At 41.3% G+C, this 144,179-nt stretch overlaps 2 protein-coding genes across 7 annotated transcripts; one reads left to right on the top strand and one right to left on the bottom strand.

Moving 5' to 3' along the window:
• Positions 1-49,897: 49,897 nt before the first annotated feature.
• Positions 49,898-99,143, top strand: KLF11 (Kruppel like factor 11). 6 transcript variants are annotated; one of them, XR_005009824.1, is made up of 6 exons: positions 49,902-50,139; positions 55,402-55,668; positions 57,930-58,914; positions 62,494-63,509; positions 73,407-73,436; positions 80,275-80,318. XR_005009824.1 is itself a non-coding variant. In XM_036748214.1 (4 exons), exons 1-4 carry the CDS (start codon positions 50,098-50,100, stop codon positions 62,793-62,795), a joined length of 1,596 nt encoding a protein of 531 aa, XP_036604109.1. In that variant the 5' UTR covers positions 49,898-50,097; the 3' UTR covers positions 62,796-65,245. The 6 variants fall into 6 exon arrangements, 4 of the variants coding, with proteins under 4 accessions (XP_036604109.1, XP_036604113.1, XP_036604112.1 ...); XR_005009825.1 differs by lacking the exons at positions 73,407-73,436; positions 80,275-80,318 and adding an exon at positions 97,438-99,143; XM_036748214.1 differs by lacking the exons at positions 73,407-73,436; positions 80,275-80,318 and having other exon boundaries at positions 49,898-50,139; positions 62,494-65,245.
• Positions 92,361-123,232, bottom strand: CYS1 (cystin 1). Its single transcript, XM_036748219.1, has 3 exons — positions 122,605-123,232; positions 96,596-96,645; positions 92,361-93,467 (listed from the first exon to the last, which is right to left on the bottom strand). Exons 1-3 carry the CDS (start codon positions 123,004-123,006, stop codon positions 93,362-93,364), a joined length of 558 nt encoding a protein of 185 aa, XP_036604114.1. The 5' UTR covers positions 123,007-123,232; the 3' UTR covers positions 92,361-93,361.
• Positions 123,233-144,179: the final 20,947 nt, after the last annotated feature.

Here is a 144,179-nt window from a genome sequence, read left to right as displayed (position 1 = left end):
GAAAATAACGTGTAGTATTTATTATATAGGTTTTTTGAAATAGAAATTTATTGCTTTATATTGAATCCTCTCTTATGTTCTGTGTACATGGTAATGTTTTTTTCTTTTTCTATTTTGTATTTAAGTTTAAAATAAATTCAAATATAATGGGAAAAAAAGAAAAAATAGAAAAAAGTGCACAGTAGAGAACAAAAGAAAATCTACAAGGAAGCAAAGAAAAACTAGGCAGCTTTGAAAACAATGAGTAGTATTTATTGTGTAGATTTTCTTGAAATGGAAATTTATTGCTTTATATTGAATCCTCTCATGTTCTCCTATGTACACAGGAATTTTTTTTTCTTTTCTCATTTTGTATTTAAGTTTAAAATAAATAAAATATTTTTTAAAATAATGATGTTGGTAAAAAGAGAGCGAGGGACTAGTCTCCTCCTTGTTCAGTTTTATTTAACATATAATGAATTCTGGGGTCCATTATTAAAACAGTGCTATATGTGATCAGGAGATGAAAGCATTCACTTACTCTACTCTTTCATTCATTCTTTCTTTAATGGATATTTCAAAAGATCTATGGCTTCATCAATGTAGCTCTACCTTCTATCGATGTAAATAGCAGCTCTCCACACCTTAGCAGAAAGTCTTCATAAGTTGCTATGGCCAGAAAAATGGAGCACCCAATGGAAAACCTCCCAGTCATAAATCTTTCTGTCCTTAGCAAGGTTGATCCATAAAAGAGACCATTGCTGGGGGGGGAGGGGGGAACGGAGCCAAGATGGTGGCTGGAAAGCAGGGACTAGCGTGAGCTCCCTGCTGAGCCCCTCCAAAAACCTATAAAAAATGACTCTGAACCAATTCTAGAGCTGCAGAACCCACGAAATAGCAGAGGGAAGCAGGGCTCCAGCCCAGGACAGCCTGGATGGTCTCTGGGTAAGGTCTATTGCACACAGAGCTGGGAGTGGAGCACAGGAGAGCAGAGCAGAGCCCAGGGTGGGCAGCGTGGACCAACCAGACCAGGAGCCGGGTGGAGCATGCCCTAGTGCCCTGAATAAGTGAGCTGCAACAGTTACCAGACTTCTCAACCCGCAAACACCAAAGACAACAGAGAAGGTTAGTGAGAAAGGCTGCTGGGGACAGAGTTGAAAAAGGAGTTCATGGTTTGACCACTGCCCCAGGGGCAGAGGAGGTGGGGCAGCTACAGAACTAGAGCTGCAGCTGCTTCTGGCCCCAGGCCCATTTGGTGGGAGGAATTAAGAGGATCAGAGCAGGAATGAAGAGCCTCCTGAAGATCTAAGTCCAGTCCGGTTGGGGGTTCCTGGGGAAGGAGGAGTGCTGGTGTGGCAGAGCTGGCGCATCCCCCCAAGCTTGGAACATAGTTCTCTTAACTCTACAAGCAGTCATACGTGCTGAAAAACTCAATGGTCAAATTAGTTGGTTGGGAATATGGCCAGGCAGCGAAAATGCACCCAGATTCAGTCTGAGACTCTGGAATCTTTCTTTGGTGACAAAGAAGACCAAAACATACAGCCAGAAGAAGTCAATGAAGTCAAAGAGCTTACAACAAAAGTCTCCAAGAAAAACATGAACTGGTCTCAGGCCATGGAAGAGCTCAAAAAGGATTTGGAAAAGCAAGTTAGAGAAGTAGAGGAAAAATTGGGAAGAGAAATGAGAAGGATGCGAGAAAACCATGAAAAACAAGTCAATGACTTGCTAAAGGAGACCCAAAAAAATAATGAAAAATATACTGAAGAAAACAACACCTTAAAAAATAGACTAATTCAAATGGCAAAAGAGCTCCAAAAAGCCAATGAGGAGAACAATGCCTTGAAAAGCAGAATTAGCCAAATGGAAAAGGAGGTCCAATGGACCACTGAAGAAAATACTACCTTAAAAATTAGATTGGAGCAAGTGGAAGCTAGTGACTTGATGAGAAATCAAGATATTATAAAACAGAGCCAAAGGAATGAAAAAATGGAAGACAATGTGAAATATCTCCTTGGAAAAACCACTGACCTGGAAAATAGATCCAGGAGAGATAATTTAAAAATTATTGGACTACCTGAAAGGCATGATCAAAAAAAGAGCCTAGATATCATCTTTCAAGAAATTATCAAGGAGAGCTGCCCTGATATTCTAGAGCCACAGGGTAAAATAGAAATTGAAAGAATCCACCGATTGCCTCCTCTACTAGATCCCAAAAAGAAATCTCCTAGGAATATTGTTGCCAAATTCCAGAGCTCCCAGATCAAGGACAAAATACTGCAAGCAGCCAGAAAGAAACAATTTGAGTATTGTGGAAACACAATCAGAATAACCAAAGATCTGGCAGCTTCTACATTAAGAAATCGAAGGGCTTGAATACAATATTCCGGAGGTCAATGGAGCTAGGATTAAAACCAAGAATCACCTGCCCAGCAAAACTGAGTATCATGCTCCAAGGCCAAATATAGACTTTTAATAAAATAGAGGATTTTCAAGCTTTCTCAGTGAAAAGACCAGAGCTGAATAGAAAATTTGACTTTCAAACACAAGAATCAAGAGAAGCATGAAAAGGTAATCAAGAAAAAGAACAAGAAAAAGAAATTGCAAGGGACTTACTAAAGTTGAATTGTTTTGTTTACATTCCTACATGGAAAGATGATGTGTATGATTCATGAGACCTCAGTATTAGGGTAGCTGAAGGGAAAATGCACATACACACACACACACACACACACACACACACACACACATATATGTATGTATATATGTATATATGTATCTTTATGTATATATATGTATATGTGAGTGTGTATGTATGTATATATGTATGTGTGTATATATATATATATAGAGAGAGAGAGAGTGGGCACAGGGTTAGTTGAAGATAAAGGGAAGATATCTAAAAGAAATAAGATCAAATTAAGGGATGAGAGAGGAATATATTGAGAGAGGGAGATAGAAGAGATAGAATGGGGTAAATTATCTTGCATAAAAGTGGCAAGAAAAAGCAGTTCTGTAGGAAGAGAAGGGAAGGCAGGTGAGGGGGAATGAGTGAATCTTGCTCTCATCAAATTTGACCTGAGGAGGGAATACCATACATACTCATTTGGGTATCTTACCACACAGGAAAAAAGGAGGAAGAAGATAAAAGGGGGGATGATAGAAGGGAGGGCAGACGGGGGGAGGAGGTAATCAAAAACAAACACTTTTGAAAAGGGACAGGGTCAAGGGAGAAAATTCAATAAAGGGGGATAGGTTAGGAAGGAGCAAAATATAGTTAGTCTTTCACAACATGAGTATTGTGGAAGGGTTATACATAATGATACACATGTGGCCTATGTTGAATTGCTTGACTTCTTAGGGAGGGTGGGTGGGAAGGGAAGAGGGGAGAGAATTTGGAACTCAAAGTTTTAAAAACAGATGTTCAAAAACAAAAAAAAAAAGTTTTTGCATGCAGCTAGAAAATAAGATACACAGGCAATGGGGTGTAGAAATTTATCTTGCCCTACAAGAAAGGAAGGGAAAAGGGGATGAGAGGGAAGTGGGGTGACAGAAGGGAGGGCTGACTGAGGAACAGGGCAACCAGAATATACGCCATCTTGGAGTGGAGGGGAGGGTAGAAATGGGGAGAAAATTTGTAATTCAAACTCTTGTGAAAATCAATGCTGAAAACTAAATAAATGAAAAAAAAAAGAGACCATTGCTGGACTGGTACTTAAAACCTTGATAGGACCTTCCAGATCTTGTATTCCAATGGACTAGACTTTGAGAACCCATTGTCACCACCAAGCTATGACAAGGATTTGGAAGACGGTATTGGTAATCCTTTTTTAACTTTTCCCTCTTCTTAACTTTGCTATTATTGTTAAGGGGCACCACCGTCCTTCCAGTCAGCCAGGCTTGAAACCTACCTGTCATCATGGACTCTTCAATCTCTCTAACCCCGCATATCCAATCTGTTGCCAAAGCTTGTTGATTTTTACATTTCTCACATGTGCCCCCTTTTTCTCCTGTGACACTGCCACCACCTGGGTATTGGCCCTTATTGTCTCATACCTGGATTGTTGCAAAAGTCTGCTCGTTAGTCTGCTTGCCACAAATCTCTCCTTTACTCCACTCCATCTTTTACTAAGCTGCCAAAGTGATCTTCCTAAAGGGCAGGTCTGATGTGTGGCTCTCTCTATCACTCAATAAACTCCATTGGCTCCCTATCACTTCCTTTGTTGTTGTTGATGGGACCTCTCTCTATTGGTTTGACTCCTTTGATGATAGAGTTTGGCAAGAGATAACAAGATAAGAAGTGAGGCCTTGGGCCTTCTCCCTCTGAGGCTGATGACAGACCTGTTGTGGTCCAGAACCCCAAAATGACAGGAGCAAGCGTGAGGGTCTGCCTTGAAAGAATTTGACCACTCAAGTCTTCTTTCAATCAGAGACAAAGTTTTATTGTGTCACCAATAGAAATGGGCAAGATTTTAAGAATCTATGCCTCTGTGACACCAATACAAGTGGGCCAGATTTTTAAGAATCTGAGCCATTTAATGGGGGCAAGATGGACATTTTTATACATAAAGACTGTGAGAAGATCTAGATGGGATTAAGGAGTGGTGAATAGCCTGGGGTGGAGCCAGGTACAGACAATGAGGGCCACAATGAAAGGGCAGTTAAAAGGATTATTGACTGGGATAGGTGATACCTCAGCAAATGGAGACTGGGTTCAGGAGCTTTGGGGCCCAGGTCCCAAAAACATGGTCTTTTCCTTTTAGGGGTCCAGCATGAATCCCATCCCCATCAGACCCATGAATATGGGCTTTAATTCTTTGGCTGTCTTAGTGTTTGTTCTTTTTTGTTTGAATGAAGGATGCTAGGGGCTGCAATCTTGGGGGTTTCAAAAGGTCAAGAGTATCAAATTCCAGAGTCCATGGGTCTGGGAGTCTGGTACCCTGGGAGCCAAGTCCATGTCAGGTTTTGTAATGCCCTAGGAGTATTCTGGACACAGCCCAGTGGTAGCTGAAACAGAACTAACTCATGCTGCATTTGAATATGAACTTGCAAAGAACCAATGCTAAGTAGAAATTGTGTTAAGTTTGAACATTCTTGCCAGAGACCAGGATGGTACAGGGAAGAGTGTGCCCCTCTGGTAGTAGGGTAAATGCTCATACTCCTATTCTGACTATATCTTCAAATTAAATATCCCTTTGTTGCTGGCAGTTAACAGTAAGAGGAACACAACTAGAATGGGGGCTAGAACTGATGACATTAGAGAAGGTCCTTCCTACCCTTTGGGGTCACCCTTGTAAATGTAGCCAGACCTGGATCTGAGGTAGGCTAATGGCAACAACCACCACCACCACAACAACAAAAATAATATTCAGATAACACTTTAAGATTTGCAAAAGGTTTTACATCCATTATCTCATTTGAACTTCACAACACCCTTGGCAATAAGCAATCACTTCCAAATTGAGGAAGGTCATAGAGGCTCCTCATGGATAGTACACATGGTGAACAGAGACAAATGCTCATGAGAGGTCAGCTAGAGAGAAAAGAATTCTCAAAAGAGAGAGCCAGAAGGACCAGACTTGGGACCTTGTCCCAGATTTCATTTAGCACCGCAGCTAGTGTGGGTGACCTCTAAGGTTCCTTCCAGCTCATACTCTGAACCTATGGTGAGCTCTTGCTCACTTCAACCCTGCCCCCCCAGGCCTTTTCCATTTGAATGACTGGGGAGAATTAATGATGTTCTTCTTTCATGGTTTGCACAGTGGAGGTTGGTCAAAATGGGGGAGAGAAGAGAAAAAGAGCTGTGGTGAGGGGGAGCCATGGCACTGGGGAATTGTGCTGATCAGAGCTCACACGGAATAGTGGAAAGAACCCTGGGATTCAGAGGAATAGAACTTCTGATGGGTTATAGGCTCTGGGAATCCCCTTAAACTCTCCTTGAATCTTCCCACCTGATCTGAGGTCATAAGCTTTTCGTGCCCAAATCTGTTCCGCTTAACCTAACCTAGCCATCCACTGTAGCCTTCAGCTATTTCTCACCCTTAATCCCATTCCTGGAGTCTGACCTCTAGTCACCCCAGCCTCCTTAGACTCTTCCTCAAGACCCTCTCTAAACCCCTCCTCTAGTCACCCCAGACTACTTGGCCACCCCTAGATCCCTCCCATCTTTCTATATATAAGATCCATCTTGCCTCCATGAAGGTGCTCGGATTTAATCTAGCTGAGATTCAATCTGGCCCACTTGTCAATACAAGAGTCACAAATGCTCAGATTCTTTAAGAGTTTACTCAATATGCCGAATCTTTAATAAACTTTGTTTTTCTCTTTGGCTGAAAGAAGGCTTGAGTCAAATTCATTCAAGCAGGACCTGTGTGGGAATAAAACTTGTGAAGCTCCTCAGTGGCCTTGGGAAAATGGGCCTTGGGCTCATTGGAACGTACTCCCTTGCACAACAGCACCTGCAGCTAGCTGACCTTGAGAAAACATGATTTGGCTGAACCCCACCCCCCCACCCTGTTTTTGAGCATGTGGCAGAAAAACTTCCTTGTTCTTTGTCTCTGGGCAAGATTCTGTTACCTTCCAATGTCCTACCTTTGTTGTGGGAGAAGATTCAAGAACAGACTGTGAGCCCTGAGGCCCAGCCAATGGGATGAGGAGGCAGGGGATTAGGGAGGGGAAATGTTGCCTTAGGGATAAAAAGGCAGGGGCAGGGCTCTCAAGTTGTACTCCCTAACTAGCGCCATTAGTGGGACTTGGGGCTGTACCCTTTCTCCGAGAAAGAAATAAACTCCTTTCTACTTTCGAGGTATTTAAGTCTTTGTCCTGGATTTGAGTAGTGCTCTATGCCTCACACAGACCCAGTGTGGCATGTTGGTATTTTGGGGTCCTGAGCACCCTAAACTTCAACATTTCCATCCTAGCTTTACCACTTGGTACCTATGTGACCCTGAACAAGTCATTTTGTGCCTCAGTTTTTTTTTTTTTTTCTGGTAATGGATGGCTTTGGACTAGATGATCTCTAAGGGACACTGTATGGGGTGGATAATTGTGAAGACTTCACAGGGTATGTCTAAAGGAGAGGTTTTGGGATTTGGCCTTGTAATTTTGGGAAGGCATGCCCTTCCCTCTCTCTCTCAGATGTTAGAAGATAATGAACTTCCTGTGAGCTATTTGTTCTCTGCTCTGGGAAGGGTCTCTCCTTCCCCCATCCCATTTCTCCTCCTAGACTTTCAGATGCCACCCTGGCAGTTGAGTTCTGATAGGGAAAAACCTGGACGAACCGGATCAATCTTGGTCCTCTGTAGTTTTTCCGAGCCTAGATTGTAAGCCCACCCACCCCAGCCAATGGTGAGAAGGGATAGAGGTGGGTGGGAATCTTTTTCATTAAGAGTATAAATTAAAGCAGGTGCCCTTTTACCTCGCCTCCTCCCTTATGGAGGTGTGCCCCCAAGTCTTGCAAGGTTTGTATAATAAAATTTACTTTGTTTCTCTTAAAGATGTCTCTCCTATTATTTTAAAATTTCTGTCCCATACAACACTATGGCTCAAAATCCAATGCATGTTCCCCGTATCATGTGATCCCGTAAGTGATCCTACTAGATGTCCTCAGACAAGAGACAGATCTAAGAACACCTATAGGAGTGGTCTAACCACATCTTTCCCACTCTGTACTTATTTTTTAATTAACACTTTATTGGTGTCTTTTGTTTTTTTATTTTTACAATAAGATCATTTCCAGCTAGGGAAACAAAACAGAAGATGAAATAATCTTATGAGAACATAATGTTCTCAATAAAATGCAAGCTTCTTACAATCTATTGAATGAGACAATATGTACCTGATTAAGTATATGCAAAATAAATACAAGGTAATTTTAGGAGGAACTAGTAGCTAAGGGGATTAGGAATTACCTAAGAGGTCAAGTCAATTATTAAGTTCTTACTATGTGCCAAGCACTATGCTAAACCCTGGGAATACAAATACAAAGAGACGATCCAGGTCCCCAAGGAGCTTGCATTTTTTTTTTAAAATCTGAATAGCACTTTATTTTTTTCCTAATTACATGTAAAGATAGTTTTCAAAATTCATTTCAAAATCCAAAATTTTGAGTTCCAAAATTTCCTCCCTCCCTTTCTTCCCCCTTTCCCAAGACAGCAAGCAATCTGATACAGGTTATACATGTACAATCATGTTAAACATATTTCTACATTAGTCATATTGTGACAGAAGAATCAGAACAAAAGGAAAAAACCATGAGAAAGAAAAAACAAAAAACAACAAAAAAAGTGAAAATAATATGCTTTGATCTGAATTCAGACTTCATAGTTCTTTCTCTGGGATGTGGTTGGTAGTTTCCATCGCGAGTCTTTTGGAATTGTCTTGGATCACTGTATTGCTGAGAAGAGGTAATTCTATCATAGTCATCGAACAATGTTGCTGTTGCTGTGAACAATGTTCTCCTGGTCCTGCTCACTTCACTCAAGATCAGTTTACTTAAGTCTTTCCAGATTTTTCTGAAATCTGCCTGAAAAGTTTACATTCTAATGGAGGAAAACAATGCATAAAAGGGAGCTGTTATAGGGGGAGAACAGGGATGCAGGTACCTCACGCAGGGACATGATGGAGACTTAAGTCTGGAGTATGACCTGGAGAGGAGTGGGTTCTCTGAGAAGTCATCCAGTCATCCAAAGAAGCCACAGGGGCCAAGGGTACTTCCATTGTGTGAATTCCAGGTGTGGCTGGAGTTCCAGGATGGAGGGATTTCTAGGCATAGCAGAGAAAATTCAGAGTACAGTCTGGGGAGACATGAGGTGCCACTTGGGTAGGACTCTGAGTGAAGTTTGGGATTTTAGGAGGTAAAAGTGATGAGGGAGTACATTCCCCCAGGATTCTTTCATGCAAAGGAGATGGGAGGTAAATCTTCTAAGGGAGAGCAAACAGGCTGTTGACATGGTCCGTAATAAAAGTGTGGATTGTTGAGAGACAGTGAAACTTTGTCTACAGCACCCTCAAATCACAGGGACAGCACAGCTGTAGCACCCCCACCTGTGCTTCACTATGAGCTGGGGTGGTGTAGCCAGACATGATTTTTGCATGTGTTGTACTTTGTTTCAAGTTCTTTGCCCTCCTGTTTTTGTTCCATTGTTAGCTTAGTCTCCGGGCTAACATTTCCTTGGATAGGAAGAGGACCAGGGAATAGGAAGAGATAGTATTTACCTCCAATAAAGGGTCCTGATGAATTGCACTGTAGGGGAAAAAGTATCTCCCCTATCATTCTGCTTAGCCGGCTAGTTTTGTACCGTGCTCGGCAGCTTGGTGCTGGTACATTTTCCCAAGTCCTCAATCACAAAATAGCACAATTCTACAATTCTGGAATCATGGAATCATAGCATTAGAATTATGGAATCTCAGAGTGAGAAAGGACTTCAGAGGTTATTAATCTAACACCTTCATTTTACAGATAATCCTAACACAGCCTACTAAGGCACAGAAGGACTGTGGCTTCAGTCAGTGGAGAAAGCCTCAGAATCACAGTACCCAGGGGTTGAAAGGAAGTTCATTTATTTACTTGAAGCCATTCCTGAAGATGCTATAGGAAGACTAGTTGGAGGAACTGAGAATAAGAAAATTTAGTAGGGAGTAATAACTGTCTTCAAGTTTTCAAAAGAAATGGGAGTTGGAAAAGTTCTGCTTAGCCGCAGAGAACAAAACATCCCAGGACTTCAGACAGATGCCTTCATTGGAGACCACCTTTGAAGTTGCGATGGAGCTATTCCACCATTTGTAAATCTACTAGTTCTTAAAGTACCCAATACCCTAGGGTAGAGTTCATTTGGGCTGAGGGGACTTAAAATCACCATAGGCAGCCAAGCACTCTCTCAAGTGCCAAGGCTCCTGATCTCCAAGACCTTTTTGCCCCCTTTTTTTCCCCCTCACCTGTCCTTATCAGTCACTAGTTTTGACCTCCCCCATGCAAACTCTTAGGGAAAAAATCCAGTTAGAGCAGCGAAGTGGCCCAGTGGATCGAATGCTGGGTCTGGAGTCAGGAAGACATCTTCCTGAGTTCAAATCGGACCTCAGACATTTACTAGCTATGTGACCCTGGGCAAGTCACTTACCCCTGTTTACCTCAGTTTCCTCATCTGTAAAATGAGCTAGAGAAGGAAAGGGAGAAACACTCTAATATCTTCACCAAGAAAACCCCAAATGGGGTCATGAAGGATACAACAGAAAGAACTGAACAAAAACAACTCCATCCAGTCACTGTAACAGGAGAGAGGCAGGCAGAAGAGACTTATCACCCCCTATACTGTATATTCTTGATGTCAATGTGAAATGCTAATTGGGGGTCACCTTACATGGGGGCAAGGCAGCATGGTACAATTAGATATGGAGTCACAGAATTCAGGTTGGAATTCCAACTTGGCTAATTACTACACGAGTAGCAAATGACTTTGGCAAGTCATTTAGTACTGATGGAACTCTAAAATGAGGGGGTTGGATATGTTGAATTCTATGGTCCCTTCTAGCTCTAAATCTATGATGCTAGATTAATCCTCATTGAGTTCCCTTTAGCACCAAGCAGTAGGCCATATTTGAAGGGAATAAGGTCTATCTAGCAGGCAGATCTGGTGCTGCATCACCCCTAGCCTGTTGTTCTCTTTCTCCAGGTTTTATTTAATCCTGTCTTTTCCTGAAGACTGCATATAAGCCTGTGAAATCTCATTGTTTATTTTGAGCCCACAGGGGCATTTCTAACGATGTCTTTATAGAAAACACTCCTCTGTGTTTCCAGTTTGGCAGAACATTAGCTTACCTGTTCACTGTGGCTTCCTTTCTGATGGTGGGTCTCTTCTAGGAAATTTTCAAAACTAAATTAATGGAAATAAATGATCTGTGAAGAGCTTCTCTATCTGAGGTGACATGTATTATTTTAATATCTCAGTTTTTAAATGCCCTCTCCATTCACAAAATCATAGGATTTACAGCTAGAAGGGACCTTAGAAATCATTTAATGCATGCCTCTAATGGTATCTTCAGCTCTTAGCACAGAGTCTGGCACATCATAGGGGAAAGAAAAAAGCATGCATATAGCACCTACAATGTGCTAGGCACTGAGGTAAGTGCTTTTTTACAAATACTATCTCATTTGATTATCAAAACAACCTTTGATTATCCCCATTTTACAGCTGAGGAAACTGAGGCAAACAGAGGTTAAGTAACTTGCCCAGGATCACACAGTTGGTAAGTGTCTGAGGATGGATAAGAACTCAGGTCTTCTTTACTCCAGGCCCAAAGCTCCATCTGTTGCATCACCTTAGCTGCCTGGTAGAGGTTTAATACATATTCATTAACTTACTTACTCATTTTAAAAATGAGGAAAATGAGCCCAAGAGGGCTTATATGGGAAATAAACAACAGAGATAGCACTCAAATTCATGTTCTCTGACTCTATAATCTATCGAATATAGGACTGCACCTGCAAAAAATCCAATTAACAAAACACTCTTTTTTGGTTAGAATTTGCTTACTAATCTCCACTTGGATCATCCTTTAATAATTCCAGGGTTGTTTCTAGTGCTACCATTGGTCTTAATTAATGTATAGTTTCAGTTTTGACATTTTGGCTTCAGTTTATTTTAATCCATAGCGTTTCTTCATAATGTAGGAACTCTTATTTTGTTTGCTCATTTATTTAATTGTTGTTGTCCTGAAAAAGAAAAAACCCAATTATTCTTCCATAGTTTGTCTTAGTCCTTCTTTGTCTTCTTTTTGTGCTTCTATTGTTTTTAAGGGAAATATGGAAAAGAAGCTTTCTTATGACCTCAAAATCAGGAGTCCTAAAGCTTTTTTGAGTTATAGACTACTTTGATGCTCTTGTGAAATCTATGGACTCACTCTCAGAAGAATATTTTAAGTGCATAAGATAAAATGCAGATAGTCAGAAAAGAAATAAATTATATTGAAATAAATTTATCAAAATATATATTAAAAGTAGAGGAGCAAAGATGGTGGAGTAAGTAGTAAATTGCTGTTAATCTCCCATATTCACCTCCAAACAAACATAAAATAGCACCCCAAAACAAATACTGGAACAGCAGAACCAACAAAAAGATGCAGTGAAACAATCTTTTAGCCCAAGAAACTTGGAAGATCAGAAAGAAAGGTCTGTCTTACTCAGGTAAAAGGGGAGTGTTGTCCAGGCCAGACCATGTCCCAGCAAGCCAACAACAGGCCCCACCTCAGCAAACCAGCAAGATATCCTGAGCCCCAGTGAGATAGAGCAGGCAAACACCAACACCAGGACTACCCCTCCTCCCCCATATACCTCTGCATAGCCAGGGGAACCGGCAGACTCCAGCTCTAAGAACCACTTTATGCTTCAGTGTAGCCCCCGGCAAACAGGCATTCTCCAGTGGCCAGACCTCCAAGTGTTTCAGCACAGCTCCTGGCAAACAGGTAGACACCAACCCTATGGATGTCTAAGCAAACAGGCAGCCACCTGCACTGGGCCCCAGCATGTGTCTCAGCATAGCCCTGGTGAAATGCAGAAACATCCCACCACATGCCAGACACCAGGACTAGTAGCTCAACATCAGGTAAGCTGCCAGACCCCTATGGCCTCCAGTGGTACCAGCTACCCCCCACCATACCCCCTCAGCACAGCACCAGAAAGGAACATCCCCCATGGGCCTTAGAGTAACATCAGTACAACACTAGGTGAACAGCCAGGGCCTGCAGCCCTTGTCACACAAAGCCTGAGACGGTGCCCTTTCCACCCTGGGAGCAGAGATCAAATTTAAAAGAAAGGAAAAAGGACAAAAATGATGAGCAAAAAAACTAACCAAAAAAGAATCTGACCATAGAAAGTTACCATGGTGGCAGGGAAGACCAAGACTCAAACTCAGAAGAGGACAACAATATCAAAATACCTATGGGCAAAACCCCAAAGAAAAACAGGAAGTGCTCCCAAGCCCAGAAAGAACTCATGGAAGAGCTCCAAAAGGAGCTTAAAAATCATATAAGAGAGCTGGAAGAAAAATTGGGAAAAGAAATGAGAGTGATGGAAGAGAATTACGAAAAATGAGTCAATAGCTTAGAAAAAGAAAACTGCTTAAAAAGTAGAAATGGCCAAATGGAAAAAGGAGATACAAAAATCCACTGAAGAAAACAACTCTTTAAAACATGTAACTGGCCAAATGGAAAAGAAAACACAAAAGCTGAGGAAAACAACTTAAAAGTTAGAATTGGGCAAGTGGAAGCTAATGACTCTATGACATATCAAGAATCAGTCAAATAAATTCAAAAGAATGAAAAAATAGAAGATGTAAAATACCTTATTGAAAAAACAACAGACCTAGAAAATAGATCCAGGAGAGAAAATGTCAGAATCATTGAACTACTGGAAAGCCATAATCAAAAAGAGGATCTGGACAGTGTCTTTCAAGGAATTATCAAGGAAAACTGCCCTGATATCCTAGTACCAGAGGGCAAAGTAGGCATTGAAAAAAATCCACTGATCACCTCAGGAAAGAGATCCCAAAATAAAAACTCCAAGGAACATTATGGCCAAATTACAGAACTATCAGGACAAGGAAAAAATACTGCAAGTGGCCAAAAAAAAACAATTAAAATATAGAGGCGCCACAATCAGGATTACACAGGACTTAGCAGATGCAACATTAAAGGATCGGGGGTCATAGAACATGATATCCTGGAAGGCAAAGGAGCTAGGACCACAACCTGGCAAAATTATGTAAAAGAAAAATTACGTAAGTCATTCAATGAAATAGAAGGATTTCAAGCTTTCATAAGGAGAAGACCAGAATTGAACAAAAAATCTGATCTTTAATATTAAGGCTCAAGAGAAGCCTAAAAAGGGAAAAAGGGAAAAGAAAATATAAGAGATTCAATGGAGTTGAACTGTTTATATCCGTATACGGGAAGATGATACTTGTAATTTTAAAAAATTATACCACTAATAGTACAGCTATAAGGTAATATACATAGACAGCGGGTATGAGTATAAAGTGAATTTGAAGGAATGACATAAGAAAATAAGTAAGGGATGAGAAAGAGGAGCACACTGGGTGCAGAAGGAAGAGAGAGGTAGAATGAGGTAAATTATTTCACATGAAGACTGAAAACACCTATTATAGTGGAAGAGAAGATGAGAGGATGGGTGATGGGCATCATTTGAAGCTTACTTTCATCAATAAGGGCTCAAAGAGGGAATAATATACACAATCAGTTGAATATAGAAATCTATCTTACCCAATGGGAAGCAGGAGGGGAGGAGAGTAAGTAAAGGTGGGGGAGGGAGGAACTGACAGAAGAGAAAGCAGACCAGGAGAAGTGGCAGACAGAAGCAAAACACTGTTGAGGAATGAAAGGGTGAAAGAAGAGACAAGACAAACAGGAGGAAAAATAGGATAGAGGGAAATAGTAATCATGACTGTGAATGTGAATGGAATGAACTCTCCCATAAAATGGAAGCAAATAGCAGAGTGGACCAAAAACCAGAGCCCTACAATATGTTGTTTACAAGAAACACACTTAAAGTAGAGACACACACACAGAGTAAAGGCAAGGGCTGGAACAGAATCTATTTTGCTTCAGCTGAAGTAAAAACAGTAAGGGTAGCAATTCTGATCTCAGACAAAGCAAAAGCAAAAATAGATCTAATTAAAAAGAGATAAGGAAGGAAACTACATCTTGTTAAAAGGTACCACACAGACAATGAAGTAATATTGATACTAAACATATATGTACCAAGTGGTATAGCATCCACATTCTTAAAGGAGAATTACTGGTTCATGACCAAAGAAGAGATAAAGAGCTTCACAAAATATAAAATAGATAATTTTGATTATATTAAATTTAAAAACTCTTGCACAAACAAAACGAATGCAACCAAGATTAGAAGAAAAGCAGAAATCTGGGAAACAATCTTTACAGCAAGTATCTTCGATAAAGGCTTCATTTCTCAAATTTATAGACAACTGAGTCAAACTTATAAGAATGTAAGCCTTTTCTCAATTGATAAATGGTCAAAGGATATGAACAGGCAGTTTTCAGATGAAGAAATCAAAGCTATCTATAGGCATATGAAGAAGTGCTCTAAGTCAATTTTGATTAGAGAAATGAAAATTAAAACAACTCTGAGGTAGCACCTCACACCTATCAGATTGGCTAATACAACAAAAAAGGAAAATGATAAATGTTGGAGGGGATGTAGGAAAATTGGAACACTGTTACATTGCTGGTGGAGCTGTGAACTGATCCAACCATTCTGGAGAGCAATTTGGAGCTATGCCCAAAGGTCTATAAAACTATGCATACCCTTTGATCCAACCATACCATTACTAGGTCTCTATTCCAAAGAGATCAAAAAGGGAAAAAAACCTTACATGTGCAAAAATATTAACAGCAGCTCTTTACATGGTGGCAAAATATTGGAAACTGAGGGAATGCTCATCAATCGGGGAATGGCTGAACAAGCTGTGGTATATGAATGTAATGGAATACTATTGTGCAATAAGAAATGGTGAACAGGCAGATTTCAGAAAAACCTGGAAAGACTTGCACGAACTGATGCAAAGTAAAATGAGCAGAACTAGGAAAACATTGTACGCAGTATCAGGAACATTGTTTGATGATCAACTATGAATGACTCAGCTCTTCTCATCAACACAATGCTCCAAGACAAGTACAAAGGATGCACAAAGGAAAATGCCATCCACATCCAGATAAAGAACTGATAGAATCTGAATGCAGATCAAAACATACTTTTTTCACTTATTTCATTTTTTTTTGGAGTTTTTTTCCTTTTGATCTGTTTCTTCTTTCATAACTGTGACTGATACAGAAATATGTTTTACATGATAACACATGTATAACCTATATCAAATTGCCTGCCATTTTCAGAAGATGGGAAGGGAGGGAGAAAAATTTGGAACTCAAAATCTTGGAAAAATGAATGCTAAAAATTGTCTTGACATGTAATTGGGAAAAAAAATACTGTTAAAAAGAAAAAAAAATACAAGTTCACATACCCTAGGTTAAGAACTCTGCTCTAAATCTTCTGTTCATTCTGGAAGCACTCTATATTCCTTATTTTACAAATGAAGAAGCTGAATGCAGGAGAAGTTAAGTGACTGGCCCAAAGTCATGTAAATAACAAATAGCCCACCTGTGATTCAAACCTCAGTCCTTTGACTAGTCATCCTGTTTTCCCTCCACTAAAAACACGAAAGAGTTGTGCATGTCGTTCATTGTTAAGATCTCAGGCTGTATCTAACAATCATAAGTACTTTCCTTAAAAGTTGAACTAAGAGGCTATAGGCTGTTGTTGCTTTCTTCTGGCTTATTGTATTTAGTGGTGCAGCAGTGGCCTTGGAGGCCAAATAGACATGGACTATTATGGACAAATTATTATATTATGGACAAATAGACTCTTTCCTCAGTGATCAGCATTGTCCCCTTGTGAGAAAGCCAAATAGACATGGACTATTATGGACAAATTATTATATTATGGACAAATAGACTCTTTCCTCAGTGATCAGCATTGTCCCCTTGTGAGAAAGCCTCAGTCTGGGTAACAGCAGGAACCTTGGAATAATCTGGGTATTTCTTGCTTTCTTTCTCTGTAGGAAACTCATTATTAATGGATTGTTCATGGCCCGGTGCTAACACATGCATATTGAACACTTTGTCCCTCGGGGTTTATAAACAAAGCCAGAACTCACATTCTGTATATAGCAGACATTTGCCAGTGTGTTGGCATTGTCTCTTGGCTTCATTCGCCAACTTTGCATCCTAAGATTTACTGTACTGGAAGAAACGGAAGAAATGACACAGAAGGAAAGTTTTGAAGGTGACTAAAGAGGAAGAGACAGTCAGCTCCCCGAGAACCAGAGAGCTCAACTGTTACCCCAGAGCACCCTCTTGTGTTAGATGGTGGTCATGGCATGTGGGGAATTAGTGCTTGATTCACCATACCTGCTCACTATTGCTGAATAGGGTCAGGCACTGGTAAACAATCCCTACATACAAATTTATACAAAATGCTCCTCGGGACTATAATTCCATCAGTGTGGGGGGACTCCCTCAGGTAGTAACCTCTTCTAGGCCTTCGATGACAGTCTATGAGAGTTGCTGTGCTAAAGGCATTCATCTCTGGTGGCCAACCTGACAACGCCGAGCCTCTCCCTACTTAGGTCAGAATCACAAGTCATCTCTGGGCTTTTACTCAAAGGTGATTTGGCTTGACAGGCCCTACCAGAACTTGTTCTCCACTGGCATTACATTTGAGAACTCAGGGTCACCTCCACACCACTATGAGGCATCAAGGGCTGCCTGGAGTAGGTGTAGAGCTTCGAATTTCAGTAAAATTCTTTCCGGTTACTAAATTTTCTTTAGCCTCAAGCTGACTTCTTTCAGATCCTAATGATTATAAAGCACTGCACATTCTCATGGCTTTGATTCTCACGGTGGCCACTGGAAGTAGGCAATAGAGATATTATCATCCTCATTTTACAGATAAAAAAACTGAGGCTCAAATTGGGGAGGAACTCTTTCAAAATCTCACAGCTAATAAATGTCAGAACAAGACTCAAATTCAGGTCTTCTGACCCTAAGCCCGGTGTTCTTTGCACTCACATCAATCAATTAGCAAAAAGTAAAGAGTACTGGTCTAGGAGTAGGGAGATCTGAGTCTGAGTCCCAACTTTCCCACTGTGTGTGAGTCTCTGTGACTCCAGAAAAGTCACTCCCATGCTTTAGGCCTCAGTTTCCTCATCTGCCAAATGAGGTGGGTTGGCCTATATATTTTCTAAGGTCTTTCCCAGTTCTAACTTCGTAAAATTAGTTTAGATATTAGTAACAATTAGTTACTAATTTAATAGTTTATTAGTTAATAATATAAATAAATAGTCAACAGTTTAGATATTAGTAACTAATTAGTTACTAATTTCTAAAATTAGTTTAGATATTAGTAACAATATCTAAAAAATGCTTTGTTGAAGAAATATTTCTGGGAGGGAAAGAACTGCTTCTACCACTAAGTCCCCACAGTTTCTGTCCCAGATGATTACTTCAGCTCTCAACCTTCTTGTTGTAGCCATTAGGATCCCCCCTTTCATATGTGAACCTCTAGAAAAGCTACTTCAGGTTTGAGGCATACCATGGGTCAATACTCAGCCTCAAGTCTCCCTAGAAAAAGCTAACATCTTTGCTCTTATGAGATAGAGGCTATATTAGTCCAAAGGAAAAGACATTTAACCAAACAACCCAAGAAGAGGAGAGCTTCCTCCTGTTCTCACTTGGGGTATATACCATCCCAGAAGTATACCCAGAGGCTACACCTGAAAATACAGGGTATCAGTGGAGCAAGGCACACATAAGACCACATATGGCCCAGGAACACACAGGAAGAGGCGCACTCCAAAAACCTCTATGTTCAGAGATAATGTGTGGCCAGTTGAAGGGAATGTGTAGAACCACGGTCCAAGTGTAGGCAAGGGATCCCATTCTTCTAACAGGATAGGGATGTAGACTAGTCTCAACCCAGTTTGGGAAATGTTCCTCTGTTTCTTTATCTGTAAAATGGAGGTAATGATTAGCTAACTGCATCATGGACTTGTTATGGGGAAGTGCTTTGTAAATGTGGGAGTTTGACAGAAATGGGAGCTATTTTTAGCATCATGCTCTTGGACCCTTCTCCATTGGGGCCACCAGTCTCCCACCCTCCTTAGCCTTTTAGAGCTAAGATAAGATGTCTTTAATTTCAAGGAGTAGCATTCCCTAAACAGTGTGAACTAGGGATTCTGGGAGAGTTTCAACAGCAGCAACATTGCAGGTGAAATTGTGTATTATCGAAAATATTGATTCTATACGCGGTGATTTTCCCAAGATAGAAACCAGCTTGATTTTTTTTGTCTTCAAGATTTTTCTCACTTCCTCGTTTATCCTGGATACCTTCTATAGCCTCAGGCTCCCAAACCAGCAATTACAGAATCTCAGAATCTCTCTGACCTTATCAGATCTTAACTGGAGTCTGGGCATCACAATTTACGTTGAAAAGGTGAAGAATGTCTACAGGAGGTAGAGGGTGAAACGAGAGAAAATTGTCATAAAGGCCAGGGAAGGAGAGAGTACCAAGGAGTGGCAAGCAGTCTTCTTTCCAGCCTCAGTCCTGGGCCCATTCAGAGAACTGAAGAGAGCAGGTCATGTTGTGTCCAGTCAACATTTCACACCTTTGCTGCCACAGTTGCTGACTCAGGTTTCATCACTGTACCCATTTCCTTCAAAATGTTCTTAATAACAATAATGATAGTAATAATTTCCAAATATAATAATTTATAACAAATTGAATAACAAACAAATAACTTCCAAATACTTGGATTAATATTTACAATGCACTTTGAAAACCAGAAAGCACCCCATAAATGATAGTTGTTGCTGCTGCTTTTATCATTAGTGCAAAGAGCTGTTAAGGGGTCCCTGAACTTGTCTTTTTGAGTTGCTTAGTTATTTAAGGGTCCCAAAATGTTATTTTTACAACAGCCCTGTAAGGCTCAGAGAAATGAGATAATTGGACCATGGTCAGGTGGTGAACCAACAATCAATTAACACGAATTTATTAGTAGCTACTGTGTGTCAAACATGATTTAATGCTGCCCTCAAAAGGCTTACATTCTACCGGGTTATACTTGGATTTAGAACCCCAAGGACCTTAGAGAACATTCAGTCAAACACATTCATGAGCCCCAAGGAAGTTAAGTGACTTGCCCTCCTCCCTGCACTAATTAAATGTTTGTTAAACTGAATTATTAATACAAAATATACAAGACAAAGAAGAAGTGGAAAATAGGTAACACATAAAATAGAAAAGAAACATGTCCCTTTTACAAAAGAATTATGAACTATCAAGAACCATTTCAAAGACTGCTCCAAATCACGAATAATAAGAGAAATCCAAACTAAAATAATTAGTCTCATAACTTTCACCTTACACTCCGCAAACGGGAAAGACAAGGAAGGAAAGAAATAGTCAAAGTTGGCAGGACTACAGGAAGAGAAGCACGGTGCTAGGACGGGTGAATCAAACCAACCATTAGGAAAAAAACAATTTGGAATTCTATGTGAAAAGTCACTAAACCGGTCATACCTTTTGACCCAGATGTCTCACTACTGGGCAAGTAGGTAAAAGACAATCAAACTACAAATACTTATTAAGTGCTCATCAGTCTATTAGGTGCTAGGTACTATGGTAGGTGCTGGAGACACAAATGCAAAGGTGAAATAGTCCCTAACCGGAAGGAACTTACAACCCAACTGGGAGGAGACAGTACATGAGATGAAAGGAAATTGGCATTTATTAAGTACCTACTATGTGCCAGGCACCGGTCTAAGCACTTTTAACAAATACTATCCCATTTGATCCTTACAACAACCCTGGGAGTAGGTGGTAGCTACCTACACCAAATATCTAATAATCATCCATAGCTAATAAACAGATATAAAGTAATTTAGGTGTCGCATTGGATGGAGTGCTGAGCGTGGAATCTGGAAGACCTGAGTTTAAATTTGGCCTCAGATGCCTACTAGATGTGTGACCCTGGGTAAGTCATTTAACCCATGTCTGCCTCAGTTTCCTCATCTATAAAACTGAGATAATAATAGCACTTACTTCCCAGGGCTGTTGTGAGGATCAGGATCAGGTTATTGTGAGATAATAATTGTAAAATATTTAGTAGGGTGCCTGTCACATAAATGTTAGCTATCGTTACCATTATAATCCAAGGGGAAAGGCTAATAGCCTGGGAAATATGAAAGGTTTCACTTAGAAAGTGGTGTTTGAGCTGAGCCTTGAAAAAAATTACGGATCCTAAGAGGTAGAGATGAGGAAAGAGGCAGGGATAGTTGGTGCAAAGACACAGAGATGGAAGATGGAACGTGATTAGGAGCATTAAGAAGGCCAATTCAACTGCTTGCAAAGGGAAGTAATGTATAATAAGACTGGAAAGGTAGGTTGAGTCAGGTTGTGAAAAACTTTAAATGCCAAAGAGAGGTTTTGCTTGATCCTAGAGGTAGCTAGGTGGCACAGTGGATAGAGCTTCAGGCCTGGAATCAGGAAGACTCATCTTCCTGAGTTCAAATCCAGCCTTAGATGCTTATTAGCTGGCTGACCCTAGGCAAGTCACCTAACCCTGTTCGCCTCAGTTTCCTCATCTGTAAAATGAGCTGGAGAAGGAAATGGCAAACTATTCTGGTGTCTTTGCCAAGAAAACCCCAAATGGGGTAACAAGGAGTTAGAAACAACTGAACAGCAAGAGACATTGGAGTAAATTGGATAGTAGCGTGACATGGTAAGACCTACATTTAGGAAAATCACTTTCACAGCTGTGTGGAGGATGGATTGGAGTAGAGGGGGGCTTGAAGCAAGGAGACCAATTAAGAGTATATTGCAACTGTGAAGTCAAGAGCTGACGAGGTCCTCAATCTGGGTGGTTAGTTGTGTAAGTAGAGAGAGGTAGACACTATGTGAAAGATAGTATAGAGTCAGAAATGACAAGGTTTGTTATAGCAGCTCTTTTTGTGGTGGCAAGCAACTGGAAATTGAGGGGATGCCCATCAACTGGGGAATGGCTGAACAAGTTGTGGTATATGAATGTAATGGAATACTACTGTGCTACAAGAAATGATGATCAGGAGGACTTTGGGAAAACCTGGAAAGACTTATATGAACTCATGCTGAGTAAAGTGAGCAGAACCAGGAGAACACTGTACACAGTTAACAGCAACACTGTGTGATGACTAACTTTGATAGACTTAGCTCTTCTCAGCAATGCAAGGACCTAAAACAACTCCAAAAGACTCATGATGGAAAGACCATCTACATCCAGAGAAAGAACTACGGAGTCAGAATGCAGACAGAAGCATACTATTTATCTTTTTTGTTGTTGTTTTATTTTATTTTTTTCTTTCTCGTGGTTCCTCCCATTGGTTCTAATTCTTCTTTACAACATAACTAATGTGAAAATGTTTAATATGAATGCATATGTACAGCCTATATCAGATTGCATGCTGTCTTGTGGAGGGGGGAGGAGAGAGAGGGGAAGAAAATGTAAAACTCACAAGCTTATGGAAGTGAATGTTGAAAACTAAAAATTAGTGACATAAAAAAATGACAAGGTTTGGCAACTGATTGGATATGCAAAGCTTGTAAGTTGAGGATGACAGCAATGAGGTGGAGGCTGGTTGGTGGACCAAGACGGTCAAGGTTGGGCCAGAGGGATGGGAGCAGCCCTTACTGACAGAAAGCTACCAGCTCCTTTTCTCACAAGTGCTGTGGCTTCTCCTCGGAGGCCTTGCCTGGGAGTAATAAGTCCCCAGTAAAGCTGACTTTATTGGCAAGAATGAAGCTATAGGACCACCATAGACTTCAGGCTCATTGCAAGTGACAGTTATTCAAGGACCAGGTACTTCTAGCTGACAAAAATTTCTGTCATCTCTTCTACTAAACCCTGAAGCTCATGTCTGCCCATGACATTTTTCAAGCAATATTGTAGTTATGTGAAGTAACATAGGGTAGTGGTAAGAATATTGCCCTTGGAGCAGGTGGTGCAGTGGATAGGGCACTTGTTCTGAAGTCAGGTGTTCAAATCTGGCCTCAGATTGACCCTGTTTGCCTCAGTTTCCTCATCTGTAAAATGAGCTGGAGAAGGAAATGGCAAACTACTCCAGTATCTTTTCCAAGGAAACCCCAAATGGGGTCATGAAGAGTTAGAACTGGACTGAACAACAATCAGGGAACTGGCCTCAGCTAGGCCCTTCCTGAAATAGACTCACATGTCCCTGTAACCTCATCTAATTGACTAGGGAACTCCTTGAACGAGCTCCTACAATCCTAAATTCCTACATCTGGAGACTGGCTCATAGTAACGTTGTCCCAGAGAATAGCAGACACATGTTTACCAATGAACCTTGGCCTTGCTTTTTACTAGGCTTTGTATCTGGGATGGCTTTCAGACCACCATCCTAGGCCCTGGTGATGCCAAGAGTCTGGGGACAGGGCAGTGAACACTCGTAATGCAGCATTAGATTCAGTCTTTGTGAGTTTAGTCATAGTGGCCATAAAAACAAACAAACAAACAAAAAACAACCATCTGGTGGCCAGTTTTGATGAGCTTCTTTATACTTAGTGTAGTCCTTGGCCAGCAGACACACAGCTAGTCACTAGACACACACCTGAATGTGCCTCACCTTGCTAGATCTCCCAGAGCTTATACTCCAGAGATCCCTTTTGAGGACCCAGGATGATCTTCCTACCAAGGTGAGTAGTATAAACCTCTCTAATAATAATAACAATGATTTATATAGGGAAATTATGAAGGAAAAGCAGAATAAAGGATGCCATCAAAGAAATGTGTGAACACTGAAAATGGGCTGATCACGCGGCAACATCTAGGGATAACCACTGGATAGCCTGGGTACTCCATTAGTACCCTCGTAATGTCAAAAATGCATGAATGAACAAAAAAGCATTTATTAAGCACATACTATGTTCCAGGCACAGTGCTGAGTGTTAAGGATAAAAATAAAAAAGCCATTTAATCCTTGCCTGCAATGGAGCAGAGGACAATGACATCTACATGGGAATGGTGGCTCAGGAAGGGAATGTCTGGGAAATCACATGGAACGGAAGTTGATCCACAGGGCTGTCAATCGGCATGACCTTTCCAGGAACATTGGTAGTACTGAGCAAGAAATGGAAGGGAGGGAAAGTGGAGAAATAAAGCCCCACAACTTTGGCTGCATCCCTGATGGGGATCTTACCGTAGGACAGAGATTAAACTAGCATAGGATGGACGGGCATCTTGGTATTGCAGTCTACATCACTGAAGGGAGTATATCTGCATAAATGAGATGGCAGATTCACTGGAGTATTTAAGTATTTAATAACTCTCATAATGCTTTCCAACTTTCAAGCCATCTTCAAGTCCATTAACTCATTTCATTCTCAGAAGATCCCAACGATGTAGGTATTACAATTATCCCCATTTTGAAGATGAGAAAACTGAGGCCCAGAGAGTTTAAGTGACTTGGCCCAGAGCACAAAATTCCTCCTAAGTGTCAGTGTCAGGAAAGAATGCTGATTCTGGCATCAGGGGACCTGGGTTCAAACCCTACCTTTGACAGTTACCTGGGTGGTAACTGGGAGGCCACCTGGACGGCCTTGGGAGAATCATTTAACATCTACCAGCCTCAGTTTCCTCCTCTGTAAAATGAGAGGTGGAATCAGATGACCTCTGGAATTGCTTTTAAGATCTATCATCCTATGACTGCAGGTCTGGTGAGTAAGCTTTCAGTCAGACCTCACATGCCTATAAGGGAAGATTGGAGATAGGAGGTTTTCAGCCCCTGAAAACATACCTTGGAGAACCACTGGGGACAAGAAGACAATGGGCCCTTTGAAGGCCAGGGGCCCACATCTTGCAATCTGGGTGGTGCTGCCTAGCTACAGATACAATTCCAGGCACTTAGTAAGTGAGGGGGTGGGAACCCAGTAAATCTTAGGAATTTGAATAGCTTCCAACTAACAATTCCAAAACACTGAAATTCCAGGTGTGGGACTGCCACTGTGAATAAGGCATCCTTTCCAATAACTTTATTAAATTAAAATTTCTCCTATCTCAGGTTTATTTTTACTAGGCATTTCTAACTGTGCTGCACTGGTCTATCCTCAAGAAAATGGTTTCCTTGTCTTGGTTTAAAAAGGGTTTCTTTGTTCCAAGTCATTTTTTCAGGTTTGAGATTTGAAGTTTGTCCTATGATCTCCATGACTATCCAGGTCTCTATAGTTGAACTAAGGGTAATTTATCATAAAAAAAAATGATGTAAAAAGTCAACAAAACCCAGGACTCGAGTTGTAAGGCACCTCAGAGATCATTTAATCCATTTTATTGAAGAGAAAACTGAGGCCCAGGTTAAGTGATTTCCCCACGGTCACACAGGCAGTTTATAAGAGCCAAGATTCAAACCACATTGAGTTGTGTCCACGAAATTAGTCCAAGACTCTTTCTTTCACATTTCACTGCTGTTACACTGGACAAAGGAAGTTAGGAAGTCAGTAAATAAACATTTATTAAGTACCCACTATGTGCCAGGAACTATGTTGAGCACTGGGGACACAAAGAAAGATAAAAGACAGTCCCTGTTCACAAGGAACTCACGGTCTGATGGGGGAAAACAGCATGTAAACAATAACATACAATCTATACATAAGATAAACTAGAAATAATCAACAGAGGTAAACTACTAGAATTAGGAGAGACTGGGAAAGGCTTCTTTTAGAAGGTAAGATTTTAGCTAGCACTTGAAGGAACCAGAGAAGCCAGGAGGAGAAGATGAGGAGGGAGAGAATTCTAAGTAGAAGGGACAGCCAGAGAAAATGCCCAGAGTTAAGATGGGGTGCTTTGTTTGAGGAAGAGCAAGGAGGTTGGGTGTGACCTTATCAAAGAGGTCTGGGTCTGGGTGCAGAGGGTAAAGTGGAGACTGGAAAGGAGGGAGGTAGGGTATATTCTAAAGGGTTTTCAATTCTCTATTTTATATTTGATATTAGAGGTCCTAGGGAGCCACTGGAGTTTGTTGAGTACAAAGGTGACACTGTCAGATTTGTGCTTTATGGGAAGTTCATTTTGTTGAGGTTTAGGGGTGCTCAAGACCCCGAAACACCGACATGCCAGGTCCTGCTCAAATGAATTCGACTCAAGCCTTCTTTCAGCCAAAAAGAATAACAAAGTTTATTAAAGATTCGCCATATAGGTTAGTCTTAAGAAATCTCACCATTTGTGACGCTCATTTGGACAAGCCGGCTAGATTCAACCTGCTGAGCTAGGCTGAATCTGAGCACCTTCATGGAGGCAAGATGGATCTTATATAGAGAAAGACTGTGGGAGGGATCTAGGGGAGGTTCTGGGGGGGGGGTGGGAGGAAAGGTTTAGGGAAGGTCTTGAGGAGGAGTCTAAGAAGGATCTTGATGGGACTGGGATAACTAGAGGTCAGACTCCAGGAATGGGATTAAGGGTAGGAAGTAGCTGAAGGCTAGCTGGGAACGACAGATAATGTAGGGCCAGGCTAAGCTTAAGGGCAACAGATTTGGGTATAGATACCACATTTCCCCATGTATAAGACACACCCTTTTCTGAAAAATTTGGGGTCTAAAAACCGGGTACGCCTTATACAGTGATTATAGATTTTTTTGCTTGCATTTCCCGCTTTTTCATGCTTGTTTTTGCGCTCATTGTTGTAGATTTTTTTACTTGGATTTCCTGCTTTTTCTCGCTTGTCTTTGGGCTCATTGTTTCGCTTTTGTTACCAGTATATTAGATTACGTTTTGCCACATTCTGCCCAGAAATGGCTCAGAAAAGATTTTTGTACCATGCTGAATTCAAATTAAAAGTGATACAGTTTGCTAAAGTGAATGGAAATCGTGATGCTGAATGTAAGTTCTCCAAATGAGAAAACAATCTGAGACTGGCTACAGGAAAGAAGAAACCCTACTGAACATGCCAGGGCAGAAGAAGGCCATGAGAGGCAGGTCAGCAAAATGGCCTGATTTAGAGAGGGAATTGAAGATATGGATTGAAGTATGAAGGGCCATTGGAATTCCTGTGTTGACAAAGATGGTTCAGCATAAGGCAAGAAGAATTGCTGATGGAAAAGAAGTTACTGATTTCAAAGGAGCACACAATTGGCGCTTCACGTTCATGAATGGACTAAGCATGTATACAGGCACCAGACTTGCCCAAAAGATGCCTGAAAGCTATGAGCAAAAGCAATATCAGAAGACACATCAGTTTGAATTGGGACAGATTGCAAATATGGATGAAGTTCAATAACTTTGTGTAATCCATTTTTTTTTCAAATTTCGGGCCCCAAAATTAATGTGTGTCTTATACATGCAGAAATAGGGTGTTTTTTTGATAGGATCAAGGGTAGGAAGCAGACAGTGGAGGGCTAGGCTAGGTGAAGAGTAATAGAGATTTGGGCCCAGAGATAATGAAAGGCTTATGGCCTCAGGCAAATGCCTCATCAAGTGCGAAGATTCAAGGAAAGTTCAAGGGGGCTCCCAGAGCTTACACCCCATCAATTTTGAGAGCTGAGTGGGAGATGGCCTGGCAGGGAAAGAGACTTGTAGATCAATAAACAGGCCATTGGAGTAGTCCAGGGTGGTGGCAGTGTCAGAGGAGAGAGGGAGATGTATGTTAACAAAGGTAAAATTGATAAGACTTGGCCACAGATTGACTGGAGGGGGAAGGGGGAGGGGGCAGTATGAGACAGTGAGGAGACTAGGACACTAAGGTTGTGAACCTGGGTAACTGGGTGCAAAGTGGTACCTTTGACAATAAAAGGGAAGTTTAGAAGCAGGGAGGGTCTGGAGGAAAAGAGAAAGAATTCAGTTTTGGACATGTTGAATTTAAGACCGAATTATCCAGTCATATAAGTGTAATAGGCAGTTAGAGGTCAGAGACCAGAGATCAGCAGAGAGGTTAGGACAGGGGTGGGGAACTGCAGCCTTGAGGCCACATGTGGCCCTTTGACTGAATCCAAACTTCACTGAACAAATCCCTTTAATAAAGGAATTAGTTCTATAACATTTGGACTCAGTCAAAAGGCCACACTCAAGGACCTAGAAGGTCATATGTGGCCTAAAGGCCACAGGTTGCCTTCCCCATGCCCCACCTACCTTAGGATATCTGAGAATCATCAGCATAGACATGATAACTGAATTCATGAGAACTGATGAAATCACCAAGTGAGATCATACAAAGGGAGAAGAGAAGAGGGCGGAAATAGAGGAGCCTTGTGGGACACCTAAGGTTTTGCTGGATGAAGGTTCAGCAAAAGAGGCTTGGGAAGGGCCAGTCCAAGAGAGAGCAATAACATGAAAACCTAGAGAGAACAGGGTATCCAGGAGAGGAGGGTGATCACAAAGTCAAGAAGGAGGAAGACTGACAAAAGGTCACTATATTTGGATAACTAAGGGATCATTAATAATTTTGGAGAGAACAATTTCAGTTAAATGATGTTGGAAGCCAGGCAGTAAAGAGTTAAGAAGAGGATGAGAAGAAAGGAAGTGGAGATACCTATTTTACACAGTCTTCTCAAGGATTTTATATCCACAGAAGGCAAGAGATATATGGGACTATATTTATCAGAGACAGATCAAGTGAGGGTTCTTTGAGGATGGGGCAGACATAGAGGCATGTTTGAAGGTACCGGGAAAGCAGCTAGTAAACAGGAAGAGATTAAAGATGAGTCAGAGGTGGCAATCTGCTGGAGAAGATGAGATGGTACAGGATCCCTTGTATGTAGAGTGGTTTGCCTTGGCAAGGAGAAGGGCCACCTCTTCATGAGAAACATGGGTGTAGGAGGAGACAGTAGTGGAAGGCATCTGAGTGATGTGAAATGAAGAGCTCTCTCTCAATGGCCTCCATTTTTTCTATAAAATATGAGGCAAAGTTCTCAGCTGAGAGGGATGAAAATGTTTGGAGGAGCTGCTGTGATGAATGGATAGTGAGTTAATTAGGGAGGTTTAAAAGGATTGCCTTGCAACAGTGAGGACCCAATGGAGGTTATATAACATAAATCTGTAATGGACCTAGACAGAATGGTTGTGTGATTTTTCTCTAATCGCACTTTGGGGCAGCTAGGTGGGGCAGCGGATAGAATGCTGGGCCTGGAGTCAGGAAGACATCTTCCAGAATTCAAACGTGGCTTCAGATATGTATTAACTGGGTGACCCTGGGCAAGTCACTTAATCCCCTTTGCCCCAGTTCCTCATTGTTCAATGAGCTGCAGAAGGAAATGGCAAACCACTCCAGTATCTTTGCCAAGAAAACCAAAAATGAGGTAGGACACAACGAAAAAAAGATTAAACAACAACAATATGACACTTTAAGGCTTGCAAAGTGCTATTATCCTCACAATAACCCTGAAAGGTAGGTGCTATTATCATCCTCATTTTACACATGCGGAAACTGAGGCAGACAGAGGTTAAATGACTTGTCCAGGGTCATACAGCCTAGTAAGTGCCTGAGCTTAGATTTAAGCCCAGGTCTTCCAGGCTCTAGGCTGAGTAACGTCAATTTAAAATTTAAGCCCTTCCCGGGTCCTTCCCACCCTCACTCCCAAAAGAGTGCAGAACTACCTAACCAGAACAGCCAACATTCACCTAAGGGCTTTAAGGTTTACAATGCATTTTGAATACATTGCTCCCCTAGAGGTACCAGGTGAAGTAGATGTTGTTACCTCTATTTTGCCAATGAAGAAAGTGAAGTCAGAGGAGGATTTAGAATCCCGGGTCCCTGGCTTCAAATGCAGCTGCCTGATCTATTAAACCAGAGATTGCATAGTATAGCTCGTTAGTAGTTTGGGACCTCTACATGCCCTTTCATAGTCCCAGAATCTGGGGCAGCTAGGTGGTGCAGTGAGTAGAGCACTGGCTCTGGAGTCGGGAGGACCTGAGTTCAAATGTGGCCTCAGACACTTGACACACTTACTAGCTGTGTGACCTTGGGCAAGTCAATTAACCCAAATTGCCCTACCTCTCCCTCTCCAAAAAAAATAAAAACGATAATAATCACGCCTACCATGTAGGGTTATTGTGAGGATCAAATGACATAATATTTGTAAAACACCTAGTATAGTGCTTGGCACATAGTGAGCACTTAACATGCTTATCCCCTCCCCTTTTCCAACTGGTCTATAATTGACAAATTTCTCAATCAAAACATTTTACAGTTTGTTTTTTTTAACAAAGCAAGATAAAGGTCTTGTCTTCCTTCCATCCTGCTCCCATCTCCCCTTACTATATGCTCTATATAAATGTTTTTTGTTCTTTAAAAAACTCTGCTCTTGTACTCCCACCCTTTATTATATCAGCAGAACGCTCAAAGTTGAGAGCAGCACTCATCCAGAATTCAGAGGGCATTTGAGAATTCATTTATTCACATGTGTGAGAACTAAATGTGATTATTCATAGCTATTCTCATGTATGAACATGTATCTCCTTACCCATGGCCAGTATCCTGGTAAGTCTATGCAACCAGAACTGATGTGGTTTAAGGGGTTCAGGGGTTCCAAAGACTGGAGTACTGGACAGGGTCGTCTGGAATGAATTCACAGACTCAATCATTCTTTAAGTCAAGGCGGCAAAGGCTTATTGCAACACCAATATGGGGGGCAGAGCTTCCTAAGAAACTTGCCAATTAACAGGAATGATGCCAAAGCTCTTACGGGAAAAGTAATGGATTATCTGGCAGATATGCTAATTAGGTGATAACTTACAACCTTGGTCACAGGCTTCATTCACTACTGGAAACCAGGGGAAGGGGTTTCTCAAGGGTGTATTTTTGGTCTGTTATGTTTGTAGCAAGATAGCTTTGAGAATCGATATCTATAGCTTGACCTCTGGATTGAATATGATGACTTTGGGAATCAATATGTGATAATTCTGTGGTTACAAGCTAGTCCTGTTTTTACAAGAGAATTTCTTCAGAGGTCAGATTGTTCTTGTGATGGGAAAAGATAGTTTGGTTTACTGGGACCTGCTCATGGGTAATTGTGGGGAAAGGTGGTTTTTATATAATAATATATGTAACATTACATATGTATAATATATAATATATATAATATGGCATTAGATTATATAATAATATATACCAACACTAGTGAGTTATTGCTAGGCACAGTGTCCTGGGGCTAGGGAGAAAACTGTCAAGGATAGTGTTTTTTTGAAGCTAAGGAGAAATGTGATCTTGGAATTGGGGTCCAAGCACAAGCACCCAAACACCTCATCGGAACCACCACCAGGTTGCAGTACTTGTATTCCGGGAGGTCAGGTCTCATCCTAGACCAAAAACTTTCAAAAATTCCCCACTGCTTACAGAATAAAGTCCAAATCCTTAGACATTCTTAAAGGTTCTCAATAATCTGCCCACACGTACCTTTTCTTTTCTCTTCTTATTCCTACTAGAATCCTATCCTCCAGTTAAACTGGCTCACTTGTTCCACAGAACTCTCCTTGAACCTTCCCACTTCCAGGTCTTTGCCGCTACCATTTCCTCTACCAGGAGAACCCTTACCCCCAGCTCCCTGCTTCAAGCTTACTCATCTTTAATGGCTTAGTTCAAATCCCATCTAGAACCACAAACTTGTCAGAGCTGGGGGGAAAAAAGTTAGAAATTACCAGTTCTAACTCTCTTGTTTTACAGATAAGGAAACTGAGGTGCTAAGTGCTTCTTACACGATGCCTTTCCTCATTACAGAATTTTAAATCTGCAAAAAATGATCTATTCCTTTTACAAACTGCTATAGCTTCTGATATTGCTTCCATTCATATGGGACTTAAGATAGGTTGCCTTGTTTTTTAAATTCATCTGTTAATGTCTGGTTTCCCCAACTTGACCTTGAGGAAAAGAAATGTGCCTCATACTTATTTTATCTCTTCTTCGGTACTGTGTTCTGCACAGAAGAGATATTTAATAAATTATTGTCATGAAAGGAAGGGAGGGAGGAAGGAAGAAAAGGGCACCAAAGAAATGGAAGAAAGAGAAAAGAAAGGAAAGAAGGGAAAGGGGCAAAGAAAAAGGGAAATGAAGAATTGCTGAATAGATCCCTAGGCAGCAGTTAGGAATCATCTGGGTCTTCTGGCTTCTATGGACTTGGGAAAAGCTGAAGTACATGAGTGCAGAGATGAGGCCAGGAAAATGCTAGGGTAGGCAGAGTCTAGGGTAGGCAGGTTAAAAAAAAACCCACAACAGAACAGAACTTGAGAGTTTAGAAATCAAACCAGGTTCAAGAAGAACAAAGTCAATCATTGAGAGGCCCAGAGATTTAGAGATCTGTTCTCTTCTTTCTTGGAAAAATGGGCAGGTTTTCACTTGATGACCTCTTGCCTCAGGAGTTAATGACAGTTGCCCCAGTGGTTAAATTCTTCTTTTTCCAATGGGCTGAAAGTTGCTTTCAGAAAGGTAGATGATTGTAAACTTGGGAATTATTAGGGAAAGACTACTAGCTAAGAGTCAGTAGGCAGGCCCCTTGGGCCTACCTCTCTGCCTATACAGTCCATCACTTTCTAGCCACCTCTCTAGGAAAGCAGTGAAACATTGGTGTTTGTAATTAAGAAGGGACAGAGATTTTTGTAGCTGAGAGAGTCCTGAAATAAGGAAGTGGTATCTATGATTCCCTTTGGTACAAGGCCAAAGTAATAAACAGTTCTATGCTTCCTGCTGTGGGTCTCTCTCCTTTGAGATTAACCCCTGAGTGTCCTGGCCATGGTGGGCTCCCCAACTTATGTTATAGTGGGGTTTTTTAAATTATTTTTTTTAATCTCAGGAATTGATGCCTATCATTTTAGTGATAGATGCTGGTTAGAAATCTAGGTACAAAAGCAATATGCTAACTAATTTATGGAAAAATAATAACCTCTTATTTTGGAGCACTTCAAGAGTCTCAAAACACTTTCCTTACAAGTTTGTGAGGAGGGGAGTACAACTATTACTATTCCCTTTTACAGATGAGGAATCTGAAGGTCATAAAGGTGAAGTTACTTACCCATGATCCCTCAGTTAATAAGATCTAGTAAGTGGTAGAGAGGGTACTCAGAACTAGATCGTCTGATTCCAATCAAGTCCAGGACTTGCTCTTCCTTCCTTCCTTCCTTCCCTATCACTTTCTTTTTTTCTTTCCTTCCTTCCTTCCTCTTCTTTTCTTTTCTTCTTCCTCCTTTCTTTCTCCTTCTTTCCCTTCCTCCAATTCTTTCTTCCTTTCCTTATTCCTTCAATTCATCCTTTCTTTCCTTCATTTATTTCTCTCTCTCTCTCCTCTCTCTCTCTCTCCCTTTCCTTTCTGTTTTTAACTCACAGTCATTCTGGATATTTCCCTACTTGGATTGAAACCTTTCAGTAACAAAGAAAAATAGCTAAATAAACAACCTCATATAGTGACTAATTCTGATAATATATGCACCATTCTGTTCCTATAGTTCCCCACAAGGGAAGTCCATTTAATTATATCTATTTAATTATCTATATCTATTTAATTATGTCTATATCTATATCTAATTATATCCATTACTGGTTTTTCAGTTACCTAGCACTTGTCTTCTTTTAGTGATCTTTTACATTACTGTAATCATTGCATATATTATTGGAGTGAGGATAGTCGTGCCGTACTTTGCCTTGGTCAGACCATATCTGGTATATTATGTTTAGTTCTGGGTAATATGTTTTAGGAAGGACACTCATAAACTTTGAGTTTGTCTGGAGAACAGCATCTGGAATACTGAAAGGTCTTTAGATTATTTAATATGGAGATCATTCGAAGAAACTGAGGATGTTTGCCCTCAAGAAGAGAAGACTTAGTGTGGATATAAGGATTATCCTCAAGAATTTGAAAGGCTCTCATGAAAACAGATCAAATTTATTCTACTTGGCTCTAGAGGACAGAACTAGGAGTAATGGATATAAATTGCAAAGAGGCAGATCCAATTTCCATATAAGGAAAAACACTAAAAATTAGAGCTACCAGAAAGTGAAATGGGCTTCTTTGGGAGACAGGGACTTCCTACTCAAGAACTCTTCCAGTCAAATCCAGGTGGCCACTTGTTGTGGATATGGAGAGAATTCTTTGTCTGATGAAGGTTGGATTAGTTGGCTTCAGTTGATTCTTTTGTGATTCCTGGAAGTCACTGACGTATAACTCAAACAACAAAAACAGGAGGGCTGGAACCAATCCCAAATCAGCCTTTAATTTAAATTTTTTTTTAAAACCTTCTAAATTGAATAGGATGTTAAACAGAAAGTCCTTTGGGTCTGGGTTTCCAAGGCTAAAACAAAGCAGGGAATTGGGACAATTGCCTAAAAAATTAGGATGGCTCTAATTGTTGGGAAAACCTTCATGACATGGAGGCAAAAATCTATCTCTCTGCAATGATGGCCAACATTCCTAGCTCTGCTCTCTTGGGGCCAAGCACATAATGCAGGGCAGCTCTTTGGATATGTGACGACAGTCATCGTGTGGAGAGCACCTCGGTCCCTATGTGGAGAAACTACATGAACACAAGTTAGTATTTGCAAATATTCAGGGGAATATTTTTGCCTAAAGCTGGAGAGATGAGGAAAGTCTTTCTGTGGGAAGTGGCTTGGAACTGAGCCTTAAACGGAGCTAGGGATTCAGAGAGGTAGATATGAGGAGAGGGAGCACTGGGGAACAATGTGTCCAAAGGTAGAGAGGCAAGAGGTGAATGAAATAGTGTATAGTGGGGACAGCTAGCAGGTCCCTTTGGTTGAATGAGAGGAAATAATGTAGAATAAGCCTGGAAAGAAAGATTAGAACCAGATAGTCAGGGTTTTAAATATCAAATAGAGGAGTTTTAATTTTCCCTATAGGCAAACAAGGAGCCACTGGTACTTCTTGATCAGGGAAATTCATATCTACATGCAGCAGACATCTTCATATCTACAATTTTAAAATATCAATTTGCCAACTCTATGAATGATGGATTAGAGAGAGGATGCACGGATGCTAATTAGATCACACATTAGTTAGTTCATGTGAAAGGTGATGAAGGGCTGAACTAAGGTAATGAACGGCCCTAAGAATGGGGAGTAGGGACAGAAGCCGCAGGACTAGAATTGATAAGAACTGGCACAACTGAAGATAACTCTGAGGTTGCAAACATGAGTAACTAGAAAGACGATGATGAAGATAATATAGTGCTCTAAGGTTTGCAAAGTATTTTATACATACATATAAATATACACACATCTATATTATATATACACATAAATGTGTGTTTATATATATGTGTGTGTGTGTGTGTGTGTGTGTGTAATCTATATAACCTCATTGATGAGGAAGAAGATTACCTATGTATATGTCCCAAGTTGGATATCATAGAGATAAGCTATAAAGAGGGAAGAAGAATTAGTAGCTGAGACACTCAAATGTTTGCAGTAGATAAAATCCAAGAAAGGATCCAATAGTAAGACCTATGGCTTGTTATGTCTGCATACAAATGCTCAAAGTTTAGACAACAAACAAGAGGAACTAGAGGTTCCAATACAAGGAGGCAAATTTGACTTCATAGTTAACATTGAGATGAAGCATAAGGTTGAATCATGGTTCTCATGGTTCTGGATGGGGATACCTTTTTTAAAAGAAATAGGATAGGTAGAAGGAGAGGGGCAGGGGGAATGGTTGGGTAGCATTATATGGCAAGAAGGTAGACTGTTGTAAGGAAAAGCCAGAAACCAGAAGGGAATCATGATGGAGAGTGTTCAAATGAAGGTCAATGGAGGAAGAAAGAGAAGTAATTTTGTCAGTGGAGTGTATTATAGACCACCTGGATAGAAAGAGGAAGTAGATAAGGAATTTGAAAGACAGATCGTAAGCCTGGCATAGGGTCATAGTGTATTAGTGACGAGCTCTTTCTCTACCCAAAGTAGATCAGCTAATAGCTTCTTGACTTGCCTAAAGATAATGTTGTTCCTTAAAAGACAGAGGCTAACAAAGAGAAATTCTATTCTGGATCTAATTCTCACTAACAAAAAAGAATTGGTTGCTGGAGTGAAAATGATAAGAACATTGGGGAGATATGACCACCCCATCCTTTAATTAAAAAGGAGGTGAAAATTGCATAATCCAACATGAACCCTACATTTGAGGAAAGCAAATTTCAAAGCATTGAGGAAAGATAGATTCAAATCCATGGACTAACATGCTACAGGGGTAGTCACCACCAGGGGAAATAGAAGATGTTAAAAACTCAGTTCTAAAGAGGTAAAGAGAAGTAATTCCAAAGAAGATAAAAAATGAGGGATGGGGGAAAAAGTGCTTAGCACAGTGCCTGGCACATAGTAAGCACTTAATAAATACTTACTGACTTCTTGATTTGACTTGATTTCTCTGAAAGAGCCAAGATAGATGGATACACAAAGAACTCACCAATCAACTTAGACTTTTTTTTAATATACAGAAGATGGAAGGCAGGCTAGGGTGAATATAAAAGCATGGCACAGTCCTTTTAAAATTGTCATGAATTCTAAAGCTCAAAATGAGCTGAGACTGGTAAATGAAGCTAAGGGCAACAGACAGGGTTATTTATTTAATTCCCCAAATTAGGAGAAAACAGAGGACTAAAGAAAGTACAGGAGCTTTGGTTAGAGAGTAGGGGGTAATGATAACCAACAACAGAGACAAGTCAAAACTGCTTAATTCTCTTTTTGCTTCTGGTTTTTTTTTTCCTGCCCTAGAGAATGAACTTTGCACTGGAAATGAGAGCAGAAAAAAAGCCAGTCAGGAAGTTGATACCCAAAATAAACAAGGAGAACATGAGAGGATACTTAACTGCCCTTGATGAAGTCCAGTTACCTGGCTCCAGTGAACTCCATTCTTGAGTCCTACAAGAACAGGCAGATGTAACTGTTGGGCTGCTGACAGTGATCTTTGAAATATCATGGAAAATAGGAGAAGGGGTACAAGACTGGAGAAGGCAAACGTCAGCTCAGTTTTCAAAACAAGCAAAGAGAGGAGAGTCTGCAAGCTATAGGTGAATGAGTTTGACAACAATTCCTGGGGATATGCTAGAATCGCTCATCAAAAGAGGTGGTGGTTAGTGAACATGTAGAGTGAGAAGCAGTAATACCAGAGAGCCAGCAGTTTCATCAAGAACAGGTCAGTCTAGACTAACTCCATTTCCTCTTTTGACAGAATTCCTGAACTAAGAGATACCATTTGCTTAAATTTGAGCAAAGCTTTTGATAAAATATTTCAAACCATTCTTGTGGAGGAGATGGGGAACTATGGATTAGAAAATGATACAATTAGATGGATTAAGAATTGGTTCAATTGTCAGATTCAAAGAGAAGGGGTTAATGGTTCACTGTCAGTAAAGCAGGAAGTCTTTAGTGTTGTATCCCAAGAAGGATCTATTCACCGCCCTATGCCGTTTAACATTTTTATCAATGATTCAGATAAAGGCATAGCTGACATGTCCCCAGATTTTCAGATACCACAAAGCTGAGAGGGATATCAAACATATTAGATGACGGTCAGGACCCAAAAGAATCCCGAGAGGGTAGATTATTGGTCTGAACCTAATACAATGATAGTAATAGTTAGCACTCATGTGGTACTTTAAGGTTTGAAAAGTGCTTCACATATATTAACTCATTTGAGTTAACCACCTTGTGAGGTAGGTGCTGTTATTATCCGTATTTTACTGATGCGGAAACTGAGGCATTTAATGGAAGTTAAGTGATTTGCCTAACCGTCTGAGGTGAGATTCAAACTCAGGGACTCTCAAGTCACCTGATTGCCTACTACCATGATGCAAATCAATAGGAACAAATGTAAAGTCTAGCACTTAGGTACAAAAAAAAAAAACAATTTACAAAGTACAAGATGACAAAGGTTTGGTTAATCTGTAGTTGTACTGGAAAATGACGTAGGGTTTTTAGTGAGCTACAAAGCACAAAACAAGTCAATAATGTGGCAGATATGGCAGCTAAACAAAGCTATTATTACTGAACGCTGGGGGTTTTTTTGGAGGGGGGAAGGTAGGGCAATTGGGGTTAAGTGACTTGCCCAAGGTCACACAACTAGTAAGTATGTCAAGTGTCCGAGGTCATATTTGAACTCAGGTCCTCCTGACTCCAGGGAGGGTGCTCAACTCACTGCACCACCTAGCTGTCCCTGAATGCTATTTAATTGTTCCATTAATGAGATGAGCACCGTGATGCTTCCAGGTATAGCAATGCAGACTCATTAAGTTTATGGTCTGCTAAAACGATCAGAACTTTCTCAGATCAAATGCTATCTGGTCATGCTTTCCTTACATGGTACTTGTGATGTTAATTTTTAAACCCAATATTTCAACTTTATCCCTATTAATTTATCCCTATTAACTTTCATCTCATTAGCTTCAGCCCAAAATTCTATCCTGGCTCAATGTTTTGAATTCTGATTCTCTCATCCAGTTGTCAGTTATCTCTCCCAGCTTTATGTCATCTGCAAATTCCACAGCAAGTCATCTAAACCTTTAACCAAGTTTTTTTCTAAAAAAAAAAAAAAGGTAAAAAGCATAATGCCAACCCTAACTTTAACCTTAGAGCCCTCTACTAGTGACATCTTTTCACATTTGACCCATTAGGAACTACACATTGTGTCAATTTCAAATCTGTCTAGCTATATATTACTGCCTAGCCTGAATCTCTCCATTTTGTCCATAAAGAGAATGAGAAACACTGTCAAAGACTTTGCTGAAATCTAAGTAAACTTCATCTATGGCATTCCCCTGATTTACCCACCAAATATCGAGATATTACCTACCAAAAAAAGGAAGTGAGGTTAGTTTCAATGAAGCCATTCTGGCTCTGTGTTTATTGCTTCCTTTTCCAGATGTGCAGTAACCATCCCTTTAATAATATGCTATAGGATTTTGCCAGGATTCAAAATCAATCTCGACAACCAATAGTTTACAGAACCTTTTGGGGGGGGGGAGTGGGGGCGGGGAGAGAGGAAATCAGGACATTTGCCTTTCTCCATTCCTATACCATCCGTCCTATTCTCCTCTATCTTCCATGGATCATTGACTGTGGCTTAGGAATCCCAACTATCCATTCTTTAAGCATCCATGTAAGTAGTTCATCTCTCCCTAGGGATCTATATTCATCAAAGGTAGCTAGACGGGTTTTTAATACATCTTTATTATCTTTGTCTTCATCTCAATATTAATAATTTTTGTTCTGCCCTTTTCAGTCAGTCACTAAGCATTTATTAAGCACCTACTATGTGTCGGGTTGTATAGAGGTCAAGAAGAATGAGGGTTCAAAAAAGGCCATTAGGGACAGCTAGGCAGTGCAGTGAGGGGCAGCTAGGTGGCACAGTGAGTAGAGCACTGGCCCTGGAGTCAGGAGGACCTGAGTTCAAATCCAGCCTCAGACACTTTACACACTTACTAGCTGTGTGACCTTGGGCAAGTCACTTAATTGCCCTACCTTCCCCCCTTCAAAAAAAAAAGGAAAGAAAAAAGGCCATTAAATTTGTCAAGTAAGAGATCATTGGTAACTCTGCAGAGAGCAGTTTGGGTATTAAGGTATGCGAAGCTAGGCTGTAGAGAGTTAAGAAGAGAATGAGAAAAAAGGAAGTAGAGATCGATTTTCAGTCCAAACATCATTCTCCTTGGCAAAGAAAACAAAGGAAATCAGATTAGAGAAGTCTTGCCTTTTCTCTATCATTCATAATTATTCCATTTACCCTGAGTAATGGTTCCTTCCTTTCTTTGATCCTTTTTGTTTCTCTCATATTTTTTTAAAGACAAAAAAAATGGTTTTTGTTGCATATAATATTTAATAGCTTCAGCTCTTTCTGAGTTTTAGGACACTAGACACTACTTTTACAGGCCTATAGTATGATTTTTAGCCTGGTTCCTGTTAAACACCTCCCTTTCCCCACCCCTTCACCCCCTCCGACATTACAGCCTGTCTCCTGCCCCTACCTTACTTCGAGAATCCGTACACATCTTTCAAAACTCTACACTGGAATACAATGGGATCATGTTAGTGCTATCATATTAAAATTAATGGACATAGTCTTCTATTCTTTAATCAATCAATAAATAACAAAAGATTAATATAGTTTCAGGTAAAATTATTTGAAACCATTTTTTAAAAAAATGTTCTTTTGCTTAATAGTGTACAGAGTGAAGGGTTGGGCTTGGGTTGTTTTCTGTTTTATTTTATCTATTCTTTGATGGGGGGGGGGCGCAAAAATAAATCTAAAGTTCATTGATGATTTCCCTGAACATCCACATTAATCTCTATAAGATTTTTATTAATCATTGTAAGTACTTCTATGTGCATCTTCAGATAATTTTTGAGAACTTCTTATGATGCTTCTTACATTAATTGATCTTGTTTAATTTTTGGCTATGATATAGCACCTAGCTTTCCTAGGAACCCTTTGAAATCTGCCCTCCCCAGGTCTAGGTGATGTGCCAGAATCATATGTCAACTTTCCTCTTCTATCATGAATTCTAAAATGTAGCGGTGACTTCCCAGTAAGATTCTCATTGGTTCTATTTCAGCAATCAATCTTAAGTCACTGGTGAGAATTGATTTAGAACCAAACATTTTGTTCTTTAATCTTTTGAAGGGGGAAACTACCCTTAAGGCAATCTAAGACCATTAGCTATTCTGCTTTTGGTACACAAAGAGCTCTAGCAGATGGCTGGATAGTTAAAGACCTCATATTATGCCTCCTAGCCACAACTGTGATCTATTTCTTATGCCTTGTTTATTTTCTGTCCAAGTGATCTGTGGCACACTCCATGACACCATTGCTTCTGTTTCTCCCTCTGCTGATCTTTACCCAAATGTTCTCCTGAATTTCCTAATGGATATCTTATCAATACTGTATGCAATGCAGCATTGCCCTTCCTTCCTTTGAATGTCGCATGCCTTTCCAGGGTCACATCCTTAGGATGATAAATCTAGAGCTTGAACAGACCTAGGATGTCATCTAGTTGTGATCTTGCGTAAGTCATTTCCCTTATCTGTAAAATGGAAATAAAAATAGCACTTAATTTCTGGTATTGTTGTGAACATTAAATAAGATAATTGTAAAGTGCTTAGCACAGTGCCCAGCACATAGTAAGCACTATATAAATGTTAGCTATTATTAATCCAACCTTCTCATTTTTCAAATGAGGAAATTGGGATCCAGAAAAGGTTCAGTGATTTGCCCAAGGTGACACATGTGAAAAGTGGTAAAGCTTTATAGGATCATAGATGGAGGTGACCTAAGAAGCCAGCTAGTAAAATCACCTTATTTTCTAAGACAATGAAAATAAAACCCATGGCACCTACATGACTTGCCCAAGTCATATGTTGTTATTTGCTTTTCATTTTCAAAGAGGACCAATGACTTGGCAAGTCCTCACACAACAGGTGCTAGTCCTCCCTGAACACCCCATAAACTCCAAATCACATAGGTACTAAGTGTTAGAATCAGAATACAAAACCAGGCATTCTTCTTCTTAATTCATGGTTCCTTTCATGGTACCAAAGAGCCTTCAGGGATTCAAATTCAGTTCCCACAATGCTATATTCACTGCTCCTTCCACTGAGCCTTTGCTCACTATGTCTCAGTGATACCCATGACATCAGATTTATTCCTCAACATTAGAATATCTAGTTTATTTTGCTTATTTATCCATATCTTGTGTGTTTGCATATGGACATATATATATAAGGTCATAGATTTTATTCCAAGTACTGACTTTCTTGAGCTTTGTCTGTTGTGTATTAAGGGACATTTTTATTATTATTCTTATATTGTAGCTGCTACTATCTATACGTATCTATGTTATAAAGAGGGAGTTTAAAGACACATTTAACAAAAATATGAGAAGGCAATGAGTGGGTTTTCACAGACAACTTTCTACATACAGCAGACTACATTTGCATTGTCATAAATGACTGACTGAGAGGTATAAGGAATACAAGATCCCCTTGTGTTTATCCTTTGTTGATTACATAAAGAAATAAAAATTTTAAAAAATTTATTGACTCAGTAGAACAAAACACAAATCTAATGGCTCTTATTTAACAAGGTGTCTTCCATGCATATATTACTATAATACATGTAACCACAGAATTCTTTTGATTATCAATACTATTAAAGGCATAAAACAGGAAGGTGGATGCTCACCAAAGGTGTTTAGTTTACAGCTGTGAAAGAGAAGGGCTCAGTGAAAAGTTCAAAGAAAACAAGGATTCCCCATAGGGAAGGTTCTTAAATTTTTTTATGTATACCTTTGGCAGTTTGTTGAAACCCTTCTCAGAATAATCTTTTAAAAACATTCATAATTTAAGAAAATGCTAACTTTTAGTTAGAAGTTAGTGAAAATAAAGATTCCTTTTTTTCTTCCAAGTTCATGGACACCCTGAAACCTGTCCATGAGCCTACTGAGAAACATTGTTATGGGGTGAGGTTCTCTAGATGTTCTTCCATGTGACAAAGGGCTGATTACATCATGCTGCAGATCACTAAAAGGCCTTCTCAGGGAGACTCAGGTTCACTCAAGAGAAATTATATATGGTTTGTATGTGTTTTGTGAAATCCTACACACAGAGCTGGGTGGCACTATGGGTTGACTGCTGAGTCTGGAGTTAGGAAGACTCATCTTCATAAGTTCAAATCAAGCAGTTAACATTAATTAAAAATAAACAACATCATAGGATTGGCCGTAGGGAACATGAAAGAGCTATCTATTAATAGTCATGAAGGAGGCTGGAATCCATACAAATTCCCTTTTTGCAATAATCTTGTGAGGCTGGTGAAAGCGGATGGTAATTAAACTTACAGTAGTTTATCAAGGCATATTAGAGAAGCTAGGTGGTGCAATAGAGTGCCAGGCATGGAGTCAGGAAGGCCTGAGTTCAAATCTAGTTTCAGACACTTACTAGCTGTGTGACCCTGGGCAAGTCACTTAATGCTATTTACCTCAGGTCTTCATCTGTAAAATGAGCTGGAAAAGGAAATGGCAAACTATTTCAGTATATTTGCCAAGAAAACCCAAAATGGAGTTATAAAGAATGATAGAGACACACATGTATTCTTCCTTGATGACAGGGACAATTTTATGAGTGCTTTTGTATTTCCAGTGCCTAATACAATACCTGGTACTTCATAAATGCTTGTTAATTTATTGATTAACTTAGTAATTCAATTCAACAAATCTATTTCAGTAAACATTTATTAAGCACCTGCTATGTGCCAGGCACTATGCTAAGTCCAAGGATATTAATAATAATTTTTTAAAAAAGACAGTCCTTGCCCTCAAGGAGCTTACAATCTAATTAAGGATGATAACACATAAAAAGAAGCTGGAAAGGGGGAGGGCTGGTGCCCACAGATTCACAGAGGAAAAACCAAATGGGTAAAGAATGAATGTTGTCCAGAAGACAGCAAACAAATCTTAGACAAGCATAGCAGATAGACGGATCTGGCAGGAAATTAGACAACTGGAGCTGTACCAGAGACCAGAACTAAGGGAATTAAAAAAAAAAAAGGCCACACAGGGAGAGCAGACTCTAGTCCCTGGGCAGGGATGTGAAGCTTGTACATGTACGCAGCCTTCCCAGCACTGCTCAGCATCTGACATGACAGGCGTTTAGAAGAAATGTCCAAGAAGTTCCTTAGAGTATGGTACCATATGGCCCTTCCAGAAAAGGGAACCACATGGCCCCAGAGACAGCAGCAGATGAAGGCAGTGGTAACTGTGGGTGAGGTACCTCAACTCTAAGCCTCAGTTTCATCATCATATTTAAAGGGGTGGACTAGATGATTTCTAAGATTCCTTCCAGGTCTAAATTATTATTACTATGAAATTATAAGAGAGTGTGTGTGTGTGTGTGTGTGTTCTCCCTTTTTGGCAGATAATATTACCAATAACCAGATAAGGTAGGTGGAGGGAGTGTGGGGAAGGTTGGGTAGGAGAGTATTTAGATAACAAGCAGTTGATGTCTCCTGGCTGCTCCTATTAACAGGATGAGCACCCAATCTACCAAGCTCCAGTCCATATCAGTTTTCTTTTACCTCCTATTCTATAGATGGTTTTTAAAACTATGCTCCAGAGGAGGAAAGAGAATTTCTGTGATAGATTTTGTCTGGATTCGGTCCAAATCCAAAATTGCTGAATCTGGACTTCTATGATTTCTCCCTTCTCTGAAGCTTGTACTGAGCTATAAGCTAGTGAGAGGAAGGCTGAAATAGTCTTCCTTTTGCTTTCAGCCTATGAGGTTATTTACATTTCTTTAATAGCTCTCACCAAATATGATTGATGCTGCCAACCTTATATATGCTCCTACGGGAAAAAAATTGTGTTTGTAGGGGAAATAATTTTATAATTCCTCCTTAAAACAGGGGAGGAGGAAATAGAAGAGGTGGATGATTTGAGCAAATATAGTCAATTTTTGACTGCATTACGTATAGTAAGCTGCTAGGAAGATCTAGTCCAACCCCTTCCCCATCTAATAAGTGAATAAACTGAGGCCAAAAGAGGGTAACTGACCTGACCTGTCCAAGCAGGACTAGAACTCGAATCTCCTGACTCCCAATCCAGGGTTCTTTTTCTTGGCATGAAAAGCATTTGGGTAAATGAATGTTTGTTGTTGTTCAGTCATGTCCCACTCTTCGTGACCTCATTTGGGGTTTCTTGGCAAAGATCCTGGAGTGGTTTGCCAATGCCTTCACCATTATTTTACAGATGAGGAAACGTAGGCAAAAAGGTTAAGTGACTTGCCCAGGATTACACTGCTAGTAAGTGTCTGAGGCTGGATTTGAACTCACAAAGATGGTTTTAGTAACTGTTTACTTCATCAGAGCTAGCCACCAGCTTCACCAACTGTTCTGGATCCAAAGACAAAACCAAAACAATCCCTGACCTCAGGATGCATACCTTCTACTAAGGGTTGTAACAAGTATGGAAACAGAAAGTAAAGGCAGAGAGTTGGTTGTTGTCTTTCATTCTCAAAGAGGACCAAAATGATATCACTATGCGGGAGTCAAGTTTCAGCGTGTCTGACTGTGGCTGATTAGACCATTACAAGCTCAGAATGCTCTACCACAGGTCAGGCACAAATAGTCTGTGTGAACATTTGGGGTGGATACTATAAATTTGTGCATCCTGTGTTTCCTTTGAGTTATTTCAATTCTGCTTTGCTCATACAGCACTGGACCTTCTCTGATGTGGTCACACCATGCTGAGCCGTTCTGTGCCAGCATCTCCCATGTCACACAATCAATTCCAAAGTTCTTAAGAGAGACCTTGAGAGTGTCCTTGTGTCGCTTCTTCTGACCACCATGTGAACACTTGCCCTGTGTGAATTCTCCATAAAACAGCCTTTTTGGCAAGTGTACATTTTGCATTCGAACAATGTGGCCAGCCCATCGAAGCTACACTCTCTGAAGCAGAGTTTGAATGCTTGGCAGTTTAGTTCAAGTAAGAACCTCAGTGTCTAGTATCTTATCCTGCCAGGTGATAAGCAGAATCTTCCTAAGATAATTCAAATGGAAGCAATTCAGTTTCCTGGCATGGTGCTGGTATACTGCCCAGGTTTCACAGGCATACAACAACGAGGTCAGCACCACAGCTCTGTATACCTTCAGTTTGGTAGTCAGTCTAATACCTCTTCTCTCCCATACTTTCCTTTGGAGCCTCCCAAACAATGAGCTAGCTCTGGCCATACATGCATCAACCTCATCATCAATGTGTACACCCTAGAAAGTACACTACCAAGGTAAGGGAACTTATCCACTGCATTCAAAACTTCTTATTTGCTGTAACTGATGGTTCCACATATGGATGGTGTGGTGGTGGCTGATGGAGCACCTGTGTTTTCTTGGTGTTGTTAGGCCAAAACTAGCACAAGCAGCATAGAACTGATCCAGACTTTGTTGCATCTCAACTTCAGAGGCTGCATTGAGTGCACAATCATCTGCAAACAGAAAATCATGCACCAACACTCCCTCCGCTTTGGTCTTGGCTTATAGCCTTTTGAAGTTACCACTAGGCGTTATAACAAGTATGGAAACATAAAGTAAAGCCAGATAAGGAGTTGTTTAACTGCAAAGACAGGAGGGAGGGCCACACTGCAGATCCCAGCTAATTCGATCAAGAAGCAACTTGTTCAACATTGTAAAGGGATCAAAGAGAAAGCTGGAAGGACTAGAGAATTTGGTCATGAAGGGGCCTCAGTTTGGGGCAATAGTGAGGTCTCCCCAGTGATCATTCCTATGGGAACCTCAGGTAGAAGAGAAGTCAGTCAGTAAATACTTATAAAGTGCTTACCATAAGCCCGGAGCTGAGGTAAGCATGGGGGATACAAAATCGAATAAAAACAAAGACAGTCCTTGCCCCCAAGGAGCTTACAATCTAAAGGGGAAAGATGTGGGTGAGGGAAGCTGCTGGGCTTGAGGGCTTGATGGAGAATTCCAAAGAATTCTGAAAACTGGATAGCTCTTGGGAAATGGGGAGAAAAACTGTGCGGAGCCCCTCTTTGAATCAAGGCTCTGGAGCCCATGGCCCTGCTTGGAAGACAAAAGGTCCAACGAGAAGGGCAAAGGATCCTGAAGAAATGTGAAACTTACCTAAGGTAGAGGTGGGGCTAGGTCTTAGGAGTTGAGCAGGTAAATGAACTGAGAATCCAGAGCGTTCTCTTTATGGATACTGATATCACCAATAATGAGGGCAGGTATTAGAGTTAGTGAGGAAGGCAGAGTCTTCAAGAAATAAGGGAGGGTCACCTGGGGCCTGGTAGATGAAAGGAACAAGGGTCTGGATTGGAATGAGTGGATGAATGAAATGAACCTCACAGCAGAAGTCTAGTACCTATAAGCCTAAGGTATCCAAAGAGGCCCAAGAAGATAAATTTGGATGATGGCTGGAAGCTTCCCAGTTACTGGCTACATTTCTCCTCCCCTCCCCTTCCATCCTCATCCCCTCCCCTTCCATCCTCATCCCCTCCCCTTCCCTTCTCCCTTCTCCCTTCCCCCTTCCTCTCTCTCTCTCTCTCTCTCTCTCTCTCTCTCTCTCTCTCTCTCTCTCTCTCTTCACCCATTTCACTCTGAAACACATAGATTAGACCACAATAGGGTCCCTAACTGCTATATTTTGGGTCCTCCCGGATCAGATTGAATGTCAACAGTAACTGTTTCTCTTTTGACTAGCAACTCTGAGGGTCTTCCCCTCCCAGTTTGATTTTTTCTTCTTTTTTCTAATTAAAGGGGCCATCCCTTGACTTACTTCTTAAACAGGCCTTTTCACTGAATGGGCCTTACCTCACTCAAAGTGATAACCAGAAAAGGCCTTAGACTGAAAGGGCCAGGGTCTCCCATTGCATCCTGGGTCATCTCCACATGGCTCTGGAGGAGAAAGTGAGGCTAGTGACATGCACAGCCCTCCCTCACTCAAATCAAAGTCAACTTCAAGTCATATCATCATTTTCCTGATGTCATGGTCTTCTTCAAAAATGAAGGACAAACACAATCCAGGAGGCCCGACAGAAAGAGCAACCAAAACCAGAGACAGTGGCCAAGGACAAAGTGTCTCCTGGTGAGAGGCAGGTGAGCATAAGAAGATGAAAGCGGGGGAGGTCTAAGAGGAAGGAGTGTTTGTTAGCAATGAAGTAGGGGTTCCAGAAGCTACAATAGAAGGTAAAGGTAGAGGAGGACAGGGGTTGCAGAAGGATGGGAAGGGATGAGTGTGAGGACAGTTAGTATGTGAAAGGCACTGAGCCAATCTTAAAAATGAGGGAGTTAATCTAAATGATCCTTCAAACTCCTTCCAACTCTAAATCTAAGACTGAATGAATAAAAAAAAAAAAACAATTATTAAGCTTTAATAGGCGCAGATCTTTGTGCTAAATGCTGGGGATACAAAATCAAAAGCAAGACAGTCACTTCTTTTATTGAATTTACATTAGAATAGAAGGAGAAACTACTATTGAGGAGGGATAGCCACGGGGTGCATTTTGGTTTGGAAAGTTGAGGGGGACTGTGAGTGGTTTCTTATGGAACCACCTTTTCCATTGTGGCTGCAGTGTTAATTTGATTTTAGCTTCCGAACTGGAAAGAATGAGAAGAGAGGTGGAGTTGCCTTTCTCCTTGAGGTCAAAAAAGCACCCCAACTAACGTCTTGTTTGGAAGAAAAAGCCTTGGGCTGAGAGCTGGGAGACAGAGTTCTATTCATTAATTAATTTTATGATCTTAAGCTAGTCACTTTTCCTTTCAGTTTCTGGAAGCGTTTAATAATTGCCTTTTTCTTCTGAGCAAATACAAAGACAAAACCTAAGTAATCCTTGACTTCAGGATGCTTACCTTCTACTAGGAGTGACAGCCATGCTTAGAAACAGAAAGTAAAGGCACATAAGGAGTTGTTTAATTGTAAAGATAAAGTCACACTAAACATCGAAGATTATTCAATCCAGGAGAAACTTGTTCAGAATTTTGTAAAGGGATTAGTCTCGTGGCCCTATCTTTGCTAGAGTAGGAGAGAAAGCTGGAAGGACCTAAAAATTTGGTCATGAAGGGGCCTTAGTTTTGGGTGATGGTGAAGTCTCTCCATTGATCACTTCCATGGGTATCCAACGGGGAGGGGGAAGTCAGTCAATATTTATTATTAGTTACCTATAATATAGGTGACTAAGGAATATATGAAACTGCTGGCCTGATATAGTTGAGAAAACATGAGGCACTCTCAGTCTGGATCTCCCAGACCAGGGGTGGGGAACCCGTAGCCTTGAGGCCACATTCGGCCTCCTAGATCCTTAATTGCCGCCTTTTGATTGAATCCAAATCCAAACAAAACAATCCAAATTGTTCTGTAAAATTTGGATTCAGTTAAAAGGTCACACTTAAGGATCTCGAAGGCTGCATGTGGCCTCAAGACCAAAGGTTTCCCATCCCTGTCCTAGACCCTCAGCATTTAAATCCCTTTTTGGGCTGAGGAGGAGGTTTCAGAATAAGAAGGCAAGGAGCCTTAGACTAGAAGTCAAGAATCTCAAGGTTAAGGGTGAATACCTTTCCCTCTCTGTGCATCAAGTGTAAGATGGAGATGATAACAGTCCAAAGAGCACAGATTTAGAACACCCTGCAGAGGGAGAAACTGAGGCTTGGAGAGAGGGGAAATGAGACTACAGGGATTACCAGGGACAGAGTCAAGATGCAGAGGTAGCTCTCTGCCTCCACATCTGGGGTGCTCCCCTCTGCACAAACCCTTCTTAATTCTTCTGGTGCCTTCCCTCTTTTACTGACTCCCTTTATATCTTGTATGTAACTTTGTAGATTTCTGCACACATCCCTCTTAATTCCTCTAGTGCTTTCCCCCTTTTAATTACTCCCTTTTTATCTTGCATGTAACTTTGTAGATGGTTGCTCTCTGGCTCCCTCATTAGATTGTGAACTTCTTGAGGGCACTGTCTTCTGTCTGTTTGTATCCTCAGCTCTACATTGTAGGCCCTTAATAAATGTTTATGAACTGACTTGCACATAAATGCAACTGATGACCACCTGGTCTGTTTTGAAAGTTTTGTGAAGCATAGATGTGCAGGGTTAATTTCACTTTAGGACAAAGAATGTAGGTCACTGATCTATTTTTATACTGTGTAACCAAAAATACCCCAAGATGGCAGTCCGCACCGCTCAAATTGAACCCAATGCCAGCCGGAGAGAGTGGCCAGCAGAGAGAGGGTGAAGGCCGAGGTGGCCCCTTTAAAATACGGAGCTGCTCCGCCTCCATCCCTCCCCACAGCGCACCGCAGGGACATCCCCGCCCGCCGCCGCCCCCGCCTCCGTCCAGGCCGCCGCAGCCGCCGCCGCCGCCGCCGCCGCCCCTGCAGCCGCCGAGACCTTTCCCCTACTTTCCACCCGGCAATTCAGTTCTCCCGCTCTCCCCCCGACTCCCCTAGGTTTCCCCCTCCAAGCCCCGCCCACTCTCCTCGGTTCAGTTCTCCCGCCTCCCTCTCTTCTCCAGGACTCTTTCCTCCTAGTCCCGCCCTCTCCCTCTCCTTCTCCCTCCTCGACACAAACACGTGCCCGCACCCCGCCCCCTGATCACGCCTGGACCAGGCTCCGATCACGCGTCGCCCCGCCGCCCTCATTGGCCCGTCGGCTACGAGGTCGCACTTGATTGGGCTAGCGGTTCCCCGTATCCTCCGCGGCGGGGCGCGCCGTATTTTGGTTCGCCTCTGAGCCCCGCCCTCCCTCCCGGGCCTCTTCGCGCTCTCCTCCTTCCCCTCCCCTGCCTTACCCCTTCTCCTCCCCTCGCTGCACGTCGAAGGCCGTGGCCTGGGCGGAGCGGTGTGCGCTGGCGGGCGGGCTGGCGGAGGCGCGCGCGCCCTGCCCGGGGATCTACGCCGGCTGCTCTCCCCGAAGTCCGTGCAAGATTTCGGAAAGCCGCCGCCTCCTTTACACATGTGCCGCAGCCGCCTAGGCAGGAGGATCTCAGCTCGCGCCGGTTTCGCTGCTTCCCGACCTCCCTCGCCATGCACACCACCGGCACGGCCAGCTCGGGAGATGCTTCCGTTGTGAGTTTACAGGCTGGGCTGACCGTCAAGTTGGGTGATGGGGATCGTGGGCCCTTTTATTTTCTTGATTTTTTCGGGGGCAGGGGGAGGATATTTGCCCACCCTCCTGCCTCCCAACCTGGGGGCTGGGGCATCCCGGGCGTGCAGGAGCTGGAGGGCGGGAGGGCTGGAAGGCTGGTGCTTTGCTTTGGGAGGGGGCTGTGCGTGTGCAGCCGCTTTCATTCGCTCCTGATGCTCACACCCCCTTTCCGCCTGGGAGTGGGTGGGTGTGCGTGTGAGGGGCGGGGGAGATAGCTCCAAGATTGCAAGGTGAAGAAGGAGGGTTCGGAGTGGGTGAGATCCTGTTGCCACCCTAGTCCCGTTAGGTGCCCGGGGCGGGGCAGGGCGGTGTGGCGTGCTGGCAATCCCGACCGTCCCGGTGCAGCCTCAGAGAGGGCGCCCGGGGAGGCCTCGGGAGGGACTAGGATTGTGGACAACTCATTCGGGGTCGCGCCCTACCGGGTTTCGGGATTGGGGGCGCGCGCTCCGGGCTTCCGGCCCAGACTGGCGGGGGGGCGGGGGCGGTCCTGGATGCCGGACTCAGTCTCCCATTCTTTTTTCCTCCCCGGAGCCTCCGCCCCTCCCCCTGAGTCGAAGGGTCTGCCTACGGGGCCCCAGCTTAGCCCACCCATGACGTCACCGTGCCCTTGTAGGGAGTGGGTGGTGGCTGGGGCGGGGCAGGGGAGGTGGGGCTCGAGGAGCTACTCCTCCCAGCCTTATAGCTACTTCCTCACTACCGGGGCTTGGGGTGGAGGTTGGCGGGGAAGTTAGGTTTTTAGGTTGAAAAGACATATGGAACTTGACCCGACTGGGGAGGAGGAAGACCTACACCCACTCCCCTTTCGGGAAAAACGCGCTTGGAAAAAAAGAAATGTCACTTTTTCTTTCCTTGGATTTTTCCTTTTGCCCGGTAGGGGCTAAAAACTCCCACGCCCCCCCCCCCCCAAAAGACTAGGTCAGAGTCCCTTATCCTTGGGTCCGTGCAATTGGTTTTGGCTTTGTTTTTATCATTAGTAGAATTATTAGTAGAATCATCAGTAGAATTTGTTTCCTTTGTAATCCTGGAGGTGTTACGCATTTTTAAAAACATTTTGAGAAGGGGTCCATGGGCTTTACCGAAGGGCTCATGTCATATAGAAGGTAAGAACTTTTGGGCTGTCTTAGGTGGAAGGCAAAGGGGTTAGAGCTGGGCCATGGGGTTCCCTTACCCCCGAATTCTGCCAATGGAGGAACTGTGGCCCCTGAAAGACCCAATGATTTGCCTAAGGTCACACAGTTAGTTTTTGGAAGAGCAAAGACTGCCGTTCTTAAAATCTCATAATCTTAGAGCTGAAGGGAATTTAAGAAATCCTAGATTTAGAGCCGGAAGGGATCTAAGAGGTCATTTGGTCCAACCTCCTCATTTTGTAGATGAGGAAAGAAGCCCAGAGATGATATGCTGAAGAAAACAGATAATAAGTCGAAGAACTGGGGAATGAAACCAAGTCCAACTAGGAATCTTTTCATTATACTGTATTAAACTGCCTTGGCTTCAGCAGCTAGCTATCCAGCACAACCTTTACAGTATGGATGCTCTACTATAGAGGCTCTTAGCTTTTTTTTTTTTTTAATGATCTCATTTAGCAGTCTGGTGAAGCCTATGGACCCCTTCTCAGAGCAATAATGTTTTGTTTTGTTTTAATCCAGAATTAAAGGAAACGCTAAATTTTGGTTAGAGGTTAGTTAAAATCAAGACGTAATTTTTTTTCCCCAGCCAAACTTCTGGATCCCCTGATGTCTTCCCACAGATCCCAAGGACCCCAAGTTAGGAACTCCTTAACTTGAGTTCTTAACCCAGCATCTGTCTACAGTACCTGTCCTTGAGAAGTAATTATCCAGCCTTTGATTCAAGTCCCTCCAGTGCAGGGTGGGGTGGAGAGGAAATTCATTGCCTTTCCGAGAAGCTGTTCCGCTTTTGGACAGCTCTCATTGTTAATAAGTTATTCCGTATTCAAAATCTGCCTAACAGCTTCGATCCCTTGCTTCTTCTAGTTTTGCTATTTGCAGCTGTAGAATCTCAGTTAGAAAAAAGATCTCAGGTCACATAGTCCACTCAGTGCTGTGGACTGGATGAGGACCTATGGAGTGAGATCTCAAACCCATGTCTTCTGACCTTAGATCCAGGGCTCTTACTAAGAATGAAAGCTCCTTGTGGGCAGGAACAGATTTTTGTGGTAAGTCCCCAGTGCATAACACAGTGTCTTGGTACTTAAAAAATGCTTTTGGATGGCATAGTTGCCTTCCACCAAATGAAGTCCAAATTCTTTAGTCTGCTTTCAAAACTCCCAAGTGTGATTCCCACCTGCCTTTCTAGCTTTACCTCTCCCAGGCAGCATACAGCTGGGCCACTCACAATAGCCAGATATACTAAGGAAACCCAGATTCAGAAAGATATTTACATACCATGAGGGGTTTCTAGAGAACCTGGCATTTCATCCTATTCCAGTTTCCCCTCCAGCAGGTACCCCAAGGGACTATTGGAGTCTCTTAGCAGGTTGCTGTTTTCACCAGCTTCATCCTCTTGGCTAATAGAAAGGGATAGTGGTTCTGAAATATGTGGATTTGTATTTAGGATTTGGGATGCTTTGGAGTTTTGTAAACAAGGAGTGTTTGGGGTTTTTTGGTGGGGAGGCTTGTGTGGTGTGGGGGCAGAAAGGATGTGTTCACAGATTGCTTTCCTTTGGCTCTAGGTTACTGTTCCTGTTAGTGGGTGCCTGGGCTAGCATGGTTTTCCATGCTGTTATAAATACAACTTGGAAAAGGGGACCCTTTGGGGGGGGAAGCAACAGGGTCTTGAAGTCTTTGCTTGAGGTTGTGAGTAGGTGCTTGCGTTTGTCCTTTGTTTTCAAAGAGTACCGTGACATCAGGAAAATGGTGACAGGACTTGCAGTTGACCTTGATTGGAGTGAGGGAGGGCTGTGCAAGGTCCCAGCCTCACTTTCTCCTCCAGAGCCATCTGGAGATGACCCAGGATGCAATGGGAGCCCTTTCAGTCTAAGGCCTTTTCTGGTTCTCACTTTGAGTGAGGTTAGGCCCATTCAGTGAATAGGCCTGTTTAAGAAGTTAGTCAAGGGATGGCCCCTTTAATTAGAAAAAAGAAAAAAAAAATCAAACCCGGAAGGGAAGACCCTCAGGGTTGCTAGTCAAAAGAGAAACTGATACCATTGACATTCACTCTGATCCTGGAGGGCCCAATATACTTTAAGGAAAGAGCCCTGGATTTGCAGTTAGACAACTTGAATTTGATTAATTCCTGCTCTGAGTATGTCACATCCCCTTGGTGGGTTACAATTTCTTCGTAAAATTGGAAGAAGGGGCTTGAACTAGAGGATCTCTTCAGACCTTTCAACCTCAGAAACCTCTAACAAAATTCTTGATTAGTGGTGTTATCAGAAGCCGGTGTTGGGGAAAGGGCCTACTTAGATTTCATGGGTTTGTTTGAAAGATGTCTTAGTTCCTCTGTGATAAAAGTGAGGGGATTTGACTCCAGGGTTCTATCTGATTCTTAATACAAGTATTGAGAGGTGGGAGGATGGGGAATAGAGGGCCATTGGCTGATTCAGGAAGAAAGTAGCCTGTAATGTAGGAAATCTGGGTTGCAGTCCCCTTGACCCTTTTTTGGCCCTACTTCTTGGCTGTATGACTAGGTATAAATCATTTAACTGACATGGTCGGTTAACTCTGTGAGTAGGGAACTTAGTATAGTACTCAGAGTTAGATGAAACCTGAGTTCAAATCTTGTTCCTACCATTTACTAACAAGGTGACTTTGGGTTACTTAAAACTTTTTTCCCCATCTTCAATTTCCCTGTTTATAAAATGGGTCTAATAATATCTGTGATACCTACCTTGTGCTCACAGGGTTGTTGTGAGGATCAAATTTAAGGGTGTGGTGGAAAGAGTGAGAGATCTGGAGTCCAAAAAGACCTGAGTTCAAATCCCATCTTTGTTATTTACTGCTTGTATAGCCTTTGGCAAGTTGAAACTTCTCTGAGCTTCAGTTTCTTCAGTGATAAAATGAGGAGAGGTTGAATTACATCATTTCTATAGTTCCTTCCAGCTTCAAATCTTAAAACCATATGATATTATTAACCTATATCTGATTACTTGCCCTCTTGGGGAGGGGAAAAATGGAACTCAGAATTTTGGAACTCAAAATCTTATAAAAGAATGTTGAAAATTATCTTTACATGTAATTGGAAAAAATAAAATACTATTAAATTTTAAAAAACCCTTATGATCTAAAGCACCTTCCATGTTAGTTGGTATTATTGTATAAAGTGTGTATTTCTTTACTAAATATTTGTTGAATGCCTATTATATCCAATACAGTTCATTCTGCTTTATTAGGGATCCAGGAAAGTCTAAGACTTGATTCTGCTTTTGAGCTTATAATTTGACAGGAAAAACCTCCCCCTAGGTAATACTGTAACTTTAGTCAGGGTACAATTTTTTTTCCCTAGACATGCTGCTAAAAGCAGATTTTTTCTACTATTCCAAAGTGGCTTTGTAAACTCTTCAGAAGGTCAGGACTTTTCTTAAGCTTCCTAGAGGGAAGCTATTGCTTTGTCTAGACGTGCCATACAGTACTGGTGGCCATTGGTGAACATGATGGATATGTTGGAATTCACCATTAGCAGAGGGTTAGCTCAGTCTTCTACACTGAGGATGGTTGTTCCGGTTGATGCTCTGACTTTAACTACTGTGGTTGAGGTTTTAATCATTTACTCTGAAAAATATGTATTTTTTCAGAAAATATTTTCCAGAAATCAGTATGCTTCACATGAGAATGCCTTTCTCTTAGGTGCATTTTTTTTTCCAGCTGTGGTTTTACAAAGAGAAAGTGAAATTCCACTTAGGAAATGTGGTTTAAAAGAAAAGAAACTTAACAGAAAATGAAATTAGCAGGAATCTGTTTTAGCCTCTTGAAATAGACAAAGGGTTCTGGTGTTGGTGGATATATTCATGTGTATAATAATGATTGTACAGTAACAGATATAGAACTGAATGGACCATAGAGATCATATAGTTACAGACCCTTACTCCCATTTTTCAAGAGAGTAGTAGGCAGCAAAGCTGAAATTTCTACCTAGGACAGTGTTCCTTTTTCTCCGCCATAATGCCTCACAAAATTATTCAACTAAAAAAACCCCAATTAAATTGATTGTGATTTGTTTCTCTTCAGGCCGACATCATGGACATATGTGAATCTATCTTGGAAAGGAAGCGACATGACAGTGAGAGGTCTACATGTAGTGTCTTGGAGCAGACAGACATGGAAGCTGTTGAAGCTCTTGTTTGCATGAGCTCCTGGGGCCAAAGGTCCCAGAAAAGTGACCTCTTAAAGATAAGACCACTTACTCCAGTCTCTGATTCAGGGGACTTTACTGCCCTGCATGGTGAAGCTGCCCTGTCTGAGTTACCAAAGGACTTCCATTCTCTCTCTACCTTGGTAAGAAAGGGAGGGTTTAAGTCGGGGTAGGTATGAGGATGGGGATGGGGAGTGTTTGTGAAATGGCTGTGTGTATATATAATTCAGCCCCTTGTCTATTCAGTTTTATTGTTGGGCTTTAGTACCTCAGTACCCACTGTGGGAACTTCCACTGATCTAGTTTGTAATTCCTTTGCAGCGTGGTAGAAGGTGGCAGTCCTGAGGATGAGTGCTTCTTACCTTAGTTGGGCTGGTCTTCAGAAGGCAGATACACACTAGGCTTACTAGGCACAGCCTTTCAAAGCCCAGGATCACTCCCACACCACAGTGAGCCATTAAAACAGGACATCAGTGGAGGGTTGCTACTGTTTTAACTTGGGTTTTGTATTGGAAGTATTTGTCTTGGGTAGATACAGTGAGTTCTCTGAACAGTGTTATTTGGCCTCCTGGCAGATGTTGAACTAAAACTCCCTTTCTACCAGGTAATGTATCTTTCCTTTTACACATCACAGTCCTCAAGTTTAAATGGTCAGGGAACATAATCTGCCTGCTGACATGGGTCTCTCCAAGGTCAGTGGTATTCCAGCAGCTCAGGTGAGGAAAATGTACTGTGAAATGGTATCCATGTGCCCCTTAGTATCTGGGGTGATCCTAAAACATATCCCTTGGAGCATCCAACAGATGAAATTGGGGTGTAGAAATTTGGCCATATATATGCCTCTGACTTAATTCCCTTCGTCATCATCATTTTGGTCAGTCCAAGCAGGACTACTTCCCCAGGCAAAATTGTGAAATGTGTTTTTTAAGTCATCCACTGGCACAGGTGCTCATCTCAGATTCGTCACCACCTGGCCCCTCCTGCTGTGGCCCCACTCCCTATGCTGCTCCATCTTACCGAAGGCCCCCACTGAAACTTCGTTGTCCTGTGTTTAATCCTACGGGGATGCTCTTTTTGTGCCTTCTGAAATAACTACTGAATAGTCTAGTAGATTAACTCATGCCAATGAGAAGGGACTGGAGAAAGATTAAGGTTATCCTTTTCTTTTTTAGGTAATGTGTATTTTAACTGGGACCTTCTGGAGATAATACTCCTACTCTCTCTTTTTTTAACCGCATCGGTGATTGTAATGGTGGGGATTTAATTGAAACATTTCCTAAAAATTACAAGTCTCCGTAAGTGGAATAAGCTGTCTAAGGAGATTGTGGACTCCTCCTTGTTGGAGGTCTCCAAATAAGGGTCAATGATTACTCGTTGGATATTGCTGAAAGGATTCTCATTAATGTATGGGTAGGACTAGGCAATGAAAATGTATACATTTATTGAAAGAATATTTTAAAATGTTTCCTGGGTTTTGTTCTCTAGATGGTTCTGTCGTCCACTGCTTCCAGCTCTATCTGAAGATATGTTTGTTTGTGAACCTTATCAGCAAGGGTGAAGTATCAGGTTGAAGTTCAGATCCCTCAGGTGGCCACCAGAAGTGAGATTGGCCTCAAGCCCTTGAATTGGAGAGAAGTGATGGAAAATTCAGTAGAGGAAGAAGCATAGGAAGTGGGATGGGTCAGTAGTAGGTGGAATAAGGCAGTGAAAATGATGGCAGTATTTCAGAGACCCTTTAAAGTTGTGCTGGGTGCAGAACAACAGGGACTGGATGGAAATCAGGGAATGGAAAAATGATATAGGGAGGCAGTTTTCTGGAGAATTTGGTGCCTCTGGTATAATTGTGTCTGTCTCAGAATAATGATATCTAATGGATTGAGGCTGCAGTTGGAATTTTGTTTTTAAAGGATCTCAATGCAACAAGTGTTGTGAATTATGAGTCTAATTGCAGAAGTTACATTGTTTCACTGTGTACATGTGAAGTTGCATGATCTAAGAGAAAGGGAAGAGCAAGGGGAAAGGCATTTCTTGCACTTCTGTGAGTTGGTATGGGCTGTTTGGGCCTGTTGCACAGTTTGAAGAGTATTGGAAGAGAGAATGGATGCTTAGATAGAAAAAGTGGAAGAAACTGGAGAATGAGGGGGCTATTGTAACAGTTCTGCCCATCGGTGCTGCTTTAGGATTGTGGGGGTGTATGTACTGAGACTTCCTTTTACTGGAATCATGAACTTTGTCAACTCGTTCAGGTTTCTTAAGCCGTTTGTTTTGTAGAATATTTAAATTATTTTGTTTACATCTTTGATAGAAGAATCATATTCTAAATGTACGTAATTTAAAATCGACCCCAAACGTCTATGATAGCTTTTTCATACCTTGCCTTATCTGTTCTTTCTTTTCTTTTCAGTGCATGACTCCCCCTCACAGTCCCGATCTTCTCGAACCATCTACTGCATTGCTTCTTCCCTCCCAAGTCACTGCTTCCCAAACAGGGACAGGCCAAGCGATCTCTTCGGTTACCTCTGCTTTGGTAGCCAAATTGTCACGAATGAAGATGGAGTCAGGGCTACCCAGTCAGAAGCCAGAGGTGCCAGAGCCAGCTTCTCTTCAGCCCTACAAAGCTATGGTAACCAGTGTGATCCGCCACACTGGGGACAGTTCTGCTTCCTCTCACATTCCTGCAACTCAAGGAGAAATGGAAGGCGTTTCAAGCAACAGAGATTCCATAGGCCCGAAGGAAACTCACCCCTCAGGAATTTCTGAAGCTTTTCAGGCCTTGCACCTCGAGAGTGGTTTAAACCATGCTAATTTAGTTCCCTGTCCGCCTCTTTTACAAAGTTCTGGTTCTTCTCTTCCTGATAAAGGACAACAGGGGGTGTGGCCCAACTCAACACAGACATGCTCACCAAAGAATTGTGACAGCGATGCCCCAAGGAAAGCTGCCTCTTATATTTCTGTCCCTGTTCCCGTCCACCCTCCCCCCGTCCTCTGCCAAATGATCCCTGTGACTGGTCAGAGTGCTGGAATGGTTTCAGCTTTCTTGAAGCCTCCTTCCCAGGGAAGCCCAGCACCCATCAAGCCCATTTTACCCCAGACTGCTCCATTCTCTCAGCCTGTGCTCATGGGAACATCAGTGCCTCAAGGAGCTGTTATGCTGGTCTTCCCCCAGGCTGCTCTCCCACAGCCCGCATCTTGCCAACCAAATGTCATGACTCTGGGGAACACCAAGTTACTCCCCCTTGCCCCTGCTCCCGTCTTCATTACACCTAGTCAGAACTGTGTCCCTTCAGTAGACTTTTCCCGAAGAAGAAACTATGTTTGTAACTTTCCAGGATGCCGGAAAACTTACTTCAAAAGTTCCCACCTCAAGGCCCATCTTCGTACTCACACTGGTGAGTACGTATTTAGGAAAGTTGAATGTTGCCTAAATTTCAGGCCAAATGATTAGGAAATTGCCCTAAATCTTACTTGATGAGAAAATGTGAGCATATAGGGGAATGCTACATAATATGGCTGATTTGTGGGTCTTCTTCCACTGACAGAATAATGATACTGAAGCAGAAGGGCATTCTGATTTAACTGATTATTAACCATTAGTGTCTGGATAAACACTTAGAATAAAGGTCAGAGTTTCTTAACCTGGGATCCATAGATCCCTAGGGGGACCATGGAAAGATTTTAGGGACTCTATGAACTTGGATTGGAAAAAAAATTACATCTTCATTTTCACTAAACTCTTTAGCATTTTGTACAATTATTTTAAAACATTGTTCTATAACTGGATCCATTGGCTCCACCACATGGCCGAAGGGATCTGTGATACAAAAATGGTTACAAACTAACTCAGATTTTATTAATGTTCCTAGGAATTGGCAATTTTCAAAACTGTACCAAGCACCATTTTAAAATTTTGTGGTTTTTTTAAAATTCAAATTCAACGTAATATTAAATGCCTGCTTTGAGAATGGCACTGTGCTTGGTGTTGGGAGGGATAGAAAAATTATAAATGAAACTAGTCCCTATTCTCCATGGAGCTTATGATAATTGATGATTCTGAAGACATCTCAGGATGTTTCATGTCTTCATGGAGCTTGTTATGAGCATTAGTTTTAGTACCAGAATGGCTCCAGTTGATAGGAATAGTGAGCAAACCTTTTTTTTTTTTTAAACTGTACTTGGTGCTAGAGCATGTAAGACATTTGGTACTATAGCATATAAAATGCTATCTGCTTCTTCCACCTCATGAATATTTTGCATTTTAGAAAGTGTACCCTTTGCAAAAACAACCTCAGTGCCTAAGTACAAAAAAGAATAGCAAAAATATGGTGAAATATCATTGCTTTGGCCATGTGGGTGGGAGGATCAGTCTGAATTAGAGTCTTTTAAAAGGGCAATGCAATTTGGTAATTTCAACATGTGTATTTTAATTCTACTTTCATAGATCAGAATTATTGGTGATTAACATTATGAAAGTACCAACCCAAGCCCATAAATTGATTTTTGAAAATAGATACAGCTAAGATATTTAGGTGATAATTCCTCTAGAAAATTTTGTTTGTGGTAGCAAATCCCATCTGTGGTAGTACCAAGGTACACTTCAGTCCAGCCTCTGTCTGTCTGAACTGCTGAATGTGGAATTTGTGTTCGTGGAGTTTTGTTATACATGAAGCCAGCATCTATCAGTGGCAGCAAGAAAATGGCATAGGGTAGGAAGGAAATAAAAACATGTTCTAAGATAGGACGGTTCTACATCCTAATTAATGATCTAACTGTGTAATGCACTAAATCTCATAGAACTACATTGGTAAATTTTTCAGTTAAATCATTTTAAAAGCACATTGTGTTCAGTTTGATAATTGTAATGAGTACTGGGCTTTTCATAAGAAGCTAAAACTTTGGATAAGAATATTTTATATGTAGGGTTTACATAGGATTCACAGTAGAAAGACACTTTAGAGATTCTGATTCTTCATTTTACAGATGGGATTAATCTATTCCAGCATGTTCATTATTGTCCTAGCCCACCTAACATAAAAATAATAAAGGAAAAAAGAGACTTCTCACAATAATCAGACAACAGGTCCAACTGCTTAAAACAAAATTAGTAAATTTATTCATTTTCAATATGGATGAGCCTGCTGTAACAGAGCCTTGGATTTAGAATTGGAGAACTTGGTTTTGAATCCTGGCTTTACTGTTAACTTCTTTGTGATTTCTGCTGGTTTCAGTTTCCTCCTCTGTGAAATGAGTTTGGTGGACTAGATAACCTCTAAGGCCCTTCCAAATCTACAGTTATTAGCCTGAGACTTCAGTACTTGGTGTCTCAATCCACTGAACGTTTTGTATGCCCTGTGTCTGTAGATACATCACTAAAGACACAGGCTGCCTAGCATTGGAGGATGGAAATTTTCCTGAGGGCATTTAGGCTAAACTTGGCCTATTTACAGTCTCCTGCCCCTAGCTAGGTCTTGAAGACTGGAGGAAATTATAGACCTTTGTTCTTTGAAAAGTTCCATAAGAGTCCTTTTGTTTTTTGTTGTTCAGTTTCAGTCTTGTCCAGCTTTTCATGACGTCATTTGGGGTTTTCTTAGCAAAGATATTGGAGTGGTTTGCCATTTCCTTCTCCATCTCATTTGACAGATGAGGAAACTGAGGCAAACAGGGTGAGGTGACTTGTCCAGGGTCACACAGCTGGTAAGTGTCTGAGGCCACATTTGATTTCAGGAAGATAAATCTGCCTGTCTCCAGGCCCTGCACTCCACTGTGCCACCCAGCTGCCCCATAAGAGACTTTTAGTCCAGGGATGGAGAATCTGTAGCCTTAAGGCCACATGTGGCCCTCTAGGTTATCAGGTGAGGCCCTTTGACTGAATCCAAACATCACAGAACAAATCCTTTTGGGATTTGGATCTGGATTCAGTCAGAGGGCTGCACTTGAGGACCTAGAGGGTCACATGTGCCCTTGAGGCCGCAGGTTCCCCACCCCTGCACTTGCCACTTTAAATGTAGTTTTACTGACCTCAGTGCCAGTTTCACAAAGTTAGAAACTTTGGAGTCTCAGTAATGTAATTAAATGCCTTGCTTTTTGTGTTCAGGCAATAGTCTCAACCGGCAAGTATTTATTGAGCATTTATGTTTAAGGTTCGAAGCAGGGCCATAAATAAAGTCTTGTTCTCAAGGAGTTTCCAGTACATTTGAAGACACAAGATACAGTAATAGTATAAAAGATAATAGATACATGCAAGAACTGACATAAACACTGGTGTTCCAGCAACCCTGTAAGATAGTGTAGCAGGGTAGCTAGGTGGCACAGTTCATAGAGCGCCAGGCTTAGAGTCAGAAGACTCATCCTCCTGAGTTCAAATCCAGCCTCAGACATTTTACTAGTTGGGTGATCCTGGGCAAGTCATTTAACCATGTTTGCCTCAGTTTCCTCATCTGTAAAATGAGCTGGAAAAGGAAACAGTAAACCATTCCCATTATCTTTGCCAAGAAAACCCTGAATGGAGTCGTGAGGCATTGGATATCACTAAAATGACCCAACAACAAAAAGTACAAGGGTTAGGCAGCTAAGTGGCACAGTGGATAGAGTGCTGCACTTGGAGTTTGAATCCTGCCTGGGACATTTACTAGCTGTGTGACCCATTACCTAAGTGGGCAAGGTCCTTAACGTCTCAGCCTCAGTTTCCTCAAGGGTGAAACATAATAATAGTCACTCACCCTACAGAGTTGTTGTGAGGGTCGGATGAGATAATGTGTGTGTTTAAGGTGCTTTGCAAACCTTAAAGTGCTGTTTAAATGCTAGCTATTTTTGTTGCTATCATCCCCATTTTTGTTGCATTGTTGAAGAAAAAAAGAGAGGCAGTGACTTGTGTGATGTAAAATAAAAGGCCAGAAGTCATCCTATTTAGATGGTTAATGTTTTCTCTTTTTTTAAACTTTTGTTTTTCCCCCCTTCCTTCCCACTCGTAGGAGAGAAGCCTTTCAACTGCAGCTGGGCAGGTTGTGATAAAAAATTTGCTCGCTCAGATGAACTTTCTCGACACCGAAGAACTCATACAGGAGAAAAGAAATTTGTGTGCCCCGTATGTGCTCGGCGCTTCATGCGAAGTGATCACTTGACAAAACATGCCCGGCGTCACATGGCAGCCAAGAAGATCCCGAACTGGCAGGCCGAAGTGGGCAAATTAAACAGAATTGCTTCATCGGAGAAACCTGGAAGCACTGGTGTGTCTCTGAGCCCATTAGTCCCCATGCCGTCGTGCTCTGCCTAAGGAATCATTCAGGACATAATCTGCATCTGATATTTTTAAAAAGCCTTCATTCAGAATACTTACTGTAATGGCTGAAACACAGAATTGACATAATTTTTTTTCTGGGTTTTTTGAGCAGTTCCTGATGAAAGCATGTTTGTTAACACTTTTTTTTTTTCCTTTGAGGCCCGTTCACAATTCCAGTTTTGTAGTTTAAGAAACTCTTCGGGTTTTTTTGTTGTTTATTTGGTTTTTTGTTTTTAAAGGAAGGTGTTCCAAAAATTGATTATCTGAATCACCAGCATTGAAAGAAAACATTATCTTAGTTGTGAAGTTTACAGAATCTTGATTCACTTAACCTTTGTATTCATAATTTTTTTTTTACAAAATGTTACAGGGTACTAATTTTTATACTAGTGTTTTCTATAAAGGTATTTATATCGTAATTACTTTGCAAGCTGTTTTTTTTTATTAATAACGAAAAACATTTTTTATAATTATCCAACTTGGTAAACTTGGAACATCACCCAGGCAAAAGAAATCATTAGTCATGGTCAGTCCTCTTTAAGCCTAAGAATTTTTAAGACCCGTAAATGATTGACTAGGGGCCTTTTAAAGAAAAAAAAAATGCTGTCACCTTCTCAGAACACCTCACAAGTATAGATACCCTAAGCAGCAGATGTGGCTTGGAGATCTACAGTGTCAGAGGACCAAGACCAGCCAGTTGCATACAGAGTAAGAAACTGTCTCATGATTTTAATTTTCTTGATTTAAAACAATTACTTTTATATTGAAATTTGGATGTTTGTGTTCACTCTTGCAAATCATTCCCACTCTCTTATCTCACAAACCCAAAAGATGTGAAATCACTCATTTAAACACTTTTTGAATTGGAGTCTCTTGATAGGTGACCTTAGGATTTTTACTATGTTGTGTGTAAATTGACCTTTTCAAGAAGTAAATGGAAGTGGCCCATTGAATGATTTTCTTTCTTTCTGTTCACCAAAGTACTTTACTTTTAAAGTATAACACATGTGTTGACTGGCCAACTCTGGTTCTTTAATTCCCTCACACATCAGGAATAGAAAACAATATTGCAACTGTCAATTTTATAAAAATAACTTACCATTCCACAGCTTTTGTAACTGGAAAATGAAAGTGCTTTTTGGAAGCAGCAGAGAAAAATGTTTATAAATGGGAAGAAATGAAGGGGAAGGTATAAGTTAATTGGCTCTTTCCTTTGCAATCCACTGCTACCATTTGTTAAGTTTTTTTTGTATGTTTTCCTAGACCCTGGAGGTATTCTATTTTGTCCATCAAGGCACAAAAATTTTTTTTTTGTTAAGTATTGCACTGTAGTTCTAGACAATTAGACAGTAGGGATTGCATTGTATGTTGCACTACTGCTATGATTTAGAATGCTTATGTATTTAGATTTTTACATATGAACATAGTTATTGGCAGTTTACCTTTATAAAAATTATGGTAAATTGAAATGTTGAATTTGGTGTTATACAGTTTTGTGCCTAGCTTATTTGATGTTGAGGCCCTTATTCAATGATATTAAGCTATTCCAACCCCACCCACTCACCCCCTCACTATCTTTAGTGATCTTTATGCTACCTAATGTCACTACATTATTTAACCTGTATGTAAGTGATGTGTTTGGAATTCACCTATTAGACTGTAGAGGTTTTGATACAACTGTAAAAGTAACATAATTTCATATGTATATTTTATATTTTTTACTTTTCCTCCCCCAACCCTTCACTCCCAAATCTACCACAGTAGCATTAGCTACTAAAGTCTGCATCCAAAGTTTTATGATTGTATATATTCTGTAGGGCCCCCAATTTGTGTGTTTTTCCTGATTAGGACATACAAAATTATGAGTCCTACTGCTGTTATCTTGGAATATAGTTGGATTTAAGGGAATTAGTTTTTGAGTGTTTGGTTGGAAGTTTCAGATTGTTTCATTCCCCTGACGAAAAGGACTTAATGGTTGATTCTTTAAAACATACATACAGATTTTATTTGTACTGAAAATGGTTTTTATTTATGCTTCCATTCTTGAATTTGGCTAGAAAAGCTATAGAAATATCCTTAGCCAAACTTTTCTGGTCCTCATTTCTTTTATCCCTTTTTGGATATATAGGGTTGGGAAGCACGTCCGCTTATGAAGAGAAGTTAACCCACAAACCAGAACTTTTGTTGTTATTTTTTTTCTAGATTCAGAAGCCTTCATCTGAAATCTCTGGGTATTATGCATTGAGAATGATGAGGCAAATTTTCCCTGTGCACTTTATTGCCTGAGTAATTTCTCTTGATTTTTTTGAGCCTTTTTTTTAAGTTCCAAGAATAAAATTTAAAATGTTTCATAATTGTTTTTATAACAGATTTTTTCAGCCTCTTATTTAATGAAACTGTAATGTAACTTTTTCTTTGAATCATATAAAACTTTTGAATTGCAAGTTGTGTGTTTTCTTTTTATTGTGTAGCACTAGTATTTTACATTCAGTGCCTGTCATAGGAAAAATCTTCAAAGTCCCCTGTGACTTTGAATCTCAATTTAGGCCTTTCACAAAAAAAGTCTTTGTAGTCTTGCGATGCTTACTATCCTTTAGTATCTCTGTAAGCTTCATCCTGATGAAAAAACAATTCATGGGCAAAGTTGTTTCTGTATTGGGAAAAGGAAACCCAACAATCTTGCTGACTTGAAAGTGGCATGGGAACTTGATGGACAAAATTCAGAAGTGAGATTGACTAAGGTTCTCTGAATCTACATGGGCGGCCACTGTACTGTCTTGCCTTCATGTCTTACTTTCCTTGCCAGTGGATTAATTTTCTGATGGCTGAGGAATGAAGAATTAGGAGAATTTCTCTTGATAGTAGAGTATCACAATATTGTAGGGAGAAAGGGCAAGAATTAGTGCAGTCTCTTTCTCACTCAGGTACTCAAATGGTTTAAGTAAAAATGAAGCAATACTTGATGTAGTTGGTTGGGAGAATAGGGTAGTTTAGAGCTTAGTTCTGATGGTATCTCCTCTTGAATTCTGCTCTAGGATAATTGCCAGGACTTTCAGAGGATTTGAAGTTAATTTCCTCTGTGAAAACCCCATATTCATATTCAGTTGCTTTTTCTTGGCTCTTGTAGGACAGAATGGGGTAGATATTCTCTCCTGCCAGTTGAGTGCTTACATAATGCAATAGGTTGTGATGAACAACTTTTAAGGATGAAAGGTACCAGGATTGTAGGGTTTGATGGAGCTGGAAAGGACCACAAAGGTAATCTAATCCTATCCCTTCATTTTGCGAATGAGAGATGAGAATATTAAGGCCAGGGAGGTTACATGTCTAAGGTCTTCCAATTAGTAAACTAACAAGCATTTAATTTGCACCTACTACATGCCAGGTATGGTGCAGAGTGCTAGGTATACAAAGAAAGCCAAAAGACAAATCTCTCCTCTTGAGCTCAGTCTAGTGGGGGAGACAACATGTGAACAACTATGTACAAATAGGATATGTACTAATACATACAATAATATAATTGGGGGTAAATCAACAGAGAAAAGGCACTTAGCTTTAAGGAAAACCAGGAGACCTTGTAGAAGTTGGAATATTTTTTTATATATTTTTTCCAATCAGCAAAGTCCACCTTCTACCCCCTCCCAAGTACACTGAGAATGAAAGAAAAATAAAAGTCAAGCAAAACAAAATTTCACATTGACCACGTCCAAAAAATGGTAAATGTCTCCTAAAGGTCTCTGAGTCCTTCACCTTTATATCAGGAGTTGTGTAACATGTTTCATTATGAATCCTCTGGAATTGTGGTTGATCGTTACACTGATCAGAGTCCTAAGTCTTTCAAAGTTGTTCTGGTTCATTCTGCATCAGTTCACAAGCATCTTCCTAGATTTCTCCAAAACCATCCATCCTTAGAAGGTAGAATTTTAGCTAGGTTTTAAAGGAAGCCAGAGGACAGATCAGATTCAAATCCAACCTGGGACCTAAAGCTGGAAGGAATATTAAAGGCCACCACGTCCCACCCCTTCATTTTACATATGAGAGAACCGATCAAAACCCAAGCTCCCCTGACTAGATCCAGTATTCTTTATACAATCCCATGCCCTCTTGAACACACTACCTTGCACTGTGAATCCTTTGCCTTAAGTGAATTGTAAGCTCATTGCCTCTTAGGACTATCGTTCAGTCATCTTTCAGTTGTATCCTACTCTTCATGACCTCATTGCCTATGCAGATGTTTTATTCAAGGAGCATTGTTTTGGGTAACTTCTGGTGGCTCAGTACTGTGTATGTTGTGTGTCCTTAGTTTTTGAAGAGGACCAATGATATCACGGTGATTTGCTTGTTAATTGGATTTAAGTGGGGCAGAACTGAACAAAGTCATCAGCCTCGCTCTCCCAGAGTTATGAAGTCCAGTGGCAAGACAAAAGTCAGGACATGCAAGTGGGTGACCTTGGGGCGGCTGACCAAGCTCTAAGCGCTCCGCAGTACCTGCTTCGACCACCTTCATGGTCCTCAGAACAAATTGCTGTCATCTACCCATTCTGCCAGGGGAAGTCTTCACGTAGTTGGGATGGACATCCGCCCTAACTCACTGACGGGTTTGAGGCCTGTTGGTTACCCTCAGTCTGGGTTAGGCCATCTACTAAAATGGTCTTATGGGGCTCTAGCTGCTGCACATGCTACAGCTCTTTGTAGCCACAGGTAAGAGTTGCATGAATCAGGTGGACACGTCCTAAGGTGGATGAGCCTCCCTCAAAAGGGCTTGGCAGGCACTCCTGCCAGAGGTGCTGGTTCTCCCTGAACCCCCCATACACCTCAATATGGTTGTTACACAGAGGAACCAGTGAGATGCACAAATCTAGAGACCTCTGCATCCCAAATATTCAAATGGGCTACTTGTGCCCAGTGTTACCACGGTGTGGCTGTCCTTGCTACATCTTGGAGTACTGCTAGAGTCCCGATGGAGGATGAGAGAAAAAGAATGCATGGTTTCTGCACAGAAAAAGCTTATAGTGGAACTGCAAAGAAGATACTCTGTGTGAAATAGCAAAATCGAGTGCAGTTCAACGTATTACTTGATAGGTGCTAAAAGAAGGCAAAATAAAAGAATTATATTAATCAAAGGAGAGTTTCACAGAGGAATTTAATTTGCCCTTAGTCATTTGGAAAGAAGAGAAGGAGATTGGCAGACATCTGGAATACTGTGGTGGCTGGAAATAGGCTAAACAAAGATAAAGAGCAAAGATGGGACTGTGAAGACATCTCCTAGCCACACTAAAGTTGTGCATGATGGCAAGAGTTGAGGAAGGGCTTTGAACACTAATGTTAAATACCTTTGGATGCCATGTTAAGTACCTTAGGTTTGATCCCGTAAGCAAAGAGGAACCACTTTATGTTCTAGAGCAGGAGAATGATTTAATGAAACTTATATTTGAAAGGGTTGCACTAAGAGGTTAAAAGACTCTTAGGAACAGTAAATTCCATAATTGTTGCAGATCTGCTTTGGAAGGAGTCTTATCAGGAACTCCTGACATGGATGAAATCAGGTCCAGAATGTTCCTTCCACCTCACCGCCTCCCCCCCACCCTCGTCCCCCATTAAATAAATAAAGTGTGTTTGATTAAAAATTACTTTGGCAGCTGTGTGCATGCTGGCCTAGAGCCGGGAGACCAGATAACAAATTGTTGCTTTTCATCCATTGTGAGGTGCTAAGGGTCTGGACCAGGTAAGGGCTGTGCAAATCCCTGACTCACTTATGTGTTCTTCCACACCCCCCAAACCCTCCCAAGGCCAAGAAACTCTTGGGTATAGAGATTTGCTTGAGGATGAGAGAGTCAGTTTGCAAGGATTCAAGGTGGTCCTGGTGTCTTAAGCATATGGTTGGAAATGATCAGTTGAGCACCTAATAAAAGTAGCAGTTAGTGAAATATAGATTTATTTGTGTTGATCTTGAAAAAAAAGATTTTATGATTTGTAACAACCCTTTTTTTATTTATTTAATATATTTAGTTTTCAGCATTGATTGTCACAAGAGTTTGAATTACAAATTTTCTCCCCATTTCTACCCTCCTGCTCACTCCAAGATGGCATATATTCTGGTTGCCCTGTTCCCCAGTCAGCCCTCCCCTCTATCACCCCCCTCCCCTCTCATCCCCTTTTTCCTTCCTTTCTTGTAGGGCAAGATAAATTTCTATGCCTCATTGCCTGTGTATCTTATTTTCTAGTTGCATGCAAAAACTTTTTTTTTGTTTTTGAACATGTTTTTAAAACTTTGAGTTCCAAATTCTCTCCCCTCTACCCTTTCCACCCACCCTCCCTAAGAAGTCAAGCAATTCAATATAGGCCACATGTGTATCATTATGTATAACCCTTCCACAATACTCATGTTGTGAAAGACTGACTATATTTTGCTCCTTCCCAACCCATCCCACTTTATTGAATTATCTCCCTTGACCCTGTCCCCTTTCGAAAGTGTTTGTTTTGGATTACCTCCACCCCCATCTGCCCTCCCCTCCATCATCCTCCCCCCTTTTTTTAATCTTCTTCCCTCTTCTTTCCTGTGGGGTAAGATACCCAATTGAGTATGTATGGTATTCCCTCCTCAGGCCAAATTTGATGAGAGCAAGATTCACTCATTCCCCGCTCACCTGCCCTCTCCCCTCCTCCCACGGAACTGCTTCCTCTTGCCACCTTTATGCGAGATAATTTACCCCATTCTATCTCTCCCTATCTCCCTCTCTCAATATATTCCTCTCTCATCCCTTAATTTGATTTTATTTCTTTTAGATATCTTCCCTTCATCTTCAACTCACCCTGTGCCCGCTCTCTCTCTATATATATATATACACATACATATATACATACATACACATTCACTTATACACACACACACACATGCATATTCCCTTCAGTGTAACAACCCTTTTCGATAAGGATGGATGCAGGAGCCAATCATCAGCATTCAGGAATTGCCACGTGGGGAAAGGTGATTCCTCACAGTGCTGGTTGAGGAAAGGGAGGGAGGGAGGGAGGGAGCAGCATGCTGGTGTTGTCACCTGATGGGAACACCTGTCAGGAATTCTGCTTCAGGGCTTTCAGCAATTACCCATAGAACATAGCACCTGGACCCAAACAGCAGGAAGCTGCCACTAATTTGAAGCTAACCCATTGACTGAAGCTGAATCAGGATAACAATATGCACAATGACCACAATATCAATGTAACAGAAAAATAAGCTGAACCTTCTGTTATTGTAATGACCAAGGAAGAGCTGAAAAAATGCACCTCCCTCTCTACAGAGATGGAGTGGGGAGGGGACTATGAGTGTGGAACATTGCCTATGCTGTCAGACCCAGTAATGTGTTGTTTTTGCGGAGCTTCTCCCTCCCTGCCTTTTAAATTTTTTGTTATAAATTTGGAAATGAAAGTGATGTAAAAACAAAAGTAAAAAAATATTTTTAAACAAGGTACTAGCCCACTGTCAATTGAAGAAGCAGCATATAAAGCAGAGCACGCTTTGTGTTAAGATAGATGTGCAGATGAGGCCATAGTAACATCAGAGTCCTGACTTCTCATCCTCACACGTGCGCGCTTTGTGACTTCCTGGAGGCTTGATTTGGTCTGTCGGACAGCTGTCATGTCTTCCTGTGAGCAGGGATTCCAGGAATTTTATGAATAAGTTGTAGTTATCTGGAGCAACGTGAACATCATATGTCACTGGCAAAAACAAGTTGTCACCTAGTCTTTGATGTGTTCCACTTGGCTGATGCAGCTTTACTTCAGTATTCAGCATTCTCTTTTCAGGATGTCCTCTCACATTCTTTCTCACAATGGATTGCTATTCCAATGTTTATTTTTTAATTTATTTTTTTAACACATGCCAAATAGAATTAGTGTTTCTATATACATAATAGAACAGAAAAAGGGGATTGCACATTAAACTCAATATCTATAATGTATAGTTGCTTTTCTGTTCAAATATTATAATAAATTCTATATGTTAACTTTCAAAACTGTCCAGCTTGTCTGGGTTTTTTTTTTCTTTTGGTCCTTCTGTTCTCTTTTGTGCATTAAAAAATCTTTAAATTGCCTTCTTTTCTTTTTTTTGGGGGGGGGGTTAATTCTAGCACTAGTTCCTCTTTTTTTCCCACCTCCCATCCCCAATTGAAAAGAAAACAAAACCCCTTGAAACAAATATGCATAGTCAAGAAAAACAACTTCCCAGATTTGGTCACATCCCAAAATATTTCTCCTTCTTTAACTTGAGTCCATTATCCCTCTGTCAGGAGGCAGGTAACAGATTTCCTTGTCAGTCCTCTGGAACTCTCATTGGTCATTGCATTGAACATAGTTCTCAAGTCTTTCAAAAAAATTTTTTATAGTGTTATTATATCAATTGTTCTCTGGGTTATGCTCACTTCATTCTGCACACATCTTTCTAGGTTTCCTTGAAACTGTCACTTTCATAATTTCCTATGGCACAGTAGTATTACGTTCAAATATCACCACTACAGGGTGTTCCTAAAGTCTGGACACAGGAAAAAATGCATATTTTCAAGAAATGAAATGAATGAAATTCTTATTTAATCGGAATATTAATAAATAACATCTTCAATATGATTTCCATCATTTGTGATGCAAAGGTTGATGCGCTTTGCAAGATTCAAGTGAACTTGATGCAATAACTCCACATTTCCTATAGGTCCAGACTTTAGGAACACCTTGTACATCATCCAATTGATGGCCACTTCCTTGGTTTTCAGGTCTTTATTATAAGAAAAAGAGCTGCTATAAACATTTCTTAAGCATGTGTGTCCCTTTCCTCTCATATCTCTTTGAGATGTAGGCTTAATACTGGTATCACTGAGACAAAGATTATGCCCAATTAGTTCCAAAATTGCTTTCCAAAATGTTTGTTGACTTCATACTTGCTGATGGACATTTTGGTCGTTTTATTTGCATAATTCCAAATTACTTTCCAAAATGGCTATACTTCATAGCTTCACCAACAATGCCCTAGTGTGTTTCTCTTCTCACAACCTCTCCAACATTGATTATTCCCAATTTTTGTTACCTTTGCCAATTATTTACAGGGTGTGAGATAAAACCTTAGGGTCGTTTGGTTTGCATTTCTCACATTAGCGATTGGGAGCATTCCTTCGTATGGTTGTTCATAGTTTACAATTGAATTTGTAGAACTGTTTGTTCATATCCTTTGACAACAACTTCTCTATTAGGAAATGGCTTTTGGTTTTATGTCTACTATATATATACATATATGTATATATGTGTGTGTGTATACATACATGTATATATACATATATGTATATAAATGTATATATGTATATAAAATATATATTTGTATATATAAATATGTATGTATATACACATATACACACACATATATTCTGTTAATTCTTATATATCTTGAATACCAAATCCATATCAGAGAAATCTAATACAATTCCTTTCCCTCCTCTCCCCATTGAGCCAATTATTTCCTTTCTTATCTCAGATGATTTAAAGTTGTTTGTGCAGAAGCTTCTCCTTTTTATGGAATGAAAGTTATCTATTTTATCTTTTGTAATTGCTTCTATCCTTCGGTTAAGAATACATGCCCTACCCATAGCTGTGAGAGGTCTATGATCTGCTCTCTTCAGATTTTTTTGTAGTATGATCTTTAATATTAAGGTTCCATATCAAATTTAGGATGTATTGTGGAATATGGTGTAAAGTGTTAGTCTAAACCTAATTTCTGCCAGACTGCTCCACAGTTTCTTTCCTAGCAGTTTTTATCAAATAGAGAATTCTTTCCCAGGTAATCTATGTTTTCTTGTTTAGGGGCCCTGGGTTATTGAATTCCATTGTTTCTGATTCTCTCCTGTCTAATCTGTTCCATTGATCTACCTTTCTATTGTTTAACCAATACCAGATGGTTTTGATGATTGCTGCTTTATAAAATAGTGTGAGGACTGGAAGTGTTATTCTCCTCTTGTCCCTACCGTTTTCCATTATTTTATTTGATATTTTACAGCTTTTATTTTTCCAAATGATTTTTAACATTTTCTTTAGCCAGCGCTTTGTATACTAATATTTTGAATGCTTTGGAAGATTGACGTATCCCTAGATATTTTACACATTTTGTTGTCATTTAGAATAGGATTTCTCTTTCTTGGGCTTTGTTATAAAACTATGGAAATGCTATTTTTTTTTTTTATAAATCCATACAAATCTTGCTGATTTTTTTTTTCAGAGGGGGGAAGGCAGGGCAATTGGGGTAAAGTGACTTGCTCAAGGTCACACAGCTAGTAAGTGTTTTCATGTGTCTCAGCCCAAATTTGAACTCAGGTCCTCCTGACTCCAGAGCTAGTGCCCTATTCACTACGACACTTAGCTGCCCCAATGCTATTGATTTTTGAGGGTTGATTTTGTAGCCTACAACTTTGTGGAAGTTATAAATTGTCTGAAATAGCATCTTTGCTGATTCCCTAGGATTTTATAAGTAAATCATCATATTATCAGTAAATAGGGATGGATAGTTCTATCTCCTCTGTACTTATCTTTATGCCTTTAATTTCTTTTCTCTTGTCTTTTTGCTATCACTAGCATTTCAGGACTGTATCAAATAATAATGGGGTAAGTAAATTTATTGCTTTATTCTATATTTATTGGGAAAGGTTCTAGTGTATCCCCATTGCACATGATGCCTGCTTTTGGTTTAATTAGACACTTTTTATGATATTGGAAAAAGGTCCCTTTATCCCTATGCTTTGTAGGTTTTTTTTTAAATAAAAGCATAAATACATGTTATATTTTTTCAAAGGACTTTTCTGCATCTATTGAGATAGTCATGTAGCTTTGAATGTTTTTATTTAAATATGATTATATTTATTGCTTTCCTACTGTTGGATCATCCTTACATCCTTGATATAAATCCAACTTGATCATGCTGAATGATTTCCTGGATGAATTGCTATAGTCTTTCAGGATTTTATTTAAAAGTTTTGAGTCAATATCCATAAATGATATTGGTCTGTAGTTCTTCTGTGCTTTATCTCTCTCTGGTTTAGATAGTAGGGCTATAATAACCTCATAAAAAGGATGGCAGGGTATTTGTATAGTAGTAGTAGTAGTATAATTTTTATTTAAAAGTTTCATAGAATTTCTCCTTTGAATCCATCAAGAACGGTGGTCTTTCTTTTCCCCTTCCCTTTAGTCATTCCTTTATGGCTAATTCTATTTCCTTTTCTGCAATCTTCTTTTTTTAATCAGATTGACTAAAAGGTTATCAATATTATCAGCCCCTTAACCTCTCTGTACCTTACTTTCCTATCCTTAAAATGTGAATATAAATGATACCTCTATTACCTCCTCCTTTAAAAGGATCATGTTTAGTCATGTTTAACAATAAGAGCTAACATTTATATAATGCTTTAGGATTTGAAAAATCCTTTACAAATAATACTTTATTTGATCCTCACAATAACATTGGTAGATAGGGGATATTATTATCCCCATTTTATAAATGAGGAAACTGATTCAGGCAGACATTAAGGCACTTACCCAGGTCACATAGCTTCTAAATGTCTGAAGTGGGATTTGAACTCAGGTCTTCCTCACTTCTGGCCCCGCACTCTTTTCACCTCATTGCTTCTATGTTTCATGATACAGGTAAAGTACTTTGTAAACCTTGAAGCATTATGTGCATGTCAGCTATTATAATTAAGCAATTCTGTAATGAAATCTTAAGCAGAAGTGATAATAAATTTGCTCACATTTATACACTTTAAAGTTTGTAAAGTGCTATGTATACATCATCTGCTTTCATCCCCATCACAACCCTGTGAGGTAAATGTAATTATTACCCTCCTTATATTGTTGTTGTTTAGTCGTATTCAGTCATGTCTGATGCTTTGTGACCCCTTTTCTGGGGTTTTCTTGGCAAAGGTACTAGAGTGGTTTGTCATTTCCTTCTCTGGCTCATTTTACAGATGAGGAAACTGAGGCAAACAGGGTCACACAGCTAGTAAGCGCCTGAGGCCAGATTTGAATTTAGGTCTTCCTGAGTCCAGGACCAATACTCATTCACCTAGCTGCCCTCATTATGCTTATGAGAAAAATGGGAGTCCTAAGTACCATATCCCCAAACCCCAAAAGAAAACTATCCTCACTCTGTGATCTTCATCAGATCTCAAACTCTGTGTTCCTTTCTAGCACTTGTTTTTGTGGTTATTCTCATCTCTTGTTCTCCTTTGACCCACCTCCGGAGGGCCTCCTCACTCCTGACCTGCCCACTCCATCTGTTTGATCAGCTCTGCTCCATTTGCTCAAGGTTTAGCTACCCAGAGAGGATGTTCCAGCTGGAAATGTCTCCACCACTAGCAGACTGAATGATGGCTTCCTGTTCCTAAGCCTCTCCGGAAATTTGATCTCCTTTGGAAGATCCAACAGCCCTGTTTTTCCTTTTTTAGCTTGAATTCTGGCAACAGGAGCCCAGTTCATTTCTGGCAGGAACAATATGTCCCTGAGGTTCAGCAGAAAGAGCCCTAATTTTAGAGTCAGAAGGCCCGGATTCAAAACCTGACTCTACTACTTACTACTTCTACAATGCTGGGAAAGTCCTTTTCCCTTCCTAGGTCTGCGTTTCTTTATCTGTAAAATAAGGGAGTTTAGCTAGATGGGGGTAGGAAGGGAATAAGCATTTATTTGCTGAATCCTCCCCCAGATCAGGCCTTCTAACCCTAGGTGTCCCCAAAGGTTGGGTCCTGAGCCTACTTCTTTATCTCTAGACTAGTACATTTGGTGATCTTATTAGCTCCCAAGGATTTAATTACCATTTCTATGCTCATCCTACTTTTCCTGCCCAATCTCTCTGCTGACCTCCAGCCCTGAATCTCCAACTGCCTTTCAGACATCTCTCACCGGATGTCCGGTAGACATTTAAAACTCAGCGTGTCCAAAATGGAACTCATTATCTTTCCTCCAAACCCTCCCACCTCTTACCTTCCCTGTTGCTGTAGAGGGTAACACCATCCTCCCAGTCTCTCAAGCTCACGACCCGGGAGTCATCCTGGATTCCTCACTATCTCACCCCCATGTCCAAGCTATTGCCAAGGCCTGTCGATTCCGCCTTGGCAACATCTCTTGATTATGCCCCCCTCTCTCCTTTGATGCTGCAATTTCTCTGATGCAGGCTGTCACCATCACATCCCTGGATCACTGCAATAGCCTTCGGGTGGGTCTGCTGGTCCCGTCTCTCCCTATTCCAATCTATCCTCCACTCAGCCACCAAAGTGATTTTCCTGAAGAACAGATCTAATCATGTCACCCTTTTACTCAATAAACTCCTGTAGCTCCTTATCACCTCCAGGATCAAGTACAAAATGCTTTGTTTGGCATTCAAAGCCCTTCTTAACCTAGTCCCCTCCCACCTTAAGTCTTCTTACACTTTATTGTTTGACACATATTCTTTCATCTAGTGACGCAGGCTTCCTAGCTGTCCCACAAACGAGACATTTCATCTCTTGGCTCTGAGCATTTTCTCTGGCTGTCCCCCATGCCTGGAATGCTCTCTGTCCTCCAATCTGACTTCTGACCTCCCTGGCTTCCTTTAATTCCCAACAAAAATCCTACCTTCTACAGGAAGACTTCTCTAATTTTAATTAATTCCAGTGTCTTCCCTCTGTTGATTATTTCCTATTTATCCTACATAAAGTTCACTGTATATATATTTGTTTTTTGTTGTCTCCTGATTTGATTGAAAGCTTCTTGAGGGCAAGGCACTCTTGTGTCTCTTTTTGTATCCCTGTCACTTAGCACAGTGGCTGACACATAGTAGTTGCCATATGGATTGATTGCCTACTATGTGCCAGACACTGTGTCAAGCTCTTTGCTAATATTTGCTCCTCACAACAATCTTGTGAAGTAGGCAATATTTTGATCCTCTTTTTACAGTTGAGGAAACTGAGGCAGACAGCATTGAAGTGACTTGCCCAGGGTCGTCGCTGTTGTCTGTCCTTCATTCTCAAAGAGGACCATGACATCAGGGAGGTGGTGCAAGTGAACTGGATTTAAGTGAGGGAGGGCTGTGCAAAGTCACCAGCCTCACACAGGCAATAAATGACTTGGGCTGGATTTGAACTCAGGTCTTCCTGACTCCAGGCCCAGTAATTTATCTACTGTTCCACCTACTAACCATCTACGAGTTTCAAGGCATGTGCTAAGTGCTGCAAGAAACTTAACTATTTTTCTTTCTGACCCCCACCCTTTGATTGCTTCCCTCATAATCTGGGATTATCAAACAGAGTTTTAGGCCCTAATCAACTGATTAACCCTTGGACTTGGAGCCAGAGAATATGAACTTACATTTCACTCTGTTACTTAGTACTGGTGTGACCTTGGACAAGATACCATCTTTTTCTGGGCTTCAGTTTCCCTAGTGATAAACTGTAAAATAAGCTCTCTTCCAGCTCTAAATCCTAGAGACCCTCCCAGCCAATGTAGAAATTGTGGTATTTTTCTGAGAAAATACAATCTGGGAATGTTTCCTTTTCTTTTAAAAGGGTTCTGGGCCCCAGCCACTATAACATACAGAGAAGCCTCTTGAGATGCACACCCAGAAGGAGATACCCTAAACAGCAGCTGAAGAGTCATTGCCAGAGAGTTTGAGGAATAACTGAGAGAATAGAAATATATTCATGAATATGAACTCAAGGCCATAAGTAGCTTTAGTCTCGAGGCCAAGATGCAGGTTTATCAATCAGGACCTCAGGCAGCAGAGTTGAGCTGGCTGTGGACTTGAAAGAAAGCTAGCTCTGGCATCAAGAATCTTTCTATGAATTAGGAGAGGATGCTGGAAGCACAGGTGGGCAACCTGCCCAGCAGAGATAATTCACTCAGGGAGAAACTTTATGAGGATTCCACAGGAGAGAAAGGATGTCTAGACTTTGTTAAGTACAATAGCCACAGCCTTGTGTATCTGCCTCCTCTCCCAATGTGTGTATAACTATCATTGTACATTGTAGTTTGAATCCACTTTTCCCATTGACTCTGTGTGCATGATGAAGGAAATGTTTTATAGCTATTTGTGCTACGCCATTTTGATAAATGCCTTTCCTAAGAACTTTGTCTACCTGCTGATTGTTAGCAGGAAGCATTAGTGGGGGCTTCTGAGCTGTAATAATAGGATCTTTGACCCTCAGGCTACCCCAGAACCCAAAGTAGTGCCTCCCTCCAGGGGACTGAACCCTTCAGTGAGAATGCAATTTGGATTAGTAGCCCAACCCCAATTACTCTTTCTGAAATACTGTATGTTTCCTTCCTGATGAGGCAGAAGCCTGTTCTGTGTTCTTATATCTACATACAGATAAAGAAAATAAGGTCTTTAAAGAATAAATTGACTTTCCCAAGATCAAACAGGTAGTGAATGGCAAAGCTAGGATGTGAACCCAAATCATCTGACTCCCAGTCCAATGTTCTTTCCACATCACCATGGGGTCTTATAGAATTAGAGCTGAAAGGTACTCTAAGGGGCATGTAGTATATGAACTTCATTACACATCTGAAGAAACAAAAACAGGCCTAGAGAAGGTGATAACAACAATATTGACAGTAATGATAATAATAAGAGCTAATAATTTCATAGTGCTTCACATTTTGCAAAGTAATTTACACGTAATTGTCTTCTTACAGACAAGACATACAGATGAAAAGATGCTTAACAATACCAGGCAGGGATGCCCAACAAGTGGCCTATGAAATAAGGGCTGATGGAACTTAGAAGAGGAAGAACTTGCACTGGGTTGGGTTTCATGGAGGAGCAGAGAACTGAGGTGACCCCTTAAAGGGCTAGGTTTCTGGTAATCTGTGCTTCAGAAAAACAATGGCTGCATCTACTTATTTTTCTTCCTTCAGTGTTTTCCTTGGATTTTAATCTGTTCTACCTCAATGTCTTATTTTAATTTGTGATAGCTTTGTGGCACAGTGGAAAGAAGTCTGGCTTTGGAGTCCGGAGGACCTGGGTTCATATCTTGCCTCTGCTATCTTCCATCTGATATGACCTTGGGCAAGTCACTTTTCCTCTTTTGGCCTCAGTTTCCTCATCTGTAAAATCTTCAAGTCAAATATTTGATGCTTTATGAAAGATGTGTAATGACTTGTGATAGAAACTGGTTTGCTAGGACTGGTTTACCAGTTTTACAGTGATCACATACATAAACTTCAAGAAACAGGTAGAAAATAATTATTTACACCAGAGTGTTATCCTGTTAATCCAAGTGTTATCTTGGTGTTATCCTATTTATCTCTCCTTCTTTCCCTGTTGTGTCTGCAGCTGGATTTGAACTTGAATCTTCCTCTGTCCAATGTGAAAAAGATTTGAACCCTAGCTCTGCAACTTTGGTCAAGTCTCATCGTTCAACCAATTAATCAGCACATATGTATTAGGTGCCTGCTGTGTGCCAGGCACTCGGCTTGGAGATGAAGATGCAAAGAATGAAACAATCCCTACTCACAATGAGTTTATTTTCTAATGGGTGGCCCTCTGTTTTCCCATCTGAAAATGAAGCGTTGGCCTAGATATTATCTAGGGTCTCAGTTAGCAATAAAATCTATGATCCTGCCATCATCATCCCTCATCCACAGCTACTACAACACCCTCAACAATTACACTGCATGACCTCAAATTTGTGATTCCAACCAACTCCTTTCACATAAAGCGAGTGGTCTTTTAATTTGCTCTTCACTCAAAAGAGTCCTCAAGAATAGCATATCTCTTTGAAAACAATAACATTGTTAATGAGAATATTTAAAGTGCCTGTGGTTTCCCTGATGTGATATACAACCAGAGGCATACTGGAGTCAGCTGGTGCCTGTTCATGAGAGCTGATTGTTAAATTTTCAGTGTGAGCATTTACAAACCTTGGAAATTGGCGAATGCTACACATTAGGAAGGGCAGCTAGGTGGTGCAGTGGATGGCGTGCTGGGCTTGCAGTTAGGAAGACTCATATTTGTGCATTCAGATCTGGCCTCAGACACTTTTGCTAGCTTTGTGACCCTGGGCAAGTCATTTAACCTGTTTGTCTCAGTTTCCTCATCTGTCAGATGAACTGGAATTAGCAAACCATTCCAGCATCTTTGCCAATTTTTGTGGTGTTAGAATTGAAAGGAATTTTTGGAGTTATCTAGTCCGGTCTCCTTGTTTTCTGGGTGAGGAAACTGAGGTCTAGAGAAGCAAAATAATTTATACGACGCAGTAAGTGGAAGGGTCAGCATTTGAATCGAGGACATCCAGTGCTCTTTCTACTATACCACAAAGCCTCAATGTCTGTGTCATTATTAAATGTGTTGAATAATAATTGTTTTTTTCACCATCCTCTAAATATTCCTAGTCTCCCTAATTGACAAAATGCATGATCCTGTGTTTGTGAATTAGACTGCTACATAATTTTGCCACTAATTTGATTTTGTTTTTAGATGTCATGGGTATAAGGAACACCTTCCATTTGACAGCATTTACCTAGGAATAATTTATAGTGGGACCAGGGTCAGGACAGCCTAGCTGAAGCAGCAAGGCACTCTGAGGGAGAGACAGATGCTGCCACCACCACCACCACTTTGGACCACTATGTCCCCTCAGACCCCGATGGAGACAGCCCTTGAGGTCCCTGAACCCAAGAGCCTTGGGAATGGGAATGCTTCTAGCCCAGTACTTACAACCATCATCCTGGGAATGAACCCCTATGGAGATGCAGCCTGGCAAGTACTGCTGCGGGTGCTATAGTCACAGATATTAAGGACCCAGAAAAGGAAGGACTTGCCACCACTGTCCTTGGCATTGTCAAATGATCCAACATCTGAAACGAATGGATGGAAATAACATTGAGGAAGAGGGCCTTTTCATGGGCCTTGCAGCTAAAGCCTTCCATGTGTGTTGTCTTCTCCGTTAGAATGTGAGCTCCTTTGAAGCACAGACTGTCCTGCTTTGCATTTTTATCCCCAGTGCTTTGTACGTAGCAAGTTCTTAATAAAGACTTCATTTCTAGAGCCTGAGAGACAACAACCTCCAGGGACCCTAGGATTTGGGGGCCTTGGGCATAGGTATAAACTCCATGCAAATCTCCTTTGAAACTCCTGCAGACTTCAAGAAAATGAGAAAATAAGCCTACTATGTGACAATTCCCTAGGAAGCCTCTTTTCCGCAAACTTTTCCCCCTCTGTATTTATTTCCCCCTTCCCCTTCTCTCAGTGGAAGCCAGGAAAGTGAAGAGTAGGCATCTAGAGTATCCTCAGGGCCCTGGCAAAACTCTCCAAAGCAGTCTAAGTTATTGGCCATTCCCTTCCCCATCCCCTGGCCACCATTTTGAGCACCCCCCCCTTCCCCATGCCCTTCACCTCTTCCCTTTCCAACCCTCACCCATCCTCTTTTCTTCTTTTTCTGTCTCGGGTCAGATTTGAACTCAAGTCCTCCTGACTCCAGGGCCCTTTCTCATTACATCCCATGGGTCAGCATAATACCATAATAAATATTTTTTTTTTTGGAAAAAATCACTACATGATAACGACAGGTGACATTTCTAGTATTCTAACCAATCCGGAAAGTCTGCCACTGGATTGTAAATATGCTGTTCTTGGGCCAGTCTTCTTAGGTTTGGAGTGTCTTAACACCAGGTTGGCTGAAGGGTAATAAATTTGTTAACCACAGTAACCACAGCATTCTACATTGGTGGAAGGAGTATCAACATGACAAAATTATAGATTGTTGAAGTATGGATAATTTACAAAACCTTTCACATATAGTCCCTTGTGTGGTTCTCAATAATAGCCCTGTAAATTAGGCAATATACACATTATCAGCCCCATTTTATACATGAGGATGTTGAAGCAGAGGGAGATAAGAGACCGATGTCCAGAGAAGGGCAGAGATTTGCTAAGACTTCTGAGCTGATGCACTTTCCCAGTCCATCATGGTTCTTCCTTTAAGGGATAGAGAAAAATGCCAGAAGTTGGTGATGGCAATGTCACTAACTAGCTGTGTAGCATTAGGCAGGTAATTTCTCTGGGCTTCTATTTCTTCTTCTCTAAAGCAAAAGGATTGAAACTAGATGATTTCAAAGGTCCTTTTCAGCCCTAAAATTCTGTGTTCCAAGGGAGCCCCTCCTACTGTGCTTCTATGAACCTTAGAGTTGGAAGAGATCTTAGAGAATGCCCAGCACAACCCTCCCATTTCCAAGAAGAGGAACTGGGGTTCCAGACAGACTGAGGTTTATCCAAGGTCACACAGTAGGGCAAGGGACAAGCATTTATAAGCGCCTACTATGTACATAGTGGGGGCACCTAAATGGTGCAGTGGAGAGAGTCCTGGGTCCTAGAGTCATGAAAACCTAGATTCAAATCTGGCTTCAGACACTTACTAGTTGTGTGACCCTGGGCAAGTCACTTAACCCTATTTGCCACAGTTTCCTCATCTGTAAAATGAGCTGGAGAAGAAAATGGCAAACCATTCCAGTATCTTTGCCAAAGAAACCCCAAATGGGTTCATGAAGTGTCAGATATGACTGATACAAATGAAAAAAAAATGCACACAGCAGGGGATAGGACATGAACTAGAACCTAGGCCTGGACTTTCTGTCCAGAGGTCTTCTCAGCATAGCATACTACCTCTTCTAAAGAGATGCTTGCTTCACCTAGATAACACGTGGTTTTCCATCCCATTTTTGTTCATGTTTACCTTCTAGGCAGATGTTGTTTATAGGCTGGCTACTGGCCAGCAAAGGGCCTCATGTACAGTATCCATCTGGCTTATGCGACTTGCTAGGCCTGGGGTCAGTCTGTGGCAGGATCCTGAACTGGGCTGGGGTCATACTGCTCCTCGGCTACAGGGCTTCTCTGCTTCCATGGTGAAAGGATGGGGTGGGGTGATCTAAAGCCCTTTCCAATGAAAAGGGGAACTGGAGGTGGTCCCTGTAGTCCCTGTTATTGGGGAGGCTGAGGCTGAGGCTGGTTGATCCCTCGAGTTCAGGAGTTCTGAGCTGAACAGTAAGGCCAAAGCTGAGTGGACATCTGCACTAAGTTGAGAACCAATACGGTGAGGGGGAGAGGGCTCCCTAAGGAAGGGTGAACCTGGCCCAGGTCAGAAACAGAGCAGATCAAAGCTTCTTTGCTGATCAGCCATGGCGTGAGTGCTTATAACATGGTAAACATCCAGCCTGGATGAGATAGAGATACCCAGTCTAAAAACAAACAAACCCAAAACAAAGAAAAAGGAACTCTTTGGCTGGCTTTCCATTGAGCTCAACTTTGGCTGAGGACAGAGGAAAATAGGTCAGTGGGTTGGTGCCGAATAGTGGAGGAAGAAAGGAAGAAGGTAAGACTTGGGAGGGGAAATGAGGTGAAGCTCAGAGTAAGAGTTGTCAGCAGAAAAGTAAGGAGGTTTCAAGAATCAGCCCCAAATTGATAAAAATTCCTTAAGCCAACGAGCTTCGAACCTAGGGAAGCACAGACTAAGAATAGTGATGGAGCTTAAATCATACTACTGCTACTACTAGTTACTACAAGGACAGCTGATACTGTACAATGCTTCGTAAATGTTTTGTACAAAGACTTTACAATTTAATAAAACTTTTGCATAAGTTGCTTCATTTAAAACGTAACCATAATCCAGTCAGAGTATCATGAGATTTAGAGCTGCAAGGGAGGGATTTCAGATGTTACTAGGCCCACGGCCTTGCTTTTTCAAGAAAGAAACTGAGACCCAAAGAAAGGAAGCTATTTGCCTCCAATCACACAGGTAATAAGTAACAGAGATGGTACTCAGAACTTAGGTGCTCTGATTCTAAATCCAGTGTTCTTTTCATGATGCCATGCTGCTTTTGCAGTTTTTTTCTCCCATTCTACAGATAGGGAAACTAAGGCCCAGAAAGAAATGACTGCTCAAGTCCACAGAAGAAATACTTGGAATGAAGAAAGAGCATTAAGTGCTACATACATTAAGATAAAAAAAAATAACCCCTCAGTCAACAGTCAGCTCAGCAAATGTTACTCTGTGTGTGTTGGACTTTCTACTACAATATTCTGCAGGAGGTTCAGGTTGGTTCCCAGAAAAGATGAACTCTTAAGTCAGTGACTGAGTGCCAGGAAATATGTATTACTCAACCTGACTCCCTGACACTTTGGTAAATGTTTAACACAAACCTTCAATTAATCCCCATCTCCCCAGCTTGGGGATGTGATTAAGTGTTTGTTCTGCCTTACAACAGCCAGGGCTTCTGGATTTTGGGGCAGTTTCAGGACACTGATTGATCATTGTATCCCCATTCTAGCCCTGTGCTCTCTCACCTCTGGGCATTGGTCCAAGCTGCTCCTCGTGATTGAGAAACCCTCCCTTCACATCTGTGGGTTGGAACCTTTCTCAGCCTTCAAGGCCCGGCTCAAGTGCTACCTTTTTCTTGAAAGTAGACCCAGAGGAGGAGAAACAACTTATCCAAAGTCATACAGGTCACAGGAAAGAGAGAAGGAACCTGGGAATGCTTTCTGTCCTCACCTCTTCTGGCCTCTCCCCAGCTTCCTTCAGACTCAGCTCAAATGTTACCTCCTGTTAAAAACCTAGGAGCCGCTAGGTGGTGCAGTGGATAGAATGCTGTACTGGGATTTGGGAAGACCTGAGTTCAAATCCAGTCTGAGACACTTACTAGATGTGTGACCCTGGGCAAGTTACTTAATCCAGTTTGCCCCAGTTCCTCACTGTCAAATGAGCTGGAGAAGGAAATGGCAAAGCATTCCACTATCTTTGCCAAGGAAATGCCAAATGAGGTCACGAAGAGTCCGACACCACCCAAAGGAGTGAACATGAACAGTTAGAGACCTACCCTGATCCTCCCGGCCCCCTCTAGTTACTATTGACTTTATCCCATTCTCCAAATCATTTTGTATGTACTTTGTATTTATTTTATCTTTGATGTCTATGTACAAGGAATACCCCAATGCCCCCAATCGAATGTACACACCTTGAAGGTAGGGAGTGTTTTGCCTAGAACTTTGTTTTTGGTCTTCCAGACCAGTGATTTCATTAATGTAGAGAACTCCCAGTAGGGAAATTCGCTCTATCTAAATCAGTCTATTATTAGCATTTATTAAGCGACTACTATGTGTCAAGCACTGTGTTAAACACTGGGGACCCAGAGAGGCAAAAGACAGTCCCTTCCCTCTATATACTGCATAAACAGGAAATAGCTAACTGAAGGAAGGCACCAAAATTAAGAGGGGGTGGGAAAGACTTCTTGTAGAAGGTAGGATTTTAGTTGGGATTTAAAGGAAGCCAGTAAGTGGAGCTGAGGAGGGAGGGCATCCTAGGCATAGGAGACAGGCAGAGAAAAAGCCCTAGCTGAGAGATGGAGAGATGATTCCATTTGTAGAACTGCAAGGAGGCTGATCTCTGCAGATCAGCAACTGTTTTGCAATTGTAGTCTCAAGAGAGTTGCCTGGGGAGATGAAGAAGTGACTTGAAGGATTGCCCAACCAGCACATATCCGAGACCCAAACCTGATGATAAATCTTCATAGAATGAATGAAAAACGAAACATTTGGCAAGAGCAATGGCTTTTGAGTCAGAGGAAAATGGTTTGAATCTTGCCCTTCATTTGCTGCCTCTGTGCTCTTGGGTAAGTCATTTCCCCAAGTTGGCCTTGGTTTGCTCTTCTGTGTCATAGACAATAACAGCTAACATTTACAATGTTGCAGGGTTTTCAAAGTATGTTACATCTTCTCGACTAATCCTTGTAGCAACCCTATAAAGATAGATACAGTTATTATCCCTGTTTTACAGACGAGGAAACTGAGGCTAAGTGACTTGTCCAGGGTCACAGCTACTAGGTACCTGAGGAGGGATTTGATCCCAAGCCTTCTTGATTCTTCCATGTCCAGTGCTTCAGCTATGCTACTATACCATTTTTCTTGATACTCCCCTCTCTCATGCGAGGTCCCCAAAATAGCTACCCTGACTTAAAGGTACTACTGATAATGTTTTTCTCTATCCAGCCAAAGGACACAATTAGTTCAAAGCAAAGACAGCTCTGGGCAGCCAGGTGGCACAGTGGATAGAATGGTGGTCCTGGAATCAGGAAGACCTGAGTTCAAAGCTGCCCTCAGACACTTCCTAGCTGTGTGACCTTGGACAAGCCAACTAACCCTGTTTGCCTCAGTTTCCTCATCTATAAAATAAGCTGGAGAAGGAGGTGGCAAACTACTCTAGTATCTTTGCCAAGAAAACCCCAAACTGGGTCATGATGAGTCGGACACAAGTGGAACAACAAGAACAAAAGAGAGTTCTTAGCATAGTGCCTGGCACTTAATCAATCTTTATTGATTAATTAATTGATTTAAAGAAATAGCATAGTAAGAAAGTTGCAAAATAATATTTCCCCCTATAAATCTAGGCCAGGGCTGTCCAACCTTAGGTTTTTATTGAAACAATAGACAGTATGTTTTGATTGTCCATTTTAAAGCATTTATGTAAATTTCTATTCTTGTAGATCCTGCATAAATCACACTGTAGGCCGCATGCGGCCCAAGGGCCACATTTTGGACAGCCCTGATCTAGGGTATACTCTCCCAGAAACATACACATCATCGAGTGAGCACACAGAAAGATGGAATGAATGGAATACCTGTGAAGGGGCCTTTCAGGCCTTCATAGCTGATGTCATCAAGCTGCTCTCACTGGTCCTAACTCTGATGGTCCCCACTTGTCCCCTTGTCATGGCTGATTCAATGGTCTATACCAGGGCTGTCCAAAATGCAGCCCGTGGGCAGCATATGGCCTGCAGTGTGATTTATGCGGCCTTCCTACAAGCACAGAAATTTATGTAAATGCTTTAGTAAATGAAGCCGAGCTACTGCAGAGCTCTCACTAAAATGGCAAATCAAAATATATTGTCGATTGTTTCAAAAAACCTAAAGTTGGACAGCCTTGGTCTACACCGAGTTGGTCCTATAGGAACTGTCATGCAGGCAGAGATGCTATGCTGATTTTATGTCCTCTTGGCTATGGTGTCCCCACCATACAAAAGTCAAACAGATTATTTCCTGCCTAAGCTACGTCTTTCCTTTCCACCCAGTCCCTTTTGTTTGAGTAAAGATTTCTATCACACATAACTATCTTACTTGGGTATAGAGACTCTTGGATCCTCCTGAGATCCTCCTCAGATTAGTGTACAAATAGATTCCAGCCAAAACCAAGGTTAAACTAAGAAGCAAGCTTTGTTCCTATCATCTGGCCAGCAGTAAAACCTGAGTCTCCCTACATTTGTAAAGTGAGGGTCTTGTTAACCGGAGAAAATTTCAGGGTATCCATGAACTTGGATGGGAAAAAAATCTTTACTTCAATTGGTTTCCTTTGTAAGCCTATGCATTTTATTTGAGGCATTTAAAAACATTATCCTAAGAAGGGGTCCATAGACTTCACCAGACTACAAAGGGGGTCCATGGCACAAAAAATGCAGAGAACTCCTGGACTAGATGATCTCTAAGATCTCTTCTAGTTTTAAATCCTAAGAGTACAGCTTGGGGATCATTGTTCCCTTCCAAGGAGACTACAGAGAGGCACATTCAAAAATAAGCTCTTTGAAGGTAGAAATAATGTCTTCATCTGAGCATCTCTTCCAACATGAGCATAGGACCTCAGACACCAGAGATGCTTAACAGATGTTGGAGAATAAATATCATGATGATTGACTTAATCATTTTTAAAATTGCTTTAAAGCCCTTTGTGTCTAGTCTTAAGTTCTCCTTCCTTCTTCCTCACTAGCCTCCCAATCCAACTCAAGAAACTGTAACATGCACAATGGCCATATACTGCTAAAACCCTCTCAGCAGACAGGCTAAACCAGGTTGAGGATAACTGACAGGCTTCAAACCTGTCATTGAATTAGGGAAATGTCTCCCTTAAGCATGTGAAAATTTCCCCTTGTACAATGAGCAGATAGGAGCGATTCGTTCCAACGGACACAAAGGCACCTGAAGCAGGCTCTGTGGAGCACTTAGAGCTTGGTCAGACACTTAAGGTGCCAAGGTCATCCACTGCATCCTGGGCCATTGCCAGTCTCTTGACTTTGGTCTTGTCACTAGACTTCAATGACTTTGGAAGAGAGAGGGAGGCTGAGGACTTTGTGCAACTCTTTCTCGCTTAAATCCAATTCAGTGCAAGTTGAGACATCACTCCATGATTTCATTGGTCCTCTTCAAAAATGAAGGATGAACAACAACAACAATCCAAGCTCCAGGAGATGGTAAACTCCTCCAGGCAGGGGCCGTGCCATGTTACATTATTGTATTCTCATTGTTGAGCGCAGTAAACTAATACATGTTTTTGTTGAAAGTAGATTTCCTTGTGTGACCTGGGGGGGACAAGAGCAGATGCTCAGCTCTTCTGAAGCCATGTAAGCCCCATTTTATTGCCTGGCTCAACAATGTAAGTTAGTAATTTTTTTTGTTGTTTACATATATTTCTTCCCTCTGTCCAAAAAGGATTTTTTTTCTAGACATGATTCCTGGATATATTTCCTCACTCCTAGTAAGGAAATCTATACAAATCTGCAACTGTACAACAGTTTGCAATTTTAGAGAGTTGCCTGGGGTACTAAGACACTAAGTGACTTTACCAAGTCACACTGACAATATGTGTCACAGACAGTACTCTTCCTGATGCCAAATCTGATTCTCTATCTGCTTCAGCAAAGATATTTTTCTTAGGTCAAGTATTTTCTAATTTGTATTTTTAAAAGGCTCAACTTGGGAGAACATCTTTTGCTGAAAACAAAATAAAACAAAACAAAAAGACGCTCACAAAAAACCCAAAACCTTGCTAATTTATCCTGTTTGTGTAAAATATCCAAGTGTCAAATTAGAAAATACCTGTGAAATCTGAGATAAGACTATAAAAGATGAAACAAAACACCTCTTTTCCCAAAGAAGATTTTTATTACTAAGATAGTAATGAAAACATTTCAGTTATACTTAGTACAACTTAGTAATCCATGGTTCTTTTATCCATTGAGAAGAGCAAGGTTTGTTTTTTCTTCCCCAAGGTGAATATTCGCTAATTAAAAATAGTCCCGTTTCCCTTCCTTCTACATGTGTTACATGACCTAGATATATATAGACAGATGATGTTCTCATAAAAATTGGCTCAACAGCTGGAACACTGGCTTTTCAGAGAGGGCACAGACAAAAGCTAGAGATCAGAATCATTGTGTCGAGAAAAACCTACATGTCTTCGCACCTTGCTGCTTCCTGAAATAGCTCTAACCAAAGTAAAAGAAGTCCAGATGGCAGAGGAGCAAAAACTGGGCTTATGTTTTCTTTCAAAAAGGAAAGTTGTCCCTCAGGCACTTGGATAAATAGTCCTCAGCTCTGGGGATGTTTTGAGCGGAACCCTGAGAGGTTTGGGTAGCATGTGTGTAGTTCCTTAGGAAAAGTCTGCTGGTTGCTTCAGGGAGGTTGAATAGATTTGGAACCTGGGGACCTGGGCTTCCATCTTGTCTCTGTGAATGACCTGTGTAGCCTTGGATAAGTTCCTTTCCCTCTCTCAGCCTGTTTCCTCAGCTGTCAAAGGAGTGGGTTGGGCTTCGATCTCTATGGTCTCATCCAACAACGGATGCTAAGTTCCTAAATCAGAATTGCCCAAGAAAAGTAATGAGAATAAGTTGATTTGTCCATCATAGCTCTGACCAGCACCGGATAATCAATCACAGGCCCTTAGGCCTTGCCACTTTTGTGAAATACCTGTTAATAAGTTTCAGGTAATTTTTCTTGTTTGGACTTGTCTTCTGTGATTTCCGGTCCAGCAGTGCTCCTCACCTTTTTTCACTCTCCCTGGGTACTATAGGCAGTATAGTGTTCTTTAGAAGAGTTGTTAAGAATGGGGTTTGTGTGTCAGCTCCAGTAACTACTAAACGTGTAAGCAGTGGGTGAGCCATTGCAGATATGGGGAACGAGGGAGGGCTGGCAAATGTCTAAGAAATGAGGAATAAAGGCTGGCTTGGGAGGGCCCTGGGGGAGGACACCCACTAAGCTCCCTATCTATGTGGATGTCATAAGCCTTCACAAAGAAGAGCTTGTGAAGGTATCTAATAAGATACCTGGTTGTCCCCACGAAGACTAAAAAAATCCTTCCAAAGGAATTCTGGTTTTAGCCCTGATTATGGATAGTGAATTAATAATATATGTGAGCAGGTGGGAAAATGTCTAAAGACAAAGGCTCTTTCAACAAAGTTGGTTTGAACTTGGGAGTGGGAGTGGGAAAAGCTCTGATCATCACCTTTGCCATGGGTTAGTGGTGGGCAATGAATCACCCAGTGATGAGTCAGTGTGGTGGAACAGAAAGAGAACCAGAGGACCTGGGTTCAACAAACACATTTCTGCTACTTACAATATAGTCAACTTTGTACAACTTATTTCATTTCCTTGGGCATGGGTTTCTCCTTAGTCAAATGAAGGGATTGGACTTGATTAGCGGTTGTTAACCTGAGGTCCATGAATTTGTGAACTTGGATGGGAAAAAATTACATCTTTATTTTCAATAACTTCTATTTTATTTATTTTCAATATTTTTATTTATTTTATTATATATTTTATTTATTTTCAATAACTTCTAACTGAAAGTTAGCATTTCCATGCCCACACCCACATCCACACATACTTGTGCACAAGCACGTGTGTGTGTGTGTGTGTGTGTGTGTGTGTGTGTGTGTGTGTATGTATGTGTGTGTGAGTGCATGTATGTTTTGAGAAGGGGTTCATAGGCTTCACCAGCCTGCCAAAGGTGTCCATGACACAAAACAGGTTAGGAAGCCTTGAATTCAATGTTCTCTAAGGTCTCTCCAAATTCTAGAGTCCATGTAGCTATGGCTGAGGAAGGGGAGGCAGAGCCTCTTAGGCACTCAGAGCCTCTTAAGGCCTAGTCACCAGGGAGGACCTGCTAGGTCTGTTGATGCAGGCAATTTCGATTTTACTGAGTTTGAACCATCTCCAGAGAGGCAGGAGGGTACCCCCTCCTGTAGGGGCCACCAGGGCTGCATCCTGCTTCTTCCAGAGGGGTAGAATGGAGAATCGGACAATAGCTGGAATATTGCATTCAGTTCTGGGTGCCACAGTTTGGGAAAGGAATAGATAAACTGGAGGGCATCCAGAGGAAGACAGCCAAGATGGTGAAGAGCCTCAAATCCATACCATATAAGGATCAGTTGAAGGAACTGGGAAAGTTTATCCTGGAGAAGAAATGGCTGGGGAGTAAGGGGTGTGTGTGTGTGTGTGCGTGTGTGTGCGTGTGTGTGCGCGCGTGTGTGTGTATGTGTGCGTGTGTGTGTATGTGTGTGTGTGTGTGTGTGTTGGGGGGAACAAACGTGGTGTCTTGAAGTATTTGAAAGGCTTTCCTGCACAAGAGGGAATAGATTGTTCTATTTGGCCTTCCCAGAGTGTAGAACCAGGAGTTATGAATAGAATTTGCAAAGAAGTAAATTTTGGCTTGATACCAGGGGGGAAATCCTAAACTTCCTAACATTAGTGCTTTTCCAAAGTAGAAGCAGCTGCCTTGGGAAATAGTGGGTTCCTCGTCACCGGAGTCTTCAAAGACTATCCTATACCAGGTATGTTGTAGTGGGGATTTTTTTTTTCTGGTATGAGTGGGAGTAGATGGCTGCATTAGGTCCATTCTAGCTCTGAGACTCAGTGACAGTGGGATCCTGAAAGCTGGACAGCAACTTAGAGGGGAAGGAATCCACTTAACCTCAAACTCATTTCCATGTCTTCTTCTATCTTATCTCTACTTTTGGTAACAGTTTCTTAGAATAAAGTGTTGGAATTCATTCTCCCTCGTGACACTGTGACAACTATATTCCAGGCCCAATGGACAGTTTATGCTCTAATGTCTTAAAGTGCAAACTCATTTTTCAATTAGAATTTAGAATTCAGACTCCTCGCCTCATCTCTGGCAATAAGTAGTGATTTGGATCACGGGAATAATAGTAAATAATTGACATTTGCATATCCCTTTAAGGTGCACAAAGCACTTTCCCATAATGGGGTGGGTGGTGGTCACAGTATTACTCTCATTTTACAGGTGAGGAAACTGAGACCCAGAGAAGTGAAATGACTGTGATCCCACGGGCTCCCAGGGCTGGCTGGTGTGGGAGCTAGAAGAGTCCTTTGAGGTCATCTACTCTAAAGCCTTCATCCTACAGATGGGGAAACTGAGGCTCAGTGAAGGGAAGTGTCTTGCTCAAGGCCACATTGGGAATAAGCAGAGAGCTGAGATCCTCTGGCTTCAAATACAGTAGTTTTGAGCTGCTTCTCAGTCTTCTCAGCCCAGGCCAGGGATGTGTTTCAGATACCAGGGAAACATTTAGATTCGCAGGAATGTCAGTGGTGGAAAGGATGCCTTCATTTCATAGATGAGGAACTGAGACCCCAAGAAGGGTCAAATGGTCCCAAAAGACCCATGGCCCCTTGAACTTAAGTATGTAGTGTCTTCCCTCCCCTCTCCTTACAAGAATGGACAGAGGAACAGGTTGCTTATAGAATACTCTAATTTAGTTTCCCCTCAGTATGCCAAATATTCAGTTTGGATCATTATAGATCAGGGCCGTCCAAAATGCAGCCAGCTGGCCCCATGCACCTGCAGCAGGATTTATGTGGCTTGCCTACAAGCATAGAAATTTACATAAATGCTTTAGTAAACAAAGTCTACCGCAGAGCTCTCACTAAAATGGCAAATCAAAATATATTGTCTATTGTTTCAATAAAAACCTAAGATTGGACAGTCCTGTTATAGATCATAGCTCTAGAGCTGGAGGGTACAACTAAAAACGACTGAACAACAACAGGTAACTTGGCCAAGGTCCCACAGCTACTAAATATCAGAGTTGAGATTTGAACTCAGGTCCTCTGATTCCCCAGAGGCAGTGTCCTTTTTACTGTACCATGTAAGAATGGTTCTCAACACAGCCCTTGGCCAGACACTTCAGACAACAATGCTGGATGGTCAGCCTTTGGGGGCTGACTTCTGAAAGGTCACATTTTAAAAAGCCAGCTATCGAGTGGAAGGTAGGATAGTATAGTAGAAAGAGTACTGGCTGAATAGTCAAGAGACCCAATTTCAAGTCCTGGCTTGGCAATTAGCCCCTTGTATGACCTTAGGAAATTATCTTTACCTCTCTATATCTGAGCTTCCTCACCTGCAAATACTAATGTTGGACCAGATGATCTCCAAGGTCCCATCAAGGCGTAATAGTGTAAGGATCTATAAACGCACTTTAGAAATGATTGTTGTCTTACTGGAAGGCTCTACATCTTCCTCCCCACCGACCCATTGCCTACTAGAGAGATGATGCCCTTAGTGGAGGAATAACTTGACCACACTGGGTTATGTATTGTGTGAGCTTCTGGCTCATGGGGAGGAGGGGTAGAGACAGAAGCTAATGGTGCCTACTATCTCCAGGGAGGATGTGCCTTTTGCACTGCTCAGGAGCTGTCATCCAAATCATGAGTCTTCCCTGGCTCATGCCAGCTCTCAGCGGCCATATTCCCGCTCAATGCTCGCCATCAGCTCCTCTTCTGAGCAGTCGTACAGGATGGGAGTTTGTCTTTCTGGCCTCTTGCTGCTCCTGGTGGAAGTCCTAAGGGTAAAAAGACATCAGGGATGTTTAAGAGCAAGACCTGTCAGACATAGCAGGGATGGGGAGAGGAGAGTCTCAGAGAGTAGAAATCTCAATTTGGTCCCATGGGATAGGCTCAGGCACACATACTGGATATATATCCAGAGGCTCTGGGGCAACTGATAAACAGAACTTTAAATAAAAATAAAAAATAAATAAGTCTGGCCCAAAGCACAAATACATGGGAACTGAGCATCATGGAATCTAAGAAACAAGCATTACCTAGTCTAATCTCCCCATTTACAGATGAGGCCCAGAGAACTTGTAAGTGTTGTAGCCAGGATTTATTTAGATTCCTAATTCAGTACTCTAGTTACTACACCATGCTACCTCCCCTAGAGAATAAAACAATGATAAAGGTGGAAAGGACTATAGAGGTTAGCTGAGCCATTGCCTTCATTTTATAGATGTGACTCTGGACCATTCATTTAATTTCTCTGAACCTTGGTTTCCTCATCTGTAAAACAAGGATAATCAATCATATTTACACTACCTGCCTTAATCCTTACAGTGCTATATCAATGCAGGCTATTATTATTGGGAGCAGGGAAGCTGAGGTCAAGGGAAGAGTTAATTTATCCAAGGTCACATTGTTGGTTTTGGTTTTTTTCTTTTTTTGGTAGTTCACATCTGGCCTCAGTCACTAGCAGTGTGACCCTGGGCAAGTCACTTAACTTGTTTGCTTCAGTTTCTTCAACTTCAAAATGGGGATAATTGTAGCACTTACCTCTCAAGGTTGTTGTGAGGATCAAGTGAGATATTTATAAAAAGGCACAGAGGTTATAAGGATGTTGCTGCAGAGTAGATAGCAAGGCCTGGGTGTCTGACCGATCACTACTGAGAAGGGGGGAGTGGACTAGTGAGTCAGAGTGGAAAGAGGTTCTTGGATTTCCTCTGGCAGGGGTAGGGATTAGGGTTTGGTGTGCGTATGTGTGTGTGTGTTGGGGGGGTGGGGTGGAGTTGAATGTTAAAGATTGGGAGTGGGCTTAGATGGGGGAAGAAAGAAGTTGGCTTGTGCCCATTATTGCCATAGTGGTTTTTAATAACTGCTTTACAGCCTGGCTGACCTGGCTGTGGTGTGTGACTAAGGTGCTTGGAAGCAAAATTGGTGATATGACAGAGGATGCAACGCCCATCTTACTGATGTGATCTTCCCAGGGGTGGTGACCAACTATGGCTCTGAAGTCATGAGACTTAGTGCTCCTAATATAGGTTCCCATGACCTCTGACCTTGGCATTCCCCAAAAAATAGGGGAGTGCTTGGGAGTTGTTGCCAATGGCAAAACTGTTGCTGACCTTGTGACAGTTACTGCTGCCTAGATGTCTGCTGTGCCTTATGGCCTTCAGCAGTATTTATAGCTGAAACAGGAAACGGGAAACAAATAGGTGAGAAATGGAAGAGGTTTTACAATGTTTTCATAGCAACCTGTCCTTGTGATCAATGCCAGTGGGCCCATTTTATTAGGACTCTGCACTTCTGTCTCTAATGTGCTGTGTTGAGTCCAATTCAATAAGAATGTATTAAACATCTACTATGCACAAGGAATTGTGTTAGATGTTGAGTATATATAGCTGGTTTGTCAACTAGCATATACTAACACCAGCTATGTGGCAGATGCTATGCTAAGTGCTGGTGATACAAAGACAGGAAAAAGAGTCTCTGCTTTCAAGGAGCTCCCAGTCTAATGGGAGAAGTTCAGATGAGGTGAATTTGGAGTAGATCCAGGAACCTGATGCCTTTCAGTAATGCTAGGTGAGGACCGATGGGTTGTGAATGGCAGGATGAAGGCAGCAGCATGGTGGAGTGCAAAAGGCCTGGCTCTGCCAAAACTATTTCCTACCTTCATGGAGCTGACTCTCTGCTAGGAAATGTAACATAGAAGCAGATAAGTCATTTAAAATAACCTGAGGAGGGAAACAGTACTAACAGTGAGTAGAGTCCAACAAAGCTTTGTATAGGAGGTGAAACCTGAGATGAGTTTTGAAGAAAGCTGAGGATTCTAAGTAGCAGGAGTAAGGAGGGAATGTATTCCAAACATGGGAGAATAGACATGGAAGCAGAAAAGGGAATGTTGTGTTTGGGTAGCATCAAGGAAATCCGTTTGGCTGGGGGGGTGGGAGAGTGGGGTGGTGACATGGTCAGACCTGTACTTTAGGAAGAATATTTTGGCAGCTGCATAGAGGATAGATAGGAAAAAGGAGAGACCAGACTCGGGAAGAAAGATTAGTAGGTTAGCTTCCTAATAATAGCCTAGACCTGAGAGAATGAGGGCCTGAATTCAGGCCAACAAGGAGTAGAGAGAAAAGATGGATGTATTATGGCAGTAGAATGGACAAAGACTTGGAAACTTCTTGGAGATGCAATGTAAGGAAGAGGAAAAAACCAAGCATGACTTCAAGGTTGCAAATCTGGGTGATTAGAAGGGTGGTAGTATAAGGGGTATGCTGGTAAAATGCATAATCACTGGGCTATCTGGGGAAAAGTACATATATTTCTAAGTTGAATCTATATTATTAACATTTTCTTAAGTCTAGATAATCAACAAACAATAAACCAAGCTCTGATTTGTAGAGACTGATGATTTCTAAGGTATAAACATTCACATTTTAAGTCTAATAATCTTCTTTCAAGATGGTTTGAGCTGGATCCAGCAAATCTCTGGGTGTTACTCTCAACAGAACTAAAGAAGGTTTAATAAGAGGTAGGTTTGGAGGATGGGAGAGATAATGAGTTCTGTTTTGTATGTATTAAGTTTGAGATGAAAGTGGGATATCTAGATGGAGCTATCCGGCATGTTGTTGGTGATAAGAAATTCAGACTCATAGGCCTAGATATATACATTTTAGAGTTATCTGATGATAATTCAACTCATGGGAACTGATCAAATCACCAAGTGGATATAAATATAAGGTCAAGGGCTAGGAAAGTGACTCAAGGTGGGTTTGAGAGGGATAGAGGGGCTGGTACTGATACGATGATTAAAAGTCTAGTAATTGTCTGTAGAAGAACAATCATGTTCTAAGGACTGGGCCCTCATTGGCTAATCTCCCCATTATACTGGTAGAAACAGGATTTTCATGATACTTACTCAAAGTTGTTATTGTTTTCTATATCCTGGGTGCTCTGTACAGGAGATACCTTGGGAATAAGAAAATGAAGAAGCGTCAGAGAACTACCAGAGTGATTGGGTGAAATGTACAAGTCAAATACTTGCTGTGAGATGGTGACCCCTCACCATCTTCAAACATACAATGTCACATTAAACTGAGGTTAATACCTCACTTTTTCATTCATTTATTTAGCGAATTTATTTATTAAGAACCGGATGTAGATAGAGCACTGTGCTAGGTACAGGGGGAGACCCAAAGTTTAGATAAAACTTAGTGCCTGCCTTCATGCAGTTTATAGCTTACTAAAGGGGTAAAATACAAACAGATATTGATATTGTGTCTTACACGATAGCTACCTTAGAGGGATCCCAAAAATATCATGCTGAGGTCTGTGGATGAAGGTCATTAATGACTTGGGGAATCAGGGGATCAGGGAAGGCTTCATGGAAGAGGTGGCATTTGGACTGGGCTTTAAAGGATAATTAAAAATTCTACATATGAAGAATGTGGGGGCATTTCAGGCATACAGAAAGAACAGCATAAGCAAATGCATGGAAGTGGGAAATCAAAAGGCAAGTTTAGGAATCAGAGCATGGTCATTTGGCCACAGTATGGAGTACATACAGGGAAAATTTTATGATCTAAATTTGGAAAGGAAAGGTTATACTAGATTGTGGAGCACTTTGAATGCTAATACTCAAGGTAAGTTCTTTGGTGTCAAGGATTATGGTGTTTTATCTATCCCCAGTGCTAGTATAGACCCTTTTTCTTGTCATTGTTTTTCATTTTTGACTACATTTTCCTTTGTGCTTCTGTGCAGCTGATCCTGTTTCGTGGTGGACTTGAATGATCTTTGAAACCCTTGACTTCACCAAGCCAACAGTTATTCCAATATCTCGTTGGAAGCATGTGCTACAAATAGCTACAAATTTTACACATTTACTTCAAGTATCATCCATTCTTTAAAACCACAGAATTAAAAGTGCAACAAAAGAAACCAATGAAACCAACATCTACGGCATGAAATCCATCACTCAATTGACAGGGGATTAACTAAAATCAGGGAAGCCAGCTCAATCCAGTTTCCCTTGGTCAAGGTCATACTTCAGAATCAGCTTAGTGTCACTAGATTCATTCCACCATGATCACTACTGACACAAGATGCAAGCATATCAAAATTATTACTTGTAACCACAAGAATGTCTGGGACTCTGGGACAGTCTGGGACAGTTTTTGACAGGTGGTAATGCTGCTTCTGGGAAAGTCAATTTGCCAGAATGGACTAGTATATCGAACTCTCCTACATGAAGCCACCAAGGTATTCAGCCTTTGGAGAATGAAGCTCAGACTATTTTTTGAATACACAAATGCAGAAAATTGTCAAAATTGCCAAACTCTATGATGATGATGAATATAAAGAATGTGTGTTTATTATATAGTACCAACGATAGCAGACTGCCAATGTATTCTCCCCATGATACAGCTCTTAGAAATTTGTTTTCTAAGAAAAAATTTGTTTCCCTCCCTTACTAGTGATAGACTGAAGATATGTTTTAGCAATGCATGTTAATTGACTGCTTTCAGTTAGAAATGAAATGTTTTGTTTCCAGTTAAAGGTCAAAAGTCTTTTTAGTTATATGTTCTCCCCAAGAGAAGTGTCTGTGCAGTCACTGGGTGGAAAAAGGTGCTGTTAGGACTTTCATAACACAGTCTTCTTTCTGGCTTTGTAGGCAATGTACACTTCAAAGATCTTACTTTCAGTCTGGTCTAGACATCAAGCCTCCCTGCAACAGATTGGAAAGAGTGACCTGGTGGGTGTACATATGGGATCTCTGGATATTCAGAAGGAGATTTAACCATTTTCATTTGTTAAAAACAAGCTTGGCACCTCTCAAAAGAATTATTACTTGTTCCAAGTAATTAGTACGCTACTGTAGGTGTTGTTGGGGATAGAAAAATGTCTAAGAAACAGTCCAATGTCTCTCCAAGAGGTCCCTCTCTCCTCCAACTGCATTTGTATTTAAAAGTTTATTGGAAGATACGTTCTATACTATTTGTACTGGGGCACAAAAATTGCTGGTTAATGGCTTTAGGGCTTTGAATATCAGGCTAATAAGTTTGTACTTTGTCCTGTGGGAAAAGGGGAACCAGAGGAATTACTAAGTAGAGGTGGTGGTGTTAACAGGAGTGAAGCGTTAATGATATTATGAAAATAAATCTCTCTATTTCTGTCCTATAAATCCAGTTGGTGAACCCTCCAGGCTATAATGTTACAATGTATAGTTCTTAGGCTTCGTGACAATATCCATGCCCATGTTGGGGATTCCTCCTTGGAGGGCAGTCTTCAGGCTCTGAGTGAAGCCTAGTGGAGAAATGGTAATGAAAATAAGGTTGAATTGGGAGTCAAATAAATAATAATAACAATAATAATAACTGGGATTTATACGGTACTTGAAGGTTTGCGAAGTGTTTTATATATGTTCATTCATGATCCTCATCACAATCTGGTGAGGTGGCTGTTACTGTTATTCCCATTTTCAGATGAAGAAATTGAGACTGAGAGGTTAAATGATTTGCCCAGGGTCACACAGGTAGTAAATGTCTGAGGCAGGATTTGAGTCCATATCTTCCTGATTCCAAGCCTGGCACTCTATGCACTGAACCTTCTAATCACCTCTCATTTCAGCTTCACATCCTAGTCCTGCTACTTACTATCTTTGTGACCTTATACAAATTATTTCACTTCTCTGGGGCCTCAGCTTTCTCATTGTTAAAATGAGGAGCTTCAGCTGGATGATCTCTAAGGTCTTGTAGCTTTATATCCTAGGATCTTAACTACCCTTAAAATAGAAGCTCATGTGACTGTTCTAACAGTCTGAAAAGTGTCTGAAAGTTCAGAGAACACAAGAGCTTCTGTCAACTCAGCAATTCTGAGCAGCTCTTCTCGGGAGCCCTACCCACTGACCCCTCCAGCTATACCAGAAGGAGACCAAAAAGCTCACAGTTATTTTCCTTTGGCAGTTGAAATGTTGAACTTGGTTGGGTACCATCTAGTTTTGTACTAGTATCAAGAAGGATTGATTGCCAACTGGGTCATGGAAGAGGGCAACCCAATTGAACACACCTGCCTTTTTGTTTATCTTATCTCAATTCCATTTACTAAAGTCTTCTGATGGTTCATTATGGCTTGGAGATCATCTTGGACTCCCAAAGGTTTGGACAGTAGAGAACAAGTTCTTCCCGTTCCTACCAAGCTGGAAGGACTTCAAATATGGACTTGGTAGTTGACTGTATGTCTGTTTTCTGAGGAACAGTCTAACTCATTTCATAGAGACTCATTACTAGGATGCTAGTCTATATAACGGGTGAATTTTTTGGGGGGGTTCATCTTTGAAAACCATCTACTAAGATATGGAAGGTGAGCCAAGTCAATGAAGGAGGTGCCCACAATGATGAAATCACTGACCCTTAAAGTATTGAATCATTTTAAATCTATCTCATGTTCCCCAAATCTCTTCCTCCCACAATTCCTCCAACTAACTCTCAGTTCTGCTTCCTCCTTCCTTATTACAATATTCTGGCCCATGAATCTGCTTAGGAAGGAAATCTTGAGACTGACAAGCATGATTGTGGGGCTTTGGAAAGAGCTGGGAATCTGGAGATAACATTTGATTCCCAACTTGGTCAGTGATTATTCATAAGACCTTGGCATGTCATTTCCACTGATCTTTTTCTATTTCCACTGACCCTTAGTTTCCTTTCCTGGATACTATATCATAGAATCATAGATATAGAGCTGCATGGGGTCTCAAAAACTATCTAGTCCGGTCACCTCACTTCATAGATGATGAAAGTGAGGCCCAGGTAGGTTAAGTGATTTTTTCCAAGTTACACAAGTAGTAAGAGTCAGTGGTGGGATTTGAAACCAGGTCCTTTGATTCTAGAACCAAGGCTCTTTCCACTCATCCCCAAAGTCTATTAGAGTCCTCAGAATCTATAGGAAGCCATAGCTCTAGAACTAGAAGGCACTTTGGAGTCCAAACCCATCATTTTAAAGAAACTAAGATCCACAGATATGGATTGAGTTGTCCAGGGTCACATGGCTAGTAAGCCATAAAGCTGAGATTCAAACCCAGGTTCTTTGACTCCAAAAACAGTGGTACTTCCACTAAACCTCACTGCGACCTCTTCTCCCCTGAAATTCAATGCAAAGAGCTGTGGCTCCAAGCAAGAGGACTTGGGTTCAAATCCCACCTTTGATTCCCTGCGTGACCTGGGGCAAGTCCCTTAACCTCCCTGATTCTGTTTCCTCATCTTTAATTCACAGGATTGCATACTTCCCCTGGTATTCAATGGTTTTGAAGTCAGAAGACTTGGGTTCAAATCCTGCCTCTGATTCTTACCTGGGTTATCTTGAGCAAGTCACTTGAAATCTTTGGATCTTCATTTCCCTCATTGAAAAATGAAGGGATTAGACTAGATAATCTTCAAAGTCCCTTCTACCTCTTAAGTTCCATTCTATAATCCTACAATTTTAGGATCTGAACCTTTGAACTTTCTATTGCCTTTTGGATAGAATGACTTGTGACTTCCTTGTTACTCAGATTAGTTAGCAGCCCTATCTAAGAGGCCAGTAGGTTAGTAGAGAAAGGTTGGACACTGTGGCTGTGTGACTGTTTCTTTCTAGAAACTCAATGATGCACCTGATAGCTGTTTATTTCTTTCACAGAGACTAGCTGGAAAATGTTCCTGTAAACCCTACCAAACTGGAAAGACTTCAAATACAGGCCAAGTGACAGAATGCATATTGGCTATCTGGGGAACGCTCTTGCCAAATGAGGGCTGTTAATCATTATAGGCCATCACCAACATGCTTTAGGTACTGCCAGGTCAATGAGTCTCAAGCAAGAATATGTGGATGTCACAGTGCATTCCATCACCACTCTTCATAAGGCCAAATAATAGTAGGCCTAAATTTTGTCAGCAGATCTGGGAAAAATATATCTATTGGCTATGCTGTTTTGGCACATGAGTCTTAGCTGATCTATGAGGTCTTCAACTAAATTCTGTTAGAGTCGGGAATTAAACTAATAAAAGCATTCTATATATGTAAGCTTCAATGGAATTTAAAGCATCTCATATCCATAATCTTATTTGAATTTCCATACATCTTTCAAGGTCAAATGCCAAATGGCTACCCCATTCCTGAAGACTTCCCTGATTATATCCTCCCCAGCAAAAGTGATCTTTCTTCAGGTCTTACATAACACTTCTGCACTTATACATGTGTATGTGGGCATGTGCGTGTTATGTCTTATATTCATGACTAGGTTATCAATTCCTTAAGGAAAGGGACCAGGTCTTATTTTTCTTCATCTTGTCCAACACTTACTGTAGGGTTTTTCACATAATAGATTCATCAGCTTTATTTAGTTTGGTTCTCACAATAAGTATGAAATGTATGTTGGACAGGGGCTCAGTAGGGTTTAGGTGGAAAGAATGTGGAATTAGGGATCTAGGTTTGAATTCCTTCAGGGACATATTTGAATGAATGAATAAATGAACAGATGGATGAATGAATGAATGGATGGATTTGGTGAAAAAGCATTAGTTAAATTCTATATGCCTAGAATTGTGTTAAGCCCTCAATCTCTGCCCTTAAGGAACTTACATTCTAATAGGAAGAGACAAGACCTATGAAGAATGATGGTCAGGGAAGAATATTTTGGTCAAGGAAATCACAAGGATGACGAGTGGAGCTATAGGACAATTGACTGAAATGTTATTTCCAGGAAAAGCAGTACCAATTCAATTATTGCTCCCAGAGCAAAAAGTGGAAAGTGGGGTTAGGGGAACGAGAAGGATAAAGGAAAGTATGGGATGAAGATGGCTACATAGCAGCACGGTGGGACTGGTTTGGGCTAGATATAATGAACTATCACCATAGTCTCACCTAAGGTGTTTGGTACTATAATAGAAGATGTCCTGTCACGAATTAAAATGGAAAAGGGGTTCCCTACAGATGGTGAGGTCTTGCAGATGTTCTTTTCTGCTGATGACATTGCTGATGACATCAAGCTTGAAAACAATGTGAAGGTCTGGAAATGAAATTTGCAAATATTAAAATAAAAAAAATCAACCTAATAATCCACATGGGAAAATCAAGTGAATGAAAAATGCCTATTGTTCAGACTGATACTCAGTGGAATGGACAGACTATCGTATATATTGGACAGACATTGAGGGTGGATGGACAGTGAACAAAGCCCATAATTGAACAGGAGAAAGAGGATAAAATGGGAAATTTTGTATTTTGTATGCCTTTGGGAAATTATGTATCAATCTCTGAAATAAAAACATCATGTTCAATCTAGCTCCCCTCAGTTTACAGATAAGTAAACCAGCTCAGAGAGGGGCAGTGATTTTTCTCTCTTTTTTAATATTTAATTAATTTATTTTCAGTTTTCAGCATTCACTTCCATAAGTTTTATATTTTCTCCCTCTCCCTCCCCCTTCCTCCCCAAGACGTCATGCAATCCGATATAGGCTCTACAAGAACATTCCTATTAAAAAAACCTTTTCTTTCTAACACAAATATTTCAAGTCTCAAATTATTCTCCCGATGATGCTTATATGGCTGTGATATATAACAACACATTCTCTAAGGCAGAGTATGTGGTGAGACAGCTAGGTAGACAGGGTAGAGCACCGGCCAGAGTCAGGAAGACCTGAGCTCATATTCATCCTCAGATATTTACTAGCAGTGAGACCTTGAACAAGACACTTAACCTGTCTGCCTGTTTCCTCATCTATAAAATTGCTATAAAACAGCACCTATCTAGGGTTGTTGTGAGGATCAAATGGGATAATATTTATAAAGTGCTAAGCACAGTGCCTGGCACATAGTAGGCACTTAATATTTTTTTCCTTCCTTCCAAAGAATCAAAGGTGACTCTCAAGGGCAGTGGGGAGATAAATGATAGGCAAAGGTAGGCTGCATCACATTACCAACCATGGCTTGTGTGCCAAGAATGATGTAAATGATCTCTGTAGAATGTGGGGGTGGGTTGGACATGATGACCTATAGGGTCCCATCCAGAACTAAATGCAGGGAATATACAATTAGAACAAGAGAATGAATTGCCATGTACTGAGAGCAATGGATAATATATTCGGTATGTACTAACTGTCTAGAGGAAGGTCGCCAAATTCTTTGAGGAAAGTTTGCAGGAAGGCATGAACAAGGATACTAAAGGATATACAAAGAAGAATAAAACCTAATTTATACCCTTCAGGTGCTTACAGCCTAGTTTGAAGAATGGCAGCCTAATGAAACAGACTGTACAGTATCCAAATTGTGCTACATCATGCCCTGTGACTTTGGGAAGTCACTGCCCCTCTCTGAGCTGGTTTACTTATCTGTAAACTGAGGGGAGCTAGAGTGAACATGATGTTCTATGAAGTACCTTCTAGCTCTAAATCTATCATCTGTGAATAAGGAAAGACAAAAAATGGTGAGAATTGGGAATGAGAGTAAAGAGCTTCAGGGAGTGATTCTTATTATCTCTTCCTCTACCCCCAACATGGACTCAATACTATGAGAAACCCTAAAATGCTGACTTGGTTACCTTGACACTCAGCATTCAATATCTAACTAAAGAGGAGATTAGTAGGAATAAAAGTGATAACTCCATCTTTTAATAGCTTACTCCTTTCTCTAGTGAGCTCCAAAAATTTTATAGATACCATCTCATTCATTGCTGACCACATGCTGGTACATAGGAGAGGGAGTGGAGACCACTGGCTCCAGCATAGATAAGTATTCTCAGTAGTTTGTTTCCCTCCTACGCTCAGTAGCTCAGATCATTGCTAGCTCTAGGCCCCATTTTGGGCCCTACAAAATCACAGGATCTCAGAGTTGGAAGGATCTCCTTCTCCCCTACCTCCTACCCCTTCCTGTTAAGCCAATCTGGACTTGAACAGGAAATCCCTTTACAAAAATCTTTGATTAAGTGCTCACCAAGTCTTTGCTCAAAGACTTCCAGTGATGGGGAATTTATTATGTTGAAAGTTAGCCCATTCTATGTCTGGATAGCTACAAAGGTTAGGAAGCTTTCTATAGCTTCTACCTGTTTCTTCTACTTCTTCTCATGAAATCAAAAGAAATTGAATTTTTCTTCTGTACAACAGACCTTTAAATACTCAAAGACAATTATCATGCCCCTTTCCCCAGTTCTCTACAAGCTAAACAGTTTTTGCTTCTTTTAGCTGATCTTTATGTAATCCAGGGTTCAAGCGTGGGTATTTACATAAGCCTCTCCTCACTGGTGGAGAGAACAATTATTTGGTGCTCTGTGCCTCTACCACCTTACATTTCCATGGCCTGGTTTCTAGCTGCCTCCCATTCCTGGTCTTCCTCTCGATACTCTTCAGCTTGTTAGTGTCTTTCCCAAACTGTGATGCCCAGAAATGAACATAATACCTGAGATGCAGTCTGACCAGAGGACTATTATCTTTCTAGTCCCAATCAGAATGCCTTTATCAATAAAATCTAGGATAGTATTCCCTTTTTTCTTTTTGATCACCAAATCACACTATTGACTCATTTTGACCATGTTGTCTACTAAAATACCTAGATCCTTTTTACACGTGCCCTCGAAACCTTCCATTAAGATCTAACAGTGCTAAAATTACCCTTTGGACTATCCGCCACCGTGCCAATAACTATTTAATTCAGTTTTTGTCATAGCAAGAAGGCCCCCAAATCCTATGCTCCAATTTCTTTCTTTAGTCTTCATTGTCTACACCACACATCCTGGCATCAATTCTATCAACAATTCATCAACTCATCCAATCAATCGATAAGCATTTATTAGCCACCTTCTATGTACCAGGCACTGGGATACCAAGATAAGAAAATGAGATAGTTCCTGCCTTCAAGGAGCTTACTTTCTATTTATTCAGCAGCTTTAGTCATACCTCACAATTCTTTCTATTGGGACTTTAAGGTTCACAAAGCACTTTTCTCACAACTACCTCATGAAGGGAGAGTACAAGGATTATTGTCTTCCTTTTTCAGATGTGGAGACTGAGTCTCACAGAGATGAAGTAATTGGCTCAAAGTCACTAAGCTAGTAATGGTCAGAGCCAGGATTCAAATATAGGTTTCCTGATTCTGGAACCAGTGTTCTTTTCACCTATGACATGCCCATTACAGTTAGGGAAAGATGTACCCACAGACCATAGCATCAGGACACTTTACAATCCAGTTGCAGAGATAAAACATGAGATGATTAATGAATATTACTAACCAGATAATCTAGAATAACATGACAAAATGTAAAATGAGGGCGATGGATTAGATTACTGCTAAGGAACCTTCCAACCATAACATTCTATGACGTTGGATATACATGCAATAAGATTATGTCATTTTATCTTCTTGGAGTCACAGGACCATGGATTTAGAGCATGGCATATATCCTCTGTTGTGTGCTGGGGGCAGGGGAAGGAGGAATGAATGGGACACTGCCCCACAATGGAGAAATGGCAGGCTACTACTGGAGGATGCTACTGCACATGTGTAAAAGGTGGGAGAGAAGGGGGACATTCAGGAGAGTAGTGAGTAGCTCACCCCAGCCCACTGTTTGGTGGCTTCCCATTTTAACTAATTATTCTCACTAACCAGATGCTAAACAGTGCTGTTTCTATGCTGCTTAAAGATGGCCGGTGCTGTTCTGTTTTACATTCAGGGCCCTGGGACAAAGGCCCAGTTGTCATCTCCTCCAACACTCCAGTTTGCTCACAAAGCATCTTGTTTTGTACACTCTCATGTAAAATTGTGTATCATAGTTATTTGTGTTGGTGTCTGATTTCCTACTGGACAATGAGCTCCATGAAGTCAGGGACCCAGAAAATAGCAAGCGTTTGATAAATGGTGGATCAACTGAATTACTGAAGTGGTGCTTTGGTCAACAAATCTTGTGCAAATTCTGCCTCCCAGAGGCTCTGCCCCAAATGGGCCACATTTCCTGGTGTTGAGAGCAGTGAAAAGATGAGAAGTTTTTGTTTAAAGTTTATTTATAGCTGAATGATAAGAACATTACAAATGTATATCTTGCAACAAAGCACCCTTCAGATGCACAGGAAAAGTTTAGAGGAAGAAGTTTTATGCAAACAAAGGCCTGGACTTTGAGGAACCTCAGACAAGTCCAATTAAAACACTTGGTACGTGGCTGCTGCTTTCCTGCCTGAAGAGGTATTTTATTCAATTACATCCTTGCCTTCAAAAGCCATGCACACCCTTCAGGTTACTTCTCAGGGCTCAGGGCTGTCTCAGGGTCAGCTCCATAGGCTCTCTAATTTCTTCTGTGTGTATTTTCCCTCTAGGCAGCAGGCCATGACAACCCTATGCCTTAGTAGCAGCAAGTTAGGGAAGAGAATAGAGCCCGAGACCTGTTAAAATCTGAGTTAAAATCTGGCTTCAGACACTTACTTTGTGTCTCTGGGCAAGTCTTTCTCAGTTTCTTCATCTGTAAAATTGGAATGATAATATCAACTACCTCCCAGGGTTGTGGTGAGGTTAAAATGAGATAATATGTATATAGCACTTTGTAATCCTTAAAGTAGTATGTAAATGCTAGCTATTCTTACTAGACAGATCTTCATTCGTTGCTATGTCCAGAAGAACTCATCATTTGGTGGCAGAGTATGTAAAGCTGTATTTCTTCCTGACTCTTTTTAGTGGGCAGCCTTTGGCCATTCTCTTTTTCTTCCTAGTGGAAAGTAGTGGCTTTCCAAGTGCTATAGGTGCTCAAATGGAGGTGGGATGGTCACCTTTTGAGTACATTTTAGAGGTTTTACTCTGAGGTCCTTTGCAATTCTTCAATTTAGTGACCAAGTCAGATCTTGCCTTTGCTTTTTGTTAATTGTCCCTTCCTTATTCTGTGCCTCATTTTCTTTATCTGTAAATTGAAGAGAGAGAGGAGTAGGAAGAGCCCGCCCTAGCCCACTGTCTTATAGCTTCCTATTTTAATGAATCAATCTTGCTGACTAAATGACCTCTAAAATCCCTTTCAGCCCTAAAACCCATGCTCCTATGCTCACTAACCATGTGACCCTTCACATCGCTTACACCACTCAGAGACTGTTTTGTCATCTTTAAGATGGGAGCTTTTGTTGTTGTTCAGTCGATTTAGTCATGTCTGACTCTTCGTGACCCTGTGGACCATACTGTTCATGAGGTTTTCTTGGCAAAGGTACTGAAGTAGCTTGCCATTTCCTTCTCCAGCTCCTTTTACAAATGAGGTAAACAGAGTTAGGTGACTTGCCCAGGGTCATGCAGCTAGTAAGTGTTTGAGGTCACATTTGAACTCAGGTCTTCCTGACTCCAGGCCCAGGCTGGACCTGTTCTTGATATAGGAAGGCTGTATCTATCTACTGAGTCACCTAGCTGCCTCTAAGATGGGACTGATCATGCTCATATTCACATTTGTAAAATATACAAGAACTTCCACAGTTAGTAAAACTGACACCCAAAACTTCACATGAAGAAAAGTATTTGTGAACTTTAAAAATGCAACAGAAATAGGAGCTGATATTCTTAGGCTATCTGGTCTGCATGCATTCTAAATTCCATATGGGATAGTGGAAAGAGCCCTGGCAGTGGTATAAGAAGACAAGGATTAAAATCTCACCTCTGATGTGTATGTGAAACCTGTATAATCTTGAGTGAATTACTACAACTCTGAGGACCTAAGTTTCCTCGTTTGTAAAAAGAGGAGTTTGGTCTACATAGCTTCTGAGGTGCCTTCCAGCATTATTATGCCCTTGGCTAACACAATGTCTCCCCCTTGTGGCCACAGTGGCAGCACCAGTCCTTCCCCTCTGAGCTGGTGGTTGCCCTGTGTGTCAGAGAGGGTGAACTGCCAACATCAGGTGGGATCCTGAGTCAGGGTCAGGATGGCAGAGATTGTCTGGAACTTGGCTGGACCTGTTCTTGATACAGAAAAGGCTCAGGATGTGTGTGGCTTTAGTTGTTATCACTGGGGCATGTACTGGATTGTGTGAGAAAATCTACAGACACCAGGAAGGATAAAAACCAATGCCTACCTGCCTGAGTGTATTGAGCAGGTACCAGAGACAGTGATGCAGAAAAGGCCTCTGTTTAGGTATGTTTAGGTTCCTCAGCCCGAGGAACACACACACACACACACACACACACACACACACACACACCCCCATCTTCAAACTCTCAAATAGATTCTGCCCAAGCAAAGATTCATTTAACTCTTTAAAAGAACAAAAAAAGAAATGGATTCTTTCAGAAGGGAATATTTATATTGTTGAGGAAAAATGAGCTAAATTAAACAAATATTAATAACAACAAATATAAACAGATACTATTGAATCAAGATTGAAAACTTTTATTCACTTCAAGAAAGTATGAATTCACTTCAGAAGTTTTTAAACTAAAAAACCCTGAAAATTTTTGCTGTTTTGTGACTGCTGTTAAAATATCAAGTTGAACTTTTTTCAGCATGAGGGTTGGTCCAATCAATTAGTCTGTGGTTTCTATATGTAGGACATAACTTATGTAACAAAGTGATTTCAATATTTCAAAAGATCCCTATTTCTGTTGGTGTGGGTACTGCCTACCAGTAGGCTTTAAATGACTCTCTTGGTGTCATCCTCAACTCCTCACTTGTACTTACTCCACATATCCAATTTGTTGACAATTTGTGGCAGCTAGGTGACAGTAGATAGAAAGCTGGGCCTGGAGTTGGCAAGACCTGAGTTCAAATCACATTTACCATCTGTGTGACCCTGGGCAAGTCACCTAACTTCTGTTTGTCTCAGTTTCCTCAATGGTAAAACGGGGATAATAATAGCACCTATCTCCTAGGGTTGTTGTGAAGACAAATGAGATAATAATCGTAAAAAGCAGTTAGCATAGTGCCTGACACTCAGTAGGTACTCTACAAATGTTAGCACTCTCCTCTCCTCTCCTCTTCTCTCCTCTTCTCTCCTCTCCTCTCTCTCCTCTCCTCTCCTCTTCTCTCCTCTCCTCTCTCTTCTCCTCTCCTCACCTCGCTTCTCCTCTCCTCTCTTCGCTTCTCCTCTCCTCTCTTCTCTGTCTCTCTGTCTGTCTCTCTCTCTGTCTCTTCTTTCCTTCTCTCTTTCCTTTTCCTTTTCCACCTTTATCGAACACCATTATAGTTCACCTCTCACCTAGACAATGGCTATAGCCTCCCCTTTGGTCTCCCTACCTCAAATCTTTCCACATCCTCTCCAAATCATCCCCCACTAAGCTGCCAAGGTGCTTTTCTAAAGCAGAGGTCTCATGATGTCACCCCATTACCCAATAAATTCCATCGTTCCTTATTATCTCCCAGATGAAATATAAAATCCTCTGTTTTGGCTTTTAAAGCTATTCACAGCCTGGCCCCTTTCTAACTTTCTAGTCTTTTACACTCTATCCTCTTCCACATAGTCTATAGTCCAGCAATGCAGGCCTTCTTGCTATCCCTCATATACAACATTTTATCTCTCCACTTGGTGCCCTTTCCCTGCATGTCCTTCATGTTTGAAATGTTCTTCTTCGTCACTTCCACCCTCTACCTTTCCATTAAGACTCAGCTTAAATCTCATTTTCTGCAAGAGTTTGTTCCCTCTGGGATTCCCTTTCATTTACTCTGTATATCTCATATGTACAGAGTTGTTTGCTGTTGTCTCCTCCATTAGAATGTATACTCTGAGGGCAGGAACCATGTCTTTTTCTTGGCATCCCTGGCACTTAGCAGAATGCCTGGTACATAGCTGGCACTTAATAAATGCTTATTGACTGTCAGTCACCCTAATTCAGGTAAGAGTAAGAGATGAAGACCTTCCACGAGAAGAATAGGTTTCTGTAGTCTCACAGTTGGCCTGAGTGGCCCTTTTGGGGCATTATTTGACCAGAGGCTATTTAACAACAAAACTGAAGGTATGTTGACTAGACTGAGGCATGCGGCCCAGGAAGCTTACTTTGGAACAGAGATAATTGTTCCCAATAGGGGCAATAGGAAACTGGAGCAGGGTGGGTCCTGAAGCTATAGAGAAGACAACAGGGTAGCAATGGAGAAGCCAACAAGTGGAGCAGTGTAGCAAAGGTGGACTCAGCTGATCTTAGCTACAACAGTGTGGTAGTGAGCTTCCCAGCCTGCAGAAGGGTACCTGGACCACACCAAGTAGCTGGAGGCAAAGCTGAACAGATTCACGTAGGAGGAATTTCCTAGGTACAATGCAAAGCACTTAGGCCCAAACCCATGTTCCCTTTTGAGGTCAGGGGATTTATTCCCTTTCCCACAGAAGCATGAGTATGTGGGAGACTGTATCTGTTTGCATGTCTGGGAGTGGAGGGGAGGACTGATACAGACTTTTTGCTTGACTTCACTTTCCTGTCCAGTTAAATACTTTGCTTTAATTTATGGTTCCTGGCCTGTTGGTAGAGAATGTCCCAGGTAAAGGCATTAGATGAATGCTGCCTTCTTTCCCTTACTGAAATCAAGGAGTTTAGGGGATGTCCATTCTACATGCAAAATCGCCATCAATCCAAGTCTAATGCATTTTGCTTTTAGCAAAGAAATGGAAAAGGCAAGGGGAAAAAATCCTATCCATCAGGTTAGTGTATATGGTGGGAAGACCTGACCACTGAACTGGAATTAAAGGACCTGGATTTGAATCCTCATTTATTTATTTGTTGCATGATCTTGGGCAAATACTTTCTCTTGCTATGAGTCCAAGTTTATTTATCTGGAAAAAGAGATGTTTAGATGTGATTTCAAAGGTCCCCCTTTCAGATATAAATCCTATAATTTCTGCTCTGATTCTACCAGAGTCTGTCTCTGCCACAAGAGGGCAATATTTCACAATAGGTAATCATCAGAAACTCCTAAAACTCCCCAGATTGTGGGTGTGCCCCCAGAGCTATAATGTTTGCCTGCTGATTTGCTGCTGAGACTGACAAGAATTTCATGGAGTTTATTTGACCTCTACAAGTCAGTGACTCACAGAATAACTGAAAGAACACTGGACCTAGAATCAACACACCTCCATTTCCATGCTGACTCTGATATTAACTTACCTTGTAAATTTGGTTAAGCTGACTCCCCTTTCTGGGTCTCAGTTCTCTGTAAAACCTAAATGGTCTCTAACATCCCTTCCGGCTCTAACGTTCTATATTCTAAGGTTCCTTCTGGACCCGACAGTCTATGTTCTAAGGACCCCTCCAGCTCTGATATTTTATGGTTCCATCCCTCTTCTGAGTAAAAGCAGAGCCTGTTAGGAAACGTTCCACAAATATACCTTCTTGCCTATCAGAAAAGCAGCCTTACAAAAGGGAAGTAGGGGGATTGACCCAGCCAAACCCCTCCCTGTTGCCATACCAACTGTCCACTCATCCTTCCCATGAGGAGAATATTTTCAAAACCACAGATATTTCCTCCCCAGTGGAGAAGGCAAAAGGAAAATCAGAAACCAAGTTTGGGCTCTTGAGAAAAAGCATGGCATTTATAAAGGATGGATAGATCTTAGCTCAGCCCAAACCATCACACTCACATTGCTTGCCAGTTACCACACTGACTCTCTTCTTGTCAGCCCTGAGTTCTTTCTGCTACAGCCTAGGTGCTTCTCTATTCAAGAGTTGGTAACCAGTTTCCGTGGAGTGACCTTGTAGACCGAAAGCCTTCTATTAAATTACCCTGGGGCTTTAGCTTGGCTTTGTAGAGTTGACTTTCTAAACATGTAATCTTTCTCATTGCTGGGCCATCTACGGATTTTCCACATTCCAGTTTAGCGATGGAGCCACCAAGGAGAGAACGAAAGGAATAAAATCCTACCCTTTAAAGAGTATAAAGGTAAGGTCACTTCCTCTTGGAGGCCACAATATCTTTTGCCAGAGCACAGTTTAATCTTTGCCAAAATGTTGGAGAAGGGCCTGTTTTGCCTAAGGAAAAGCAGCAGTTTCTCTAGAAGCTTCCCAAACTCCAGCCACAGACTTAATGGTTTCTTTCCCCCCTTTACTGGATCTGTAATTTAAGTGGCCCAGGGATCTCTGGGTGAAGAACTTCCCCTACCAAAGCAGATCTTCACTCTCTTAGAGTCTTAGATGATTGTCCCGGGTGCTGAGGGTAAGTGACTTGCCCAGAGTCACACTGCCACTACATGTCATGAGTGGGACTTGAACTCAGGTCTTCCTAACTTCATGGCCAGGTTGCTTTCTACTACATTACACTGCCTCTTACTCAGCAGATTAGTCATGGGAATTCATCCTTGAAAGAGGTCTTTCAGAAGCCCTTTCATTTCACAGATTAGTAAACTGAGGCCCTGGGAGATTAAAAAGAGTTCTCATTTCTATTTTAAGCCTTAGCATTTACAAATTGCTTTCCTCACAACCTCTCTGAAAGGTAGATAGTTTAATGACTGTTATCCCAAATTTATAGATGAAGGAGTGAGGCCTTCAGAGAGTAATTGGTTTTCCTCAAAACAATTCTGGGATGGGTGATACAAAGCATAGTTGTCCCCAATTTACAGATGAGGAAACTGAGATCTAGAGTGGTAATGTGTCTTTTTCAAAGTTACATAATAAATGGAAGGATCAGGACTCAAAATTTGCTCTTCTGATGCCAAGTCCAGTGGCCTTCCCAGTGATCCAAGCTGGCCCTTGCTTTGGGGATTTAAATATTTTGATGGAACCCATAAATGTATCACATGCCACTAAGGGCATGAAGATTGACAGCCGGTAGCCAAGTGATTAAAGCGTTGGACCTGGAGTTAGGAAGACCTGAGTTCAAATCCTGCTTTAGACACTTATTAGCTGTGTGACCCTATCTAAGTCACTTAACCCCCCTGTGTCTCAGTTTCTTCACCCACAAAATGGGGATAATAATAGCACCTACATCCTAGGGTTGTTGTGAAGATAAAATGAGCTAGGTGGCACAGTGGATACGGCACTGGGCCTGGAGGTAGGAAGACCTGAGTCCAAAGACTGCTGAAGATAATAGCTGTGGGACTCTGGGTAAGTCAATTAACTCTGTTTGCCTCAGTTTCCTCATCTGTAAAATGAGCCCGAGAAGGAAATGGCAAACTACTGCAGTATCTTTGCCCAGAAAACCCCAAACGAAGTCACGACAAGTTGGACACAACTGAACAACAACAAAATTTGTAAAGTGCTTTGCAAACCTCAAAGTACCATATAAATGCTAGCTATTAGTTTTATCTTTATCACCATAACTCTTTCCCCACTCCAATCCGTCTTCCATTCAACTGTCAAAATGATCTTGCCAAAGCATAAACCCAACTGTGTCACTCTCACCCCCTACTCAATAAACTCCAGCGTGGCTCCTTATCATCTACAGGATCAGATACGAAATCCTTTACAACCTCATTCCCACCCCGCCTCTTCTAGACGTCTTACACCTTATGCCCCACTATGTCCTCTTTGATCCGGGGAGGCTGGCTTCCTTGCTGTTCCTGTTCCCTTGACTCTGGGCATTTTTCCTGGCCATTGCCCCATGCCTGGGGAGCTCTCCCTCCTCATCTCTCCTCTGGACATCCCGGCTTCCTTCAAGCCCCAGCTAAAGTCCTGCCTTCTACAGGAAGCCTTACCTGACTGCCCTTCAGTGCTGGTGCCCTCCCTCTATTGATTATTTCCCATTTATCTCTTAGGTAACCTGTTTTTACACCGCTGTCTGCATGTGCGTTGTCTTCCCCGCTAGACTATAATCTCCTTGAGGGCAAGGACTATTTTTTGTCTTTCTTTGTATCCCCAGTGCTCAGCACAGTGCACCACACACAGTAGGCACTTAATAAATATTTCTTAACTGACTGATTTGCTCAAGGATGTATAGCTAGTGAGCTTTAAAGGAGGAATTTGATCTCAGATCTTCTGCCTGACCCAGCAGATACAATGCTAGGCCTGAAGTCAAAAAGACTTGAGTTCAAATACTACCTCTGACACTAGCTCTGAATTTAGCCAAGGCTTTTTGTGTCTCTAGAAATCACCTAATAAGTTTAGTCTGGTGCTGATCTATAAATGGAGTAGATTCTCACACCCAGAAAGCTTTTTGAGTTTCCTGTGATTTTATGCAGGGTATCCCAAAAGTCTGAGTGTAGTTTTGAGCTACTAAAGCCTAAAACTGCACTCAGACTTTTGGGACATCTTGTAGAATATTTCATGGAAAATGTTTCATGGCCACTAATACATTTGCTCCTCAGGTACCATTTCCTTCTTGGGACATTGCCTGAATCTCAAAATGTTAATGCTTTCTCTCCTTCCAAAATTTATTATTGTTTGTTCAGTCATTTCAGTCATGCCTGATTCTTTGTGACCCTATTTGGGGTTTTCCTGGCAAAGGAACCAGAGTGGTTTGCCATTTCCTCCTCCAGCTCATTTTACAGTTGAGCAAACTGAGGCAAACAGGGTTAAGTGACTTATCTAGGGCCATAAAGCTAGTAAGTATTTGAGACTGGATTTGAACTTGGGTCTTCCTGACTCCAGGCCCAGTGCTGTATCCACTAGCTGCCCTTTTCCTAAAATTATTTTGTACTATATTCTCCCAATACAATGTAAGCTCTTCGAAGGCAGGGGCAGCTTTTTTTTTTTTTTTTTTTTTTTTTTTTTGCTGTCTTTGTATCCTGAACTTCTCTCCTGGCATATAGCAGGCACTTCATGTGTCCACTGTTTAATTGTTGAGAAGTGACTCACTATGTCACCACAGGAAAAAGGAGAGTTGGGACTCCAAATAGCCCCAAGTCCAGGGGTCTTTTCAATAGATATGAAGAGGCCTCAGTTTCCTTCTCTGTAAAATTGGGGAGGTGGACCAGGTATTTTTAGGGTTTAGTTCCAACTCTAAATCTGATCTATTAGGGTTATTATACCAGGGAAGGGCTAAAGTGTTGATTGAAAGAGATTTTCAGGGAAATGAATAGCCAGAGAACAAAAGCTTTTGTTAAGCTAAAAAAAAAAAACAACTAAACAAACACAACAGGCTTGGGCATTTTAAGATGCCCAGCTCCAGGATCTTTAGCCTATCTTACATTGTTCCTCTGTCCTAAACACATCTCCAACACAAATCTCCCAGAAGATCCTCATGAACTGCCAAGTAGCGTAACCAAATTTGGGGAAGGAATTCTGCCTTGTAGAGCTGAGCCTTTGAAAAGTCTGAGTTAAAATGGTATTCAGGGTCCATCTTCTTGTTGGCAGCCGTTCTGTTTCTGCTACTTCTCACAGTCAAAAAAAAAAAAAAGACCATAGACACCGTATAGACCAGATAAGAATCTAATTAAATTCCCTCTGGCTTTATAGATAAGGAAGCTGAGACCCAATGTGAAAGACAGACTTTTCTAAGGTCACAACCAATCAGTGGCAAAGCCTGGAGCAGAACTTGGGTATTTGGCCTCCAACACCAGTATCCTCCAGATCAGCATTTGGAGGTCTCATTTTGGTTTTCTGTCCAAGACTTCTTAAACTTTTTCCACTTTTGGCCCCTTCAGCACTTCTTAAACTGTGAATCTCAACCCATGTGGGGGTAGAGACTTTTAGGAAGGAGGTGGGTTGGGAGTGGGGAAGGAGATAATGAGTTCCGTTTATTTGTGAAGACAAAAAGCCTTCATGAAAATGTATTTTCAAATATGTGTCCAACAATCAAGGAATGAATGGCTTAACAAATTATGGAAATGAATACAATGGAATGTTATTGCACAGTAAGAAATGATGACTATAAAGAATTCAGAGAAACATGGGAAATGAATTTGGAAACATTTGTGTGAATGGATACAGAGAAAGCAAACCAAGAAAACTATATATGTGTGTTTGTGTACATATGTATATATGTATTTATGCACATATACTTATTTATACACACACACAATGACTAAACACTACAAATGAAGTCAATATGGAAGGTATACACAACTGGGCAAATAAAATGCTAATATCAAACTGTCAAGTTAAATGACCTACCCAACCTTTCTATTCATTTTCAACAAAGAAACTGTATTTTAAGGAATGCACTTTGAGTGTTTGTCAGGAAGTGTTTGGTATACCTGAAGACAAGATATATCAATAGAATTTTAAGCCTGAAAATAAAGAAAAAGGTTTTCTAGGACAAAATTAATTGAAGTTTCAAAAGCACCTCATCCAGGGGTAGAAGATATCTGTCTCTTAGATATCTGAGACATAGTAAAAAAAAAAAAAAACAGAAAGAAAGCAGAAGAAAAGGAAGGAAAGAAGCATTTATTAAGTGCCAACTATGTGCCAGGTACCCTGGCAAGTTCCTTACATTCTATTAGGGAAAATTATGTACATACACACATATACGTATATATGTATACACACACACATATGAATGTACAAAATAAATTTATCTTGATGAATTAGGAGGAACTTACAATTGGGGGAGGAGAATAATTAGGGAAAAGCTTCATAAATATAATTCTGAGTTCGAGTTTTGAAGATATAACTCATTTGAGCCTCACAACAACAACTCTGGGAAGTAGGTACTGTTATTGTCTCCACTTTACAGTTACGACAACTGATGAAGAAAGAGGTTGATGACTTGCCCAAGGTCACATAGCTACAAAGCTGAGGCTAAATCTGAACTCAGGTCTTCCTGACTCAGCATTCTATCAACTGCACCACCTGGCTGCGACTAAGGATGCTGAGCAGCAAAATAGCTGTCAAACAAAAAAACAAAACAAAACAAAACTATAGGCTTTAGAGCCCTGTGTTCTCTACTCATAAAGCCTCCCAAGGCTTCTTTTTCTTCAGTCTCTCAGCCTCACTCAGAGTCTTTCTACTCTTAGTTAACATATACTTTTTAATAAGCTTGGCTATCATGTTTCTTTGTAGCAGCTTAAAAATAGTAAATTAGATTAGGTGTTTGGGAATGAAGTAGAAAAGGGTAGCTGGATTCTAATGTACATAAAACAGTCAAAAGTGAAAGTGGATACCTGGACAGTGGTGAAGAGATAGAAAAACTATAAAAAGCTGACTCTAGAAGTCAAGGTCCACAAAAGACTGGGTCTTATGTTAAGGAAAAATTGTCCCCGCACAACAGTTGCACTTTCAGCTATGTTTGTTTTACAACAGATCATAATAACAGATGCCCATAAGGGTGATACTGAGCAAACTAAAAAATAAGATTGAATTATATTCAGTGTAAGTTATTTCTTCCACAAAAATCCTCTTAATCAATCAACAAACTTTGATTAAGCACCTATGTGTCAGGTACTGTTCGAAATACTAGGGATACAAAAGAAAATCAAAGTGACCCTTCTTCTTCAAGGCTGTCCCAGTGAAGCTCAAACTCTCCCTGGCTCTATTAAGGTGGAAAGGTTTCAGGTTCAGGCTCAGAAATGGATGATTTATCTATTATCTGAGGCCAGCATAGTTAAATGCAGAGAAGCCTGGCCAACAAGATAGGAGTATTTCTGCCCATGGGCCATATTAGCACATATTCTTGTGTTTCAGTCATCCATGTTTATAACCTTTGACCCTGATGAGCATAAACAAGTCACTTAACTATAAAATGGGGACGATAATACCTGTGACATCTATCTCAGAGGGTTGTTGAGAGAGGTTGTCTATAAGCTTTAAAGTACTAAATGAATGTGTCATTAATATTGCTGTCATTACTGAGTCAGTGGCTTCCTTCAAATATCGGCTTCTATAAGAAGCCTTTCTTGGTCCTCTTTAATCTTACTGCCTTCCCTCTGGTAATTTTCTTCAATTTATCCTGCATACACGCACACACACACGTATGTATGTATGTATGTATGTATATGTATGTGCATATGTATGGATAGATATTATATATATGTATATGTATAATTGTACCTACTTGTATGCCATGATGCAGTGGATAGAGTGCCCTGCCCGGAGTTAGGAAGACCTGAGTTCAAATCCTTCTTAAGATACTTTGTAGTTGTATGACTCTGGGTAGGTCATTTAACCTTGTTTGCCTCAGTTTCTTCATCTGTAAAATAATCTGGAGGAGGAAATGGCAAACTACTTCAGTATCTTTGCCAAGAAAGTCCCAAATGTAGTCACGAAGAATTGGACATGATCGAACAATAACAAACCTAGTTGTATGCATGTGTCTCCTCCATTAGACTGTGAGAGCAGGGACTGTCTTTTGCCTCTCTTTGTATTCCCAGTGCTTGGTACAGTGCCTGGTACATAGCAGGTGTTTAATAAGTGCCTGTTGATTCAGTGGGTGTGTTACAATGCAAAGAGGTCAGACTTTAGCAGTGACAGGACCTGAGTTCAAATCCTTACCATCTGGGTTTTGGGTAAGTCACTTATCCAAGTGGGCAAGTTTCCACTTTTCTGGACCTGTTTCCTCATCTGTAGAATGAGAGAGTTGGACTAGATGCCCTCTAAGGTCCCTTCTAGTGTTAGATCTAAGACCTTGCTGCTATTATTATTATCATTATAATTATCATCCTGTCCTGGGAGACATATGGTGCCATGGAAAGATCACTGGCAGGAGAGCTGAGTTTGAACCCTGCCTCCACCACTCACTACCTCCGTGACCTCAGGTAAGTTGCTTTGGCTCTCCAGGGGCCATAGCTTCTTTACCTGTAAAATGAGCAGCTCAGACTTGGGTTATCTGTAAGGTTCCCCACGGGGTGAACATTCTATTGTGTCATGTGGACCGGTGCTGCTGTTGCTATGATACGCTGTTTAAAGGTGTAGTCTATAAAGATTCATCTCCAAACAGACATTTCCTTAGGAACTCGTTCTCTTTCTTTAAGTGTTTCTCTACCTGGGACATCAAGGGCTAGGAATAAATTTCAATGCTTCATCCTCTTTATCTAATCAGACTGCAAAAAAAAACCACACACATACACACACACAAGCACACAACATTCTCTCTTTTGTCTTCCCTCAGTTACCATCTGAGCTGTCCAGAGGCCTCAGGAAACAAAAGAACGTTAAAACCTGGCTCCCCACTTGGAGATCAAATTCACTTCAGGAGAGAGGTTTCTTTTTTCTCCCTCCCACAACTGTCACCCTTTTTAAAAAAAGCTTTATATATTGAATACTGATGCAATCTTAAAGGTTCATTGTTATGATGATGAATAATTAATATAATCATAGTTAGCTTTTATATAATGCTTTAAGGCTTAGAAAGTGCTTTACAAATATTCTCATTTATTCCTCCCAACAACCCAAGGAGTCAAGTGATACTACTCCTACTGCTACTACTACTACTACTACTACTACTACTACTACTACTGCTGCTGCTACTACTACTACTACTACTATTACTACTACTACTACTACTACTACTACTACTACACTACTACTACTACTACTACTACTACTACTACTACTACTACTACTTCATATACAGCTAAAGAAACTGAGGCAGAGGTTAGGTGGCTTGCCCAGGGTCACATAGCTTACATATGTTTGAGTCTGGATTTGAACTAAAGTCTTCCTGACTCCAGATCCAGCATGCTATTCATTACGATACCTAGCTCCTTATAAGTCCTGATTTAATTGACCTCATTTAAAAATAATTGTGGAGAAAAACCTCTGAGTTACAAATAAATATTTATGGCTCACTTTCCCTCTGTCCCTAGACCCCACTGCCGATGCTTCAGAAAGGAAGATGTTAGCTACCTTTGACAACACTCCCAGATCATGTGAGTCCCCATGGTGTTAAAGACCTTAATTCCCAGTTCATTCAGAGGGAAAGGGGAGCAAAGACTGTTAAATACAGGTGTTATTTCATTTTATTTTAGAGTTATCATTATAAGTGGCTGGGAAAGGAAATAAGGAGTGTAATGATAGGCTTCGCAGCATTTTAAAAAACAAAACAAAGGACATCACAGCTGTTTTCGAGGGAAGGGAAGGTTCCAAACCCAGTTCTGCCATTAATTTGCTTTATGACCTTGGATTAGTCCAAGAGCCTCAGTTTTCTTCTCTTCTTGTAAAGTCTAGATGTTCTCTAAGGTTCCTTTCACCTCTGATGTTCTATAGCGGATTCTAAGATTACATCATAATATCCCAACTTCCTTTGCCTTTTGGCCTCAGCCTAGAACTTCACTGTATAAGGAAAACCCCTTTTGGCTTTAGTACTCTGAAGTCCTTGCTACTACTTAGCTCCTAAACTATATGTTAGAGAGGAAAGAGAAAGGGAGAGGGAGAGGGAGAGGAAGAGGAAGATAGAGAGGGAAAGGAAGAGAGGCAGAGAGAGAGAGAGAGAGAGAGAGAGAGAGAGAGAGACAGAGAGACAGAGAGACAGAGACAGAAAGGCAGAGCCTGAGAGAGACAGATACACACAGAAAGACAGAGACACAAAGAGAGACACAGAGAGACAGAGACAGAGACACACACAGAGAGAACAATGGGAAGATAGGGAGAATTACAGAATTTCAGAGTTGGAAGGGATGTCAGCAGCAATCCAGTCCAACCTATACCCCAAAGCATTCCTTCTACCACCTACCTAACAAGTATTCATCCAGACTTCACTTGATGACCTTCAAAGGGGGACCCCACTACACTTCCCATGATATCTCATTCATTTTTGGGATAGCTCTAATTATTAGGAAGTTTTCCTGATATCAAACCCAAATTTGCCTTTTTGCACCATCCATCCATGGCACCTGGTTCTGCCCTCTGATGCCAAACAGAACAAATTCAATCTCAGCACCATGTGACAGCCTTTCAAATACCTGAAGATAGTAGGCAGTTATTATGTGTTACTACCCACCTCCCTTCTTCTCCACTCTAATTCCTTCAGTGGATTCTTATTTGGCATCAAACTAAAATCCTCTACAATTTGGATTGCCCTCCTCTTGATGATAATAACTAGTAATTATACAACAATGCATTTTATAAATATTATCTCATTTTATCCTCTGGAGGGAAAGTGCTATTATTAATTATTCCCATATTACAGATAAGGCAACTGAGGCTGAGAGAGGTTAGGTGACTTGCTGAGGAACGAATAGCTTTTTGAAGAAGGAAGCATTTTGACCCATTGTGCCACCTAGCTTTGATAGCTATTCAAATTATCAATGTCTTTTCTAAAATGTGGTGCCAAGAAATGAACATACACCTCTAAATGTGGGTCAACTAGGACAGAATACAATGGGATTATCAATTCCTTCATACTGGAAGCCCTGCTTCTCTTAAGCATTAAGATGGCCTCAGGTTTTTTTGTTTTTGTTTTGCTTTGGTTTTGGCTGCCATATACCGGGGTTAACTTATTAAGGTTGCAGTACATCACAACCCCCTAGATCTTTTTTCAGATGAACTGTTGTCTAACTGCTCTCTCCTCTGTATTCTTAAGATCAAAATTTTGAACCAAAGTGTAAGAGTTTCTATGCATTCTTCTTAAATTTCCCTTTATTAGCTTCAGCCTAATGTTCTAGTCTGTCAAGATCATTTATGATTCTAACTATGACTCAGTGTGTCAGAGGGAAGAGGAGGCATGGGAAGAGGTGGGAGAGATTTAGAAGGAAGAAGAAAGGGAGGAAAAGAGGAAAATGCAGGGGGAAACGGGGGAGAGAGAAGATAGAGAAGAGGAGGGAGGGAGGAAGAAGGGATGGAAGAGAGGGAGAGGGAAGTGAAAGGGAGGAGAAAGAGAAGTGGGACGGGGGCGGAGGCGGAGGTGGGGGAAGAGGCTCCGAGGGAAGTTCCCAGGCAGTGAAATCTTCAGCTTGTCACCGACCCCCTCCTCCCCCTGGGGAAGAAGTTTGAGTTCAAGGCGTGGGAGTGGTCTGCTTTGCGACCTAAGGGAACCAGGGAGATTGGAAGCCCAGGTAGAGTGAGGGAGAAGCGCGGGGAAGGATAAGCCGGGCACTGGCTGGCAGGTCAGAGGAGAGCCGGGCAGTCTCTACAGAAGGTGGAGAGAGACAAGCAGGGAGGCGCAGGCTGAGGCCGGGGACTGGACAGGATGGAGGTTGGACGGCGCGGACTGTCATTACTCACCTTGCGCTCTCCGCTGCTGTTGAGGTTCGCCTGGGAACGGGGAGCCCCACCCAGGTGTGGGTTCGGCAGTGGCCGAGAGTGGGAGGCCCGACTTGGCCAGGGTTCGAATGTTGGGTCCCAGGCCTCCGACTCGGCCAGTACCTGGTCCAGCAGCAGTGACTCTGACTCCGGCTCCTTCTCTTCCCCATCTGCGGGAAACTCAGAGTCTTGGACAGCAGAGTCCCCGTGGGCCCCTCTCTTTGAGCCTTCTTCCTGCCCATCCTTCCCGTCCTCCTCCTCCTGGCAGGCCTCAGTGCCCTGCTTCCCATCGCCCAACTCCTGGACACCAGGGACCCTTGGATTCCTGTCGGGGCTGCGCAACTGCCTCCGCACCCGCCTGCTCCTGCTGCTCCCGCTGCCCATGGCCTGGCCTTGGCCGCACTGGTGGGAGAGGTTGCTGAGCCTCCCGCCTCAACCTAGGGCTCCGGGCATCCCGGCAAGGGAGGGAGCGAAGGAGGGAGGGAGCGAAGGAGGGAGGGAGGGAGAGAGAGGGTGGGACTGGGAGGGGCGGGCGGGCTGGCGGGCGAGGAGCCCACTCTCTGGCCCTCCCTGCTCTCCATTCCCTCAGTCGCTGGCCCTCCCTCTTTCCACCCTTATGTATTCACTCATTCCCTCCCTCTTCTTGCTTTTCTCTACTTTCCCTCCCCTTCTCTCTTCCCTTCCCATCCCTTCTGCTTTCTCTTCTCTTTCTTCCCCTTCATCCCCTCCTTTCTTTCCCTCATTCATCTCCTTCTTTTAGTCCTTCCCATTCCTTCTTTCAATTATTATTATTTTCTCTCTCCTTACCCTTCTTCCCTCCTTCATCTTTTTATTCCCTCCCTTCCTTTCCTCATTCCCCTCTTCCCCCCCAACATTGTCTCCTTTCTTTTTTCTCTTTCTTCCCTTTATTTGTCCTCCTCTAATTCCCTCCTGTCTTTTTCCTTCATCTCCACCATTCCTTCTTCCCCCTCACTTTGTTTTCTCTCCCTCTCCTCTTCTTTTCTCTCTACATCCTCTTTCCATTTTAACTTGTCTTCCACTTTAAAAACCTAGCCCTCAGCCTGGGCTGTATGAAGTCTCAGGGATGTCCAAGGGAGAGAGAGGAGAAATTTTCACTCCATCAGAACCCAGCCTATGTTTTCCACTGAACAGGCTTCCCTCCTTCCCAAAGCAGAGCAGCTTTCAGTTGGCAGGGCTTCCTTGGATTTCCTCCCCCTCCTTCCCCCCCTTCATCTGAATTTTAGTGTGTGAAAGTGGGCCCAGTTCAAAAATAGTCCATAATGACTTTTTAAAAAGAAGAAAGTATAGAGAGAGGGAGAGTGGGAGAGGAGAACAAAAACGAGGAAAGGAAATACCAATATGTAGTGATCACAAATAGCTCTTGGTTCTGGACATTTGACTAGAATGAAAATAAACACGCAATTAAAAAAATCAGACAAATTCCTAAATAAGTGAAACAAGAGAAGATCTGTAACTATTTGTCTCAGAATCAAGCTGGTATTCAAGAAACATAGCTTCTATATTTTATTTAGTGGGTTTTGGGGTGTGCATATGTGTATGTGTCTCTTTTCCGCACTCCCTTTCAAATCCAGCCTTTTCAGGGCAGGACAACCAATGCCTGCAGCTGTAACTGACACATTTTGACTTGGCATTGACTCTCGTCCAGATTAGACTGCAGAATAGCTAATGTTTGTGGACTTTCCTGACCTGGGAGTGAATTGAATATTTACCATGTTAACCCACTAGGTAAGGAAGGAAAGTCAGAGGCTCAGGGTACAGTATAATGTTATGATTAAAATGCATTTCTGTTTAATTGTCAAGGGAACAAGACATTACTTAATTACATCCTTTCCCCCTTCTTATGGTGTACTGTGGTTAACCAGCCAGATGGATGAGATGGGGCCAAAGAAATGCATGCTTTGGCCTCTTTTGGGCAAACTAAGTCTACAGATGTATCTCATTTGGAAGATACTGATGTAGGTTTTGTTTGTACTCTTAGGGAAAAACCATCATCTTGAAACTCTTTAAGGCTGAGAGAGGGGAAAAAAACTTATCAAAAAAGAGGGAGAAATCATTTTTGAACGGAGATCAACCTGTTAATCATTTAAAACATATTTTTAGTCATGTGCTTTGGAGTTTAAAAATATCCTCATTGACTTGCATTTCCCACCCAAACTCACTTAACCAAATGTTCCACCGACTACCCTTCTCATGGTCCACCCAGAGACCATTCCCTGAATGAACTTCTGCCCTGGGGCCTTGCTCTCTTGATTAGTGACTTCCTCTCTCACCTTACTATTTCAGGAAAGCCTTACCCAGCCATCTCTCTCTCTCTCTCTCTCTCTCTCTCTCTCTCTCCTCCTCCTCCTCCTCCTCCCTCCCTCCTTCTGTCTCTCTCTGTCTCTGTCTGTCTCTCTCTCCCTCCATCCCTCCCTCCCTCTCTCTATCTCTCTCCCCGGCCCCAGTCTTTCTGCCTCTGTTTCTCTCTCCCCCACTTTTCTGGACCCTAGTACCTCTGCCTGGCTACCATTCTGTGTTGTGTGAAAGGCAGGAATTGTCTTTGCTTTTGTATTTCTATCCCCAGGGCTTAGCACAGTGCTTGGCACATAATAACTGATTAATAAATGGTTTTTCATTCATTTATTCACTCAAACCTCTTCATTTTACAGATTGGAAAACTGAGGCTCAGAGAGGAAAAGATGACTTGTTCCAAGTCACTTAGCCGGTTAGTGGCAGAGTTTGAATTGATAATAACAGCTAATATTTTCATAGCACCTACTGAGTGCTAGACACTATGCTAAGCACTTTGCAATTATGATTTTACTCGATCTTCACAACGACCCTGAGAGGTAGGTGCTATTATCTTTTTCCATTTTACAGATGAGGAAACCAAGGTAAACATAGCCTAAATGACTTGCCCAGAGTCACACAACTAGTAAGTGTCTGAGGTCCCATTTAAACTCAGGTCTCATTCTTTCCACTGTGCTTCCTAGTTGCCCCCAAGTAGAATGTAGGCCCTGAAATGCCTTCTGAATCATCAAAGAAAAGCAAAATTCAGTGTATTCTCTCTCTTGCTATCACCAGTTCCAAAGGATCCAGCCATCACCCATGCAGATACTTCCTAAATCTTTAATCTTCTAGTATGTCTCCTGAGCTCTAGTCCCACATTGCTAGCTATGTACTTAATCTCTACAGTTGGGGGGGTCCATGTGTGTCTCAAATTCAAAATGGATCTCATTAGTATTTCCTCTAAATCGTTCCTCCCTTTTAACTCCCCTATTTCTGTTAAGGGCACCATCATTTTTTCATTCAACTGGTTTTGAAACCTAGGAATCATTCCAAATTCTTTACTCTCCTTTTAGTCAGTTGCCAAGTCTTGCCAATTCTATGTCCTTGACAGCTCTCAAATTCATCTCCTTTTTTCTACTAATATGATTACCACCCTAGTCCAGACCTCAGCATATCTCAACCTGGTTATTAAAAGTTTTCTGACTGATCTACCTTTGTCCAATTTCTCTCCCCTCCTCATAATTATCCAATTGCTTTTCCTAAAATACAGATATGACCATACTACTTCATGGTAATGAAACTTCATTGGTTCTTGTTGCCATTAGGATAAAATCTTAACTTTTCTTCTGTAGCATGTAATCTTAGTAATCAGGTTCTGGCCTGCCTTTACCACATGACTCTCCATCACGCACTCTCACATTCCAGACAAACTGGCCTACTTATAGTCCCATCTTTTCCCTCTCTGTCTGAGCCTTCACGTAGGTTGTTGTCTCCCATACCTAGAATGCTTTCTCTCCTCCCCTCTGCCTAAGGGAACCCCTAACTCCCTTCAAGGTCCAGCTCAAGTGGCATCTCCTTCAGAAAGAATTCCCCTCAATTAACAGTGAACCTCCCACTGCCAACCACTGTGAATTTGTTTTATATTTATCCTCTATTAACTTCTATGTAAACATTGGATCCCCTAGGAGAATGGAAGCTCCATGAGGGGAGGAACTGTCTCACTTTTGTGTTTAGCTCCTGGCACATAGTAGGCACCTAATAAAAATGCTTGTTGATTGATTGTTTCATCATGATTGTATTGCTGTGTGGTTTCACAATTTGTAAGATTTATGGAAGGGAAAAGACTTCAAGATCACTTCATTGTTACCTCCGGTCTGATGCCTTTTCTTCCATCACAAACCTAGATGACTTAGGAGGAAACTGTTTTTTTCCCATGTGCCATAGGAATAAGACCCAGAAGTCTATGTTCCTTCTGAACATAAGCTTGTTTTTCAAATGAGCTACATTTGTAGGCTTGGGAAAGGATGCAAGACAAGCTGTAGCTCCAAATTGAATTTCACTAGAAATTTTCTATAATGAGCAAATGATCTAAGCTTTTTCAATACGACTAACGTCTACCGATCGCCTCTCTGGAGATAGGCAAGTTGACCGGTCTAAGAGTATTAGCTGAGGCTCAGACATGTTTGGCATTTGGAAGTAGGAACCAAACCCCTTGTCATGAAAATAATAATAACACAGATATCATAGGATCATAGATTAAGAGCTGCAGGGGCCCTGACAGTTCGGCTCGTCCAGTCCTTCTCATTGTATAGATGAGGAAGAGGAGCGAAGAGATTTGGTCAAAGTCACCTACAGAGCAGTGATAATAGTGGCTAGCATTTTGGTTTACGGAGCACTTCACATAAGACATAGGTCATGTTATTTGATCTTCACAACAACCCCGGCAGGTAGATGCTGTTGTTTTCTTCATTTTAGAGTTGAGGAAGCTGAGGATGAGACGGTTTGTTTTGCTTAGCATCACAAAGCTAGGAAGTGTCTGAGGAAGAATTTGAATTCAGTTCCTGACTCCAGGTGTAGCACTAGCTACTATGCCACCTAGCGGCCTTTAGTCAGTGGCAGAGTTGGGATTCTCACCCAGCTCTTCCTACTACAAATTCAGCTCCCATATATAACAAAAGCCCATCCCTTCACAGCAACACCAATCCTGTGAGGGTGTCAGCACAGGTATTATTATCCCATTCTGTGTTGATATTATGGATATGATCTCTAAGGCGGGCCCTCCCTTCACCAGTGCAGACTGCATCCCATCCAGGCCTTTTCGTGCTGCACCATTCTTGTCTGTGGGTTTCTATAGGGGATCCAGCCAATGTGCTGGAAGTTTTCCTCTGGCTCTTTTAACATTTTGTGGGTAGCAGTGCAACCTTATGACTGTCATCTGTTCTTCATTCTTGCTGAATGGCTGGCCTACCTCCTTTTCCAATCATGAATTTCCTTGGCAGCGTTTTTACTCCATTACTTTCACACAAGTTATCATTGCTAATATCCTTCAGCTTATGTATACCTGCCATTCATCTTTCCACTGACCTATGGGTCACCACCTGAAATGTTGTGATTTTCCGCATATAGCATCACCATACTGGTGTTAAAAGATGGGCTTTTTATTGATTAGGAAATGACTAAACAAATTGAATGTAATAGGATATTGTTGAACTGCAGAAAATGATGACTATGATAAATAAAGAGAAGTATGTGAAGACTTAAATAATTACAGTGTGAAATGTAAATGATGGAAAAATAGCAACATAGATTTACTAAAAGTAGAAAATGGGCTTTTGCAGCAGGGAACAGTGAAAGTACTGCACAATTTCCCAACTACAATCCAACCTGATCTCCTGCTGAATTATTTTACAGAGGAGGAAACTGAAGCTCAAAGAGATAAAGTAAATTGCTAAAGGTTACCCATCTAGTGGGTTGCATGAATGGGACTAGAACCCAGATCTTCTGGCTTGTTGTGGTCTATTGTTCAGTCATTTCAGTTGTGTCCAATTCTTTGTGACTCTATTTGGAGTTTTCTTGGAAAAGACACTAAAGTGGTTTGCCATTTCCTTCTCCAGCCCATTTTACAGGTGAGGAAACTGAGGCAACCAGGGTTAAGTGACTTGCCCAGGGTCACATGGCTAGTAAGTATCTGAGGCCGGATTTGAACTCATGAAGATGAGTCTTCCTGACTCCAGGCCCAGCACTCCATCCATTGTGCCACCTGCTCCAAGAGGGATATTCTTACCACTATCCCATGTTACCTTACATAACTACAACATTACTCAAAAAATATCATCATGAATTTGTAATGAGTGAGACTTTTTGTTGTTAAGGCACAACCGGAAAACTGTCTACTTGAAACTTGGAAAATCAGAACTGATTTTTCAACAAGCAAATTAAAATTTGAAATATAACAGCATCCAGGCTGTTGGTGAATTTTTGCAGTTGCCTGAGATTCTTCAGTAGACCTCCTCCCAAACAATTTTCCAGCCCAAAGTCTGGAGGGAAGTATTTTTCTTGGCAGCTGGGGCTCAGCCTATTCATGTGGAAGTGAAAGCTGATCTTCTCTCTCTCTTCACTACTGTGGACTATCCATCCTTTTCAGCTCTTGCTCTGGCTGTACAGTCCATCTTCCCAGCGGACACACTCCTTGCTTTTCTTCCTCTATGCTTTGATCAAGCTATTTCCTACTTCTGTGATGTCATCTTTCACCCTTTCTTCTTGCCTCCCCCTGTCTGGCCCTCACCACTACTACTGCTTATCCCCATCCATCCATCCATCCATCCATCCATCCCTCAAAGACCAGCTTGAAATGCCATCTCTTCTATAAAGCTTTCTCTGTTTCACTCAACTGGAAGTGAGCTCTCTCTCCCCTCTGAAGCCCCATAAATCTTCATATAATTTCTTAAACCACTTACCATATTCTTTCTGGTATTATAATAATGTTGTATCATACATGGATATATCATAAAATACTTTCTTTAAAGTCATTATTTAAGTCTGTCCTTACTATGAGGTAGGTAGTGCTGGTGTTACTGCCCCCATTTTTCAGATGAGGAAACTGAGGCTTAAAGAAGTGACATGAAAACCCCAAGGTTACACACTATATCGCCAATGCTATACCCACAGTGGCTGCTATGAATATGGTGGTGTATTTCCAGGTTTGAATTGTAGGATATAACAGACTCTCTTCATTGAAGATGAAACCAAGACATTCATTCAAACACCAGAAAGTCAAATCCATCATAGCAACAAAGAAATCTATACACATCATCAATGCAGGGGGCACTTCCATCCATCAAGCCTCCCCACAAATAAACTTTCTTAAACAAAATCACTCCCTCGCTCACTCACACTAGCTGCTCCACTCTCTCTGCCTCCTCTCTCTCCAAGCTCCAACTCACTCCAACTTGCTGCTCCACCCCTTCAGCAAGCTCCTCCCCTTCCTACTCCACTCATTCAGCAAGCTCCTCCTACCACAGGCTCATGTGACTCAGGCTTCCATGTGACTCAAGCAGGTCACATGGGCCTATTAATGGATGGGAAAGATCTTCCCATTCCATTAATATTACACACACCTATTCTCAAACCCAGGTACCTCTAGCTCTAGGTACCACATTTGTTCATAGAATTAGAACATCATAGTTTTAGGCTGGGAAAGAAACTGCAGTATTACCTAGTACAACTTTTCATTTCTACAGGAGGTGAAGGAATTCACTCAAAGTTATTCAAGCACTAAGGTGTTCTGCTATACCATGTTACCTCTCTTGGCTTAATCTCTTTTCTCACTCTGAAACTATAAGTTCTTCAAGGATTATATATTAATCATCTTGATATCCCTCAAAACATCCACCACTCTGCACATAGTAGGTTCTTAGTACTCAGAGAAGATTGTTAGCTTGAAATGTGTGATCCTGAAATCATAATTCATGGATATATTTCCCATGGCTCAAGAACCCCCCTACCAAAGGCCTCTGGGCTCCCTTGGGTTTGGGTTCTTTCCTGGGGATAAAACCCATTGAGATATCCTCCAAGAGAATCAAGTTCTTTTTGATTATTCCCCCAATCCCAGAGAAATCTCTGAAACAAAACTTAGGTATGGCTCATGGGTTGGGTTTCTTCAAAAGCGGGTAATAAGGTCCCTTTCCACAAAGGTACTCAAGGTATAATATCAGTCTGGTCACCTGTAAGGGATACCTTTTTATTTTCTCTATTACAGAAAATGCTTGACATGCAAGGCATGCAAAGACATGCATGGACAGGTACAAGAAACATAAAATGGATCGGTGGCTTTCCCTTTGTGCCTGTGTATTTTACTGTTATATGTTTCCCTGGGGAAGTCTTGTGTACTGGGCTATGTTGTGACTTGCTTAAGGTCTTAGAGAAAATACTGAAAACTTTTGGATCATAATGACCTAAAGGTCAGAAAAAGCTTCCTCCTTGATACTTTCTGAGCCTTTCCTATTCTATCAGGTGTGTCATCCCATCTAGTTATCCACTAGCAAACATTTGCCTAACTGAGAATTTTGCAATTTGTCTTGACATCATCACTTGTTCTCCACACCTCCAAAGACATCATCTCCCCTCCCTGGGGAAGTTGATCGACTCAGCTGTGAAACTCTACCCTGGGATAGAGCTATCATGAATGATGAATAAGTGAGTTCAAACCCACTATACCTAGCAATCCCCAAACCCTCGTTCATATCCATATAAACTCCCTTAGGGCAGGGACTTTTCACTTTTGTATTTATATCTCCAGTTCCTAGTATACTACCTACCATACAGGTGGCACTTAATAAATCCTCATTCTTTAATTCAGCCATGTCTATACTAGAGGTAGTAGGATCTTGACATTTTGAGATTCTGAGTAAATCACTTCTCTGGGACTTCTATAAAATTTAAGGGCTTTTATTAGAAGATCTAAGGTCCCATCCAAGTCTGAAATTTTATGATTCACTTCATTATTAGGGAAACGGAATGCATATGTCTAGCAGATGTCTCCCAGAATGGCATGTTTAGCTGACGGTCTTGTGAGATACATTCACAGAATTGGTTAAATGCTGTTTATTCATGATAGAAATGCTAGTTAATATTAACCATCCAAGTTTTTCAGTAACTTATTCTTAGCTTCCACCACACATGAAGTGTTTTCCCAAGAGGGGCCCCAGGAGTGATTGTGAATCCCAAGGTGAAAGTGTTCTAATGCATAATTCAATACCCTGGCTTTCTGAAATTCCTGTTTATGTGGAGACAGAAAGCAAGAAGTAAAAAAAATTAATCATTTCCTGGCGTGTCCATTGCTTGTTACTCCTTTCAATAATACTTTTAAATATTTTAAATAATACTTGAAAGTAGGAAAATTTTAAATTGTAAGGTCTTTGGGACAAATGGTATCAAAAAAGTATTCAGAATCCCTCTTTTGATGTAACTAGTAATTATATAACATTAATGTATATATATGTATACATACATATAGATAACACAGGTATATACATACATATATGTGTGCATATACATACATACATGCATTCATGTGCTGTAAGTATACATGTATGATATTCTGATAGGAAGGTGAAATAGAAGATTGGAAAAAAACCTGGATCAATAGTCAGGAGGCCTGGGTTATAATGATTGTTTTGTCACTCATTTGCTTTGTGTGAACTTAAGCAACTACCTTTTCTGCTCAGACCCGGTTTCCTCATCTGTAAAAGTGGAATAGGAGAAAGTTAGATTTTTGAGGTTCCTTCCAACTCTGAAATGCTATTATTCTATACTTTAAATAATTAACCAGGAGCATATCATTGTTGTCGAATTGTTTCGGTTATGTATAATACTTTGAGACCCTTTTTGGGGTTTTCTTGGTATTTTCTTGCCATTTCCTTCTCTAGCTCATTTTATAAATGAGGAAACTGAGGCAAACAAGGTTAAGTGACTTCCCCAGGATCACACAGCTAGTAAGTCTCTGAGGCCAGATTTGAACTCAGGTCCCTCTGACTCCAGGGCCAGATCTCTATCTGCTGCTCCACCCAGTTGCCCTCAGAAAATGCACACATACTGAAAACATGGATGACCAAGGAACATATAGGATGGGAAACACACGTAGGAAATATACCATGAAGAACTCCAGGTAAGCCTCTGCTCATCCAGCTTCTTACCACCAGCATTGGAGAGTGAAGATCACCTGACTTGTGCAGGATGCCTTCATTCACCTGTCCAACAGAGAGCAATCTCCTTTTTCCAGATATTGTTGTTGGGGTCCCTTCAGACTCCTGGCTTTGATCTTTTTGGCTTTGGTTCTAGGCCTTTCCCCATCCTAGTTGCCCTCCTTTAGACATGCTCAAGCTAGTCGGTTTCCTTTTTAAAAAAGAAACATTCACCTTGGAAGACTTATATTAACTGATTCAGAGTGAAGTGAACATAAAGAGGAAAATTTATGCACTAACACTAACAGTGCAAAGACAAACAACTTTAAAGATTTAAGAATTGTGATTGACGCAATGACTAAGCATAATTCCAGAGGACTGATGATGACGCATGTTACCCATCTTCTGACAGATAGATGATGAACTCAGGATGCAGAAGGAGACATATAGAACTCACCATCAACAAAAATTGCTGGGAAAACTAGAAAGCAGTTCAGCAGAAACTAGGTATTGACCAACATCTCACACCATATGCTAAGATAAGGTTAAAATGAATACATGATTTAGATATAAAGGGTGATATCATAAGCAAATCAAGGGAGTATAGAAAATCTTACCTGTCAGATCTATGGATAAGGGAAAAATTTATGATGGAGAGCATTATGGGATGTAAAATGGATATTTTTGATTACATTAAATTAAAAAAAGTTTTGCACAAACAAAAGAATACTACCAATATTAGAAAGAAAGCAGAAAACTGGGGGGAAATTTTGCATCAAGTTTCTCTGATACAGGCTTCATTTCTCAAATGTATAGAGAACTGAGTCAAATTTGTAATACATGTCATTCCCCAACAAGTAGATATAAAAGGATATGAACGAGCAGTTTTCAGCTGAAGAAATCACCTGATTTCCATGTATAGTTATATGAAGAAATGCTCTAAATTACTTTTGGTTAGAGAAATACAAATTAAAACAACTCCAAGGTATGAGCCCACACCTATCAGATTGGCTAATATGACAGAAAAGGAAAATGATAAATGTTGGAGGGGATGTGGAAAAATTGGGACACTAATGCACTATTGGTGGAATTGTGAGCTGATCCAGCCATTCTGGAAATCAATTTGGAGCTATGCCCAAAGTACTATAAATCTGTGCATACCCTTCAACCCAGCAATACCACTATTAGGTCTGTATCCCGAAGAGATCAAAGAAAAGGGAAAAAATATTTGTAGTTGCTATTTTTTGTGGTGGCAAAGAATTGGAAATTGAGGGGATGCTCATCAATTGGGGAATGACTGAACAAGTTGTGGTATATGATTATGATGGAATACTATTGGGCTATAAGAAAGCACAAGCAGGATGCTTTCAGAAAAAAAACCTGGAAAGACTTACATGAACTGATACAAAGTGAAATGAGCAGATCCAAGAGAAGATTGTATACAGTACCAGCAATATCGTACAAGAATTAATTGTGAATGAATTAGCTATTCTCAGCAACACAATGATTTTAGATAATCAATGATCCTGGCAGTTACAATGAAAAATGCTGTCCATTTCTAGAGAAAGAACTGATGGAGTCTGAATGCAGATTGAAGCATACTTTCTAAAGCTTATTTTTCTTTTTTGTGTGTTTTCTTTTGCAACATGGCCAATATGGAAGTGTTCTGCATGATTGCACATTCATAATCTATATTAAATTGCTTGTCTTCTCAAGGAGGGGGGGAGGAGAGAGGAGAGGAGAAAATATGGAACTCAAAATTTTAAAAAAGAATGTTAAAAAAATTTTTACATGTAATTAGAAAATTAAAAAAAATTAAATATACATTTTTGACATGTCCAATGTGGGAATTTGTTTTGCTGGAATATTAATATTCATTACAAGTGTTTATTTTTCTTCAATGTAGGGTGGTAGGAGGGAAAAACAAATGTTTATTAATTGAAAAAGGTAAAATAAAAGAGATCACTCTTTGCCTTAATAGAACGGTCTTCATGAGTTTAAATGGTCAAAAATAATCACAACCTCGTGGCTAACTTTTTGTGTCATACCTATCCAAGCTTAGCTCAGCTGATTTCGGGGTATCATTAGGTCTTTCCACAGCCCTTCTACCTTGATAGAACCAACTAAGGCTAGACTTGCCTTTAATAGCTTCCAGCAAACCAAGTCACCTCCATTCTGTAGCGGGGTCCCTCTGTTTTTCTCCAGAGAGAGAGTTTCAACGTAGGTTCATGGATCTAGGACTGTGGGTCTGTGAATTTCCTTTTATTCTTCTGAAATTATGTGGTTAATTCCTATATATTAAACATAAGCTTGGAATGCAATGAAAATTAGTTTGTCTAGAAACAAAAATTCATTTAAAAAGTACAGACAATAAATAAACAAGATTTAAGGGTAAATGGTCACTCTTTGACTAAATCAGTGAGTCACATAAGATTCCAGCTGCCCATGATTCTATTCAGTTAGGAGTAGCCTTTCCCTTGTAGTCAGCCCCCAGGGCTCCAAAATTCCCAGGCTTCCCCAGTCCAGCTAGGCTTCCACTCCACTCCTCCCCCCTTACGTCTTTCATTCTCTCCTCTTGTCCTTAAATCTTTCCTGCTGGGCAGTATGGGACTACACAGGCACCAGAGAACTTTTGTGGAGGAAATGTATGTATCTATATTGAAATTTTACTAGGTAGGTCAATCAAAAAAAAAACCCCAACCTTTTAAAACTTGGAAATTATTTGTACTAATTTCAGCCTTTGGTGTATCCTATTTTCAGTCAATCTCACAGAGGAATATTATCTCATCTGTGGTCATTCATACTGAGCAGCTGATTGAACCAGACAACTAAAAATAGAAGGTTTGCCAGCAGAGGAGAAAAGGCATTGTTCATGATGTTCTGGAGATATTTGCCTTTGTGTCAGTGAGGAGAAAGGTATCTCCAGCCTCCAGGGTTGGAGCTTATTATCTCCAGTGCCACATGAAACAACATAATACATATAAGAAAGAAACAAAAACAAAAATCCTCTGGCTCTCTCAGAGAGGAAAGGTGGAAGGATATGTTGAGAAATGAAGGTGTTATAAAAACGAAATATAAATGTAAATTACAAATGTAAATGTAAAAAAAGAAACAAATGGAAAAATATTCAAAAATGAAATTCCAGCTTCTCTTAAATACATAAAAAATGAAATAAACCAAAAAATAACTTAAGAAACTATAGCTGAAGAAAAGCAGAGCGAAGGGACCAGGATGGGAGGGTGAAGACAGTTGTATGTCTTTACTCAACTGAAAGCTTGTTTAACGAGAAGTTTGGAGTAGATGATTCTGAGTCCCCTTAAAGCTCTGGTATGCTATGGCCCAAGTCTCTTCCAGTGTCAGCATTCTACACTGTAAGTCTTTCTAGCTCTCAGTCTGTGTGCTAAAGTCCTTTCTAACTTTAGAATTCTGATTAATGTAATGATGAAGTATGATTCCAGAGGACTGAAGACGAAGAATTCCACTCACTTCCTTCCATAGAGGCGATGGACTTAAAATGCAGAGTAAGGCATACATTTTTGGACATGGCTTGTATAGGAATTTGTTTTGTTGGACTATACAAATATGATGACTACATTTTTGCTTTAGTTTCTTTCTCATTTGGTTGGTGGGAAGTGGGAGGGACGTAAAATAAATGCTAGTTAAATAAATAAGCAAATACTAAAATAAAATCCCTTCTTTCTGTCTTCTGTTCTATGTTCCAAGGTCCTTTTCAGTTTTAACCATCTATAATTCTATGATCATGCATTTCTACAATCTGGCTTTAGTTTCCTCTTCTTACAAATAAGGGAACTTATTTATCTCTAACATACCTTCTAGCATTAAAATTCTATGATTCTGTGACTACTCAAGTGCCCTCATTCTACCACTAAAAAAGAAAACAGACCCAGAGAGGAAGTCCAAGGTCACACAGCGATTTGGTGACAGAAGCGGAACTAGAAGGCAGGCCTCCTGACTCCAGAGCAGGGTTCTTTCTACCACACCACAGTGACTGGCGTTCATTATATATTTGTGTGCATAAATGAGTGAATGAACCCTGTGGAATTCATGAAGTACACGGTTACCTGAGTTACCTATTGAAGAACTGCAAATAAACAAAACAAACTCTAATGCTTCCTCGTGACGCACTCCCAGACCTTCACCCTCTTGAGCACTTCCAGTCTTTTCAAGAGGGGATGAGGCCTGGAGTCAGACAAAGGGCTGCTTTTAATCACTTGGCTTACCATAAGCCCCCTCGCAGTTGCTTCCTTGACTGGAACACTTTCTCCTTGGTCCAGCAATTGTTGAACTCCTCGTCTGAGTTCAGAGAAGCTCCACGCATTTCCAGCAGCTGCTAAACCTCTCTGGCCAGAGGACCAAGTTTTGGTTGCCATAGTAATTGATCCTGCTTGCGATGTTACAATAACAATATCAAGCTCGGAACTCTAAGGCTCTGGAAGAAAGGGCTGCTCGTTTTGCTGCAGACATTACAACTGGACAGCCCAACAGCACACATTTCTACAGGGCTACATAATCGCCTCGATCCTAGTAGGTGTCCTGGGACTCAAAGGGGGCTTTGCAAATGAATTAGAATGGCTAAAAAAGCGAGGAACCTTTATTGAGCACTTTTTAACTAATGCAAGGAAAAGGGATGGAGTCCATAATGGTGCTGTTGGAGGCCACCCTCTGACCTTGGAATATCAAGGTTAAATTGTACTCTCAGTTCACTGTCATTTACCTCAGTTTACTATCATTTTATGAATAAAGATAAAGCTTGATGATAATGATGATGATAATGCAGCTAGATGGCACAGTGGAGAGTGCCAGGCCTTGGGTCAGGAAGACTCATCTTCCTGAGGTCAAATCCAGCCTCAGACACCTACTAGCTGTATGACCCTGGGCCAGTCACTTAACCCCGTCTCCCTCAGTTTTCTCATCTGTAAAATGAGCTGGAGAAGAAAATGACAAATCACTCCAGTATCTTTGCCAAGAAAATCCCAAGTGGGGTCACAAAGAATTGGACAAAGCAGAAATGACTGAACAATGAGGATGATGATAGCTAGCACTTACATTAAGGTTTAAAAATATTAAAAACATTCATTTTTCTTTAAAATAAAAATTAATATAAAATATCTTACTTTAAAAATATTGTCTTCTTTTATCCTCACAACAAACATAGGAGGAAAGTGCTATTATCTTTATTTTAGAGATGAAGAAATTGAGGCAGAAAAAGATTAAGTGATATGCCCAGGGTCACACAGCTAGTGTCTGAGGCTGGATTTAAATTCAAGTTCAATAGCAAGGGAGAAGGACAGGGATTTTATAGGGAAGATCTCCTTGATTTTATTTCCCACTTTTGATATCACAGTCAAGTTGGTGTTAGAGATTGGCCAGCATGGTCCTTCTGGTCATAGGATATGCTTATGATCATAGGATAATAGGATCATGGACTTAGAGATGTAAGAGAAACTAGAAGTCATCTAGTCCAGACCCCTTATTTTACAGATGAAGAAACTGAGGCCCAGAGAGGTTAAATGATTTGTCCAAGATCACACAGGTAGCAATGGGCAGGCCGAGTCAGGAATAGAACGCAGGTCCTTCAGCTCCAAATATAGCACTTTTACTATGGTGCTATTGGGTTCCAGAAAAGGGGTTAGGATAGGAGGAGGAGACATCTTTAGTGTAGAAGGTAGCTGGTTGCAAGAAAGCCTAAGCCTTTAAAACCAGAGGCTATTTTAAATGGCCACAGTCACAGTGGTTTAGAGAAGGGAACTGATCACTTTCAGCACAATTTTCTTTTATGGAGAATGGACATGAATTGGTTTGCCTTGTTAAGGAGACAATCGACAATTCCTCATTGGTTTCTCGGGACTGGGACTGCCTCTAGCAGGCTTGACTGGCTGGCACTCGGGAGGATGGAATCTTTTCAGGGAAACCACATTACTCTCTGGTTTATAAAAAGAAATGATCTGATAGGCTAGTGTGGTCATTTTTTCTCACCTAGAAGTCACATCAGCAGCAGAAAAGATGGACCTGTGTTCTACAAGGAGGTGGGGGTAGGGAAAGAAGTGAGTATGTTTATTCTGTGTTCTCTTCTGAGGAAATTATAATGACTGCCTTGGGGTAGGGGCACTTGGGAGTAACATGTGTCTGAACATGAGTCTGAGACTATGTTCCTGAGACTCAGCTTTCCCAACCCAAGAGATGGCAGCAGCCAGGGTATTGATACAGTACAAGAGCCAAATATGTGCTCACCCATTTGGCTTAAGAAGGTAGTTCATGAACAATGTTCATGAACCTCAGCCTCTAGTATAGGGAACTGGGCAGGGGTGGGGCAATCCAAAGTAATGTGATCCCAGAAGTGAGCCTTCTAGTAAGAGAAGAGATCGTAGGATCATAGACATAGAGTTGGAAGATACCTCAAAATCTATCTATCTTAGTCCCCTTAATTTTGTAGATGAAGAAACCCAGGCCCAGGAAAGTTAAGTGACTTGCCCAAGGTCACATAATGACCTTGACATCAGTGGTGGGGTTTGAGTCCAAGTGCTCTGATTTTGAGACAGTAGGAGATTTCCTGGGCAGTGACAGCCACGGGATTTGCCTCATGGGTACCCCAAGTTTGAGAATACTCAAGTTCAAGAATTAGGGCATTGCATCAATTGGAAAATGGTTGAACAAGTCATAGCATATGATTGTGATGGAATACTATTGTGCTATGAGAAATGATAAGCAAGATAGTTTCGGAAAAAAGTGAGAAGACTTATACAAATGAATGTAAAGTGAAGAGAACAGAACCAGGAGAACATTGTACACAGTAACAGCAATGTGGTAAGGATGATCGATTGTGAAAGATTTTGCTATTTCGATCAATTCAACCATCTAAGGCAATTCCAAAAGATAATGAAAAATGCTATCTACCTCCAGAGAGAGAACTGATGAACTCTGAATGCAGACTGAAGTATACTTTTTACTTTATTTTTCTTCTTTGTGTGTGTTTTCTTTTGCAACATAGCTAATATGGAAATATATTTTGCATATATATGTATAATCAATATCATATCGCTTGCCTTCTCAAAGGATGAGGGGGAGTGAGGAATTTGGAATTCAAACTTAAAAAAAAGAATGTTAAATTTTTTTAAATGTAATTGGAAAATATATAATGAAATACATTTTTTTTAAAGAGTTAGGACATTAGATCTTCTAGAGGAAGAAGGGGATTAATTGCTTACATAGTTCTAGAGCAGCGTCATTCTTGTAATCTATATAGATCTTGCCAACCCCCACAATTAAAGGGAGTTATTTGGACAGTGTGGGTCCCATGGGAAGGTGATTGCTTTTTTAAGTTTTCATGTTTACCTTCGGGGAGAGTAGTCTAAACCGCAAGGCAGTGCTATGAATTGTGGAAGGACCGTGAAGAGCTCTGTGGGAAAGAGGGACTGATCAAAAGGTCAAAGGGCTGACCGGATAGCAATCTCAAGTTGAGTTTCCTTGAGGGGAGCTTATGAAATAAGTAGTAGTAATAATGATGATAATGATAATTGCTAGCATTTATATTGTGCTTTAAGTTTAAAACAAAAAGCTCTTTGCAAATATTATTTTATCTTCATGACAACCTTGGGAGGCAGGCAATCATTCCCATTGTACAAATGAGGAAACTGAGGCTGAGAGAAATTAAGTGACTTGCCCAGAGTTACACAGTTAGGGTCTGAGACAGGATCTGATCTCAGATCTTCCTGACTACAGGTCCAACCCTCTATCCGCTGTGCTACCTATCTGCCTGCAGTCTGAAGGATTTGTATGTTTTTGTATGTGTTCATGGGCTCCTATCAGGTTTTTACACTTTCTGAAATTTCTGTGGGAAGAATAAAGGTGGTCCAACATTCAACTCTCATTCCCAATATCGGATGCTTAAGTAGAAGCTGTGAACCCTATTTCCCAACACTTGAGGAGACCTACAATAAACTATAGCTAAAACTGTATTTGGAAATTTTCAGGAATAACTCCAGGTGGGCCAAAGACAGGAAACAGCCCTGTTGGGATTAGCTCTCAGGATATTAGGTCTGATCGAGTCCTGGGGGGTGTGGCTTGTGCTAGGCCGCAGGTCATATCCACAGAATGCTTTCCTTATAATGACTACTATAATAACTTACTACAAGCATGCAGGCAGTGGTGTAGACCCCTGGAATGAGAAGAGCTGGTTCTGAATTCTGACTTTGTAATTGATAAGCTTTGTGACTTTAGGCAAGAAATCACATGCCTCTTTTGGCTCAGGTGCTAAATCTGAAAAGTGGGGATAACACCCTGTCTGCCTTACAGGGACGGTGTGAAGATCAGAAATAAGTAAAGACTTATATAAATATAAAGGAACGTGGCTGAGTAAGGCACAATAACTAGCTAGGTGGGCAGTGGATAGAAAGTTGGGCCTGGAGTCAGGAGGATCTGAATGCAAACCCGATCTCAGACACCTTACTAGCTGTGTGACCCTGGGCAAGTCACTTCACCCTGTTTGCCCAAGTTTACTCATCTGTAAAAGGAGCTGGAGAAGGAAATGGCAAACCACTCCAGTATCTTTGCCAAGAAAACCCCAAATGGGGTCATGAAGAGTCAGACACAACTGAAACAAACGAATGAGATGTTTATATAGTACCTTAAGGTTTACAAGGTTCTATGTCCATGGTCACATAGAAAGTGTCAGGAGGATTAGAACTCACCTTTCTCTTGACTTAATTTTTGGTCTAACTCTCTCTCTGTGTTACAATAGTAATGTTTATATTAGGAAGGCAGAATTTATGATTTCAAAGAGAATCTCATATGTGCCTGAAAGGTTCGGAACCGCAGGATATAAGGAATTCTCTAGGCAGAAGGCAGGAGAGCTAAAGCATGTATTTACACTCCACAGTAACAGGCCCACAAACCAGTGTCCCCATTTTGATATTTTCATCAAAAGCTTCCAGGCCCAATAAGTCTGCCTCACAAGAGAAACCAGGAGGCCACAGAGAAGCGAGATGGTATAGGGCAAAATTGCATACATGCTTCCCCTCTACGCATTGGCCTCCAGTTCTTGGTCAGCACTCCTCGCTCCACATGGGTCAGCTTTGCTACTGGCAGCTCAGCTTCAGCTGTAGGCATCTCTGGCTCCAACCAGAAAAGGAAAAGAGGGGTCTTCAAGCTGTCCTCTCCCCTCTTACAGAGTTTTCGATATCCTCAAGCGCCGTCTGAATGACCAGGGCCAATTGGTTCTTGAGTTGGCCCCTCCCCCTAGCGTAGACCAGGTTAACACCCAATAGGGTGTAGCTCTGGAGTTAAAACCTCCCCTCAGCCAGCCCCATGACTCATCACACAGGAAGTTCTCCGATTCCCGGAAGAGAAGCGGCAGCAACCAGCAGGCTCAATGAGGTAAGCTGAGTCACTCAAGGAAAACAAAGGCCACTCTGGCCACAGTGTTACACCAACAACTCTCTCCTGTGGCTTCAAGAAGCTGTAGCATGTGCAATGGCCACACCCTGGTAAAAGCATGTCTGCAGACAGGCTTAACCAGGTGGAAGGTAACTGACGGGCCTCAGTGAGTTAGGGGGATGTCTATCCTAAGAATTTGAAGACTTTTCCCATTCCCTGGAAGGATGGCCAGATGAGAGCAGTTTGTTCCAAAAGGCCTTGAAGGTGGCTGAAGAAGATTCTGTGGAGCACTAAGAGTTTAGTCAGACATCAAAGATGCCAAGGTTATCCGCTGCACTCCAGGCCATTGCCAATTGTCTTAACTTCTATCTTGCCACTGGACTTCAATGACTCTGGAAGAGAGAGTAAGACTGATGACTATGCAGCTGTATCTCACTTAAAACCAATTCATGAGCAAGTCAAAACATCACCCTGAAATGTCATTGGTTCTCTTTGAAAACAAAGGACATACAACAACATTATCACACCAGTCTATCAGGAAATATTTATTTAGTGTCAACCAAGTGCAGGGTCCTGAATTAGACAATGGGGTGGGAAGAGTGTTTGGGAAGAGATGAGCCTCCAAAGAGCTCATAGACTTGTGGGTGTACTTGTAATTTTCTTTATTCTTCAATCATAGGAATAAAGCTTAGGGTCAGTGCCAGCTCTGCTAATTGCTGTGTTACTTTTGGTAAGGTAAGTCTTTTCCTCTCTTGGAGCTGAAGTTTCCTCGTCTAAATGTAGCCTTACCCTTAGGTGGGTTTGATGAGTCCCTGAAGGACAGTCTTGTGATGCTACATACCTGCAGGGAGATGTGACTCCAGAGCAGGGATGGGGAACCTGCGGCCTCAAGGCCACATGTGGACCTCTAGGTCCTCAAGTGCAGCCCTTTGACTGAATCTAAACTTTGCAGAACAAATCCCCTTAACAAAAGGATTTGTTCTGTAAAACTTGGACTCAGTCAAAAGGCCACACCTGAGGACCTAGAAGGCCACATGTGGACCTCTAGGTCCTCAAGTGCAGCCCTTTGACTGAATCTAAACTTTGCAGAACAAATCCCCTTAACAAAAGGATTTGTTCTGTAAAACTTGGACTCAGTCAAAAGGCCACACCTGAGGACCTAGAAGGCCACATGTGGCCTTGAGGCTGCAGGTTCTCCATCCCTGTTCTGGATTGTCTGAGAGACTTCTGAGATAGAAGGGAGAGGCAGAGGAGGGAGAGAGATCTGTCGAAAAGAGGAGAGGAGGCAAGAACCTTTAATGGAGACTCTCCTACAGCCTCAGGCATGTGGGGAAAGCCAACACCCTGACAATGCCTTTATATTCGCAGCATCTGGTCCCCCAGTGACTGCTGAGAACAGACTCCTTGGGGGAGATTACTTTCTCCTTGCTTGAGCTGAGATTTCATCTCACTTCCAGGTTGCAGAGTCTCCTTTACCATTATGTATTCTATTACCTAAATTTGCATAATAAGTGTATAGTGAGGAGGGGGTCAAATTGGCCAAGATTAAGTTAATTGTTACCTTTTTGCACAGGATCCAAACTATTTTACCTTTGAACAGCCAGGGAAAATGAACCACACAAAAAAGAATCATATCCCTATACTGCAAGCTATTCTAAACTTGAGAAGCAGCTAGTTGGTACAGTGGATAGAACATTGTACTGGGAGTCAGGAAAATCTAGGTTCAAATATGACCTCAGTTGTGTGATCCTGGGTAAGTCACTTAACCATTCTCAGCCTCAGTTTCCTCATATGTAAAACGGGGATAAATAATACCACCAACTCCCAAGGTTGTTTTGAGGATCAAATGAGAGATCTGTAAAGTGGTTAGCATAGTACCTGGCACATAAACACTCAATAAATGCTTGTTTCATTCCTTCCTATATTTGTTGTTTGAAGACAGGAGATCAAGGATGAGATCACACAGTCACAGCCACCCTTCTAATCTTACCAATGGTGGAACTCCAGTGTCCCCAAGACACAGAGAGGGGCATTTCTGACCTATCTATAAATCCTGTTTCCACACGGTTTCCATAAGACCAAAGTTACTGTTTAACACTGTATCCATGTTACCTATAAAATATGTTGTTGTGGTTGTTGTTTTTGTTTGTCTTTCATTCTTGAAGAGGACTATGACATCAGGAAGTTGGTGCC

The sequence above is a fragment of the Trichosurus vulpecula genome, chromosome 3, assembly GCF_011100635.1.
Source record: "Trichosurus vulpecula isolate mTriVul1 chromosome 3, mTriVul1.pri, whole genome shotgun sequence".
NCBI lineage: Eukaryota > Metazoa > Chordata > Mammalia > Diprotodontia > Phalangeridae > Trichosurus > Trichosurus vulpecula.
Note: the sequence above shows the minus strand (reverse complement) of the source record. Positions and strands in the feature narration are given on the sequence as shown.

Coding starts and splice junctions, on each gene's coding strand:
- CYS1 (XM_036748219.1), bottom strand. CDS start 123,006: ATGGGCAGCGGGAGCAGCAGGAGCAGGCGGGTGCGGAGGCAGTTGCGC. Junction 96,646..122,604: donor ACAGCAGCGGAGAGCGCAAG/GTGAGTAATGAC, acceptor CTTATTCCCAAG/GTATCTCCTGTACAGAGCAC. Junction 93,468..96,595: donor GAAAACAATAACAACTTTGA/GTAAGTATCATG, acceptor TTTTACCCTTAG/GACTTCCACCAGGAGCAGCA.
- KLF11 (XM_036748214.1), top strand. CDS start 50,098: ATGCACACCACCGGCACGGCCAGCTCGGGAGATGCTTCCGTT. Junction 50,140..55,401: donor GCTCGGGAGATGCTTCCGTT/GTGAGTTTACAG, acceptor GTTTCTCTTCAG/GCCGACATCATGGACATATG. Junction 58,915..62,493: donor CCATCTTCGTACTCACACTG/GTGAGTACGTAT, acceptor TCCCACTCGTAG/GAGAGAAGCCTTTCAACTGC.